This window comes from Pelobates fuscus, chromosome 8 (assembly GCF_036172605.1).
Source record: "Pelobates fuscus isolate aPelFus1 chromosome 8, aPelFus1.pri, whole genome shotgun sequence".
In the NCBI taxonomy this organism is placed as follows: Eukaryota; Metazoa; Chordata; class Amphibia; order Anura; family Pelobatidae; genus Pelobates; species Pelobates fuscus.
The window spans coordinates 164168140-164290035 of record NC_086324.1 but is presented as its reverse complement, the minus strand read 5'-3'; the positions used below and the strand labels follow the sequence as shown (position 1 = coordinate 164290035).

Sequence of the window (121896 nt, the reverse complement as noted above, 5' to 3'; positions counted from 1 at the left end):
GCCACCCGTCTTAAACATCTGCTTCCGGATCTTATACACCCTGACCAGACAGGCTTTATTCCGGGTAGGGAGGCTCGAGATAGCACATTGAGACTTTTTTCCATCCAGCACCACGCTAGAAAATGGGGGACGCAACTGCTCCTGCTATCTACCGATGCCGAAAAGGCATTCGATCGTGTCAACTGGAAATATATGCTAGAGACCCTCCGTTTGCAAGGCTGTGGGGAGAGACTCCTTGCGTGGATATCCGCGCTATATAGCAATCCACGAGCGTCTGTGCGGGTGAACGGGGCTACAACCGGGGATTTCGCAATTAGCAACGGAACCCGACAAGGATGCCCGCTCTCGCCCTTATTGTTCGCCCTCTCTCTGGAACCCCTCTTACAAGCGATTCGCAACAATCCAGACATCCATGGTTATGATTGGAAGGGGACACAACACAAAGTGGCAGCATACGCGGATGATCTTCTTTTCTTTGTCCGCAGCCCTAGGATCACGCTGCCGTGCCTACTTAAGGAATTCGATAGATTCGGGCAAATCTCCGGATTTAAGCTCAATGTATCGAAATGCGAGGTCTTGAACATCACGCTCCCATCAGAGGAATTCCGCTCATTGGAAACGGAGTTCGCATTTCATTGGTGTCATGACAAAATGAAATACCTGGGGGTCTGGGTGTCAGAAGACCCGAATAGCATGTACCAACACAACTTCGCACCCTTATTAAAGACCGTACTTTCGGACCTCATCAGGTGGGCACACCCACACATTACATGGCACGGCAGAGTCGCGGTAATCAAGATGAACATCCTCCCGCGGATTCTGTACCTAATGCAAACCATACCCCTTGCTCTACCGCTGGTCTTCTTTTCTACCCTGAAGACGGCAGTGCTCAAGTATGTCTGGAGAGGCGGTCGATCTCGGATCCGGCATGAAATCATCTGTCGACCTAGAACCCAGGGTGGGTTGGCATTACCCGACTTCAAGAAATACTACCAGGCCGCGATAATGCAACGCATCCTGGATTGGCATATCACACCCTCCACCAAACAATGGGTGACACTTGATAAAGGTCTTATAGGCCCGACATTGGAGGAACACATATGGGGCTCCCCGGGGCGAACACCAACTCGCCACCCGATCGAGGGACTGACACTCCAAACTCTGGTGGGATGGAGATCTGTGAGACAGTTGGACCACATATCCCCATCCCCGAGCCCGATGCTCCCGATCTCGCATAATGAGGCCATAGGTGGGGGACTTCCCCCCGTAGCCTGGCCCTTGCAGGACACAGGGACGTATATACCCATTCACAGAGCTCTGGAGGGCGGGAGGCTGCGGACCTTGCCTTCGATGCTGGGCGACAGACCACGAACGCCTCTCATATGCTTCCGATACTTCCAATTACAGCACTTCTATGAAACACTACCTCATAAAGACAAGCTGCACAGGCCCCTCACATGGTTCGAGAACCTCTGCGACCAGGGCACGGCTGTGGAGCATGCTATATCGGTCCTATATACATTCCTCCAAACCAGTCAAGTGACGGTGTCTCAGACGTTTAAAAGACAATGGGAAGAACAACTTGGAACATCTCTCACGGTACAACAATGGGATACAGCATTATTATGGCAGCATAAGAGCTCCATGAGTTCTTATTATCAAGAGATGAATTATAAACTCATCTCCCATTGGTATAGGACGCCGACCTTATTGCACCGCATATTCCCCTCCATACCTTCTGTGTGCTGGAGATGTCAGGAGGCGAGCGGAACGGTTCTACACATCTGGTGGAACTGCACGGCTATAACCCCGTATTGGGAGATGATCAGGGAAACGATCACACTGATCCTGGGGGACGTCCCGGACTGGTCAGCGGAACTCGTCCTTCTGCATATCACGTCGTCCTCTATCTCATCGTACAAGAAATCGATATTGCGGCACTTACTCAACGCCGCTAAAGCCAACGTTCCAGCTCACTGGAAAAAACCTGATACTCCTTCCAAATCCGAATGGATTCTTAGGGTGGAGGAAATCCAAAGTGCTGAAGCAGCCTACTCTGTCCTAACTGGCAGGGAAACGAAGCACACGGAGATGTGGACGCCGTGGTTCATGTATATTTCTCGATGCCGCGGAGATGGGGGCGCTCCGGAGAGCGCGTCGGGTGCGCGGAACGTGCCGAGTTAGGTAGAGGGAGCAATACCCTCTCTGTCCCATTCCTACTCTCCCCCCCTTACCCCCTTCTCTACCCATGTCGGTGGCCGGGGTTCCGGACTCAGACCGGAGGAGTCCTTTAGACACTCACTGTGAGATAATGACTACACACTTCAATCTTAACACATGATTCGGAGACCCGAGATACACACACGATAACAACACTATATAGCATGCGCTCACGGACTGAATTACCTGACTATCAGACTTGATGATTAACTGTCTTATGACGGGATGATACCCACCGAACCGTGGGTTATAGATGTGACACACTGCCGACATAATCCCTGCTTAAACACCGATAGCGCACACAACAAATTACATAACACACTTCACCTATGAAACATGAGATGGTGAACCTCATTACGTCCCCCCCCCCTTTTTTTTCTTTTCATTTCTCAAGCGTATTGAAATGGCCCACTGGCCTGATTCGGAGCTGGGATGGAGGGGACCGTTGATGGGTCACGTACGAGGCCTTTATTAGTTATAGGTCCCGTCTCCCAAGTTTACACGGGGCCCGAGGTCCTCACCACAGCACATGAATCCACTCTTCATACATCAGGGGTTTCTTTTTTGTTCTTGTATTTTGCCCTGGAAACGACACCGCTAGCCATTTAATTATCAGATACGTCACTCACAAAACTAAGTGTGAAGGCGAGCAAATAGTACATTAGGTTCTTATAATGTGTATTTTACGTAATAGAGGGCTCGATTCAGGACATTACCTGTTTATACCTGAGACATTTCATCCCAGAATCTAGTATATAAAGCGTTTTATCGCCAAGATTACATCCGCTTATATTTTTTCACATGTTGAAATTACGCTTATGAAGGACCAGTCTCAATCTTCGTAGATATTTTACTGTTTAGACCGCTATTGATTACCTAGTGAATGTTCAATGCCGTTATCTACCTGTTCTACTTTGTTGTTTCATTCACAATGCTGGACCTGCGTGTCCTATCAGTTCAACATGTCTTCCTTATTAATCCCTTAATAAAGAGATTTATTAAAAAAAAAAAAATTTTATACCGACTTTTAATCGAAAATTAGGGGTGCGCGTTATACACGTGTGCGCGTTATACTCGAATAAATACAGTATATAATGTATAATGTAGATATTATAATGTATATAATGTATATCCAAAACTCCAATGTGAAACAAGCAGCCATGCAGCCCAATGAACGCAGTAAAGACTGATGTGGTTGTCAGAGCAGGATTAATCACAAGGTGTACCCAAGGCCCAGGGGTTAGATAAAGACTCTGTCAATATGAATTTGCTTGGCCCAATTAACCATCCCTAGGTGAAGAATAAGGGGGTCCCAAACTGGGGCCCTTGCCTAGGACCCTGCGGGATCCTTTTCTAGTGGATATATATAGTGGAATAGTTATGCAGTGAAAGTAGAAGTAATCGAACAATGCTTGGGACCCGTACACGCTACAGATGACGAGATAAGGGAGATCTTCGATTAGATTTCACAATGGGCAGATAGGATTTGTCAATTGGTTCTTATCTGTCGTCAAAACATGTTTCAATGTAAATGCTGAAACATAGACTGGGGAGCTAGAACTGCTCCCAAGATGAACTTTGGTCCAATGATCCTTGATATGAAAGCATATCTAGATAAACAAGCAGGAAATGACCTCAGTCTTACGTGTGAAACTTAAAGGAAAAAACGAAACTAAACAGCTTTCCTGGGGAGGATTCGTCACCCTTTTAACCCCTTAAGGACCAAACTTCTGGAATAAAAGGGAATCCTGACATGTCACACATGTCATGTGTCCTAAAGGGGTTAATGTATCACAGAGCTAATGAGTAAAATAATAACAAGGAATAACAAGACGATCAATTTGCTGCTACCATAGAAAGCCCGTGTTAGCGATGTATGTTTCCCATAAACACCCACACAGCAGGAGGTTATGGGAAATGTACAGCTGTATGTTTTCTACTAACCCCCCACTCCCCCCACGCTGGAAGAAAGGGACAAGGGTGGTATCTAATGTAAAAGTATTCTGTATTTCGTATAAAACCAATAAATCTTAAAATGGCCCGGCATATATACAAAGGGTCTCAGTCTAAATAAACAATTGTCTGAAATGTTTCCATAAACAGGATTATTCACTAAATGAAAATTATTGGACGTTATAATTAATTAAAATTTCCCATTTAAAGGAACACTGCAGACTCCTAAAGCAATTTAGCTTGTGAGTAGTGTGTTCCCTTTCTTTGCAAAAAGTTTAGATTTTAATAGAAATTGGCACTTTTATAGTTGGGATACAGTGACAGAAAACTACACTTCCCTTGAGCCTTTGCGCTCGGTCGCGCAGGCGCACAAGTGGGAGGTGAAGCCGTGAGGCCGGACTGGGACTGCCAGATGATCCGCGGGCACGGACAGCCCTGATTGGCTGAAGCTGGTGTCAGTCAAACCCCGGGCGGGATCAAGTTCCCGGCCGCCTGTGCTGCGGAGAGTGGCGGCTGCTCCGGCTCTGGGACCTCAGACAGGATGATGAAGTTTCGGTTCAGGCGGCAGGGGCACGACCCCCAGAGAGAGAAGATCAAGCAGGATCTGTTCGCCTTTAACAAGGTAAGGCGGAAGGGGGGCTGGCTGGCTGAGGGTGATGAGTGCCCTATGGAGGGGGGCAAGGAATGGGGCCCCTTTATTGTGGGCTGGGGCTGGCTTTGCTCTCACCCTGTGTTCCTTAGAGTGAGGGGTGAGCCAGGGAGACCCTGTATTTATTAAACCCCTGTCTCTCCATGGGAGGCCTGGGGATCCCCCCTCCCACCCCCAATACTCTGGGAGCCCAAACTATTAACACTAGTGCCCAAATGTGGGGAGCAGAGGGATGTCCTGGGATAGAGACCCCCACCTACTGACCATAGGAATACATGGGACCCTAAATGGAGAGAGCAGAGGGATGTCCTGGGATAGAGACCCCCACCTACCGACCCTAGGAATACATGGGACCCCAAATGGAGAGAGCAGAGGGATGTCCTGGGATAGAGACCCCCACCTACTGACCATAGGAATACATGGGACCCTAAATGGAGAGAGCAGAGGGATGTCCTGGGATAGAGACCCCCACCTACCGACCCTAGGAATACATGGGACCCCAAATGGAGAGAGCAGAGGGATGTCCTGGGATAGAGACCCCCACCTACCGACCTTAGGAATACATGGGACCCCAAATGGAGAGAGCAGAGGGATGTCCTGGGATAGAGACCCCCGCCTACTGACCCTAGGAATACATGGGACCCCAAATGGAGGGAGCAGAGGGATGTCCTGGGATGGAGACCCCCACCTACTGACCATAGGAATACATGGGACCCCAAATGGAGGGAGCAGAGGGATGTCCTGGGATGGAGACCCCCACCTACTGACCATAGGAATACATGGGACCCCAAATGGAGGGAGCAGAGGGATGTCCAAGGATGGAGACCCCCACCTACTGACCATAGGAATACATAGGACCCCAAATGTGGGGAGCAGAGGGATGTCCTGGGATGGAGACCCCCACCCACTGACTATAGGAATAATTGGGACCCCAAAAGTGGGGATAAGTGGAATGTCCAGGGAAAGAATCCCCCACCTACTTACCATAGGGATACCTGGTCCCCACACATGTGGCTAGTAGAGGAGTGTCTTGGCATTGAGACCACCCATCTGGTGACTGTAGGTTTACATGGGTACCCCAAATGTGGGGGAGTAGCGATGTGTTGAAAAATAGAGACAAACAATTTGAGTGTTTTCTACCATTATTTTTTTTCGCACAAAGTATAGACCCTAGGGCTATGTGAGTCCAACTACAGTAGGGAGCAGATAGCTGAGACGCCCCAGTTACAAGAGACAATGGGATTGTCGGGGTGTAGTTTGACTCCTTGACGCAGCACACCATGGGGATCCTGGGATACAGAGTCTCCACTGATACAGGAAACCATAAGATAAAGAGAGAGAGCTTTGTTTGGATTTAACGAAGCCACCTGATAAAACAGACAACATGATTTGAGATGAATAATTTAGGAGTTTGAGACTCTCTCTTGTTGGGCTGTAGTAAAAACTCTTCCCCCAGTCAATGACACCAGGGGATGTTGGGGTAGGGGGGATAGTGACATCACCCTTATAGGAGACTAGATGATTCTGGGGTATAGTGGGACCCCATTGTCAGGTGAATATTGGTTGCTGGGAGGTTGTGTTGATGTGGTATATGAGGTAAGGTTTCAGGTTGTAGTAGGTGTGAATGACTCCACAGCGTTGTAAATGGAGTATAGTCCAACTCCGATACAAAGTATGTGTACTACTAAGACACTCTTTGTATAAAGCAATACTAGGTTTGGGTGTAATCGGACCCAGTAATGATGGTGGAAATATTCTGGGTTTTGTGTTTATGGGTGTTTAATTTGTTCCCCCTGTGTCCATGATGTCTGATCCATTGGTGTCCCCTCTAAATATCTAATGATCAGGCATATTGCTTTGCAATAAAGGTGTTTGGTGCCTTAGAGTCCTTCCCAGGAACTTTCTTTCTTAAGACTATGGAGATGTCTACTGTGACATCTCCATAGTCATACAAAGATTGGCATAAACTCTGATTTGTGGAAAAGGGCATCTCCAGCCGTGTTTCAAAACTCCTGCCCTGCCAGGAAGAATGCGTTGCCTGGCGCTAGTCAGTCTTCTCTGACTCCTAGGAATGGTACCATGTCGTATCGCAGACCTCTCTATGTACTACACATAGACATACACAAGCATCTGCAATGAATATGGCCATCAATCACTTTGTTAAAAGTCCTCTTCTGTGCTTTACCATGGTCAGAACACCATTCTTATTCATTTGTAAAGCATCCTGATAGTTAACTCTGTGTTAATGCAGGGGGTGCAGAGATTATTTGGTTGCCCATATGGGGCCCTTCTTGTAGGAACAGATGCAGATTAGTATGTCTGTTTAATTCTTAAGTACTGAAACTATGCCCACTATACTGTTTAAGCAATGTGATGGGCACACCTTTGGCTTTCAAAAATGTTAAAATCTGGTAAAGATGGCACAAGTGTGTTGTCCTGGCACTGGGAAGCCAGAGCAGAAAATTGTCCCTGTGAAAGGGGAAGGGTGGGGGTTCCTGTAATACCCCCACACAATGCAGCTGCAAGGCATTAACATATTCATGTCTCTCAAACTGCAAATCATGTCATATTGAAATACAAGGAAGGGAAAAAGCCTCTCCCTGTTTCTGCAGTTTAACCTCTATGATGCTAGATTGCACTCACTGGTACATTAAAACGCAGAATCTGACTTCTTTTTTTTTTTTTTTTTTTTTTTATCTGAATGTAAAACTTCCCTTTTCCCCTCTGGACTTGAACTTCCAGTTATGTTATCCACATTTTGAATTGTTTTTATGCTTCTTAAAATCAAGCAGTTTTGTGTCTGTATTTCCTTCCTTCCCTTGGCCCTCCTGCAGCTGATCCTGGCCCCTGGATACCTCCCACACTTACATCTTAAGGAAGAGTTCCACTTCCCTGAGTCAGAGCAAGCACTCCTGTATGGAATGAGACCTTGGCAGATGGCAGAGCTATGTGACCTGCTGGCCTGTACACAGAGCTCTTTAAATAAAGCACAGGAAGTCACAGTTTTAGAAATAAATCGGCTGTAACTAAATACGTGTGTTTGGCTCACGCTCAGGTGCATTTTATTTAATATTACTGACAAAATGTTTTGTGTACTTCCTGAGAGTTTTCCTCGATGTTCCTCATTGTTATCCAGTTTCTTTTATGAGATGAGATGCATCATTCCGAATTACGAGCTTAGGATGGTGTGTAGGATTTATTATTTGTGTGTAATTGCTGAGGGTGGAGTTTTTTGGCATGCCTCTTTTGTGCCACACTCTCTCCCCGGTACAGAAAGCGTTAATTTCCTGAACATCTGAAGAACCTGTAGATATCTGGCTCTGCTTTTCACAGTGCTAAGGCTCCCTATAATCTACTCTTCCTTTTCATCCGCTCTGCATGTGTTCCCTCTTAGCACTCAGTCTTTTTGGACATCTGTATGGGGGTTAAGAAAGGATTCCACAGGTCTCCATGGTAATTTCCATGCCAGTGAATAGCTGTGATGTCACAGTTTTTTGGCCATTACGTCACATGCAGGAGACTTGGTTTTCTAACTTTTGCAACCCACGTAAATTAACCTTCTCTCAAAGTAGGATGGCTAACCCCTTAATCTTGGTTTCCTGTAATGCAGAGCATCCTGGGAAAGTTAGTCCAGACCATCTGGAGTGCCCGAAGATAGGCTGCAGAGTGGCTCTCTTCCACTTGGGTACCAGTCTCCCTCCATCTCCATGATTATCCACTCTGTGTGACTGCTCCGGAGTGAGAGGATCCCTCCTCCCCCACTCCTCTTCAGGGTATTGTGTGAGTGCTCAGTGTTTTCTTTTGTGAGGACAAAAGCCCTATTTTATGCTGTGCTGGATTAGATCCTTTTGTGGGAACAATAGTTCTCCCTAAATATTTCTCCATCCCTTCCCCCTCTTTCCGTGTTTTTTTTTTTTTTTTTCCTCCAGAGAAATTGCTGCACGTAAAGGCGTCTGAAAAGCTTTGATTATTTAGTTAAAAAAAAAAAAACACAACAACTTGTGCATCAGCTCTGAACACCTTCCTAACATCACCTGCCATTTATCGCACTTCCAATGGTTGTGGTGGGTTGTTACATCTTTCCCTATTATCACTTGAGTTCAAACTTTTATTTTTTTTTTATTTACAGTTTCATATAAATAGAATATATTTTTTTTTTGTTTTTTTTGGGGGGGTTGAACTTCCTCTGATCAAGCTGAAAAGAAAGCGTTTTAAATACCAAGTGCAGTCTACAGGAAATGTTTGCCAGTGCACTTGTCTGATGCCTCTGGCTATATCACTTGTTTTATTGCCCATCCCTGACAGTGTGCTCTGTATCTAAACTGCCCTTCACCTTAGCCTGGAAAGGCTTTGTATACATTCATATTTAATTTGTAATATTTTTGTGATGTGGGTTTCCCCTGATGTCTTTCCCAAGGGTTAATGGGTTTGTTCACTAAGCTCAGATTAGTGACATTTGATGGAAATCTACAGGATTTTCTCCAGAAATGTCATATTTGATCTTGACCAAGTGCAATTCACAGCTTAATTCAGGGACATTTAAATTCAGCAAATAAACCTTCTGCTACAAACTGGGCTATTCCATAAAGCGGGCATTGTTTGGGTTCTAGGCTGTAATGGCTAAATTAAGAGAACCTGCCTTAAGGTTTTGAACTGGAATCCTCCATGGTAAGATCTGCCAAACATCAAACTTTTCATCTTGATGAATAACTTCATAAATAAAATCAGATTTGGATGTTTACAAATTACATACTGGAAAGATTTGTTTGCCATCTCCGGCACAAAGTGGAAACTTGTGGGTGTTTTTTTTATTTTTTATATTTATTTTATTTTTTTCGACACCTGCTGGCTGGAAGTATTTGTATCATAACATTTGTTTGTCCTAATTAGGGCCTCATTCACTGGATGAGCAAGCCAGCTGACGCTCTAAGCCAATGTACTCCATCCAAGCTTGTGGATGTGTTACTGTCACACAAGGGGACTTTTTTAAATTTATTTTCTTCTGTAAACCAATCAAATGGATGGCGTCAGGGGATTGCTGACACCATAACCACTACAGTGTACTCTGGTAGTAATGTTACTTGGCTTGCTCCTATTTAAGGCTAAGTGGACCTGACAGTGCTGCAAATCTTACACTTCTTCTGTCTTTTTTGCTTTGATTCAGAGTTGACTCTATCATGTTTGCAAATACAACTCCCTCCATAAAAGAGCCTTTATCCGATTTTAGTGCTGCCAAGAGTTAAAGGTGACTCAGAACAGCTAAAGCTTGCTTACTAGTACAAATATTTTTAGATTGGTATGAGGAAGGTGAGATTTACTCTTGGTTTTCCGAACTGATGGGTTGGACTGGAGATGCGGCGGGATCTTCCTGAAAGTTGGTTAAGAAAAGCTGGATAAACTGCCTATAGCCTTCTAGAACCTTTACATGTAGTGGTTATAGTGCTTAGCCTGTCATTTTAAATGAAAGGATCACTATAACATTAGGAATACAAACTTTTGGTTTTGTTGTCCATCCCCTCCCCCCTGTGGTGCATTAAAATGGGTAAGAGGTGTTTTTTTTTTTTTTTTTGCTATGCTAAACATGGCACTTTCTCTGAAACTGCTATGTTTACAGCAGGCAGGGTTAACCCTAGAGGGACCTGGCACCCAGACCACTTCATTGAGCTGAAGTGGTCTGGGTGCCTATAGTGGTCCTTTAAATAATTACTCCAGCCTTAAGAAAATGTCTTAACTTACTATGCCCTATAGAGCACTACTATTGGGTATTATAATCAGTAAAAATAAGTTTTCGTGCATTGAATTCAGCACTGGGAAGATGGTACCTGATCAATCTGCCCAGCTATATAATCTGTTGGTACGAGCATCAGCTAATCATATGCTGAGAGCCTATACCTAGCCAATTCAGAAACTCAGAGCATAAACTGATGCTGTTAGCTTATTCACGGCCCCATGTCCAAGGCTTCGTGATTGAATTAAACTTTGTGATAACATTTGTTAGTGTCTCTTTAAATTCATCCTGTGGCCAAAACACAGAAGTGTGTAATTGTAATTATTTTATAAATGGCAGGATTGATTGAATTCCTCTAAAACCGGGTGACCATCTTTAGTTTCTCTATAAGTCGCCTGCTCGCCCCTTCCCAGCTAATTTTTTGTGGGAGAGTAAGGGGAATTCGAGAAACGGTCTCTTTCCTGAAAATTACACCAATAAATAGATTGGAAATCACCTATAATTTGTTTTAAACTTCTTTTCATGAGATTCTCCATTTTCTGTTCTGTGACACAAGGCACAGCCCGGGCAAACATTACAAATGCCGAGAAATATCTCACTATTTCTCCTCCTCGCTGAATGCTTTCTGAGCTCCCTGGCAGTCCATGTTCACCCAGGGCAGTGAGCTTACATGGAGGCGTCCAGATGCATGAAAAACCTGTTAATGTATTTCAGTTAAGGAATAGATATTTGTCCAATAGAAGGATAGCTAAACATAATGTTCTAAAACCTGTAAGTGACATTTCCACTTTAAGTGTGTCAGTGAGAAAAAAAAAATAACTACCACGGAAACATAACTGTGCAACAGCTGCACCAAAACTCAGTGATCTAAATATTTTGGGAGTCCCATAAGTGCACCCATTGAAATTACAATTTGAGACTGGAAAACTTGGCTTCAAAGCTGAAGGCAAGCCTTGTAACAGCATCTTCTTATGGACTACTATTCTGATGACACTCAGCCAGTCAAGTGAAGCCTCATGGCAAATGTGGTGCACAAGCATCTGCAGTACCAAGGCTTGCAATCACTGGAGCTCCTTAGCACTGTATCCTAGAAATGTGTTCATATTTATGAGCTTTTCCTCGTGCTGTTGTAGTGTGCAGTGCATGCTGGGAGTAGCAGAGGGGTTGGCGTTTGCAGTAATTAGAATCAGATTTTTGGAGAGATAATTGATTCAGTCCGGATGCAGCTGCAATGTGATCTCATCAATTGCCGGGGAGAGCATCACTCAAACTACACCTTAAAATATTTTACTTCTCCCCTTTTGCATGCATTTTTAAAAACTCCCCTGGCAGGGGTTAGGCGGGACCCACATGTCTTATTGAGCTAATGGATTTAAACTTATTTTTGGGAGGAGGTAATCCCAAATGCCCTGTGCTCCTGCTCTTTTTCAGTAAACACCCCTACAATGCTATTTCAATGAGTAAGTTCAAGAAACAGCCTTTGCAGATGTGCAGAGCAGTTATCTGCAGATTTTTTTTTTCTCTCTGCTAATCTCAAATGACTGTTAATTAAAACAAACCATATCTGTAGTTATTCCCCAAACACTGGCAAACTAGTTGTGTGCGATTCTAGGTGTAATTTGAGGTGTGAATGGTTTATTAGGTGTCCCCCCCCCCCCCCCCCCCCCCCCCCCATATTTTATTAAAATCCTGTCTGGCTACTACATTTTAGGTAAACTTGTCAGACCCTGACGTAAAGCTCCGTATAAAAAACAATTTTTAGGACAAAGGGAACACAATGTGCATAAATGAACATACTACTAAAATAAAAGTACCCTGATTGCTACAGAGAACGTGACAATTACTTGGTAAAAAGCACGCTTGACCTGCTGTTCTGCAATTGGCCATTAAATGCCTAAATTGCAGGGGCTGTTGTATCTGACGAAGGACGGGAAGCACTCGGTAGAATATAAAACTAATCATGTGGACTTGTGTTTCCAAAATCATCATCACCTGCAGAATTGAAGAAAAATGCTAGGTGATCAATAGTTTTGAGGTTGACAATTGGGAGGGATGTTGCATAAGGCTGCCAATCCTCCAGGAACATGGTGATTCTGCGTATATTATTAAAACGCAACCCTTATGAATGAGAAACATTGCTCATTCTAACCATTTAATCTCTTTGAAGTGGTTATAGTGACCGGCACTGTCTCTCCATTAAGGTGCTAAACCATTTCTGAGCAGTTTAACCCTGAATGAGGGTCTCTGATCACCTACAGCTCAGCCCTCAATGCGAATATGGGTAAGACCGAGGTTACACACTTCCTTCTAGTCATTCCAATTCATACAGTAATGGACGCTCACTCCCCAGACATTCATTGCTGCTTGGGCAAATGCTACACAGTGAAGGGAGGGCACTAGGGGACTTCCCACACTATAACCACTTTAAGGCGTAGTGTCTTAAACCTAGTCTATTACCAAGCTCTTCAAATGAATAAGGCCATGACAGGATCCATAGGGAACATGATTCACCACCCCCTCCCCTTTCCGTGCCACTGATTATTCAGAAACGGAATACTTGTTTTTTATAAAGTACAGGTGTCCCATCCTTTGCAAATCCACAAAGTCCTCCTCCCATCTTCTCTCCAAATGTAAAATCTCACGTCCCTATATCTGACTAATTAGGGTGGCAAGTTTTTCTGTTTTGTGGTTTTATGTGCATGCTTTTTCTCCACGTGTGGTGGTGGTTTTTGTTTTTGTATATAATTTTTTTTCTTTCGTTTGGTTTTGTCTGTTGTACAACTGCAATTCTCTTTTTTTTAAATTCAGGCAGAAAGGTGGTGAAGCCATACTCCTTCCTCTTCACACCCACACTCCCACTCAATATCTTAAAATAACCTGCTGATTACTTGGTTTGAAGTGTATAGGAGTGAGTTCTTCGAAAGGGATTGTGGGATACTCTGTGAATGGCGAGGAAACTGAAATGTTCTCAATGTGTCCTGTTACTGCACCCCTACTCACTTTTTATATAATTTTGTTTTCTCTTTCTCCCAATCAGACAGTCGAACATGGATTTCCCAACCAGCCAAGCTCTCTTGCCTTCGACCCTTTACTTCGGATCATGGCCATTGGTGCAAAGTCTGGAGCTGTTAAAATGTATCCTTCACATTTGGCTGCCTGAATTTGCAGCTGTTGGACTAACACTCGTTCCACCCTTAGCCTGCAGCTGTCCGTTCCACAGTGTAAGAAAGAAGCAACGGTGTGACAGGACATATAGCATTGCTGCTTACTTTTTAAAACCAATTCTTTTAATCAGGTTCCTAACATTCCACAGTTTGTTTGTTCTCCTTTCAGTTGTGTCTCTAGAACAGAGCGAAGTGTGAGACATTAACCCTTTAAGGACACATGGCATGTGTGACATGTCATGGTTCCCTTTTACTCCAGAAGTTTGGTCCTTAAGGGGTTAAAGTGGCACAGTGGGCTCTATTTCATACAGCTTGTTGGCTCTCCCCCGATCACACTTGCAGCAGATGATGCACATGTCTGAAGTATGCCATACCCAAATCCACAATTTCTGCCAGGAAATTGTCTCTTTAAAGTTAAATAATATTTTTTTTTTTTTTTTGTGACTGTTCCTCATTCCATACCATACACAAACATTCAGACGTTCCTTCCATATTGAGACACTAACACTCACGCATCGGGGAGGAGGGGGGGTTAAACTGATTTACATGGTGTCAGGACTACCAGATGTGTACACGTTTTTATTTTAAGTAAACCTATTTTGCTTTCAGGCTGTACAAAGAAAGTGACATTGTTTCTCTCATTGACCTCAAATTCCACAAGCTGTCACGGACTCGTGCATGTGTGGCCAGTGTTAGTCTCTCATGTGGTCTTCTAGCGATTCCTTGTAATATTCCCCGCCTTCTCCCAGGTATATTTGTAAAGTAATTTGCCAAATCCTGTGATCTTTCTCCGGTTTCATGGGTAATTAGTGGTGGGGAGGGACCTGAACAATAGCCGCTCCTTAAAATCTTTTTCCCAAGAACAACTTAATACTCGAGGGAAAGGCAATCCCACCAATTGAACATATTAACCCATTCATGCTTTACATGGATTTCCTTGAAGACTTTCCTCCAGAGTCCTTAGTTTGTAGGATGGGTAACATTGTACTGTGCAGCTGAACATATACCGAGCCATCAGCTAGAGGTTATTTACTTCTGTTTTACACGGTAAGACCCAGTGCAGGAATGTCACATGCCTGGCCAGGGACTGTTTAACTACAAATCCCATGATGCTCTGCCATGAGGGGATTGTGTGATCTATGTTGGCCTCTCACTGTGCCCTGCACTGGATCCTGGTACGAAGTGGATACAAAGTAATTGCAGATAGGCAAGTTTTACTCAATCACAATCACACTGTATTCTCGTTGTTCCTTGGCGTTGTGATGTATATAAATGGGTTATACACCGGATGCTGAACTGTAGAGAATTGGAAAATAAAATTGTAGGCTAAAGTTGCTAACCTGTGACTACAGCAGAGTTAAAGAATTTACCAAAATCTGCCATTTTGGACTAAATTTAGCAATTCTGTTTGGAATTAATTGTGTTAGTTTTTTTTTTTTTTTTTTTTAAATGTTTTTTTTTTGGTGTGTGTGTGTGTTTCGTGTATGCCACTGATTGTGTTAAGGGTGATGAATCTGAAAAGGGGGGTCAGGGGAAATTGGCAGTCTCCAGGCAACATGCCCCCTGAATGGACAGAATCTGTTCAAACACAAGAGCTGGATCATGTCCCCCTCTCTATTCTGTCCCACTGAGTACTTGGTAAGAATCTGTTTCCATGGAAATGCATGTGAGGGGAGTTGCGAGGAGGTAGAATGAACTCCCAGCTAGCCAGGCGGTAGTGCCCTGTCTTGTGGATCCAGCTACTTTTTCTGAGGCTAAATTCTGGAAACTGAATGTTGGCTGCTCTGCAACTCTTGGCTGTCACCGGTCAGCCAGTCCTTGCCTTATCACTGGGAGTTAAAGAGCCATGACTCACACAACTGTAGGTAGCCCATTCTGTTAACAAATGCAAGATGCAGAATTAAGGTACATAACAGCGTACAAATAACGAGTAAATGACCTCTATGAGAGGCAAATGAGACTAAAAGGCGCCATGATCTCCCATGGCACCGGGTATCCGAGATAACTGCTGGCCCAGTATAGAAATCATGAGCCTAAGCCTCACTGTGTTGCTCTTAATTGAATAGCTAAAAGTCCGGTGAGAAGGCTGTAGTAAGCCATAGAGTCCATATGCTTGAGTAGACCTGGGTCCTTCTTTGGGTCGAGAGGGTCGGCTCCTCCCGCAGCCTCAGCTCCTCCATCTTGGTGTAGGCGAGGAGATATGTCCTGTTTCCAGTACAGAGGAACCACTTGTTTGGCCACGTTTTCAGATTCGTTGGTGATGGATTTCTTATATTGTGAGGTATGAGTCATTGCGTAATGCATGAGGAAAGGGGCCAGGTGGAAGGGTGGGGAGTTGTCAGAGAATTTCTTTATTATAGAGTATGAATCTTCCACCAATATGGTACAATAAAGGGGCATTCCCACCAAATATATAGGAAGGTGCTCTTGGCAGAGTCGTCTAGGTTTGGATAAATTGCCTCCAGTATTTGTGGAGTTCTGTACCACATGGTAAGTATCTTGCAGGCTAGGGTGCAGTGATGCATGAAGTCACATATCTTAAACCACTGAGCAGAGGTGAAAGTTTCGCCTAAGGTGATTATTTTTTTTTGCTCATGAATGGAGGAGATATGGTCAGTTTTGTCTCGGTTGGAGTACATGTTGGAGAAATGTATTCTTAAACAAAGTCCATTGTATTTGACTGCGTGTAACAAACTATCTCAATTCTTATGCCTTTTTATCTGTCCCCTTTTGAGCTGATTGCCGAAAACGTATTTTTTTTTTTGCCCATATTCTGTGAACTTAAAGTTTTGAAAAAGCAACACCATTTCTCCACAAATTTTGGCATTAAGTGAACATGCTGTCACAGTATCACTCTCAGCCAGCCCAGTACAGGAGAGTATTCACCGTATTTCCTCCTTCCTTCAGCTGAGCTCTGCATGCGGGGGGACTCTCATTGAGGGGTGACTTGAGGTTTTGATCTAATTGGCTGGCAGCTAGCGTTTCAGAATGCAGTGACTGGGAGAGCAGAGTGTCATCGGTAAATTACAAGACTGATGCCAATTATCAGAAATATGCAGAATATTGGCTATAGTAATTGATGGAATCAATAATCTGTCCTTTTCTTTTTTTGGGCGATTGGTATTTCATAATCTTTCTGGGGAAGTTGTCTCCCCCAACCTCCCATTTAATTCTCTTAATCTGGTCTCCTAAACATGGTTGAGAAATACAGTGCACTGGCTCTGCGTTACATTATGAAGGCTGTGCTTTCTCTATATATTGCTCGTCTCGTGATGGTAATCGGGTGCGTTTACACAGCTGTCTTTGTGCTGGTATTATCCAGGTCACAATCTCCAGCCATGCCTGTTTTTTGAGAAACTTTTTTTTTTCCCCTTCATTTTTCTCCATTACAAAGGAGGATTGTTCCCGCAGCTGTGTCTGACAGTGGCTCTGAGTAATGGCCTGTGTCAGCTCATGACAGTTCTGCAGAGTCCCTTCCTGGCCCAGTACCCTGTGTGACCCGTGGCTATATCTGTATAGATCCGAGGTGTGGTGGAGACAGTGACGCAGTGCTCTCTGGGATTTAGCACTTGCTGCATTTGATGACTTGTTAATGCCACTGAGCCCTGACCCCACAATAAGGACATGGCTGTCACAGGAAGCACTAGGCTTAGTAAGCGCTGTTAACTGTTTGAACACCAGAATAGATTGCTCCAATGTCTACGGCAAGCAGACGCACGATATGTGTAGTAAAGCGAACCTGAAATGATGGAGTTAATTATCTGGGTGATGTTTGTGGGCTGCCATTTGGATGGAAACTCCTCAGAGACTTGTTGGTAAAATAAGAGCATTGGCATTAAAGGCCCTGCTGGTGCCATTTTATAGAGCAGTTATGTGTGGGTTAATTTGGAGTTTAAAGAAGTGTACCCCAAATGATTCAAAGTATAGTAGTGCTTTATGTACGATTTTAAGAATGGTCTTCTGTCAATTCAATGTCCGCTTTAACTTCTATTGGACTCGATTCCCCTTAAAGTATATCCTGAATTGTATCGTGCACAGCATGGAACCAGTGAGAAAGTGGGTCAAGCATTGCTCTTAAACAGTATGTACTGAAGGGTACTTTTGCAGTCCTAATATATTTTTTTTCTTGTGCATAGATCCAATGCTTGCCCAAGAAGCTTACTCTATATCCAATACTCACTGATCTATAGATTTTCAGCATTTCTAGCTAATACACAGCTGTTCTAAACCATAACAGACCATGCTATTTATATTGTCTGCTTTAGTCTGCCCCAGTAAATGTCAAAGCGAGGGTCTCGTTATTAACTATTTGTTATTGGTTTGTTGGGTCGATGGATCGTGAGTCCTGTTCTATGAGATCCCTGGGGACAGGGCAGCTTTGGAAATCAGAGAGCTTAGCTGGGGGTTTCAAGCAGATCATGTGATTAAGTCTCATGTTAACTTTTTTTTAAAGGGCCTGTAGTCATGGCAACAAGCTGCAGAGGTAGGGTGTTAAAGTTTAGGTAGAGGAGGGGCTTGGCACTGCCTTCTTTACTACATCCTCCTGTTTTTAGGATTGTAAACATTCCACCTGCAATGTGTGGTTGTATATTTATGTGCGTTTTCTATAGATAACGTGGCAGTCTCCTGGCAGGGATTTGACTCTGAGCTGCTTTTTATTGTTGGATTTCATACAGCCACATGTTGACTTTGCCAGCACAATGTGCAGATCTTCATAGCTGCGCGTGGGATCATGATCTAAATCCTGGACATATACTTTAGTGTGTGTTTGAACCTTGTAGCGGAGGGGCTGAGCGGAGATAAGTTATCTACAATCTTGCTGTAGATATAGAGCAGAGCTGGGTACGCTGCGTGCGCAGAAACTAGATTAAACCAAAAGACTTGTCATCAAAATGCAATAAGGCCAGTTAACCCGACCACAAAGCAGACTTATGGTTTGTTCTACACCACTGTCTGGCTGCCAGCCAGAGCCTGTAATATCTTAATATCTGACCTGGAATGAACAGGGGGAAACAAACTGATAGACTAGTTCCGCCTCCCCAAAAATAAATCATTCTGTGCAACGCGTTATCCATTAAGCTTGGGCCCCCCCCCCCCCCCCCCATTATAGGATGCCGTTTGTAAATACTTTTTATTAAGGAGTTTTTACAATTCTAATGAAGCCAGAACAAAAATGATACTGAAATATATAAACAATATAAAACTGGGGAATAATGACAGATCTAGCAATCCAGAAGTACTATTTATTGCTATGAAAATATCACATGTATACATGTAAATTCTCCTTTTTATTTTTTTATGCCCCCTCCACTCACATGCAAATAGTCCATTAGTTGCTGTTAAGGATTCTGAGTGATCTCTCAAATTCATTTTTGTTTATGTATATTGCTGGAATTTTTGGAAATCTGCCTTGGTGGGTGGGTGTGAGCCTCCCCTCCTCCCTATCTACAACTTTAAACCTTTTGGGTGAGCCCAACCTAGTTGCTCAGCTAATAAATGTCTGTTCTCCCACGTCATTCCTTCTGTTAAATATCCAGTATCCATGGGGAGCCAGCCCTCCTGTTGTATACTAGGCTAGAGTTAAAGGGGCTGTAATCTATATACATTACTAGAGTTTGGGTGAAAAAATGAATCCGCTCGTATGGTACTTTTCTTAAATCCGTAAAGCATACGTGTGTTATTTCAAACTTATTGCCAGGATCTTATTCACGTTATTTGTGGCTGTGTAGAAAGCAGACCCAATGCATTGCATTTTATTTTCTAAACATTTTGCTCTTTCCCAGTACCATCAACATGTTGTAGACCAGCAGCCAGTTTAGTAATCATTGGATGTGCTGAATCTCTTGTCCTAAAGGCAAACGTGCTCAGTGACCCATTCTTTCAAGGCATTACTGCTATTGTGACAGTCTGTCTGCTGAACATAATGTGCCCGTTCCAACTAATGAGACTTCATTAAAAAAGCATGGAGACCTAGTCCTGGCTCCTGAAACACTCTCTTGGCTCTGGTGCATTGCATTTTAATATCTGAACTCTCCAGATCCATTTGCTCATTGTACAATAATGGATGGGGGTCCGATTGGACCTCTGTATGTGCTGGGCCAATAACTTAGATTGGATTCTTCATGGGGCTTTCCCTTAATTCTCCAAACAATCTGATAAATTCGCCGACCTATTGAATTGTGCAATGGTCCGATTTAAACTTCAAAATTCCAAGTATTCCTGTTAAAATGCTCTATTTTAACCTCCGAAACAGACCGCTGTCACTTGCGTTGTCTTCCAGTACTTTCCTTAATCTGATTTCTGCAGCTACGGCGCTCCAGGCGTGGAATTCACAGGGCTTCACAACGACATGGCGACCGTCACACAAATGCATTTCCTGCCGGGACAGGTAGGCTTCTGTAGACACTTCTATTGTACAAACGGTGGATTTATGTGTGCAGTTTTATTTATTTTATTTTTCGTTTCCTTTGCTGCTTGTTATCAGATTTATTCATTTAAACTAGGAACTTTGTAGAATTGGAAATGTAAAGCACAATTTAGAAAAAGAGGTGTGAATAAAACCAAAAAACTTAAAATCTGACCCAATAAGGGATGGCTTATGGCCTACCGCTGCTTTCATTAGTACCTTTTACGTTGGCTAGCTTGGTAGCCAGTCTGTGATGCCATTGTCTTTCAGATCTATTAGAAATGTAAAAGTAAAAAAATTGTTTCGGAAAGGGAGGAAATTCTCCTTGGGAGCCAGACTAAAATCCCATGATGCTCAGCAGTCACCCTAAATCAATGAAAGCTGGTCTGGCTGGGCACATTCAGAGCTTGTAGAAACAGAGGCGAGACTGAAATCTCCTAACCAGGACCTCTTAAGATGCGCAGTTATGGTAGTCTCTGAAATCTGCTCTGGTAATCTTTTAGTCTAGTACAAATGAAGGCAAGATCTAACCTCTTAATCCTTTAGGGTCGCCTTATCTCACTGCTGGATGATAACACGTTACACCTGTGGCAGCTGCAGCACAAAGATGGCTCCTCTCACCTGGATGAAATCCGCAGCTTCACTCTCCCGGGACGGCCAGGGTTCGACTGTGCTAAGTACTCAAAAACCTTTTCTCTCTCACGCTTGTCTGTCTAAAAATGGGTCATGGGGGACTTGAGATAACGTGTCTCAATCTTGAACGGATCTGCTATTGGTGGAATGGGTTAGAGTCAACCTGACACTGACTTTTAAGCATCATGGGATATGAAGTGTTTCCATAGCCCGTAAGACTGATTCAGTGGTAGGTGGCACTATTATGGCCCCAGTTTAACGTCCGCATGTTATTACAGAGTGGGGTACAGCAGTGTTGCCCCAAATCTTTGTGGATTCTAGATGCTGTGAACTAGAAAACCATGACTCAACCAGGCTGATAATGATTTATACTAAAATCCTCCTGATTGCTGGTGTCATCACCTTTTAACCCCTTAAGGACACATGACGTGTCTGACATGTCATAATTCCCTTTTATTCCAGAAGTTTGGTCCTTAAGGGGTTAAAGGGACACTATAGTCACCAGAACAACTACAGCTTATTGAATTTGTTCTGGTGAGTAGAATCATTACCTTCAGGCTTTTTGCTGTAAACACGGTCTTTTCAGAGAAAATGCTGTGTTTACATTAGTCTAGTGATCACTTCACTGGCCACTCCTCATATGGCTGTTAGAGATCCTTCCTGGGTCATGGTTGCCTAAAACTCATCCAAACATTCAGTGTCTCCTCCCTCTGTATGCAGACACTGAACTTTCCTCATAGAGATACATTGATTCAATTCATCTCTATGAGGAGATGCTGATTGGCCAGGGCTGTGTTTGAATCGTGCTGGCTCTGCCCCTGATCTGCCTCCTGGTCAGTCTCAGCCAATCCTATGGGGAAGCATTGTGATTGGATCAAGCCACCACTTCTGATGTCAGCAGACTGCTTGTGTTTTCTGAGGCAAACCGCATGCAGATCTGCAGCTTCTGTCTTGAATACAGTATGATTTCACTATATTTAGGGAGGCATGAGGGGCCCAGGGGGGCTAGATGGTGGTTTTAACACTATGGGGTCAGGAATACATGTCTGTGTTCCTGACCCTATAGTGACACTGAAAAGTCCTGCTTTTTGCTGTAGTGCCAGGCTTAAGCTGTGAATGGTTGAAAGTTCTGTTTCATTGCTCTTGCTGATTACAGTACTTTCTTATGTGGACAGGGCAACCAGATCGAATTTATTTAATTTTTTCACGTTATGTTGAGAATGTACCCTTGCTGTTCATGGTCGATTAGGGTAATGTACAAGCGTGAGGGTGTAAAAGGGCTCACGGTGGTGACGGTGAGGCTCACAATGGTGGCATGCACATTGGTACTGGAAACTTCATTGCTGATATTTAGCGGGGGTCATTATTTATTTTGTATGTATTTTTTTTAAAGTGAGAATTCAAAGTGAATCTCAAAGTCTAGGTAAAAATAGCGGTTTCCAGTTCAGTTACTGTTAGCCCTTTAAATTTGAAATTCACTTGGAATTCTCACTTTAGAAAGGGGTGTTATTTATTTTATATTTTTATACAGGGTTATTTAACATTAGTTTCCATGGTAACTGCTTCTAATTCAGCTGTTTGGCCCAAAATACCTATTTATTTCTATGGTTCTTTTTTCACTATTCACTCCTCTCTCGTTTTAAAGAGGAACTTCCCCCTTTTCTCCCTGCTTTTATTAATTTATAAACTTTTTTTTTGGAATTCCAACCCCTGCCCCCAAGATGGCTACTGGTATGCTTGTTAAAAATAAAATCCTTTTTGGAAGCCGGAATCTGACCATGTGTTCCTTGTGATGTTTGCAGTTCCCCTCCCAGCACTACACGTGTGACTGTGATTCTAGTAAATGCCGCGTGCAATATGGCTGCTTTGGGGACAGAAGGTGGTGGTGTGTACTTCCTGCAGCTACCCAGTTTGAGGCTCCTGGAGGATCGGACCCTGCTTCCAGATGAGGTCTTACAGAGGTGAGAACAGGTTTGACACGCTGCCATCACCTGAACAGGTGCCAAATAATACTGCACCCCCCCTCCCCTTATCACCTTTAAAAAAAAAAAAAAAAAAAAAAAAAATACTATATGGTTTGGGATGACTGTAGTCGAATTGAATTACTTTATTTTTTTAAAAAATTTGTGGCTTAAGGTCACATTTCCAGACAAACTGACTAATGTCCTTTCTTGTCAGTATGCCAGAGGAGCATCGCTGTGGGAAGTCACTGGGTCCTGTGGAGTCTTTACAAGAACATCCTCAACAGCCAGGAAGGATTCTGATTGGTTACAGTCGAGGACTGGTGGCTCTGTGGAACCAAGGGGATCACAAAGTGGAACATGTCTTCCTGGGCAATCAGGTAACAAGGCCAAAATCTTTTAACTAAGTGACCTCTTTAACCTTTCAGGGTTAGAAAGCAGCAGGAACGAATGGCTTTATGTGCTAATACAAGGAACACCTTGATATTATTGGCTGTAATAAATATGCTTAGATTAGAAACTGTCGAGCCAATGGCTTTTAACACCTTTTTTTTTTTTTTTTTTTTTTTTTTTTAATATTCTGTTTCTGTGGCTGTCATTTAGATTTTACTTTACGGTGTCTCTTTACGAAACATTGAATTGTTTTGAGAGCCATATAGACTGCTATGGGGGGATGGGGGGGGAGAATCCTATCCCATTTGATAGATTTTAGGCTAAGAAAAAAAAGTTCTTAAATACAAAGCTGTACCGGGGTTATGTACACACTCTCCCTTAAGTTGGTTCTTGGTCATTTCCACGTTCTACAAATGTCTTCTTAAATAAAAATTTAATAGTTTTGACTCAGGCCAGTGTGAGGTGGTTTAAAATGCTGATTAACACATTTTGGCTCCTAACGTGGCTCTGTGTGTCTTTTGCAGCAGTTGGAGAGCCTTTGCTGGGAAAGCAGTGGGAACTCTTTTGTCAGCTCTCACAGTGATGGTGGTTACATGGTGTGGGCGGTAGGTGGAAGCTCCCCCACCACAACGCAGCCGGTTACCGCTACCATACCTTACGGTGAGCTCAGATTCCATAATTTAACAAATTCATTTATTTTTTTTAATCTGTAGTTGGTTTTGTATCATATCAGATCATACTGCTTGGTTGTCGTGAGTGGATTTCTTACACTTTGTCTTTAAAAAAAAAAATAAAAAAAAAAAAAATGTTGTGGACTGTGGTGTGACTTTTCTCCCAGGAGCTTCTAGAGCAAGGGTGCCCAATAGGTAGATTCGCAGATGTAGAACTCCATCTCCCATGATGCTTTTGGATTGTCTTTAGAACGGCAAAGCATCATAGTTTTAAAACATCTGGATATCTACCTATTGGGCACTCCTGATCTAGATTGATATTCATGGACAATACTTCTCCCTCTAGTTGCTGTTGTCTGAATAGACCGTTACTAGATGGGGGACAGCAAAACATCTAATCTTGTCCTGTCGATTCATTAGATATCCCGGTGTGGGTGAGATTACCAGCTAAACTATCTGTTGCATATTCATTTTACAGAGAACAATCACTCGGGTCACTTTGTAAATGTAAACTTCAAAACTTTCCATTATTCCTTCCTTGTGCTCACCATGTAATGTTAAACAGCAGCCCTCTGAGTATTTTGGGGTTAATGTTTGAGCTGATCCAGCACTCTGCCCTGTACTGTCAAAAACTGGACGACAAACACGCACAAGTCAAAGTTCTATTTGCTGCTGTCACCTTCTCCACTCGTACTCTCCAAAGATCTAATTTAGTTCATTGTCCTTCCTTTTCACCACTGCATAGGGAGGAAATCCGAAACCTTTTTAGATTTTCTTGACCACGCACACCATTCTCATAGCATTGTTTAATTTTCTCACTGTAACGTGACACCTCTGGCTTGCCCACTTTAAATGCTTTGCGTCTGAAATGTTTAATTTGGACCGACTGTTTCCTGTATAATATCACTGTAAGTTTATTGAACTCGAGTTGGAATTTCATCAGATCTGCTCTATAACATGATGATTGAAGCAGCGTACGAGAGACTTGGGTCCTCATTATATCGTAAAACTGGAACAGTATATTGTTTAGATCTGGTGTACTTTTCATAGTGACCCTTGATGTAACATTCTAGTTGTTCCCATGGGGAGCCATGTGAATCCTAACCAGCACATTCTCTCAGCTTGAGTTGTTTGCATAAATTTAAATATCCATCTTATTTTACACTTCTAATTTTTTGCAAAATAACTGGTGTAAGATGTAACCTTTTTATAAGGGAAGGGAGACTGTAAGCACTATATCATTTAATCTCATGGAGTTCCCTGAAACTCCCCCTCCATTCAGTGTTGAACATTTAAATTGAATACAAATGTCTCTTTTGAATTAATACTCCATAATGCTTTAACAAGTTGTCCACTTTGATTTGATTAAGTGTGATGCACAAACTTATGATCTTGATGATTGTTTACATGAATTCTTCCCTTGCTCTCACACCAAACGTAATATTTGTAGCACAGTGTCAAGTATACTTTTTATTTTTTTCCCAGGGCCTTTTCCTTGCAAAGCTATAAACAAAATTCAATGGAAATCCAGCAGTTTGGGGTATGTATTTTGTCATATTTACTGTGTTTACCATGGTGTCTTTTGATATTATTTAGCCGTATACAGTCTTTTTGTAGATGTTCTGCATAGTTGACTTCAGAGATACAATAGGCAAACAGATGCAAAGGGGAACGAACGTTCCTGTCCCATACAGACTACAACGATACCTCTTGGATAAAAGAGATCCTGTAGGCTGTAGACCTGCCATTGTGTGAGATACTCTGCATTACTCCCATTTTTTTTTTTTTTTAATACAACTGTGCAATAGTATGAGGGGGTATAGTAAATACATATAACTTAGGTCATCACTGCTTTGTTGCTGCGATATCGAGGCTCAATAGTAGTACTCTCCTTCTAAATGTTTCCTGCAGGAATCACTTTATTATATTTAGTGGTGGCATGCCACGGGCCAGCTATGGAGATCGACACTGTGTTACCATCCTGCAAGACAAGAACCTGGTCACCTTGGACTTTACATCCCGGGTTATTGACTTCTTCACAGTGTGTTCCCTCCAGAGTGAGGATGGTACGTATGTGTATTGTTGGACCACTTGATAAATGTTGTTCTGAAAACCTGGTGGCTTTTGTTTAAAAAGAACTTCTGTCCCAGAATGTGGGGCAGTGTCTGTGGAATGTTCCTGCTGATTACCCTGCATTTGAGACTTGGGGCCAAAAAATAGACGTTGCACACAGACATCATTTTTGGTATGTTGACAATGTTCCTCCTTTCTTTCTGTTTCCTGTAGGGCTAGACAATCCCACTGCCCTGGTAGTCTTGGTGGAGGAAGAGCTGGTAGTGATTGACCTTGTATCTCATGGGTGGCCCACGATTCCTTCGCCATACTTGGCCCCGCTCCACTCTTCAGCCATTACCTGCTCCTATCACCTCTCCAATGTGACCCTCAAGCTGTGGGAGAGAATAATCAGTGCGGGCAAGCAACAGAATCCTCTACTCTCTTCCGTAGTGAGTATATAAATATTAATGAAAGAAAAGCACTTGTTCTAATTGTACTTTGATCTCTGTCTCAAAATGTCCATTAAAACTTAGCCCTGGCTTTCTTTTCTTCTTGTCAGAGCTGGCCAATAGATGGTGGAAAAAACCTAGCGGAGGAGCCAGCGCAGAGAGGACTTCTTCTCACTGGGTATGACTAAATGAATGGTGCTTTCAAATTAGGAACGTTAAGACACCTGAGCTTGCTTTCTATATGGTTCATATTTTTACTACCAAGTATTGTTGGATTGCATGAGACTTTAATTTGACTAACCTGGTACTGGTCTGATATCCCTGCTGACTGCAGATTCGAAATCCAATTTGTATTTATTTTTTTATATTTTTTTGAATCATTTGAGATCAGTACTGAATGAATTGCATATATACTATATACCCCCTCCCATCCCTGCACGAAGTGGAGGGTGAAGTCCTGATAATGGGACAACACTATGTAGATGAGTAGCAAGGTTCTTACTTGTTGTGTGGGCTGAACTTCCCTCCTGTTTACATTGGCAATGACTCAAAAAGCGTGACAAAACTGGAAAGCGTTTTGGGAATCTTTGTTTTTATTTTTTGGCAAAACATAGGAGCCTAATCTAAAATCATCATCCAGTGTTGGAAGAGTGGCTCCAGCTGTGTGGGGGAGAGGTCCTTTAAGCACTCCCTCTCGGCAAGAACAGTGGGATCATCATCATCAGCCAGGCCTGTGGCCATCTATCTTGTGCAGTCCAGACCATTCAGCCGTTACTGGGAAGGGGGGTTATTTTAAAGAACCTATAATCTATTGCATATTTGTACTCCTCCTTTTTAGATTATCTATCATTCTGCTCTTTACCAAATCTGTACCCCATCTGCTATAGCTTTAGCAAACACAAGCTTTTCATTATGAAACCTATAGAAGTACTTCTGATTCTGCACTTTGATATCCCTTTAAGTGTAAGACTGTTCATGCCCTGCTTTTGTGTTTTCTTTCATCAGCCATGAAGATGGGACTGTACGTTTCTGGGATGCCTCTGGAGTTGCCTTGAAGCCCCTCTATCGCGTAGGGACAGCGGGTATTTTCCAGACAGACTGTGACCACAATGAGAGTTTAAACCAGAGCAACGAAGAGGATTGGCCTCCTTTCCGTAAGGTATCTAGCATGTCCTCTTCTGGGCCAGCGGCTCTGTGGCAAGATAATATTTGTCTCAGTGTTGTGTCCAATACAGTATCAGCCTTTGTCCATGGCCTGGTCTAGTAGGGTAAGAACCCAAGCATGCTGAACGTCAACGTCTGGTGTGTTTATTTTTTATTTTTTTGCAGATCTTCTGTATCCATCTTAGCACAACGCGGTGTTAGCAGCCAGATCTGTTGCACACTTAAAGGACCACTATAGTGCCAGGAAAACATACTTGTTTTCCTGGCACTATAGTGCCCTGAGGGTGCCCCCACCCTCAGGGACCCTCTCCCGCCGGGCTCTGGGAGAGTAAAGGGTTAAAACTTACCTTTATTCCAGCGCCAGGCGGGGAGCTCTCCTCCTCCTCTCCGCCTCCGATCCTCCCTTTTGGCTGCATGCGCGGCAAGAGCTGCGCGCATTCAGCCGGTCTCATAGGAAAGCATTTACAATGCTTTCCTATGGACGCTTGCGTGCTCTCACTGATTTTCACAGTGAGAATCACGCAAGCGCCTCTAGCGGCTGTCAGTGAGACAGCCACTTGAGGATTTGGAGGCTGGATTAATCCTATTCTAAACATAGCAGTTTCTCTGAAACTGCTATGTTTATAAAAACAAAAAAAGGGGGTTAATCCTAGAGGGACCTGGCACCCAGACCACTTCATTAAGCTGAAGTGGTCTGGGTGCCTAGAGTGGTCCTTTAAGCAACAATTCTGGCATTCAGGCAGGAAATGCTGGCCACATTCTGCCTTACAACATCTCTTCATTCCCAGATGCTAAATAGTTTTCTTGCTTGAAACACCTCCCCACCCAATGTTATCCTGCTCCCACCCTGTGTCTGTTCAACTAAACAGAACAGGAGAACTGTGTGCATTGTTGCGTGTTTTAAAAAAAAATAATAAAAAAAGTTTTTTTTTTTTTTTTTTTATATTTTTGACTGTGCTTTAGCAACCAACACATTTTATCTGCTCATTTTCCAACTCCCTGACAGTTTAAGAAAGCGGTGTGCTGTCATGGAAGTCTTAGACTGTAGCCTGGCCACACGCATTCAGTGATAGAATATGTCCATCTGCCTTTCAGGTTGGATGCTTTGATCCATACAGTGATGATCCACGCCTGGGTATACAGAAGATTGCCCTCTGCAAGTACAGTGGCAAAATGGTGGTGGCTGGCACCGCAGGGCAGGTAAGGGTTAACTTATTACTTCTGCTAAGTCCTGTGGCTGGAACCCATGGGATCTAGTCTTCACAAATCTGGTCTGTGATATATTTACAGGTTCTGGTGATGGATCTGAGTGATGAGAAATCTGATCACTCAATAGGCGTGGCAACTGTGGACCTCTTGCAGGACAGAGAAGGCTTCACGTGGAAAGGCCACGATAGACTGACTCCAAGAAACGGTTCACTGTTTTTCCCACCTGGGTTCCAGACAACCCTTCTGGTTCAGTGTATGCCACCAGCCGCTGTGACCGCTGTATCCTTGCACTCAGAGTGGAGTCTTGTGGCATTTGGCACTAGCCATGGCTTTGGGCTCTTTGATTATCACCGAAGGAGTCCTGTGCTTGCAAGGTAACCATGGGCTGCAGATTTTTCAATACTGGGCAAAAATAGCTTGACTTCACTTAATTAGTCCTTTCAATACACTGAATCTATCCCCGAAGAGACCGATACTGATAGGGGTACATGAGGAACCAGAGACAGACATACTAATGGCCTACCTTTGTGTGTAAAAAGTGACTCCTTATTGCCATTTTACACACTCTCTATTCCATATATGGTTGTCAGGGGTGATGAACAGAGTGGCCCTAAAGCTGTGCACAACCCTCAACATTACATGCCCAGGGTCCTTCTGATCTACTAGTTCAACCTGCCCGTAGCTCCCAGGGTTCTACTGATCTACTAGTCCAACCTGCCCGTAGCTCCCAGGGTTCTACTGATCTACTAGTCCAACCTGCCCGTAGCTCCCAGGGTTCTACTGATCTACTAGTCCAACCTGCCCGTAGCTCCCAGGGTTCTACTGATCTACTAGTTTAACCTGCCCGTAGCTCCCAGGGTTCTACTGATCTACTAGTCCAACCTGCCCGTAGCTCCCAGGGTTCTACTGATCTACTAGTCCAACCTGCCCGTAGCTCCCAGGGTTCTACTGATCTACTAGTTCAACCTGCCCGTAGCTCCCAGGGTTCTACTGATCTACTAGTTCAACCTGCCCGTAGCTCCCAGGGTTCTACTGATCTACTAGTTCAACCTGCCCGTAGCTCCCAGGGTTCTACTGATCTACTAGTCCAACCTGCCCGTAGCTCCCAGGGTTCTACTGATCTACTAGTCCAACCTGCCCGTAGCTCCCAGGGTTCTACTGATCTACTAGTCAAAAAAGATTTTGGGTGAACTGACAGATTCCTGACATTCCATTCCTTAAACCATGACTTTTTTGTTTGTTTAAAAAAAAAAAAATAAAAAAAAATTAAATTCTTTTTACAGGTGCACTCTGCACCCAAATGACTCTCTGGCTATGGAAGGACCTTTGTCCCGCGTCAAGTCTCTGAAGAAGTCCCTAAGGCAGTCATTCCGTAGAATCCGGAAAAGCAGAGTTTCAGGAAAGAAGAGACCGAACACTGCAAGCCCAGCAAGCAAGGTAGAACACGTGTGACTGGAAGTTGGGTTTATGAATCTAAATCTTGCTACTGTTTAAATGGTTTTTTTTTTTTTTGTTCTGTATTTTAGAGTTGGTATGTCTTATAAAGTAAGGAAACCAGATGGGCACATGTCTGTTTGTCTCTCTAATTCCCCAGCTGCAGGAAGCGAATGCCCATCTTGCCGAGCAGGCAGGACCTCATGACCTGGAAGTGACACCTGTTCAGAGAAGGATTGAGCCCCGATCAGCCGATGACTCCCTTTCTGGTGTTGTGCGCTGCTTGTATTTTGCTGACACGTTTCTTAGAGATGGTACGAAATACATATACCCCCCCCCTACAAAACACACAATCTGTGGCTGAGGGCTTTGCCCCTGTGATGGATTATAATCTGTGACTGTGTCTCCTTAGCTGTCCATCATGGACCCACTATGTGGGCAGGCACCAACTCCGGCTCAGTGTTTGCATATGCCCTAGAAGTGCCATCGCGGGAGAAGTTCTCAGAGCGATGTGCTGAGGCCATCCTGGGAAAGGAAATCCAACTCATGCATCGTGCCCCTGTTGTGTCTATAGCGGTACTGGATGGCAGGGGGAATCCTCTGCCAGAGCCATATGAAGTGTCACGTGACCTGGCAAAAGCACCCGACATGCAGGGAACGCATTCTGTGCTCATTGCTTCCGAGGAGCAATTTAAGGTTAGTGGCACAACTGAGGCTTTGCCACCAGCACCCCAAAACCCGGTATTAAACTCGTTTAATTGGTGGTACTTTATTATTCTGCTCCCAATTGCACCAGACGATATCTTGTCTCATAAGGCATCTCCTTTGCCAGATGTAAAAACTGAGCAATATTTCCACAAACAGAACTACGCACTATGTGTGTTTTAATTTCACTGACTTTGGTGCAAAAAGGGATTGAAGAACAACCTACGGTGTTTATTGCAAAAAGCGGTCTTAATTTATTGCAGTGAATTGCATAAGTTCATAATCAAATATTTAGCCTTTTGTACCGTTTTTGGGGGGTGGAGGGGTTAGGGAGCTTATTATATATACACTTTTTTATTTATTTATTTTTTTAAATCTCAAGTATCTTTTTAGGAAAATCTTGTATAAAAGCGTTGTTGTGGTTTCCAGATATTCACCTTGCCCAAGGTCAGTGCCAAAACAAAGTTTAAATTGACAGCCCACGAGGGTTGCCGGGTACGGAAAGTGGCTCTGGCCACCTTTGTCAGCTCTACATCTGAAGATTATGCTGAGAACTGTTTGGCATGTCTGACAAACCTGGGAGATATTCACGTTTTCAGTGTCCCAGGGCTGCGACCGCAAGTACGATATGACTGCATCCGCAAAGAAGATATCAGTGGAATCGCATCTTGTATCTTTACAAAATATGGACAAGGTGAGATTGGGGCACATTATTGAAAATGTGAAAAACAAAGTTTTAATCCATTGTTTTTGCAGTATGATCTTCTTTAAACCATGATTTAATCTGTTTACTAAATAAAATGTTCCCCGTAAGACCCTGCATTTTACATGATCTAGATTTGTGTGTTCAACCTTGGCTCCAGCTGTTCTGAATTGTTTGAATCGCCTGCTATTGAGGTCTAGGTTGTAAGATTCCATGTTCTATGGGAAACCTTTTGGGATTTACACTCCATACCTCCAAGTGGACATATTTTGCTCTCCTTTTTAGGTTGAAATGTTTCCATATTTTATAGATTTTCCAGTTGAATTATGGAAACTTGGATTTAATACAGCTGTCACTTTTGGGTTCTCTGCATATTTTGCAAATACCTCAAGTTGACCTACCTGCTTTGTGTGTCATGTTCCAGGTGAAAAGCTAAAGCAAGATATACTTACCTGACTTTCTTGTGTGGTCAGTTGTCATCGTCCAGGATCCATGTTTCTGTCATGCATGCATAAAATCCTCCATGGAACTAATCTTGCGTTGTGCGAATCTGTCTTCTCACCCCCCCCCCTTTTTTTTCCCCTCTTGCACTTTACATGTTCTGCTTTGACAGCTGTATAATGTAAAAAAACATTCCAAATGAAAGACTGCTCCCAGCAAAGTCTTGATAAACCCTCCACCTCCTTATAATTTGCTATTTACAGTCCTCCCCTCTCTCTCTCTCTTTCTCTCTCTCTCTCTCTCTCTCTCTCTCTCTCTGCTTTAGGATTTTACCTGATATCTCCGTCGGAATATGAACGGTTTTCTCTCAGTGCCAAGCACATCACAGAGCCAGTGTGCCTGGTAGAGTTTGAGCGACCTCACGATGCACTACACCTAAGGTATGGATGGATATACCCCGCAATCTCTGCCTTTCAGATCACATAGATGCAGACTAGTTCCTTAGCAACCAGTAATGGGGCCCCCACTCCTATCCTCTGCAACTGAGGGTTTTCACAATTCTGTCTTCCACCTTGAAATCAAAAATGGCCTTCTGGCTCTCATCCACCCACGCACCCAACCCAGGTTTTACTTTATTCAATAAAAATCCCCCATTGCTTTTTGTTTCTGTAGCAAAGGTGCAGACTCTCCAAAAACCAATCAGGCTAATGGAACTCATATAGCGAGGGATTCCGAAGGGACTCAATCGGGAACAGAAGGTGAGAGTGCTTAGAAATTTCTCCTAATTAATAAAATGTAAAGTAGAATTATTATTATTTTTAAATATGTTGGCATATTAAACACGTAAATTTCATACGTTTAAATAAATGCTCCGGACGCCATTTTAACCCCTTAAGGACCAAACCTCTGGAATAAAATGGAATCATGACGTGTCACACACGTCATGTGTCCTTAAGGGGTTAATGAAGCTATGGTGGAGATCCGGAGTGCTGTCTTATGTTAAGTGGTTAACCAATTTATTAATGGTTTGGAACTATTTCTGTTAATGTCTGAGGATTCAATGACAGCCTTGGTCTTGGCAGCGCCTTGCATTTTCTGGTCGCTGTAGCTGTATTCTCATTGGCTTAAAATTATTTATATATATATATCTCTATCTATCTTAAATTACAGAGTTACTTTCTTCTTTTAATATGCTTACTGTACTCTTTGTATGTGGGCAAAAAAAATGGTTTTAGATTTGGATTGGCCTTTAGTTTAGGAGTAAGATTCTAGCTTGTAGCCATCCCTGTCAGTAGCCATGTTAACATTGTTACAGATAACAAGACTACCTTATCTCACGTTGTTTGTGGTTTAAGTTCCCAGGCAAAAAGGAAACCAAAACCTCAGTCACTGGTTACCAGTGTGTGTTCTCTACATCTAATTTCTCTTGTTTCCTTTTGGTCCGGTTTCCTGGCTCTCTGCAGGGAATGAACACATGGCAGCCTTATCTCCCTCCCCTCTTGACTCTCCTTTGAATAGTACAGACACCACGCTCGATACCACAGGTGACATCACCGTAGAAGATGTAAGGGACATACTGGGGTAAGTGTGTGCAGGGTTTTCCTACAGAATCGCTGCTTTGTTTCTGAATAGATAATTTTCCCATTTGAGAGTGATTTGTGCTAGTACCTTATTAAATCCCATTGACACTATATAGTCAGTATTTTCATTCCTGGAATCTAAGAGCAAACACGAAAAACGATTTGAAATTCCAGATTGGGGTTTATTCAAGACCATGGTGATTCTAGGGAAACCATGACAAAATGTCAAAATAAAGACCACATTTCCCAACCTGGAACAATCTTCGCAAATCCAGAAAATCCTGAAATTGCAGACTGGGTAGAAAGCAATTCAGACTACTTGTGAGAGGGATTTATTAAAGTGCAGGTTTTTGGGAGTTTGAAGTTCCTTTTCAATTGTAGAGCTGAATATCCGAACTGAATCCTGAATTTACTGGGAGAATTCCTCCTATTTGTCTATTTTAAGCTTAAAGTGTGAAACTCGTTCAATTTCAGACATTTCCCAATATTGTAAATGGCAGGCTTTGTTCAAAAACCAAATGCCTTTACTATGTTACGCAGCCCTGGTATGAAAACCAGTTTAATATGTTGTGCAAATTTCTCTTCCGTTATGCTGTCTACCAATCCGCTACAGGCAGTAAAAAGCTAATCTAATATACGGAGAAACCACCCATTCCCTGAGCCATTCTTACATAGAACGCTTATTTAGCAAGTAACTGTGGATAGGGATATGTAATCATACCATCGACTTTAATATAACTTTTTAATAGTATTTATAACCTATATCACCGATTCAATCACCCTTAAAGCCCATAGTGGGCGTGAGCTATCCTTTTAAAGGGACTCTCCAGTGCCAAGAAACAAATCCGTTTTCCTGGCACTGCAGAATCCTGCAGTGCCCCCTCCCTTCCATGTTGCTGAAGGGATTAAAATCCCTTTACACACTTACCTGAATCCATTGCCGATGTCCCTTAGTGCTGGGATGTCGGCCAGCGGGGGAGACCTAATGTGCATGAGCGGCAATGGCCGCTCCCCATTGGAAAGCATTATTCAATACTTTCCTATGGGGTTTCCGGCTATGCTGGAGGTCCTCATGCATGGCGTGAGGACATCCAGCGGCGTTTAAAACACTATTTGTGTCATAAGAACCCAGAAGTTCCTCTAGTGGCTGTCTGATAGAAAAACTTTATAAAAACTGGAATAATTACACTTGCAGGGTTAAGGGTGATGTGAGTTGGCACCCAGACCACTCCAATGGGCAGAAGTGGTCTGGATGCCTGGAGTGTCCCTTTTTAATAGTGCTGTCCCCAGCGGTTTTCATACTTGCTATAGAAAATGCAGGAATGGGAAGGATCTGTCATTCAGCGATTTTCAGTCTCCCGAGATCCAATATTGTCTTCTATGATCTTTGAACTGTGACTGTGGTAGATGAGAAGGCTGCTTTTTTTATTTTATTTTATTTTTATTGGGAGGTTTGAACTCTGAGCCCAACAGTAAAGTGCATTGTTCATATAGTGTGCATGTATAACATTTTATTTTTCCTTCTCCCATTTCTTTCTACAGGCCGACAGAAGAGTCTGAGAGAAACATAAAGAATTCTACAGATGACCCACGTTCCTCTGAAATCCTCATTAAATGAGGTCAGTACTTAAAAGTACCCCCTGATTGTGCTCTGTGCAGTACGAACAGCCTTGTTGTAGGATCATGTCTGTTATGTTTGCCTGGTACTAGATTCATTTTTCATAGCAGCATTTCCCCTCCCCTCCCTCTTCTTTAGGACAGGACTGTCATCTAGTCTTCATGGACATCTGGTTTACTTAGAACTTGTGTGGAGCAGCCTTCACATCAGCAGACACTAATCTGAGGCATATGTGGATTTTACTCTTCACTCTTCCAGTAATTTCCCAGACTGCTTGCAGGCGGTGCCACCGGACCTCCGTTATGATAAGTGAGCCTATTACAGCAGTCCCTTCTACGAAGTGTGCATTGTTCCTCCTAAAATTCTTTTCATACGATCACGGCATAGAAAATGAACGGGAGGAAACCCCTCAAAATCTGGTTTTGTCCCCTTGCGTGATGTAGATTTCATAAAGGAACTGCTGATTCACAGGACAACCATGGATTTATGGCATGGAGGGGCTGGAGTGACCAGGCGATAGGACCTTCCTCGATAGCATGGATTTTAGACCATCTTCACTCTTGCATGCCCCGGTGCCCCGTGTATGGGCAGTTTCTGGCTGCTTTCCTGAACAGCGGCCCTGCTGGACTTTAATGAACTATCGCTACCCTGCCATCAGGTGGCTTAAAGCGGTAAATATCTCGGCGTGCCTTGAAGCGGGATGGTAAATCTAGAGAAGTGTTTTTCTTCAGTGTTTCGTACCAGCAAATCTTGCCTCCCTCTGCAGACTGATAAAGGGGGGTCTTTTTTGTTTAAAACTCCCATAACTGCTGTGAAATGGTTATCATGTGTCCCCATCTGTACAGACCAAAGCTTTCAGGTTCACAATTGTTGGCATTCAACTACAATCACCACCGCCATGAGCATTTTAGCTCTTTAGATGATCCTTTCCCGTTTCCGATTTCTGCAGAGGAATCTCCTACTCCGGATGAGCTGGCTAGTAGGTTCTTCCAGATTTCTGCTGTTGAAGTAAATTTTTATAAACCTGAATTTTTTTAAACTTTTTTTTTCAAAATCACATTTCACTCTGAAAGCACATCACCATCACCAAAGGGCTTATTCTCAAAACACGGAATTGTAGTGACTTGAAAATGAAGGTGTGCATTGTAGGCGGAAAGGTTGGGTTTGAGAATAAATTCTCCAACTATGCAGCCACTTGCCATTAACTGTTCACTTTACTACAATTCAGTGTTTGAGGAAATAAATCCTATAGCTTCAGCTTCAATACCCAATTTGCTAATTAAAGGTTTCAGTTCATGCCCCCCAGGCTTAAAGTGGAGAATTGGTTTAAAAAGCCATTAACCCAGCAATAACCGAACTGATTCTGGCTTCCTGCATTATGTATGTGAGTAGCCGGTCTTCACCTGCCTTTCTGTGATCCTGGTGTGACTCCAGAAGCTGCCCTCTCTGCTGCGTTACCGGGTTATATCGGGCTGTAACATAAGCCGTATACAGCAATCAAAGAAACGCTACACTCCCACAAATCCCATTGGCTGCCTGGTAAAGCATCATGGGACACGAAGTCTTTTGGCAGTTGAAGACTTGCAGGCTGAACTAGATTTTTGTTTTATTTTTAATATATATATTCACTTTCACTGCAGCCACGGACTGCTAGTTGCACAAACTGTGAGTTATTGGGCCCCTGGCAGCACTCTGGGGATTACCCAAACTTTTTTTTTTTTTTGGACCATTGAGTTTTTAGAAATATTTTTGGATGCCTTGCCTTCCATTTTTAAGGCTATTTTTGGTACGGCTTATCTTTCTGTGTGATATGACTACAGTTTATACGGGGGTAGGGGAACAGAGCAGAGCTGGAAACGATTCGCTAACGTTGTCTCTGACAAGTTTATCTTTCGAGAATTATCCATTTTCTGTGGATTTTATTTTTCTGTTTAGAATGTAATTTTTTTTTTGTTTAGATTACCCTGTTTTTATTAAAAGAAAAATAAAGAATTTTGTCTATTTATATTTAATTATTATTTTTTTTTTTTTCTTAATCTTGGTAAGATCGAGTAAAGTAATACTTGGTATCAATCTCCCTATTCAGTGCACTTTAAATCCTTGGTTTTTTTTTCAATTCATCTCAGAGGATGTATAGCTTAGCATTCACAATAAAGTTAGAGTTGCGTGAACATAGAACAAAATGAGGCATCACACATTGATCATTTGTCGCCAGTTGTTAGCGGCTAGATAACTTTAAAGTTGTCCCGAGTGGAGGATTGGTGTTTAAATCCCTTTTTTGCTACTGCAGTGCGTATTCTCTGATTTGGGAACTGCAAATATTAAACCAGACTTGCAGAACTTTACCCAAAGAATTGCATTTTTTTGCAAAATGACCCATTTACACTTGTAATTTGCATAAACTTTTTTTTTTTAAATCTTTTTTTTTTTAAATGGAAATGAAAATTAAATATTTACAAATTGTTTTGCTCTGGTAGAATAAAAGGTCTCATAGAATGGAAGGCATGTAACTTTAACTGCTGGGACAGGCAGCTAGGGCTGAAAAGTATGCTTACAGCTTCTTTGTAATCAACCGAAATACAACTCGTTACATGACCTTCATCAAAGTAATTGGATCGACTTTTTTAAATATTAGTAAATTGTTCCAGGAGTGCCCTTTAAGAGGGGATGGATCTTAAACTCTGAATTACCTGCTACACGGATAATAAATCCGTAGTGAAGTTGAGCAAATGGCTATGTTATTAGCCTGTGCTAATCGTACAAATCAGCCCACTGTTTTTTTTTTTTTTTATATTGGAAGGTGCATTGACTGAGTGACATAATTAGGGTTGGGTTCAAGCAATCAGGAAAGGCTGATAACATATCTAAGGATGTAACATAACTCACGCCCCGTCATATTCCTTTGTAGATCTTTGCAGGTGTGGGGAAAAAAAATAATAATAAATAAATCCTGGCCTTGCTTGGGTTCCCCTATATTCTCTTGGAAAAGCAAGAGGATTCACAGCAACTACAGTGCATGTGCTGTGAGGGAGAGCAGGAGAACCCTCTGTACTTCTAGCCCTTCTCATCCAGAAATGATATGTAAAGTACACCTCTGTGCAGTGGTGGACACACAATCCATGGGGCCCCTGCGTGAAAACTGATCTGTCGCCTGGTGCTTACACTGCGCATGCCGGGGCTGCGACACATGGCACCAGGTTGCAGGGCTGCAACACCGGTATGTACACCAGTGCATGCAGATACATACACTTAAAGGAACACTATAGGCACCCAGACTACTTCAGCTCAATGAAGTGGTCTGGGTGCCAGGTCCCTCTAGTTTTAACCCTGCAGCTGTAAACATAGCAGTTTTAGAGAAACTGCTATCTTTACACTGCAGGGTTAATCCAGCCTCTAGTGGGTATCTCACTGACAGCTGCTAAAGGTGCTTCAGCGATTCTCACTGTGAAAATCAGTGAGAATGCGCTGAACGTCCATAGGAAAGCATTGAGTAATGCTTTCCTATGGGCGGTTTGAATGCGCGCGGCTCTTGCTGCGCATTCGGAGGTGGGGCGGAGAGGATCCCAGCGCTGAATGGGGTTTAAACTCCTTCAGCCCAGAGGGGAGCGGGGCGCACAAGCGTGGGGGGAACCTAAGAATTACATAGTGCTAGGAAACAGTTTGATTTAATGGCACTATAGTGGTCCTTTAATGACAAACATTCAGATACAAATACACACTAGCTAACAGACATACATAAACACTTTTTTTTTTTTTATATTTAATCACCCACCCTTACCTCCTTACCTTTTGGGAGTGCTGAGGGCATTCCAGCTTTCCCTGGGGTCCAGTGGGGCTGCTGGTGAGCCTCCTGTTCAGCTCCCTCGCGTATCACTGATGCTGGAGTGAGGTCATATTCCGGCTCCGGGAGCTGGGCAAAATGCGTCCATGGCCGCACATAACTGGGTCGCAGGGCGGCCGGGCCTGGTCGCAGCTGCGACCCCAGTGTGTATGCCACTGCCTCGGTGTACCATAGAACCGCACTTACATCCTACATCAGTGACTCGTACATAAACTCCTCCAGAATAAAACCTGATCCCATATCACGGCTGCAGGAAAGGGTCCGTTTAGCTGTTTGAGATTTCAGGTCTGTCTGTCCTTGCTCTGGGATGACTGTGAGACTCTGCCCTTCACTCTGCCCCTCACAGTTTGGCAATCATTGGAACTCATCCCTTGCCATTGGGAACCTCCCTGCCCTCAGGATCCGTGTGTGTGTGTGTGTGTGTGTGTGTGTGTGAAAAGGCTTCTACTGCAAAGGTAGCAAAGTTACGGTTACACACAGCTTACAGTTAGGGGCTCAACTGGGACATTTAGGGTTAAAATCGGGGTTAGATTGAGGTAATGTTTTACCTACAGATTCTGGACACCTGGGGCAAATTTACAATTATCCAGCGTTAATTGGTGATATGGGCAGGAACAGAAATAGAGAGACGTACACTCACTTGTAACTGAGGACCTTTGGTTGCAGATTGCTTAATGTATAATTTATTGCCAATGTCTATACATGTACCGTTTAATGAGAAATGCTGGTTGTCCACTAATTAGTATTAAAAATAAATGGTAGAGGTGGCAACTCAAGGAGGTAAATGGTATGTAAGCCACTCTATTTTGATTACTGTTGATGCACTGTGTAGCTTAGTATACATTGAGTTTATATTATTAAATTGACAGTCCAGGCTCTCTCTCACACGCACGTTAGGTGCACGGTGCAGGTTAGGTTACAGTTACTTATACTGGGTGGTTTTATCATCAGCTTAGGACGCTAGAGGTAGGAGGTATGCACAAGCGATTGGGGAGTGACGATTAACCTCTGGTGAGTGAACCTTGGACTTCCAACTGTGAGTAACGTTTAGGCCAGTCTTGCAGCATAGGACTTAACTATCCCAACATTTACATTTTTATTTGTAGTTGAGGGGGTAGATATTGTACAGTTATGCAAAACTACCATGATGCGCATTGAATGTTTACAGGCGTAATTCATCTTTAGTTTTCTACACTGTCACATGAACAACACTTCCCAGAAGCCTCTGCTGCAAGGATTTGTGAAGCCTGCTCCTCGAGATGAACCATTATTAACCAAGTCACTCCTCGATCTTGTTTGCTCATTGCAGAATGTGCACTCTTGGAAATTTCCCATTTTGGGTAAAGGACACTGTAGGCCAAACATGTCACAATTGCGGCCCACCTGCCCTGGGGCCGCTTTGTGCTGTGGCTGTGACCAGCCGCAAGACAGGAAATATATTTCCCGTCTGATTCTTGTCTTCCCTCCCATGGCCGCAAGAGAGCAGAGAATTATGATATTTATAGAGCGCCGTCAAATTCCGCAGCGCTTTACAATGGGTGGACGAACAGACATGTAGTTGTAACCAGACAAGTTGGACTCATTAAGTTGGGTGAGGGAGGGCAGTGTATTAAATTAGAGGGATGGGAGTGGGTGCAATGTATTAAAATCAGTTGAGGGGGCAGTGTAGTAGAGTGGAGGCAGTGTATTAAATTAGAGTGGAGGAAGGAGGGGAAGTGTATTGGATTTTCCATCAGTGTATTAGAGTGGTTTGCATGGAGGCGCTGAATGCTCCCCATGGAGATGTTTGGCTGCGCAGCTTTTTGCCACACATGGGTCTGCATGGAGTCGCTGAATGCTCGCCATGGAGATGCTGTTTGGCTGCGCAGCTTTTTGCCACACACGGAGTTGCTGAATGCTCGCCATGGAGATGTTTGGCCGCGCAGCTTTTTGCCACACATGGAGTCGCTGAATGCTCGCCATGGAGATGTTTGGCCGCGCAGCTTTTTGCCACACATGGAGTCGCTGAATGCTCCCCATGGAGATGCTGTTTGGCCGCGCAGCCTTTTGCCACACATGCACAATAGCCTCCTAATACTTTCCTATGGGAAAGCATTGGATTGGCTGAGATCATCAAGTTTGATTTCAGCCAAAGTGAAGAACATAGGACTTCAAAATCAAAAAGATATAGATATATTTTTTTTACAGCTGTGCAACAGCATACATTCACCATTCCAGTCCCATTACCAAGCTTTTCTTAATATGTCAAAGGTAGTTGGAGTGAAGCACTGGTTATAGGCAAATGCACATCTCCTTAAAATAAATTTGCTCTTTTGTTTACTTTGAAGCCCTACGAGTGTGAGGACGTCCACTGTCAGTCAGGCAACTTTTTTTATACTGTACTTTTCAAAATTTTTTTTTGGAAATTGCTTACAGTGTCGGGCTACAGAGTGTGTGTGTGTGTATATATGTAAATACACATTTAAGGGGGGGGGGGGTTGGTATAAAATGTTACTGTAATAATATTGCAAAGTTTCAGATTTTACCATGGTATAAAAACTCTTGTAGATGGAGACTGCAGGGAATAGAACCACGAGATGGCCAGTATCTGCATTTAGAAGCAGACGATACAAAGCACTCAACCCACAGTATAATGTGAAGTGCAAGTTTATTAAAAGATAGCTCATACAGTATTCATGCTTCCCCTCCCATACATAATAACTCTGATCTGTTTATGCAGCAAACAAAATCTGCTACTAACATCCTTTGTTAAAGAAATCATAGATGCTCCATGTCAACACAGAACAAAGAGGGAGGCCATAGAAATAATCTACTACATTCCCAGTCTGAGAAATAAAGCTTACAGAGAATACACGTTATTACAGGAAACAATGCTGAATCTCATCAATGGAATATCTCAATCAACCTGTACAATGGAAGTAGTTATGGTCCACTACCAGACTATGAACCTCCTTGAAGAAGATTGTTAGCATTTATGGGCATCATGAAAGTCTGAAACTTTATATATATATATATATATATATATATATATTCCAATTTCCAGGAGCAGTACGTATCTATTGTAAAAGTGTTATATAGAACAGATTGGGAATGTAGTAGACTTCAATTTGCATATATTCAGATTTCGCTAACAAATCTGTGGGATTTTTTTTTTTTTTTTAAATCGCAGAACTAGCTGGGTGTCACTTCAAGTGCAGAAGCCTTTTAGATGGAACTGGGAGTTCTAGTACGGTTTTAGAAAGAAAAAGAAAATATAATATAAGCCACACTGGTCTTAATAAAAGCATTCATTTTAAATACAGAAATATATTTATTCATCATTATAAATGTGCACTTGGTTAGAGCACAAAGTTAAAAAATTCTCACAGTCACACTTTAAAATCAACCGGTTTAGTAGTTAAGCTGGGTAATATCTTTAATAATAGATAAGTGAATCCCACCCCCAGCAAGCAGCTTAAATAATGGAATACTGTCTCCACCTAGAGACCGCAGTTTAAGGTGTGATCAGGAACAATATTAAAGAGCAATGTGGCATTATGGGGAGAGAAAAAAAAAATCCAAAGTTTGCTGTTACACAGGAAGCAAGTTAAAAACTCATGTTTGAAATAATAAGTGGCTGTGAATGGGCTCTGTAACTTGATAAATAACCATATTCAACACGGTGTGCGTTTATGTTTACCACTGGGGGATTGTTGATCCTGCTTCAGGCAAAGACAGACAGACAGACGCTCCTGATTTGAGAAACAGCAGTGCACAATATAAATTGTTCCAGGCAGGAGTCAATGACAGTACTTTTTGGTTACAATTTAGGCATATTCCCTTTACAGTGTTGGATTCCTTACACACAACGTGAACAAGTAACACTGCTAAGAAAACAAACAAACAGGTGATTGCAGTACGTGGCCCAAGTGGAAGGTAGCTGTTCATGGAGTCCGATTCGATTTCTCAGTCATTGTGCGGCAGATCTCGACCTTCGCTTCCAAGTCAGGTTTTCACTTTCTTGCCTAGCATCTGCTTCGGCCCTTTAAACACAAGCAGCTACGGCTGTGTGGGCTAGACATCCAGGGGTTCCTCTTGATCATTCTACGCAGGCGGCTTACGGAAAGCACCCCAAGCATGAAAGCAACGGGTAAAGGCGTGCGGTTCGTTGCCCTTACGAACCAGGCGCAGTTTGCGGGGATTCGCTTGGTCTTTTGCTCGCATGTGTTGAATATAAACCTGGAAGAGGAAAGAGTATTTTGGGAGACAGACACACACTACAACTGCAATAATATGGAGTGAATTATTACAGGCCAGGCCGAAACCGTCACCTTTTATTATACTTTAACAGCAGACATAAGGGAAGAGAAATGACATGTGTCTTTCCACCACTTATTACAGGTTATAATAAAAACTAACTGTGCACGTGGTGGGTAAATAAACAGGACATAATATACAGCATCCAGGAAGGATACATAAACAAACTGAGCTGGTGCCACGGACTTACCTGGCATGCCTTCAAGCTGAGTTTAATCTCCACTTGGCTAGTTTGGGTTCCAACCCACATGTACACCTGGAAAATGAGCAAGATATCAGTTACAACTCCTGTGGGCACAGCTAGATAAACTGGCAGAGCTGGGGGTTCACCTTTACACAGTAGTCATGAACTGTTGCATAAAAACAAAACAAAACAACACACACACAAAAAAAGTGGCGTTTATATTAAAGGTATGGCGTATGTTGCTTGCCCGGTCATTACTGGGTATGTAAATTGGCCATTGTGAGACTAGAAGTAGACGTGATACAGATGTGCCAAACATGTACACCTTCTACCAGGATCAATAATCTTAACGAGATGTGCAATGCAGTAGACTTACACAAAAAGGGCTTAAATATGCATCAAACTGTGAACCTATAGTACTTTAGTTATTCTAGGACCGTACATTTACTGCTAATATCTGTTAATAACTCAACAATTATACGTCACAAGGAGAATTCTAGAACCATGCTCTTACCTCCTTGCCGTTGTCCAGCAGCATAATATCGTCATCAGCCAGATCATCTTGACAGAAGTCTGAACATTTTTCCGACACAGAGAAATAGCCCTTCTCATTGGAGCACCTGGGAGGGGAACATGGAGTGAAACAGTTAATAAGACATGTCACACGCTAATCGACCTATGTAATACAATTTTACTGGTATTCATTAGTCTACACAGATGGATAATTCTAATTGTAAATAAGCCAAACTTAGGGATCTAGCATCTAAAGAACCATTTAATATTGATACACTACGTGTACTGTTGCAGAGTGCACAGTTTAGGGTATTTCCTATGTGCACACCTAACACGGCGATCTTTTTGAAGTGCAATTAGAGGCAGAGAAGTGTGATTAAAACTCCTTTTGTGGCCAGTGTTGTTTGCTTGTGTCCCAATAGGAGTAAAAATAAAAATGTATACCTGAAGAGTCGGGAGTATTTCATATAATCTGCGTCTTCGTCGTACGGTTTCTGGCCTCCAATCCCAACCCAGAAAAAGTTCTCTGGCTCTTCTCCCTCATTTATTACCTGAAATGCAGAAATTAGGAATTCAAAAGATGGCAATACCACAAGCCCTATCAACGGTTACTTAACTATACAGCAACTACCATAACACAGGGACTACTGAAAATTAACCCTACATTTTAGAATATTAAGAACCCATAGGATACCTGTATTCCCAGATTTATTGGCACGAATATGGAGTAAATGAAAGCACACAACCGAAAGACATTTTGAAATCAATCTACCGTCTCACCTGTTTGCTGTAGGTGTCGTCAAACATATGGTTCATGATGTCCTCAGAAAGTTTTGCTTCATCAGGGTCTGCGGCTCGCCCAACCCAGGTGTATACTATGCCCTGGTTATCTGTGCTTTCAAACGGGACCTTAAAAAAAACACATGAAATGGTCAGTCACCCGAGAAATTGCCGCAGCATGTCAAAGTAAAAAAGTAGCAATAATTTCTTTATTTCTCCCTTTCTGTGGGCGTGCAAGCAAGCTCCTACAATGAACACTGCAACTTTATATGATCTCTGATATAAAAGAACAAAGCTTTCTGGGTATGTTGGGTGTTATATTATGACTATCCTAGCACACTCGGACATGAATAATGCTTACAGGAATGTGGGAGGAAGGCATTGGTCCTTAAAGGGACACTCCAGGCACCCAGACCACTTCTGCCCATTGGAGTGGTCTGGGTGCAATAATTACCTTGCAGGGTTAAGTCCTCCTCTAGTGGCTTTCTATCAGACAGCCACTAGATGGACCTCCGGGTTCTTAACAACACGAAAAGGTGTTTTAAATGACGCTGGACATCCTCACGCTATGTGAGCACCTCCAGCGTCACTGGAATCCCTCTATAGGAAAGCATTGAGTAATGCTTTTCTATGGGGGGGTCTAATGGGCGCATGCGCATTGGCTCTCCCCTGACTACTGACGTCGGTGGGGGAGGAGCGTGGGCGGAGCAGTACCCAGTGCCAAGGGACAACGGCGCTGGATTCAGGTAAGGGGTTTTAAACCCACTGCAGGGTCCTACAGTGCAGGAAAACGGGTTTGTTTTTCTGGCACTGGAGAGCCCCTTTAACTTAGTGTCACATCAGTGACAGATGACATCTGTCAATCACAGTAATTTTAGATGATGACCGCACGGCTGAGTGTATTAATGTTTAAGGTATTTTGACCTGAACAGACTCTGTCCGTTTATGACTTGCACTTTCACACCAGCCATCTAGGCCAGCACACTGTTTAATTTAATGTCATTCTAGCCTGCCTGCGGGTAACACATCACTACCTCTGTTATTAGGTTTGCGTTAGAGCCTGCAGATTTGAAGGAGGTTACTGGACGAAGCTCCATTTGCTCACTTTATGGGTGGAAAGAGACAGTCTGACCACAAGACAGATCCCCAGGGAACTCACCTTCAGGATGAAACAAAACTCAGAATTCAGGAGGCTGCAGTCTGTATTAATCTGGATGCACCTGAAAACCACAAAATAACAAAGCCGTATAAATAGATGGTGAATACGCCAAGTGTGACATCCCGTCGCCCTCAAGCTGTGTGAACACAATTTACTACTACACTCAATGCCACTGGACAGCGGATGGGGCTTTACACCTGCGATGACGTGTGTGCTCCCCAGTCCTTTAGTAGTGCGGTCACAAGGTCAGTCACTGGTTTCAGGGTTCAGTACCTGGTGCAGAGAGCGCTTCCATTTGTCCGTATGTGGTACAAGCTTGGTTGGAGTTCCACATCACGCATTTTCCTCTTGCCTTTATGGATGATGAACTTTCTCTTAAAATGAGAGAGAAACTTGGCGTTCTCCTGCTGCTGCGTCATTCTGACCACCTAAAATGAAAAGTGGATGGTTTTACAGCAAGTTAGAGAATATTACCATTAACCCACAGCCATTTCATTGTTGTAGTGAAGCTCAAGTGGACTCATCCCTATGAAACCAATAGTCTATCCGCTCCCCATCACCAACCCATCCCGAGCTGAAAATTGCCAGCTGACTCCTGTTAGGAGACAGGGCATAGAAGGGTTTTATATCCACCCGATGGATGCCAGTGGCCATGCTGCTTTGTATAAAAACTTTCTAAGAACAGACAGATCTGATCCTGCGCACTTTGTCAGGGTTTTCTCCCGCCATACTTTGATCCTGCATAGATGACAGGTTATAGATCCGGTCTAATCTCCGGGGTTATATCTCACTGAGCCACCATTATCCGATCAGATAAAAGTTACCGGTCAACATCCAACAAACCTCCAGCTTTCCAGGGAACAGACTCTCGAATTTCTTCTGAAGGCTGAAGGTAAATGTCAGCCAGCCCATATTGGACGCTTCTCTGCCCTGCCAGAAATATACAACGCACTGAAAGTCTTCTTCTGGCTGCTTCTCCTCCTCTTCATCGTCATCATCTTCCTCATCACCGTGTCCATGTATCTTTCTTTTCTTATTCTGCTGCTCCTCCTCTTCATCTTGTTCTATCGGCACCCAGTACCTGGGGTGAGAGTTCGGACGGTAAATTAAAATAATTAAATTAAACAAAATAGGAAATAAAATCCTTCCGACTTGGCCAAGCATGACAGGGAAAGTAGAGCTTGGAAACATCGGGGATGCCAGTAACTGATCTATAGATCCTGCCTTAAGGTAAGAGAAGTGGCCAGCCTTCCTCTAGGACTGTGATTTGTGATTAGATCGCTCTAGTGAAAGCTTTTGATATTGCCCTATGCTATATTGTGTCTTATTGTGTATTTATTGTAATGTTTACATTGCAGAGCTTACATTTCTATGCTGGAAACAAGGTGAGTAATAAATAAATGTAGTTAGGGGGTCCAGAAATCTAAATAGGTTGTATAAGACTTTAAACGGACATTCCAAGCACCATAACTACAGCAGCTCACTGCACAGCTGACTGTAGTGGTTATACTGCTGAGCAGTTGCACGTGTAAACCAACCATTTAAATCCCTCTAATGTTGTTCTTTTATCTGAATCTTTCCCTCGAATATCATCTGGGTCAGTTCAGGCACTTTGCAATGCTGTGGAAAATGCTGCCAGTTTAGAACTTGAATTGACGCTGTTTACTCTTTAATGTTTTTTTTGTTTTGTTTAGGGTTATGCGTTTTTAATTGTTGTCACATAGAAAGTATTTAACTACAAAGAGGGAATTTTGGAGATTTGAAAATCAAAGGCCAAGACTCAGGCTAAAATAGTCAAGCCATAAATTGGAGATGAAGAATTATTTTCGATCGCCACTATATTAAACTGAATTGTGAAATGTGGTTTTCAGTTCACTACAATTCACGGTTTATTTCACTAGTTTGGCTGAATAGGAGCAAGTTGACTCCCTGGAGATGATAAAAAAATGCTGCACCTGCCTTGCTTATTCCTCATTTCCCATTATCTAAAATCCCAGCAGACTTTCAGCTGTCATTCTTGGACCATCCAGAAGGGGGTGTTACCTGCACAAGAACACATAGCAATCCTGGGTGTGAAAGTGTCCAAATTCCTCTTCTGGAAGGCGAGCAAATTTCTTCCCTTCCAGTACAAAGCCCTCCATTCCATCCAGATCCTCGTTCCACTCCTCAGTCAGCTGCTCTGCCTGTGTGGATAGAAAGTCAGTAAGTGACATGAAGCAGGAAGAAGCTGAATAAACGAGTCCACAGTTAAAAAACAGGCTGTCTAAATACATTGATATATCTCACCACTGACAAATGTTAGAGGGGAGCTGATGGAAGTTCTGCCTCTACTTAAAGGAATATAAAGTTCCAATATCCCCGCTTAAAGGAATATAAAGTTCTAATATCCCCGCTTAAAGGAATATAAAGTTCCAATATCCCCGCTTAAAGGAATATAAAGTTCTAATATCCCTGCTTAAAGGAATATAAAGTTCCAATATCCCCGCTTAAAGGAATATAAAGTTCCAATATCCCCGCTTAAAGGAATATAAAGTTCCAATATCCCTGCTTAAAGGAATATAAAGTTCCAATATCCCTGCTTAAAGGAATATAAAGTTCTAATATCCCTGCTTAAAGGAATATAAAGTTCCAATATCCCTGCTTAAAGGAATATAAAGTTCCAATATCCCCGCTTAAAGGAATATAAAGTTCCAATATCCCCGCTTAAAGGAATATAAAGCTCTAATATCCCCGCTTTAAGGAATATAAAGTTCCAATAACCCTGCTTCAAGGAATATAAAGCTCTAATATCCCTGCTTAAAGGAATATAAAGCTCTAATATCCCCGCTTAAAGGAATATAAAGTTCTAATATCCCCGCTTAAAGGAATATAAAGCTCTAATATCCCCGCTTAAAGGAATATAAAGCTCTAATATCCCTGCTTAAAGGAATATAAAGCTCTAATATCCCCGCTTAAAGGAATATAAAGCTCTAATACCCCTGCTTAAAGGAATATAAAGTTCTAAGATCTATAACTAGTTATAATATCCAATATCCCTGTTCCTAGTTATAGAGGTGCAATATATTAAATGATTTGAGAAGCTTATCCAAAAATATTAAAATCGAGGCCTAGATCAGGAATTGTATTTCACGGAGTATCTGTGAAAGCAACAGAAGGCCTGCTGTATGCAAATACACGTACACTGAGTTCCTTTATACAAAAACACATTTAGGCACTGCATCGGCCATAGAGAGTTTTCCACCAAGGAAACAAAAAGTGTCGTATGAATAACCCATCAATGCAGTGCAACTGGACATCACTGAATAAACCAGGATGCCAATAACATTGGTTTCTATAGCAGTATTATTATTGTAAACTAGCACCCTCTGGTGTAAAAAAATGTTAACGGACAGAGGCAGAATGTGGAAAACATGTATTTCTTAGCATTCCATCACATGACAAAAACAGGACACTCACCTCTGCAATTGGCATGGGGGGCTGACGTGGGAGGAAGAGGGCTGTCAGGTCGGCTTTCATCTGATCCTTCTTCTCTGCATCCTTCTTCACTTTGCCCACTAAACCTTCTTTCTGAGTCACGGTCTCAGCATTCCTAGTATAGTCGACTCTTAGGACATCATCCCAATTCTTAAATTTGGACTTAAACACCTGGAGATAAAGAAAGAAATAAAGGAGTTTTGAACCTCCTGACCTAGGTGTCTAAGACCACTCTGCTTCCACTGTGTAAAGGGACAGTCCAATACCTGGCATTCTGTGCCCTCGAGGTTCCGGATAACCATGGCATGTTTGGGTCGATGGAGCATGCTGCAAAGCTCCTGCCCCAGTTTCAGGGCAGCTGCACGGACCAAACGTGAAGACTTCCTGCCGATCCAAATGTAGAGGTCTGAGTGACAGTCCAGGATATAGACACACTTTGTGTCCAGCAGGCTCTGGAGCTGGAGGCAACATGACAGAACAGGGTTAGGACTGTAAGCAGATTTGGATGTTCTTTTAAGACTATACGGAAAATGGATCAACATATGTGTGATATCTGTCTTCTACTAGGTTTTATCTAACACTATGCAGGAGTTGGCTGCCGCTGCAGGTATTTCAAGCCATTTTGCAGATGGAGATTTTCAGTGTGGAAACTAATGTAGCTTTCACTGTTTAGGACACCATTATACCATGCCCTAATGGATTAAAATGGTTTGCCGGCCATTTGACAATTTACTTGGGTTCTATCGGGCATCATCACCTCCTCCATGAAAGGGGAAGCTCTCTGCATTTTGCTATGCACAGTAGTGCAGTAATTAGCATATTGGCTGAGATTGATCAGTCACCAAACTGGTCTTGCATGTGAGGACCTCACTTAACAGAGCCAACGGAAGCTGCATGCAGGAACTTCCGGATCTCACTGGAGAAAGTGGCTGGTGCCTGGTGGATCCCCGGTGCCTTGTCAAATCATTGGTAGGCTTACGGCCTCCTTTGAATGAACCTTCTGATGCCTCTGAGTATGCACAAAGAAACCTATTACGTAATTTGCAGTTATTTGTTTCCGCTTAAAATGCTTTAAATTTTAGAAATATGAGAACGTGAGACAAGTCTGTCCGATCTCAGGGAGGTGGAATAACTCACAAGCCTCATTTCCGGCAGCAGGTCAATCTTTGGCCTCTTCTTGTGTTCCACACAGATCTTGTAGTTAACTTGTGGTAACTCCAGGTATCCAAGCCCAAGTCCAACCTGGTCAAAAGCAGGTATAGGTTAGTCAAGAAGAAAAAGACAAAATAACCAACTATACACAAGAATTTATAATAAAATTAAATTCATGCTAATGTTGCCATAAAAAAAGGCAAAATATTCCCTTAACTTTAAAGTTCCTCTAACAATATAGCATCTGTGTTTTCAAGGTATTTGCCCACAGTGAAGCCCATGTTCTTTGCACTGACCTAGTTTACAGCAATCACATTTCAGATTAAAATATAATGCCTGCCATGAAAAATATATATTCCCTTGGCTCGTTTTGTTGCAGTCTCTGAATGGTTTCAATAGCACATTCATCAAATGTTCAGTATATCCTTCACTCCACCCAGTTCAATGGTCTCTAGATCTCACAGTCCACCCAGTTAGATGGTCTCTAGATCTCACAGTCCACCCAGTTAGATGGTCTCTAGATCTCACAGTCCACCCAGTTAGATGGTCTCTAGTTCTCACAGTCCACCCAGTTAGATGGTCTCTAGTTCTCACAGTCCACCCAGTTAGTTAGAGCAGTGTTTCCCAACCCAGTCCTCAAGGCACACCTACCAGTCCAGGATTTAAGGATTACCCAGTTTTGTCTAAGGTGTTTTTTTTTTTTTTTTTTTTTTTCTAAAAACACCTTAGACAAAACTGGGTAATCCTTAAATCCTGGACTGGTAGGTGTGCCTTGAGGACTGGGTTGGGAAACACTGAGTTAGAGATAGATCTCACAGTCCACCCAGTTAGAGATAGATCTCACAGTCCACCCAGTTAGAGATAGATCTCACAGTCCACCCAGTTAGAGATAGATCTCACAGTCCACCCAGTTAGAGATAGATCTCACAGTCCACCCAGTTAGAGATAGATCTCACAGTCCACCCAGTTAGAGATAGATCTCACAGTCCACCCAGTTAGAGATAGACTGGGAGATTCAGCAATCGTCTGTTAGATGGTTGGTAGGTATCTCACTTAATCCTGTTAGCTGGACAGTAGATTTCTCTGTCCAGCCTGTTAGATGGCCACTTACAGGTTTATGCATTAAAGTGAGAATTGTCAGGAATTCAAATTTGAAATGCACTTGGACTTTCCTGACATTTCTCACTTTAGTGAATAGCAGTGTCAGTCTGTCCAGTACTTCTCATGCCATGTCCTATATATCTGTCATTCTGTACCACTTGATCAGGAATAGGCAACCTTCTGCACCCCAGATGTTGTCCACTACATCCCCCATAATGCTCTTACACACATAATGCTGGCAAAGCATCATGGGAGGTGTAGTCCAAAATATCTGCAGTGCCGAAGGTTGCCTATGCCTGTACTAGATTGTCATGGCTGTGACTTGACATAAATCGCTGGGAGGTGTACCTTGTAAAGTTTGGGGCGGGGTGCCTGGAAATCATCAGGAACATTGGGTTTAATCTCCTCCGGCTGTCCTCCCAGGACCTCCCAGAATTCAGGGGTCTCCTGATCCTGTGGCAGCATAGTAATTTCTGCTTTGCCTTTTCTCTCATTCTTGTTGATCTTCTCAGCGAACAGCCTGTGAGAGGGCAAAATAAATACACTCATATAAAGCTAAGCCACAAGACGCATTCACACACAGCCGCATGTACTCAGTGGAAACCCCTTGCATAAAGTCAAGTATACACAGTGCAAATCCGTGCATACAGCGAAATACAGGAAAGGCCACCTCTGATACTTTGCTTGAGCGAAGGGCTCACAATTTTCACTCTCCACTAGCCATTTGAGAGAGAAAGTTTGAAAACGAGCAGGGTTGTGTTATTCCTACAACAATGTTATTGTTTTTTTCACTTACAAGGCAGAGTATGGCATGCAATGTAAATGTACTGGTATCCCATGATACTGTGCAAATGGTGTATTAAGATGCACAGCATAATGTAAAGAATAAAAGAGGTTTACAATGTTGTAGATGCACAAACAGGCCTTCTAGCAGAGTAGCACTACTAAGGTAGTGGGAAAGATTCAGAATGCCTGCGATAGACCCCTTGCTTTTCTGAGCAGAGTAGAAGTTCGGTCATTTATTCCATAATCATTTACTGTGTAAATTCTGCATTCTATATATGCAATCGAACAGAACTCTGGATCCCTTAGATTGATCCATATAATCCTCACCTGGCCTTGGTGGTGTTACTGAGGGTGGCCTGAGTTCCTCTCCAGATGGAAATGTCCAAACCGTTATCCAGAAGATAGACATACCTGTAATAAAAAACAGATATCGGGAAATATGAGACTCCTGAGGGCACTGAAATGGACTGGAATTATCCGTGGCGGCTAAAAGGAAGATCACATGCTCCTGTGAAACTACAACTCCCACAATGCTTTCCCAGCCTTAAGGTTGACAGAATCATGGGATCTACAGTTCCCATATGTTTGCAACAGCTTTGATCTAACTTTATGCACCTCTGGTATAAAGCAAACTGGGTACTAAATTAAGAAAATACACACCGCGGATCCAAGGAGGATGATTTAAGGGGAACTGGTTCTAGACGGATATTTTTCTTTCCATAAATTCTGTAAAGCCTGTAAAAAAAAAAAAAAAAAAAGGAGAAGAAATTGGATATAAAAATAATAAGTTAAAAAAATTAAAAACTGTAAAAGAACTTTTCTATTTGACACTACAACAAATAATTTCTTTAGCATAATGGTACACTGGGTAACAGCACTTAGTTGGCACCACACTGAGTAATATTTAGTTCACCTAACCTTCAACAGTCTCTGCTTCTCACCTGGTGATATACTGATTGTCCTCCACGGTGTAAAATCCACTGGCTGACCCTCCTTCTATGTAGGAGATCTCGTTGTCAAAAACCTGTTATGAAAAGCATTTATCGTTTGTTTGGTAAGGAGGTTAACCATCACCTGGTTACGTATGAAGACAAAGTAGCCACATATCTGAACTAGATACATCCACTCTAAACACCATAACCACTACAGTGTACGTGGATAGCAGTCATGCTGTGAGTGCGGGGCTGGATTGGTATTAATAGTGCACTATTGTAATTCCTCACTATCTCAGATGCAGCAGCAATGGTGTTTGCCGATTCACTCAAAATCAGTTTGACAAAACCAGAGGAACCGTGCCCAAAAGGTTTTTAGCACCTTAACAAATACAGTAAGTTTGAATGGTTATGATGCTTGAAGTGTCGCTCTAAGAAGGGAAGGTACATGATGAATGCAGGCAGGTTAGCAGTAAAACTCAACCCGCTCTAAAAAAAGAAACAGCAGTTCTGATGAGGCAAACTGTTGACAGCATCTATGAGGCCATGAAAAAAAGCCTGATCTCTCCACATCCTTTGTAACTCACCTGACTGAACTCCTCACTCTCGTCTCCCATCTCCTCCCGAATGCTGCGGCTTTCTGCACCCAAATAGTTCCGCAGATTGACAGCATGGATGGCAGAACAGGCCTTTTTATCTAGTGTAGCTTCCTGTCCGATCCAGTAATATATCTCCCATCTAAGAGCACCATTATCATCCAACAAGGTCTAAAATATGGTAGAAAAAGACGGGGAATATTTGAATTTAATTAAAAAAAATCCAGTACATTGGCATTTTATATATAATGACTCACTTCTAAAGACAATAAAAAGTAGCAATTAGGATTTACCGTAAATTCACTCTGCTTTTTACATGGGTTTCTTGATCTAATATGCATGGTTTATTAGTTCATACACATACATATATTATACCACTTATACCGAATAACTTGAAGAGATCGGTTTATAAAAATGCAAACGCTACTTAAACATAACAAGCAGGTGTTTTTTTAAATATTTATTCTCTTTAACCAATACTGGTAGAAGAGATCATAAATCCTGCACACTGCTCACCTTTAGCACTATGTAGCAATCTGCCTCATAAAATTTCCCATGCAATGCCTCATCCACCAACATCGGAATGAAGTTCTCAATCTGCCAGATGGTGACTCCGGGGATTTGACCAACATCCTCCGTAAAGAACTCTGAATAATCCAAGGGGGGCTTCTCCAGACTCTGATCCCATTTCCTTGCCTTTAAATCTGTGTATTTCATGTCACCGTTCTCCTGTTCGGGATAGGAGGGGGGAAAAAAACAAATGTTAAGAGGTTGCCAGGAGTACGGATAACAAACACATCTTCTTTCTCTATAGGAACTGATGGAAGTCCTTAGACAGCATGATTCCATACCATTGTAACTCATGTTTATTCTCAACTGTCTGCAATATGGTAGTGGCGTGGCAAGATGGGTTTCCTGGCAAGCCTCAACTGCTAGCTCCATCTACTTTGTATTAACATATTAGAATATTTATTTTTAGGGTTTTAACCATATTCTCCTTTGTGACTTGTTTTCATTTTACTTTAAATATTGCTGAGAGGACAGGATTATTTGAAAGGTTTTCTTTAACAATTAAATCTTGCACCATGTTGGTAGAAAAGGTCTCTTAACACCGTGATGTCTATAATTGTTTCAGAGGGATAGAAGCTATTAAAAAATTGGAAGAAAGGAATGAGCAGATTCTTTTCATACAGCAAGTATAGCATTTGTTACTGCATTTAAACGGACAGTGTCATACATGCAGTTAAACCCACCGACTAATGTTACAATACCATTTTATCAAGAATTTCCTTATCCATGGCGGACGCCTTTAACCTTCTCACCTGTATCTTTTTATTTTTCTCTTCAGCTACATCAGACATTCCTTTCAGCACTTGCTTAGCCTGATCATCTTGTGCAGAGTCTTTCCGTCTTCGTAGTCTCATCTTCCTGGCGGACGGATCCTTGGTAGCGCTGCCTGATAAGTCGGGAAATCAGCATAGCAATAAAAGGTTACTACATTGTTGCTAGTGCCATCTTTCCATCAGTTCCTCCCTCATAAGTGCGATCAGAGAGAACTGGTGAGATCTGCACCTCGCTAAGCCAGGACAGTGCCAAGATATCATTTGACGTCAGGCCCACACTTTGATAGAGCCTACTGTGATATATACCAGTGGGCATCTTGCTCATGGACATATTACTGGGTGTAGTTAAAGGAGTACCACAGTCTGTTCAGAGCTCTGAAATAGCCAATATACTTAGATGTCAGGCTCCATACTGTGACATTCATTGTACAATCTATGTTAATGTTCTGCTGATCAGTCCTTAACAATACTTGGATGACATCGCCACTTTATTACATCCTGTGGGGTCTTTACATGTTATTTAATTTTGTACCTCACCTCAATCCTTAGCTCCTGGCAGATGGAGCTGCATTATTTTGCCTCTCTTGCAAATGCACAAAAATTTAAAACGTGGGTCAATATCCTGCAAGAGTTTACACGTGAGAAGTACCCTCATGATAAACTGAGCATGGCCCAATACAAGGCAGCACCGTTTCACCCATGAAATCCTGAGGCATTTTAATTTATGGAAGGCAGCAGGATTCCGGTTTATACCTGATGCGGCGGCAGCGGCAGCGACAGTGGCAGGGGATGCCCCAGCAAGGCGCAGCTGGTTCTGCAGGGAGAAATCGATGTTGTAGAATTCTGAAGTGCGGTCAGCAGGTTTAGGAGGCATCACCAGACTGGGATTTTCACGCACGTCGAGGATCTGTCGAGATAGAATTGCCCATTTTTAAAACAGCTATTTGAAAGGAAATCACAGCACTTTTAGGGAAGAGGTGTACATTAATTAGCACTGGATGAAAGAATCATCCATTATAATACATATAAAATAATATACTAGTTATATGCTGCACTAGCATATACTTTTCTCTATAGGTAGATTTAATCAGAAGTTGCAGAACTAAGGTTTTACAGAATATAAACAAACTGTAAATAATGTATTTAGGTTAGAAGAAACTGTAAACTATGTAAATAGTTTGTAATGAATGTTTTACTAACTCATAGCTCTTGTGCTTAGAACATAATCTTTCCCAGCATGCACTGGATTCTCAGTATTCTTAGTAACAGGTTTTCCTGTTCTAGCACATAGTGGACGTTAGAAGTGGCTATTTTCTAGGTAAGTGATTACTAACCTCTAAGTCGGTCAGGAAATGGATGGCTTCAGGCAGTGTAACCAATCGGTTCTTGTTTAGAACCAGTTTCTTCAGTTTGGAGCACCTGATACATAGAGAAAGGAAGAGACAGAGAATGAACCTCAATAATTGCAGGAATGTACCAGACGATAGGGGAATTCGAAAAGGTTTGGCTTTTTGGCACCAAGTAACATCACCAGAATTGGTTACTGGAGATGCTCTTGTCCAGGCTGACACTTACCTGCAGAGACTCTCGGGTATCAGTTCAAGGTTATTATTGGAAGCCATAAACTCCTCCAGACTGGACAGTTTGCCGATTCCCGAGGGAATGCCATCAAAATCCAGCTTATTGGAATTCAAATACAGTTTCTTCAACTTGGTCAACTTGCAGATGGCGGACTGGACACCAACGAGGAATTAAAACAGCAAAAAAAAAAAAAAAAGTAATCATGAATTTTATAGAATGATAAATGAACCCAGACCATATTCTAAAATGGCAGAGACCTGTGAACCAAGCACAGGTAACTTGAATTCTGACTGCATACACTACACTTGTAATGCCATCTTCCTCAGTTTGTGCCCTACACAATTTATGGGATAGCGAGCTAAATACGTCAAGGAATAAACAAACAGTCACGTGGACACAAAATACCTTCCTACGTTTGACAAACTATAGACTTATGTACCACTGCAGGGATAGGCAACCGTCGGCACTCCAGACGTGGACTACTTTTCCCATAATGCTCTCACAGCCATAATGCTGGCAAAGCATCATGGGAGATGTAATCCAAAACATTCAGAGCGCCAAAGCTTGCCTACCCCCGTTTTAGTGGTTGGGAGGACTTGCTTTCCAGCAAAACGGGGAAGGACAAGTGAAAGCTTCCTGCAACTGGTACCTACAGGAAGAGAGGTAAGCTGGTTACGGGACAGATTGAGGGTCTCCAGTTGAGCCCACTGGTCGATGCACAGAGACAGCTCTGTAATCTGGTTGCTGCTGAGGTTCAGGCGCTTTAGGTTGGCGAGTGTATAGAGGCACTCCGGAATCCGTGACAGGTCATTCGTGGAAAGATCCACATCTGGGAAATAAATTAGTAGCAATAAGTGAAAGAGCATGACAAGACTCCCAGTGCTCAGCGTTACCCCTTCTAGTACCAAAAGCAGGATCATTATAAACCAATGTAAAGCGTGACACAAGCAGATATGAAGGCAAGCAACGATAACCATTAACCATGTATAGGTTGTCAGAAACAAGTGACCTCAATATTACAGTCTCAAATAATTTCTGTTCCTGGATGTTCGCACCAAGCAATGCAGTCAGTCACTGCCGGTGACAGAGACAGGAATTTAAGCAGATTTCTATTAAATGGTCTGTATGTGCATTACATACACACATATAATTACATTTTTTCTCATGTATCATTTTTATTAATACAAACAACGTATTGATGTACATCTCAATTTGTACTTTTCACATTTATCACACCCTTGGGAGCCAGAAATAGGTAAGAGTCTATGAACAGGAATAGCAATATTTAACAGGAATATCACATCACCATTGTCAGTGCAGCTGTTATACAATGTGAGTAAGCTCATCCAGGATGACTTGCCGTCTAGAATGTGTGACGTTGTACTCCGTGCGTATAGTACATAGGTATTTATACAAAGTATTTTGACTTGATGCACGCTTAACGATGGCTTGTTGCAGTGTACATTTCCGTCTAACTAAATAACGGGAAGGGGATACAGAAAGGAAAGGCTTCACCATTACCACAGCCATTGTTTCCAAAGGCATTAGTATGCGCCTAAACATATTATATAAACAGGCAGCTTGAGACAGTATATAGCAGCAACCATAGTGCCGGTACGTATACATTGTAGAAGCCTTGAACCTAATACCATTTGTTACTCGTTTAACCCTCAGTCAGCTCCCCGACCATCAATATTCCGAATTTGTAATCTTGGTCATAGCATGGACGACCAGCTGGTCCAGTCCCGGTCATAGTTTTCCGTACATTTGTTTAGTCTGCATGCCATCTGCTCATTGGAGCTAATTATGTCTAGTTTGGTTCTAATGGTCTCCTCTGAGGGAATTTGTTTGCTCTTACAGTTGCTAGCCAGAGCGACTTTTGCCATTGTGAGAATGTTTAAGATCACCTTGCGGTGAGGATGCCCAGTTATGTCGGGAATTATATGAAGTAGGTAGTGTTCCAGTTGTATGGGGAGATGGTAGCAGGTTGTTTGTGAGATGTGAGCATAGCCCAGATGTGCTAGTCTGTGCGGCACTAGGTACCATCTCATTGTTATTTTACAGTAAGCTTCCCAGAGCGAGAGACTACTCTATCCCTGCTTCATGGTTGCCATGGCTTCCTGCCATGTTGTCAAGGAAATCTGTCGCCTCAGTTCCCTTTCCCATTGAGTCATATAAGTCAATTTCTCTGTGGATATGCCTTTGATCAGGGCGTTAATAGCACAGGGATAGAGGCTTAATTGGTTTGGGTGTCAGTATTTGGTTCGGCAACAGTAGGGTCTCTGTGGGGTGGCTTGACTTGCCCAGTAAATTCATTTGTAATATATTTTTTACCCTCAGGTATAAGTACAAATCTCTTGCCGGTAGTGAGAAATACACCTGGAGGTCAGGGAATTGCTTTATCTCCCCTCCCGCCAGTAGATCACAGATATGATGTACACCCCTAGCTCTCCACCGCCCTACCTGCAGATCAGGGGAGAATGCTGTCAGTATACCCGAGGGTGCTGCTCGAAAGAGTAGTGCGGTGTCTACAATAAGTGGACCCCAACAATTCCAGGAATGTAATAAAAACCTTGAGCACTACAACGTGTGCGCTGCAGGAGATTGGGGAATCGTGCTGGCCCACAAAGAGTGTGCAATTTTGTGTGGGTCTAGGCATGCATTTTCTAGGGATAGCCAGAGTGGGTGCAGGTACAGCCGAAAAATTCTGAACCCTTGCGCTAGGACTGAAGCTCTGTAATATGCCTTAATATCCAGCAGGCCCAACCCTCCCATGGCAAATGGAAGTCCCAGATTGCGATGGGCTTCCGCTTCCATACGTGCGCGTTAATTGTGGACTGGAAGAGTTTTAACAGTTTAATAGGCAATGGTATGGGCAGTATACGAAAGAGGTAGAGAATGTGTGGCAGCACCATCATCTTAAAAGAGTTGATGCGGCCCAGCCATGACACCTCCAAGCCTTTCCAATTAAAATAACTTTAAAGACAAATGTGACAAATTTGCTTTTTACAAACCCTTAGCATAGCATGGACTAACTGCTCTGGTTACCTGATAGATTAGTCAGGCCTTCCAAAGATGTGGGTAGATTGCTCTGTGTGCGTTGTGTATTCCTCAGATGTAGGGTTTGTAGTGCTACCATTGCAGGAAGTTGCCTGTTCGAAAGATAGAAAGAAGTTAAATAACTCCAACCACCATGTCTGACCAGCGTTACAGGTGTTCATGTGAGGAGGAGAGACAAGGTTACCTGAGCTGCGCATGCATAAGGGGGTTGTTATTTAAGATGAGGGTCTGAAGGTGCACCAGCCGTCTCATCTGAGGAGGTAAACTGTCCAGCTTGTTGTCACTCAGATCCAGATACAGCAGGTCTGTCAGGTTAATGAACAGCTGATTTGGGATGTTGTCGATGCTGAGAAACAGAAAAACAAAAACAAACCCCACAATGACCCTTATTAAATATATAAATATACAAACAGCAATGTCACAGATGGATAAAGCAGACATGTTGCAAACAGAACAGAGGTTTTATCCCATACTCCCAGATTACTAGTTTTCTCACCTGAGATTTCTAAGAGAGACAAGACACGGGTGACTCTCTTGAAAGTGATGAATAGGATGAAATATGGGAAGCAATCTAAAGTTTTCAGTTTAGTTGAAGTCCAAGAGCAATGCTTTAAGACGAACGGTTGATGGCACACTGCCGTTTTAACCTTTCATTTTGGGAAAACAAGGACCAACCTACGTTGGTGTCTTTGTGGCCATCAGGGAACCTTTTTTCCCCCCATTTGTGGTGGCAATGGCTCAAGGCTAAGACTTTCTGGTCCCAAGTGGTAAGGAAAAGTCTTGAGTCTTAGGAATTCCTCCTCTCCAAACTCAATAAAAGAAAAACTACCACAGAAGTTATAATCTTCTCCAAACTGATCTTGTGACCAGGAAGTCCTTAGCTAGTTACAAGTCATTCTTCCCACAATAACCATGTGAAAATGAAGATCAATGGATAAACCTTTGGTCTATGCACATCATATACTGTGGAAGCTCTGAATAAATTAGAGGATCTGTGCACTTTAATAATTGATGCAACCTATACCCGTTTAAAAACCCCAGCCAACACTCCCAAGCTTCCCCCACCCATTCTTCTTTTATCTTGATCTGTTTGTCAGCTTGGATTTTGTTTCACATATAATACCTAAATAACTACATTCTGGAAGATAGTAGTATTATCCTACAAATGTTTGCCTACCCAGCTAAATGGAAGAACAACACAAAAAAACCAAACACATTTACAACAACAGTTCCTTACCACGAAGAAATCCTGGCACATAGTTTATTGATTAATTATTGGTAAATGCAGGAAGTCAAGTGACTTGTCACAAAAGTGACATTGTTACTTATTGCTGGTGCACCGTGAACTCTTCCAAATTTGCTTGAAAAACATGCTTTATCTATGACATTGGGGATGCAGCTATGTTTTGCCTAAATTTTCCACTGCAGTTTTCAATTCACCACCTTTCACCGTTTAGTAAATAAACACCAGTTTGATATTTGCGTTTCCAAGCCTAACAAAGATACCTTGAGCTCTAAAAAGGAAAATAATGCATACAAAACGGCAAAACACAAATTCAATGAACTCAACATCATCCCCCTGAGTGCCAGGAGGATTTGTGCATTGCTCGTGACTCTGGCACTCAATAGGTTAAAGAAATAGAAATAACCCAGGGTTATTGGTGTTGTCTACAAGCTCCGTAGTTAGTTGCCAGTGTTATACTTTGGATTGTGTTAATGTTAGCACCAATGGAACTTGTGCTTTACCAGGTTCTGTAACTCCCTCCCTCTAATCCCTGACCACTCACCTGTTGTGGCTGAGATTAAGCACGAGCATGTTCTTGCCATTTTCAAGTTCTCGTGGACACTCTGTCAATTGATTGTAACTAAGGTCCTGTAAAATCAATGTGCAAGGTCTGAGCTGCATTGTGAAAATGTACAAATACTAAGAGTAACACAGGGTTTAATGAACAGTCATTTTCTTGTTTTGGGAAAGTTAGAGAATTTATGGAGGTTAATGCAGGGGTGACATAGCGGATCTAAGAGTTTTACTTAATCGTCCACTTCCTGACAATTAAATCCCTCTCAGATGGCAGAGAAAATTAGATTATATCTTGGAGGAGATGAAGAGATGGTTAAGGAGGCAGGAAATGAGCGGGAAACAGTGTACAACAGTTATAATTAAAATGAATTAAAAAAACTGCTTCTTTAATAATAGAGTCAGTGTTTGTCCTGTTTCTGTCAAGTGCATGATTTAGGAATAAACAACATTTTTTCTGGCTGAAAACCATTTCAAAATATGTTCAGTGATCTAGATTTCCTATAACTCATCTGGGTGTCAACCAACGTCAAAGGAAAGCTGGGCCCACTGGCTATTTCTTTAAAATCAAACAGTAAAGGACGTCAAACTATGAAAAAGAACAATAAGCAACAACAAAACCCATTTGCTAAACATTGCGTACTACAGATATGGAAATTCAGCTTAAAGGGACACTATAGTCACCAGAACCGCTGCAGCTTAACGTAGTTGTTGTGGTGTCTACAGCCTGCCCATGCAGGCATTTCAAAGGTAATGCTGCCTTTTCAGAGAAAATGCAATGTTTACATTGCTGCCTAGTAACACCTCTAGTGGCAGTCACTCAGATGGCCACTAGAGGTACTTCCTGTGTCAGTGCTGCAGTACCTACATTCAGTGTATCCACACTCTGCATGCAGACACTGAATGCACCCCATAGAGATGGATTGATGCTGATTGGCGCAGCATTTTGATGTGCATGTGGAATAGCCTATATGAAAGCAATGGATTAGCTAAAATAGTAAAGATGAATAATCTCAGCCATGGATACAATAACAAGATGGCAACCACCATGCTGAAACAGTGACAGATTTTCACGCAGTATTCCAGTTACACCTACCACAATTTGCCCAGATAAAAATAATAATATTTTGCTAATAATTTTCTAAACTGATTTATGTGAAGAAAACTGTAATGGCAGTCCCAATATAAGACACACAATCACTTAACCCCCTAAGGACACATGACGGGAATATTCCGTCATGATTCCCTTTTATTCCAGAAGTTGTCCTTAAAGGGTTAAACACATAAATAACGTAATAGCCTACAAATATACAACACACACAAATATTTATTCACTTAACATCAGCAAAATTTAAGCTAAATCAGCCAAGCTGTCATTAACTCAAAACATTTCCAAATCCAATAATTTTGGTCTCATTTTTTTGGACCACATTTTGGGGTTTATTAAATAAACCCTACAGGAGTATGTGTAGTAAGGTGTAACCAGTCTGGAAGTCATTGAAAGAATTGAAAGAAGTCTCCAAGTCCCGTATGCTTCCAGTTCAGCTGTTTTGATTTAACATATTAATAACCCAGAGAGATTTTCTAGTAGCTCATCTGTGATAATATACATCTCCCAGAATTTAATGAACGTCACAAAAAAAAAAAAAAAAAAAAATGGAATAAACAGCCAAAACACAGTGTGTGCAGACCTTAGATAGCCCTCCTCTCGTATTAAAGACATTGTCACTTACCAGCACAGAAAGATCATCCAACTGGAAGATATCATCGGGAATTCCAGAGTTTTTAAGGCTGTTGGCTCGAGCAACAATTGCCTGAGAAAAGATGAAGGAGAGCATGTTACAGAGGCCCACGCAGGAAGAAAGGGTGCAGGTAATCACAGCGCTGGCGTTATGATGTCACTACTTGCACAGGCACAATTCTGTATCTGATGGTTTACATTGTATTAATCCCAGTAAACACTACGGCTAGTGCATGGCTGCATTAAAACAGCAGTACAACCCCCCCACACACCCCATTACTACGGAAACATCTGCAAGCGACAGCATAAGGTATCATGGAGCAGTAGAAGTAAGTGGAGTAAGAGTACTTACCCTAAGGCAGGGAAGGGATGAAAGCTCTCCATGCAGAGTTGTCAAGTTGTTGTGACTCACGGAGAGATGCTCCTACAAAATAGAATAAAAAGACCAAATGTAAGGACGGTGAGATACAACAAACTGGCAATGCACTCACAGCAAGACTCTGCAAAGTAGGGCAAATAAATATATGGGGCATTTGCACCATCTGGTTTGGAGTATTCCTGGAGCTACCCTAAGAACCTTTCGAGAGCAGTCTGCGAGAGTGGCTGCAATATTCCATTTTTAAAGGAAAACGTGGTGTCCAAAAATGATTTGAATTATCATACTCACTGAAAACAATCTGCACAACTATTTCTAAAAAAGTCTTTTGCAGCCAACAAAGATCCATCACAGAGAAAACTAAAATCAAAGTGTCTCACAAGTTATTATGTACAGATGGGGATCCCCCGATCCTTGATAGGGGAATGGGATGGCGAATAAAATGGTTCAGGTCAGAGAGACACGTTTTCTGTAAAGAACCTGGTCTGGCACTGCCACCAACCACATCCTTGTGAGCCTCAGACAGGATGACTTGGGAAGTAGATGGCATCATCCGTCTGTGCCTTCTGGTAAAATCTCTAGAACTGCAGGTATGGATACCCAAGGCTTCTCTGCCTTTATGCTTCTTGTAAAGATGGATAGGCTTGCCACCATGGTTTGTCTTTATTTTACTCTATGTTTTGATGTTCAGAAAGGAAAGACAGGATCAGACGTCAGACATATTGTTTTTAATATACATCTATCGTCTTCTTTATGCCATTTCTTTTTTCTGTTATTTATTTTTATCTGGGATTAGAATGCGGTGTGCTGAACCTAGAATGCTGTGTGCTGAAACTAGCACAAAACTGATAGTCAGCTACGAAGCGAGTAATCCAGCCATATAGACATAGGATAACACAGATTTCTCAGAGTCAATCTCAGCATTGTAAAACGGGAGGAACTGGTCAAAGGGATTAAGAGAGAATTAGTGACTGCCAATCTTGGAACCACAGCTACTGCATCACAGGAAATGTAGTTCAGGAAGATCTGTGTTAGCAAGTTTAGCCATCACTGGTCTGAAGGGAAACAAATGGGGTTAGGATAGGATTGCAGTAGGAATTAGACTTTGGTGTTTGAATTCACCAGGCGGGATCTAGAGAGCTTTAGATCACAGTGGATTATCTTGGGGGTGTCTGTATAGAATAAACAATCTTCATTTCTGTCAGTGCCCATTGTGATACATCAATTACTGTGATTTATGATGCTTCATAGCCATCAAGGTTGCTCTACCTTACCAATTTCTGCAAAGAAGACAGCTCTTCCGGCAGGTAGCAAAGACCAGTCCTGTTTAGTTTCAGCCATCGCAAACTGTTCATAGACCGCACATGTTCTGGGAAATATCCTCCCTGGGAATAAAAGACAGAATAAAACATGGGTTATAGATATGCTGCAGCAAAAGGAACAGACAGATCCCAACATAACTTCTATTTCAAAGAGCTTGCAATCTAGCACACCAAGGCAGGACACTGACATGTTTATTCACCAAAAGTGAGATTTCAAAGTTCATTTCTAGTTTAAAGAGAGAAGCTTGCATGCGTGAGCAGCACTCGCCGCTCATGCACATCCAGCCATCAATGGTCTTCTATTGGCACATTGGATTGGACCATCACCTTATTAAACTCCAAATCGTAGCAAACAAATCTAAATTGCTAGATTTGGGCTAAATTGTTGGGAATTCAAAGTGAATTTCAAACTTTAGACAACGATAGCTCAACTGGAGAAATTCTAAAAGTCAGTTAAGTGCAATTATTGTGATATAAAATTCCAAAATGGTTCACACTTTAGTTCAGTGTTTTGAAGTGATTATGGTGCATGTAATGTGTATGTGCAGAATTTCAGTAAATATTTGAACTAACTGCAGCAGGTGTAACTCCACCACTGACAGCATCATTAGTCAGCCCGGAACAAGAGTTTCTTGTTAGATAATTTTAATTTAGTTTCATTAATTGACTGAGAGCACTTGGTGGATTCTCTCAGCCAATGAATAACCGGCGTGATCAACACCTGGCTTCAGCAGAAGTAACCCGGTACAACAGGAGACTCAGCGACTAGTGGGACTCAGGCGAGAGGCAAGCCATTGAATACAATGAACATGTATTTGTTGGCTCCTGCTTTACATACTGGGTTATACCAGAGACTGAATAGAATTTGCTCACCATAGTGTCACTTATTAAACTTAGCAAGTCATCCTGAATAGCCTGGTCTGGCGATGCTGTACTGTACACCCATTACTCTCAGCTATCCTCAACAATAGTAAAGAGTTCCTACACGCATGGGTAAGAATGTGCCACTTATTGCAGCAAACATTTATATTAATTGATTGTAAATGTACCTGGAAAAAAAATGAAAAAGAATGCATCAAAACCATGCATTATGATTCAAGCAAAGTGAAAAACCACAAAAAGATATAATCATTCCAAACAGGAATTACACCATGAAAAATCTGGTTTATAAAAAGAAAGACAAAAAAAGACAAAAAATAGAAAGATTTCAGATAGGCAGATTACAGAGAAAAAAGTTTTTCCAGTTCCACTAGTTTGACCTAGAATTGCCACTTCCCATATTAATTTGAAATGTCCCATTTAGTGAATAAACCCCTTTGTTTTAGTAACAAAAAAAAATAAAAATGATTTAGCATATGCTGCGCATTGCTGCGCATTGCTGCGCATTGCTGCGCATTGCTGCGCACATCTCAATAGAGATGTACGTAATTTGTAATCTTTCTACACAGCAAATATATAATTTGTATTCCTAACGCTATAGTGTCCCTTTAACACTGAATGGAAGGATGGTGCCAGGAGACCCCAGACACTATAACCACTATAGTGACATCAAGCAGTTACAGTGCCTACAATGCCCCTTTAGAGCCAGGATAGGATTGTATAGAAATCCCTTGGCAAAATGACATTGTGATGATGCCAGAGGGGTATTAAACTGCAAAGCTTTCACGTCTATTATAAAAGGTATGTACATGGCAATGTGCTAAATAATAATACAAATTGGCAAAATACATTTTTATTTAATACCAATTTGGAAGAGACCTGCAGGAGTTACATTGATCATGTGTGTGCCACAGGGATAATCAATACTGAGATGTATCAAACAGTTAATATGGTGTTTATTATTGTAACTGCAATACTGGGAAAGTAGTATTCGTGAATACTATGAATAGGGAATAGATCATAACATGGCACAATGCCACTGGCACATGTACCAATACCCGCTTCTTTTTTACACTAAACTTATTTACAATATTGGTTTAATATATCACAATGTTTATTGCACAGTGTGCCAAATGAATGTGTACTATTTGGGGCATTATGTCAACCAGTTGCTAGAACCGCAGGGTGAACGTGGCACACAAAAGCTAAAGAATCTATGCACTAAAATTGAAAAGACTAAAAAAAATAAATGGTTGTGTATTTGTATTAGGTCAAAATAGCAAATGAGAAAAACATTTTTTTTTATATTTTTGCTTACATTTGGTTTTTTTAATGCCAATTGTTTGCAATTACTAGTTTAGCCATAATCTGCAGAAAACATGGACCAGAGAGACACTTTTGTCTAGATACACTCTACCCTGTTCTGTCTGCTCTCATGAAGCTCAGGCAGCCATTTGGTTGGCTGCAAAGCCTAGTCCAAAACAACTGGAGTACCAGAGACAAGCCATCACTAAACTAGGCTGTTTGAATCAATAGGGCTCTGCATGATGACATTTAAATATAGAGTTAAAGACATGAGTCACTCAAAGGGTGGGACAGGCACTACCCAAATTATAGACAAGATCCAAGCTTCTCAAACCTGTTATCAATATCCCATTATATTACATAGAGTAGAAGCATCATTTACAGAACTATTGGGTCTTTGGACAGTTATTTAACCCTTTGGTGACAGACTTATGATCTAATGGGATTTGCCCAGTTAATAACCCAACAATTCAGGCCCCTCAAAAGCTGTCCACAGCATGCTATTTTAACCTTCTTATGCTAAATGGGGTGAGACCTGATTTAAGTTTTTTGAAAAGGCAGTAGTTTAGTCTGTTTACTTATGACACATTTTACAGCGCTACAGAACATGTTTCTACATAGCTTCTAATATTAACTGAGAAGTAAATAAAAGTAGAAAAGCCCTAATAATAGGGCTGGAAGAATACCTGATTTTTATCCCCCCCCCCATTTGTCCCAAACTCTTATTGTGTCATAATATTTGCAATTACCAAGTTCATAATAAGTGTTTTAGTGAATAAATAAACCAGAATTCAGCCTGTAAGGGAGATTTGCTTCTCTGACATTGTCTCCTAGTTGTTGACAGTGTAGAGGATGTTATATATGTTATTTGAATTCTGGAGGGCGGCACATTTCATGCAATACCCATCAGCATGAAGTTTGGATATGTACCCAGAAAGACATGATGTACCAGGCCACCATGGGAAGCCTACTAATCACTGTGTAATAATAATAAAGTTATCTTGGGAGCACTCCCTATAAGCCTTGTCTGAGTCCTGGCCTGTATCAGGACTGGCACAGCAGGTTAAATATAGCCATGACACACACACAGGGAGGGAAGCAGATAGGTGGCACTCCTGCGGACTGTAACTCCCATCCTGCTCAGCCATGTCTGCTGACCTGCTGTGTACTACAATGCCCATCATGCTCAGCTGCACTGGACTGCAAGGCAAGGCCACAACTCCCATCATGCTGACAGAGAGGCGGGGCCATCCATAACATGGTGTATATGGAGTGTGAGCTCTGCTGCCAAGCCCCCTCCCCCCCCTTTGGCACTGAATCCCCTAACCTTGAAGTCGTTGCCGCTCAGGTCCACCCCCCTGATGAAGGGCAGCACCCCGGTAGCCGCCATGTTCCGGAGCCCGGTGTCTCACTGTCTACAGGAAGCAGCAGGAAGCAGCCAGACCACACCCCCGCCTGTCAGTCAAAACCAAGCAGCCCCGCCCCCCGCCGCCCAAGGCAGGGCAGAGCCACGCCCACTTCACCCTCTCCCTGCCAGAAACTTGTCAACTAGGAGAGAGTGTGTAAAATGGCAGTGACAGCTGGTAATGCATGTAAACTGAAACATGGTCTGTATTAGAGCTGGCACGGCATAACTGTCAGTCAGGAAGAGCTGTCCATCACTGAGAGAGCTGTCAATCAATCAGAGGAGAGACAATGAGCTGTCAGGGGGCTGTCAATCAATATAAGAGGAGAGGCAATGAGCTGTCAATCAATATAAGAGGAGAGGCAATGAGCTGTCAGGGGGCTGTCAATCAATATAAGAGGAGAGGCAATGAGCTGTCAATCAATATAAGAGGAGAGGCAATGAGCTGTCAGGGGGCTGTCAATCAATATAAGAGGAGAGGCAATGAGCTGTCAATCAATATAAGAGGAGAGGCAATGAGCTGTCAGGGGGCTGTCAATCAATATAAGAGGAGAGGCAATGAGCTGTCAATCAATATAAGAGGAGAGGCAATGAGCTGTCAGGGGGCTGTCAATCAATATAAGAGGAGAGGCAATGAGCTGTCAGGAGGCTGTCAATCAATATAAGAGGAGAGACAATGAGCTGTCAGTGAGGGGACTGTCAATCAATATAAGAGGAGAGGCAATGAGCTGTCAGTGAGGGTCTGTCAATCAATAAGAGGAAAGGGAAAGAGCTGTCAGTGAGGGGGCTGGCAATCAATAAGAGGAGAGGGAAAGAGCTGTCAGTGAGGGGGCTGGCAATCAATATACGATGTGAGGGAGGGAGCTGTCAGTGAGGGGACTGTCAATCAATAAGAGGAGAGGCAATAAGCGGTCAGTGAGGGGACTGTCAATCAATATAAGAGGAGAGGGAAGGATGTATCAGTGAGGGGCTGTCAATCAATATAAGAGACGAGAACAAGAACGGTTTAACCCCTCATTTAGATTATTATTATTATTTATATAGCTCCAACAAATTCCTCAGCGCTGTACAATAGGTGGACTAAAAACATGTAATTATAACCACAGTTGGACGCACAGAATCAGATGGGGTGAGGGTCTTGCTCAATGAGCTTACATTCTAGAGGGAGTGGGGTATAGTGCCACACAAGGTAGGGGTAAAAAGTAGGTTGTTTGAATAGTATTTACTGAACACTTGAAGTTGTTTTGGTGCGTGGAGTGTCTCTTTGAAGGGACACTGTAACTATTTCATTGAAGTGGTTATAGTGTCTGTAGATTCTTACCACTGCCCTTCCATTCTGCATTAAACTGTTTTTAGATTTACTAGTAAATGCCAGTCCCCAGCAGCCCACCCCCCTCTGTGCTATTTGAGCTAGTGAGGTAGTATTAGGCTGGGCAGCAATGGGTGTCAGTCCCTCCCCTAATTCCTTCTGGCACAGAACAGGTTAAGCTTCTTCCACCTTCCAGCCTCGCCCCTCGTGCGTGACGTCAAGCCACATGACGCGCCAGCCGTCCAGGCGCTGATTGGTTGGTGAGTTTGTTCTATTTTAAGGAACTTGCCTCAGGCTGTTTTTTTATTTTTAACGACCCGGATTTTGATTGGTTGTTTCTTAGTACAAGGACGCTGATTGGCTATGTTTCACACACAGGGGCAGCGATTGGCTGGCGGTTCAGCACGCGTGCCGTTGATTGGTTTCGAGTTCTCAGGAAGCCGTGCGATTGGCTGGCGGATTCTGCGCTTGCTTCCAGGACATTCGTGCTGGGTGAGTGCAGGCCGAGGGAGAGGAGGGAGTGTGAGTGAGGGACAGGAGAGTCCTCGGTGGAAGGCACTGCCGACTGCCACAAGGAGGTGAGCTGGGAGTCTGTCAGCGAGGGGACCTTCAGGTCATCAATACAGTGTCTGTCATTACATTAATACTGGGGTAACAGTGTCTGTCATTACATTAATACTGGGGTAACAGTGTCTGTCAGTACATTAATACTGGGGTAACAGTGTCTGTCAGTACATTAATACTGGGGTAACAGTGTCTGTCATTACATTAATACTGGGGGTAACAGTGTCTGTCATTACATTAATACTGGGGGTAACAGTGTCTGTCATTACATTAATACTGGGGTAACAGTGTCTGTCAGTACATTAATACTGGGGGTAACATAGTCTGTCATTACATTAATACTGGGGGTAACATAGTCTGTCATTACATTAATACTGGGGGTAACAGTGTCTGTCATTACATTAATACTGGGGGTAACATAGTCTGTCATTACATTAATACTGGGGGTAACAGTCTGTCATTACATTAATACTGGGGGTAACAGTGTCTGTCATTACATTAATACTGGGGTAACAGTGTCTGTCATTACATTAATACTGGGGGTAACAGTGTCTGTCATTACATTAATACTGGGGTAACAGTGTCTGTCATTACATTAATACTGGGGGTAACAGTGTCTGTCATTACATTAATACTGGGGTAACGGTGTCTGTCAGTACATTAATACTGGGGTAACAGTGTCTGTCAGTACATTAATACTGGGGTAACAGTGTCTGTCATTACATTAATACTGGGGGTAACATAGTCTGTCATTACATTAATACTGGGGTAACAGTGTCTGTCAGTACATTAATACTGGGGTAACAGTGTCTGTCATTACATTAATACTGGGGTAACAGTGTCAGTACATTAATACTGGGGTAACAGTGTCAGTACATTAATACTGGGGGTAACAGTGTCTGTCATTACATTAATGCTGGGGTAACAGTGTCTGTCATTACATTAATACTGGGGTAACAGTGTCTGTCAGTACATTAATACTGGGGTAACAGTGTCTGTCAGTACATTAATACTGGGGTAACAGTGTCTGTCATTACATTAATACTGGGGGTAACAGTGTCTGTCATTACATTAATGCTGGGGTAACAGTGCCTGTCATTACATTAATGCTGGGGTAACAGTGCCTGTCATTACATTAATGCTGGGGGTAACAGTGTCTGTCAGTACATAAATGCTGGGGTAACAGTGTCTGTCAGTACATAAATGCTGGGGTAACAGTGTCTGTCAGTACATTAATACTGGGGGTAACAGTGTCTGTCAGTACATTAATACTGGGGTAACAGTGTCAGTACATTAATACTGGGGTAACAGTGTCAGTACATTAATACTGGGGTAACAGTGTCTGTCTGTACATTATTATGGGTGTCAGTACTGGGGGCTCTTAGGGTTATTTTAATCTGGGGTAACAATGCTTTCCCAGTCTGTGTCTGTCAGTACTCCAGGGGCTCTTAGGGCCAATAATATAATCTAGGGTAACAGTGCTTTCCCAGTCTGTGGGTGTCAGTACTGGGGGATCTCAGGGTTATTAATATAATCTGGGGTAACAATGCTTTCCCAGTCGGTCACTTGCGGGCTCTTAGGGCCATCAATATCGGGGTAACAATGCTTTCTCAGTATTGGGGGCTCTCAGGGTATTTATTATCATTAATGGGTCTCTCAGGGTCATTAATATAATTTTGAGGGGGTCATTATAATCTGTTTCTTTCTGTACTTGGTTACATTTGGGGTCATTATAATCTGGGGTACATTCGGGGTCATTATAATCTTTCTGTCTGTACTGGGGTACATTCAGGGTTATTACAATAGACTGAAGGGAGCGTGCGCTCTCTCTGCTGCTCACTTTATTGTCAAGGATATTACTCAAAGTTGTTTGTGGGGGCAGACTCTGTCTCAGTAGGGACTGTCAAGTTAGTGGGTGTCGGTATTGGGCTGCTGTCATGGTCAGTGAACGTGGGGTGGGAGATTTTCTCAGGAGGGGCTACTCAGTTTGTGTCAGTAATACAGTCACTAAGATTGTGATCACTGAAGGCTCGGAGGGCAGGCTCATTTGAAGAAAAACCTGCACAATGTGGGTCTGTCTGTCCTGTGGGATGGCAGTTTATGTGGTACATGAGACTGTTTATATACTAAAGAAGTAATCTGATGAGATAGAAATGTATCAGTTATTTGCCATGTGTAATACTTTTTAATGTTATTCTTTTTCATCCTGTATGTAAATAAATAGGGTGGGACTACAGCTGTTACTTTAAGAATGTTATGTATTTGTGATGAGTCACACATGTTACTGCCGGATTTTTGTTTGTTTTTGTTTTTTGGGTGGCCACGCAACCTAGTTGCTGTACAACCTATTGGTTGTATTCAGATTATTACAATTAATATTATTTTATTGGGTGGCCAAACCATACAATTACTCGACATCCTCCTGTGTGGTTGTTTGTTGTTGTGTTGTGTTGTTTTTTTTTTTATTTTTTATTCACATGACTATAACAACCATACTGGTAGTTGAAGACTTGTGAAAATTGTCCTATGGTGTAATATATCTGTTTTCAGATTGGTTTATAGGTTACACGGTCTGGCACCAATCTTTGTTTTGGTGACCAGTTTCACATAAAATTCTAAATCTTCTCCCCAACCCCTTATGCTACAGATATGCACATTGTTGTGTGAGGATATACTGTGACATTGATTCACATCCGTTTTAAGAGAAGATGATTGGTTAAGACATCTTCTTCTGTGAAAAACGTTTGTCATAACACGTCGTCTTCTACCTCGATTGTTTAGAAGCCAGTCTATTAAAATTCAGCTGACCACTGCAAACCATTTACCTCCAAGGTGTCTAGAATTGGATGAATTTACATTTATTCAAAAGTGGAACTATCTTAGACCTGCAATATCCAGGCACATGCTGTGTCCATGATTTTTTTTTTTTATTATATCATCCTGTCTTTTTATTTAAACAATCAAATAAGAACAATATGCATAGTTGTGTACAAAAAAAAAACAGGAGAGGCAACATTAAGTACGTGTTTACAATCTATGTATAGCTTTGTAAAAAAAAAAATTTACAAAAATAAACTGTCCTAAACAGCTGTGCAAAAAAAATTCTATATTATTTGCAGAAATAGTTCCTGAGTCATGTTCACAATTTGCTGTTTTAAGCAGTGTGCTGTCAATCCACGCCCTTACTTTATACTCTGTTTTTGGTTAGTGGGAAAATAGATAAACTTCATGCTATGCAGTTAATTAGGCAAACATTTGAACGTTCCCACAATTTCATCTGAAAATATTATTTCTGTGGTGCTCCATTCTGCAGCTCTGTCCCAATGTTAGCCATATTCCTAACTTTTGCACGTTTTTACCCAGCATTGTTTTTGTAGCTCTCCTAAAAAAGTTTTTTTTCCAGCTTGAAGATGGCAGAGCTACAGCTTCAGAAGAAAGGCAAGAAGACAGATGATGGCATTGGTAGCATAGTGGATTTCCTGCTGGCCAATGCTAGGCTGGTTCTTGGTGTTGGAGGAGCTGCTATGCTGGGTATTGCAACACTGGCTGTGAAACGGGTATGTAGATTACCTGGCTTTTGTTTACATTATCAGGTTTGTTCACTAAACCATGGTTTGTTGGTTGTTCATTACAGAATATCTCTTTCAAAATAGCCGAATTGGAAAACTCTTAATTCAGCTCTGTTTCCAATTCTGCTCTTTTGGACCAAGATTCCTTGGTCAATTCCAAAGCTTTAAAAGAATATTTGTTTTTACTTTTTTGGACATAACTTTAAATCAAGTAAAAGTTGTTGTGCTTTGTGAAGAACCTATCCCTGTTAATTTGTTACTTTTTGTTTTTTACTGTTCGGTAGATAAAACTACCGAACACCGACCACCCCCTTGGCTCATTAACTACAAAGCAAACCAGAATTTAAGTGCTCTGTCTGACCGCAGTTCGTATAGCCGAACGCCACGTGCAGGAGAAAACGGCGGCCATCTTGTTAGCACAAAAGGAGGCAGCGGGACTTGGACGTTGAGTGTCTGGAACTAAAATCAGACCCTCAACTTCCTGAACACTGGTCAACTTCCCGAACGCCTGCTTCCTTTCACCGAATAGCCAGGAGAGCTCTTTTCGGTAGATTTGTTCCCACGAACAAGGGGAACAAATGCTACCTATGAGCCAGGGGAACCGTTTTTGGATTTGTTTTGTTTTTAGACTTTTCGAATCAGACTGACCGCACAGCCTAATTTCATGGAACTATTTCTGGGAAGGAGCCTTGTGTGCGGTTGGTCAAATTAAGACCTCCATGTAACTTTTGAACCCCTGAACGGATCTGGGTGAGTTTTGCATATGTTGGTCCCCCAGATCGGGGCTATAAGGAAATGTGTGGGGCTCCAATGGAGTTCGGGGTATTTTCTGAGTTTTACCAAAATGTATGTTTTTGGGGTTGGGAGATCATGGAGTTCAGTAAATTGCTTGACTCAATTATCTCCCCAGTACAGGGGAAGATTCTTTTATTGTATGTAGGAGTGTCCTTGACCTGAGAGCCAATAGACTTACAGAATGTATTTTGTCACTGTCCCCTCTCAGGTACAGTGGGGAATGCCCCTGGAATATGTCAACTGAAACCCTGTGCATTGCTCACTGCATAAAAGCCAGGCGGTTGGCCTGAATAAAGCATTCCTGTTATACCCTTCATCTAGTTTCGACTGATGTTTGGGTATCTGTCTACTTTGCTGGGAGAATATACTTGGGAGCTGTAAATTGTATGGAGAAGCGTTCGAACCAACACCCGAACTGCAAGCTATAATCACTCTGGCTCTAGCAGTTCGGGAGAAAACAGACGAACGGGTACCAGTCATACCAGCGTTCGTTACATGTTGTTGTGTTTTTTTTTTGTGTGTATGTGTCAGATTTTTTGGATCAAGAGCAGAACCTCCCCCCAGTTTCTGCTGTGGATCTAAAATAAGGCCAACAATCCAGTTGAAATAGTTTTCCAATTCTGCCCAGGAAAATGAAAATACAATTTAAAAGCTTTAGTTTCTCAGAGGATCACTCAACTATTATTTATAATACAGATATTGATTGCAGCCCAGTACTTATTTAATTGGTTAAAATAAATAATTAAACCTCAAAACTGTAACCACAGATCCTGGATTAATGAGTCAATGCCAAAGTATTTGGAAACATGATTTTCAGTACAAATTAACTTGATATCACTAAATATGGAAAAATTTCTCAGACTAATGTCCGATACTTTACTGTTCTTCTTACCATCTCCAGCTGATTGATCGTGCTGCTTCTCCTCCCGATGACAAAGAAACAGATGACAAATCTGAGCAGAAATCCTTTGAGGAGACATGGAAAGAGGCTGTGCTTGTCAAGGCTTCTCCCAAATTTGCACGAAAACCAAATCGTATAGATCTCGGGGATACTTCATTACTGAACAAACCCAGCGATCCATGTAAGTATTCGTACTCTCAGGTTTTACAAATGATGTGTGATTTCATCTGTTTAAAAAAGAAAATTGGTTCTGAAGACTTTTTGTGTATAATTGAATCATCATGTGGCCTCATATGGAATGGGCTCTTTATTAAGAGGAACACACCATGAAAAAGTATATTTTGATATGTTGTAGTGTGTGCATTGGTATATGTTAATTTGCAAAGCGGTAAAGGCTACTGCGTGAAATATGTGTTTTATTCTCTTCTCAAGCCTTTCTATTGTCAGTGCCCTCCTCTAAATTGTGCATTTGAGGCTGCAGCCAATGATCTAAACAGCTGGAATGCTGGCTGTAGAATACTTGGGGCAATGCAGCGGCTCACATCTGAGATTTTTTTTGGGGGAGGGGGGGGGAGGGTGGAGGATCAAACGATATTGATTTCATCCGATATTGTGGTGTTTATTTTTTATTTTTTTCTGAGACGGTAAATGCACAAAATATACATCCCAGTCAGAATTTATGTTTTTAAGAGTGTGTGTGTGTGTTTTGTGTGTGTGTGGTGGTGTATATAATGAATGCAGAGTGTGTGTGTGTGTGTGTGTCTGTGTGTGTGTATAGTGAATGTAGTGTGCGTACAGTGAATGCAGTGTGTGTATAGTAAATGCACTGTTTGTGTAGTGTGTGTATGTAATGAATGCAGAGTGGTTGTGTGTGTTTGTGGTAGGTATGTAGTGTGTGTAAAATTGGGGGTGGGGGGGCTATTTGTATTTTTTTTTTTTTTTTTTTACTTTAATTTAAAAAAATATTCAGCTCCCCAGTTTAACTCTCGTAGCCTGCGTGTCACGGTGAGCGTTCCCATGGTCACTCGTGGCAACGATCTGAAGGCCGCTGGACTCGTGAGAGTTAGACAGGGGAGCTGAAGGGAACTGCTGGGAAGGTAAGTAAGAGCTTGCCGGGCCCCCCAGGACCGCCGGGCTTGTCATGGGCCCGGCGGTCCTGATTGACAATATCGGTATCTTTATTGGCTGATACCGATATTGCCGAAAATACAGAATATCGGCCAGAGCGAAATCTGTTGATCCCTACTTAAAACCACTATGGCTTTTACAATGCACATAGCTGGGGTTATTGTTTGTGATACATCACACTATACTTTTTATCATGTTTATTTTTAACCCCTTAAGGACCGCTGACGGTTCAGGACCGTCAGCGGTAAAACGTGCGTTTGGACCGCTGACGGTCCTGAACCGTCATAACGGTTTTGGGCAACTTACCTGATCGCCGTCGGTCCCACGGCGGCGATCAGCTCTCCTCCCGGTCCAGGGGGACTGCCTGTCTGCCCGGGCAGTCCCCCCTCGGCAGATCAGGACCCCACGGCCATGTGATCACTCGATCACATGACCGCAATAGGGGTCTTTGTATCTGCCTGCAGGGGGACTGTCTGTGCTGACAGGCAGTCTCCCTGCAAGTAAAAAATCATAAAATAAAGTGTAAAACAAAAAAATCAGTGTAAAAAAAATTATAATATGTGTGTGTGTATATATATATATATATGATATATATATATACATGTATTATATCTATATATACCTATATATAATATATGTATATATATAATGTCACACTTAGTGTATTTTTATATTTATATATACGTATATTAATATAAAAATCCACTTATATTTAAATTACACACGAATATATACAATATATATAATAACTATATATGGTATATATATATTATTATAAAATACAAATAATATCTTAATAAAAATAAATAACAAAAAATAAAAATTTGTAATAATTAAAAAAAAATTATATATATATTCAATTTTATTTTAACAGTATTTTGATATTGATATATATATTTATATCAAAATACACTTAGAATGTAATGATATATATATCTATGTATAAATAAATAAAAATAATACGAAATATACATATGTCCACATACAAAATTACATTAATAATTTCATAAATATACACGTAGACGTCAAATATATAAATATGTATATATATTAAAATTCTACGTGCATATTTATGTAATATTTTTACCTAATTAAGTAATTTTAATGATTGCAATTTGAGGAACCTGCCTGCCAACCCAGGCCAAAAGTCCAGATAATTTAATTTGCTAGCACTGTGCTTAACCCTGTAACTTTCTATGACACCCTAAATCCTGTACATGGGGGTACTGTTTTACTCGGGAGACTTCGCTGAACACAAATATTAGTGTTTCAAAACAGTAAAACATATCACAGCGATGATATTGTCAGTGAAAGTGAAGTTTTTTGCATTTTTCACACACAAACAGCTCTTTCACTGAGGATATTATTGCTGTGATATATTTTACTGTTCTGATACACTAATATTTGTGTTCAGCGAAGTCTCCTGAGTATAACAGTACCCCACATGTAGAGGTTTTATAGTGTTTGTGAAAGTTACAGGGTCAAATATAAGGCTTGATTTTACTTTTTTTTTTTTTTAATTGAAATTTGTCAGATTGGTTAGGTTGCCTTTGAGAGCGTATGGTAGCCAAGGAATGAGAATTAGCCCCATGATGGCATACCATTTACAAAAGAAGACAACCCAAGGTATTGCAAATGGGGTATGTTCAGCCTTTTTTAGTAGCCACTTAGTCACAAACACCGGCCAAAGTTAGCGTTTTTTGCATTTTTAACACACAAACAAATATAAATGCTAACTTTGGCCAGTGTTTGTGACTAGGTGGCTACTAAAAAAGACTGGACATACCCCATTTTAAATACCCTGGGTTGTCTACTTTAAAAAATATGTACATGTTAGGTGTGTTTCGGGGATTTATGACAGATAACGGTGTAACAATGTCACTATTGATACATTTAAAATATATATATATTGAAACAGCAATTTCCTACTTGTATTTATAGGCCTATAACTTGCAATAAAGCATGTAAACATTGGGTGTTTTTAAACTCGGGACAAAATTTTGAATCTATTTAGCAGTTTTTTTCATTAGCTTTTGTAGATAAGTAAAAGATTTTTCAAGTAAAAGTCCAAAAACATGTTTTTTTATTTTTTTTTTATTTTTCACCATATTTCATTATTTTTTTTAAATACAATATATGACATAATATAAATACTGGTATGTAAAGAAAGCCCTTCTTGTCGTGAAAAAAACAATATATAACTTGTATGGGAACCGTAAATGAGAGAGCGGAAAATTACAGCTAAACACAAACACCACAAAAGTGTTAAAACTGCTCTGGTCCTTAACGTACAAACATCGCAAAAACAGGCCGGTCCTGAAGGGGTTAATGGTAGGTGTGGAAAATTTAAAGCCGCAGAATAAAAAAAATGTGGTTAGGAGGGTATTATAACACAAGGCTTAATGGCAAATAACAGCAAAACTAACCAGAAGCTACATGGGTTTTTCTGTGAGAACCATATTGCTTGAAGTAATAGGAATTTCCTTTATTTTATATTTAATGGTTATTTGTTTCCCTGCCCCTTTTCAGTGCCTGTCAGTATGGACCAGGAAAAAACGGCTGAGGATCTGAAAAAGACCCCAATTTGCTTTACCCTGCAGGACCGGCTGCTGCATTATTACGCACACTGTGCCAGTGTCTCGAGGTCAAAGGAACAGGCTGGCACAAACGTAATGCTGGAGATCATGACAGAGATACAGGATTTTCTACGTGCCAAACACCCTGAGATGCCATTTTCAGGTCTCCAGCTTGGGGATTCCTTTGGCAGCTGTCTGTCTGTTGGTTGTTTAGACCATTGTTGTTTGATCCTGCCATTGGTCCTGGATCCTGAACTGTGGAGATTTGTCCCAGGACACGAGACTATCCTTAATGACCCCCATTTCTGGATGGTTAAGAGGGCAGACCTGGAATATACAGCCCGGGGAAGCAGCCCTTGGGATAAGTTTATGGTAGGTGGATACCTGTCCTCCAGGTCGATTGTGGAAACTTTGCACAAAACAATCTCGGGATCTGTCAACTGGCCTGCAATAGGAGCTGTGTTAGATTGTATTCTCCAACCAGTTATAGCACCAGATGACCTTAAACTTGAAGTGACACATTCTAACTTTAAGTCCATTCTCCACATAATCCCATCCACGGCCACCAAAGACTTCTTCCTTCTTGCCCACTATCATCCTAATGCCCCCTCAGAAAATCTTTGGTGCCAAAGTTTCTATAAGGAGGAGACAAGTCTGATGCAGAAACTGGACAGTGCCGATGCAGGAGTTAGACAGCAGTGCTTCCAGATTCTAAAAGGGATCTGCAAAGATAACTCCTCCCTCAGCAAACTGTCCTCTGCGCACTTGAGAAATGCCATCCTGCATCTTAATAATGACACATCTGAATGGACAGAGGCAGAGCTGGCCAACCGATTCCTACAGGTTATTGAGGAACTGATTGGTTATCTGGAGAAAGGTGTCCTCCCTAGTTATTTTAACAGCAAAGTCAACTTATTCTCCTATCTAAGGGATGAGGACATTGACGAGCTTGGTTATGGCTTGTATCAGGTGTTCTCTGAACCAGATTCTTTCTTGGCAAAATGATTTGTGCTTTTTTTTTTTTTTTCTTAACCCTTCATTCACTGCAATCTTCAGAAGGGCACAGACCGTAAAAAGAGCAATTAAGTACAGGAGGAAGGTGGTTTGATTTGAAAACTCCAGAAATCATTCTCTGTTTTATCCTGTTCAGTGTTCAAAGCAGCCACTTAGAACACTTCTGTTCCAGATACAGTCTGCTGGTGATACATTGCGATATGTGAAATTCTGCTCATTTCTAACAGGAGCTGAAAAGTGGGTATGCTGCAAATATTTGGACATATTTTTAATTTGCACTAAAATAAATCTCCTTTTGATTAATTTCCTGGTCTTTCCATCATGGAGTATCCAAGAACAGGTTTCAAGGAAACTGTTTTTATTAGTGCAGCAACTTGCCATTACATAAAGATTGTGTGCAGTGCTATGTATTGGTTATCAGGATGTAAAACACAAATCTCTTTGGCAGATTAGGTGTTACAGGAGTCTTTACAGGATTCTGTGATAGGTTACCCGTGCAAATTATACAGGTGCTCCTTATATGCTATCAGAAGAATATTAACAGAAAGTGTCTGCAGAGTGCTATAATGTCAATGTAAACGGTATACTGGTGTTATTACTGTTCAACCAGGATATTCTTACTGTTTAAAATATGCAACATTGTTGATGTACATTATTGTAATAGTCTAAGCGGCAGTTAATATATTCAGATCTCCTGTCTGGGAGAGCACAACCAATATCCCCTTATTGGCAATAACGGCGCTCATACTGCAGTCTGCCAGACTCTTCCAATGGCAGTTTACATGTCAGGGGACTGGTGATTGGAGAGAAGGCACATTGTATAGATGACTGTGTGTGTTTCTTTTTTTCAAAATTTTGATACTATGCTTTAACATATGTAATTGCTTAAGAAAAACTATATATTTTAGTATGGTACCATTTCTCTGAGCAGCAATTATTTTCAAACTACACTCAGATAAAGTAATTTCAAATTGGCGTATGGACTTTAGGGGAAGCCATCACCCCCCTTTTTTATTACAGACAGATCTAGACCAACAAACCTAGTTGTTATTTCTGGTAACTGTGCAAGACTGAAAAAAAATACATCCAGTTTGTATTCATATATTTTGTTAATACTGAACCATACACTAGATGTAAGTAATATAACCATGAGTGCAGAGGACAGTTTTTTTTATAGATCGTTTTATATGCGGCACATGGTAAGGGCACGTTTTTTCCTAAAACATTTTTATTTTTAATTCTCATTTCTACCACCCCTCCCCAAATTCCTTCTACTATGGACTCCTACAATTATATGAATTAAGAATAATTCCAATTTCATTCCTGCTTTTTCATCATAATGAAAATGTTATCTAGGTTGTTCACTAAAGTGGAAATTGATGGGAAATCTAAGTGTTTTTGATCGTAGAGGATGGCACACTATTTCACTCTTAATATGAAATGCACAGTGTTTGAAAATTAATAAGAAAGTTGAATAGGGAAACGCTTTTTTTTGGGAGGGGGGGGTGGGGGCGGGCTGTTAAGCTACACGCTAATATTTTCAAGCAACTGGTATGCTCTTGTTCATACTTAATGAATGGTTAACTTTGGCCCTGGATGAGCATCATGGGAAACGTAGTTCAGGCAAGCTTGGCCATCATTTGATTAAAGAAACACTAAAGGGTCAGGAACACAAATGTATTCCTGTTAAAATCACTCTCTGCTCCCCTCCCCCCAATTATAGTTCAATATTACCTTTTAATCAAGTCTATTGGCTCTGCCCCTGATCTGATTTCTTTGCTGACATCAGAAGTGATCTAAGCCAATCACAATGCTTTCCAATAGGAAAGTATTGTATTGGCTGAAATTGTCAATTATGATGATCTTGGCCAAGGAGACGGCCAGCTGCGATACGCTGCCCTGTCCAATCAGCATCTCCTAATCGAGATGCATTCAAACAATGCAAAGGAAAGTTCAGTGTGCAGCACTGCCCCAATGTAAACATTGCCTTTTTCTGAAAAGACAGTGTTTACTGCAAAAAGACTGCAGGGACGGACTATACTCACCAGTACAAGTACAATAAACTGCAGTTTTTCTGGTGACTATAGTGTTGTTTAATTATGCTCTAATTTGGTACGTAGGGTTGTTGGATCCTCCTTGGTTTCCTGGATATGTTGCGTTTTCAAGCTGATGGGAAGCAGCATTTGAAAAATGCTTAACTGCGGTATGTAGCAATTGTATGCTGTAAGAGGGTAATCTATTAACCAAATCCAGGCAGTTCATTTTTCTGAGGGGATTGATTACCTTTCTGGAGCACGTGAATGCTACATATTGTAGGCAGAACTTCTATGCTTATCAGCATTGACCCTCACTTTAACCCCTTAAGAACACCTGACGTGTGACATGTCATGATTCCCTTTTATTCCAGAAGTTTGGTCCTTATGGGGTTAAAATCCCCTTTCACAATTTCAAGTAAGAGGTAATAGCTTTGTGGGCTGCATTTGTTATAACATTTTCAGATTGAAGCTTTGATACACCCACTTTGTACTTTAATTAGTACTTCTTCCTCTGTATTTGGGGTGGAGGGGGGATTTGAGCTGGGCCCCTGTGTTAACCTGAAAAGCACGTTAAGTACCATGCATCCAGTGTCTTTTTTAAACTGGCATCGTGTTTCTAACACATTAATGTGGGTATAAAACATTACCATCAAATGGTCAGAATGGTGCCAGAGCTTTAGAGTAGTTTTTATAATTGCTTTCTCTTTATACTAGCATTTATTCAATATACAGTGACTTAACTCAAGATTAAGTCATAAGAGCTGCATTTTTGAGATTTCAATTTTCTGCAACTGTATAATGCTATATTTGGAACATTCCTAAGATGCTGTTTAGTGAATAAACAGCCCTTAGTGTTTCTAGTAGTCACATGTAGAGTAATACAGTAAAAATACTAGCCAATCCAAAACGATCTGTCAGAACCCTTCTCCTTCCCATGTACATAAAAATAAATATTTTAATGTGTGCCAAACTTCTGCGTTACCTAAAAAGTTTATGGGAGCTAAACATAGTACTTGCTGGTAGGTCTGTTCTATCTTCAGCACTGCATTTCTCACAGCTATGATTTGACCTTCCTTGCTTTTGAGATGTGTGTAGAATATTAATATATAAAACTGATTTGCCATAGTATATTAGCATCTGTTGCGATCAAAAAGGAATTGGTTGCTTATTGGTGCAAAAAAGAAATATATAGCACGGCTCAGTTCTAGCCGTGTGTGCTGCTTCTACTTTTTTCTCGCATCTGTTTTCTAAAATAACCTAATTTGTGATAATAAAGATGACTTTTGGATGTGTTTTTTTTTTTTTGCTGAAGTGTACATTTAAAATATCTCTGAATGTTTTTGTTACCGCTAGGTGATATGTCTGCTGCTACAGTGGCAAAGGAGATTTTTATAATCAAACTTGTCTACATTCCTACTTTTTCTTGCATATCAAGACCTTTTGCAACATCATTAATAAAAATATTAAAATAGATTGGGTCCAAGTACAGATCCCTGAGGTACCCCAATCGTAACAATACCTTGCTTCGAATATATGGACTTTTGGTCCGTTATCCGACGCTGGATGTCCTCAAGCTCTGCATGAGGACCTCCTGCGTCAGCTTTTTTTCCCCCAACAAACAAACACACTTACACATTCACATTTCATTTATTGCTACCTACCTTTTGGGAGCTGGTGTGAGGCCTCTCCCTGATTTTCTCTCGGGAGCTCAGTCTTCCTGCTCCCTCGTGTAATTTAGTGGTGCCGGAATGACGTCATATTCCAGCACCACTACAGAGGGAGCGAGCACTGCGGAGCAGGAAGACTGAGCTCCTTTGCTGTCACCAGGGACCTCTCCTCCCCGGCCGGGTAACTTTGGCAGAGTAGGCACCGGCAATGTGGGGCAAGCAGCTGCCTACTCTGCTTTAGTAAGCATGGCAAACTCGTGGCTCGCTAAAATATTCATTGTGGGCTGCGAGTTTGACATGCTTGCCTTAAAGGGACACTATAGTCACCAGAACTACAGCTTGAAGTAGTTGTTCTAGTGAGCATAGCGAGTCCGTGCAGGCATTTTGTTGTATACACTATTATAGAGAAAAGGGACAACTCCAGTAGCCACTAGAGGTGCTTCCTCGGGCAGACATTGTGTCTCTGCATAGAGACACTGAACTCTATGAAGAGATGTGGATTAGCCAGGGCCCTCTAAATTGTAAGTTATTCCCAGTCGGCCAGCACTGACTCTGCCCCTACCTGACAACATCACAATCTCAGCCAATCTAATGCTTTTCTATTGGAATGCATTGTGATAGGCTGAGATCATCACTTCTGATGTCAGCCAAAGAGGGGGATTGTGGGCAGAGTCAGCACTGGCAGACTGGGAATAAGGTATGATTTAGAAAGGCAGGGGGTTAGATAGTGTTTTAATGCATGTTTGTGTTCCTGACTAGTGTTCCTTTAAATATGCAATTCACTTTGAATTTTCTTATATTAGTGAATAACCCCACTTTTTTAGAGTTTGGTGTCATCTCTGTAGGAATAGGAGTTGTGTTGTACTCTGCATATTAATCAGCTTTCTCCAAAAGGAATAAACAGTCAAATCACTAATTTGAAAAAATGGGGGTGGATTTGATAAGATTTAGAACTTAAGAGTTTTGTGAGGAGAAAATATATATATAGTTTCTATAGTATTGGAGTTTTATTTTTGGCACAATATTTGCAGGTCAGTCATCAAGTCCCTCCAACCACATTCAACATATAGAACGTGTTAAATACCCGGTAAATGACATCTCGGTAACATGTCCAATGCAAGCCTTGAGTTAATGGACATGCTTCCAAGGGAATGAAGATTTTATAGGTGGACATGTCTAAGGGAATGAAGATTTTATAGGTGGACAGCTCCATGGTGCTTGGTTTCCTATTCCCGTACTCCATACAATGATACAGAAAAAAACTGTACTACTTATAGATTGAAACAAACAGTTGAAGGAGTTTAGAAAGATTTTTTGAGTGCTGCCCTCCAATGTTCGATCAACAGATTTTCAATCAGTTTAAGTCCACCCACTGAAATAAAAAGTGATTTTACTTGTACAAACGGACAGCAATAATAGGCTGCACTCCTTGCACAATAACTAGTAGAAGTGTCTTTTAAAGAAATGCTGTATCATCCTAGAAAAGTTTTTTTTTTTATAAAACTTTTTTCAAAGTTTATTTGAATATTTACAAACAGACAAAAAAATAATTGAAAATTTAAAAACCACAATTTAAAAAAAATAGCAAGATTAAATCATAGTGAAAGTTTTCTTTTTTTCTAGTATAGTACATAGGAACAACCCCAGTAATGTACAAGTCAGCACAAAATGTGAGCATTCTCAGATATGGTAAATAACAGAGTTTTCCATACCTGTTTGAATATCCCATGTGTGCATGCATATTGGCTGTTGCAACGTGGAATATGTAACAGGAGTGGTGGGGAATCTCTGAACTGTTAGGCAAAATGTAGGTTGGGCATGACTAATCCAAGGTTTCCTAGGGACTCGGGTTATTTCAAGATTAACACCCCAGGATAAATGTGTGAAACATTCCATTTTTAAAACAGGTATGCCATAGCATTTCAATGGTTATAGCCAACAAGCACTACAAATCCCATGATGCTCAGTCACCTCTATAAATGAACAACCTTGTGCTTTATCCAACTATTCAAAGTGCGTGTGCTCATTCGGGTATTCATTTACTCTGGAAGGCTTTCTATCAGACCCAGTTACTAAAATGTATTTGTGAATAGCACAGAAACATTAATTAATACGTAGATGATAAATCAGACCAATTTCTTTTGGTTTTTCTTCCTTTTACCCTTTGGTTTTCACCACCACCAAACCAATAAGAATTTGTAATATTAATTGCTGGAAATGAAATAGTGTAGGAGGTCTTCGCAGGGACAGCAGATTACCAATATGTTTAACGAAAATGGCTCTCAATCCCGATTGAGTAAATGGAAAATATGGACTTGTATTTAAGCTTACCCCCATTTTCCAACAGTCCACACAGAGCATAAAAAGACACGCACATTCATATAAAGCGGTTCTGTCTCTCAAATTAACCCTTTCAGCACCAATCAACCCTGGTCTAGAACAAGTTAACTGCAGGATCACATTCTTTGACTCTCACCATTCTCTTTGCATGGTGCCGGATACTTATCTGTTTGAAAGTAAAGAAGGCTTCAATTTTAAGTGTCCCCCTCCTTTACAAGTCTTACATTGCATAAGAAAATGGAGAACATATTCTTAAAATATATGCTCTGAAATATAAAATACTAACGTTTCTTATAATAAAGTTTTGGACATTGTAACCAGTATATATATATAAATGATGTCATCGGTTCTGGGGGCAGTTTGTACGGTTGTGTCCTGGCTGATGGCAGATACCACATGTCCGTGGCTTCTTTGCTGTAGGCCCTCTTTCTGAACCATAATCTGAGCGCTTGTTTTTAGCTCCAGAACCTCGCACACTTGATCCCCCTCCAAACGAGCTTGAGAAGTTGGTTGAAGAGCCTAGAAGAAAGGAAGAATATGAAAGGAACATTTTACAAGGATACAAAAATGAATTATTTTCTGAGGACAAAAGGGCAAGTTTTAAATCCAATGGTTCACATCACGGCTTACATTGGTAAACCGCATACCTAACATTACTCTGTACACCAAATATAACTCTTACCAGTTTGAAGAGTACGCCCATTTAATCCTGACAGCCAGCCTGCTTTGTACGTGTACAGACCAGTCTGTAAGGGACTGGAATATACAGGGAGTGCAGAATTATTAGGCAAATGAGTATTTTGACCACATCATCCTCTTTATGCATGTTGTCTTACTCCAAGCTGTATAGGCTCGAAAGCCTACTACCAATTAAGCATATTAGGTGATGTGCATCTCTGTAATGAGAAGGGGTGTGGTCTAATGACATCAACACCCTATATCAGGTGTGCATAATTATTAGGCAACTTCCTTTCCTTTGGCAAAATGGGTCAAAAGAAGGACTTGACAGGCTCAGAAAAGTCAAAAATAGTGAGATATCTTGCAGAGGGATGCAGCACTCTTAAAATTGCAAAGCTTCTGAAGCGTGATCATCGAACAATCAAGCGTTTTATTCAAAATAGTCAACAGGGTCGCAAGAAGCGTGTGGAGAAACCAAGGTGCAAAATAACTGCCCATGAACTGAGAAAAGTCAAGCGTGCAGCTGCCAAGATGCCACTTGCCACCAGTTTGGCCATATTTCAGAGCTGCAACATCACTGGAGTGCCCAAAAGCACAAGGTGTGCAATACTCAGAGACATGGCCAGGGTAAGAAAGGCTGAAAGACGACCACCACTGAACAAGACACACAAGCTGAAACGTCAAGACTGGGCCAAGAAATATCTCAAGACTGATTTTTCTAAGGTTTTATGGACTGATGAAATGAGAGTGAGTCTTGATGGGCCAGATGGATGGATTGGTAAAGGGCAGAGAGCTCCAGTCCGACTCAGACGCCAGCAAGGTGGAGGTGGAGTACTGGTTTGGGCTGGTATCATCAAAGATGAGCTTGTGGGGCCTTTTCGGGTTGAGGATGGAGTCAAGCTCAACTCCCAGTCCTACTGCCAGTTTCTGGAAGACACCTTCTTCAAGCAGTGGTACAGGAAGAAGTCTGCATCCTTCAAGAAAAACATGATTTTCATGCAGGACAATGCTCCATCACACGCATCCAAGTACTCCACAGCGTGGCTGGCAAGAAAGGGTATAAAAGAAGAAAATCTAATGACATGGCCTCCTTGTTCACCTGATCTGAACCCCATTGAGAACCTGTGGTCCATCATCAAATGTGAGATTTACAAGGAGGGAAAACAGTACACCTCTCTGAACAGTGTCTGGGAGGCTGTGGTTGCTGCTGCACGCAATGTTGATGGTGAACAGATCAAAACACTGACAGAATCCATGGATGGCAGGCTTTTGAGTGTCCTTGCAAAGAAAGGTGGCTATATTGGTCACCGATTTGTTTTTGTTATGTTTTTGAATGTCAGAAATGTATATTTGTGAATGTTGAGATGTTATATTGGTTTCACTGGTAAAAATAAATAATTGAAATGGGTATATATTTGTTTTTTGTTAAGTTTCCTAATAATTATGCACAGTAATAGTCACCTGCACACACAGATATCCCCCTAAAATAGCTATAACTAAAAACAAACTAAAAACTACTTCCAAAAATATTCAGCTTTGATATTAATGAGTTTTTTGGGTTCATTGAGAACATGGTTGTTGTTCAATAATGAAATTAATCCTCAAAAATACAACTTGCCTAATAATTCTGCACTCCCTGTACGGAGTGCAGGGACACGCAATAAGCATCTACTGTGCATTGCTGGAGAATATGCCTAATTGGTCACCCATGACAGCTGGTGGTAAATGGCAAGGCAGTAAGATATACAAGGAACACACAAGATGCCACCTTACCCCACCTTGATTTCTCACCTGGAGGGACATTCTCATCTGCCCACTGGAAAAAGCCACACTGCTGTTCTCTGGGCTTAGCGCAGGTGTGGAACTGTCGGCCTTTGTTCACACCATCTTTCTGAACTGTACGGGTTATTGCTGGCTGGTTGCAGTTACACACAGCCTCTACCCCAGCTCCCGAGTCTTCACTTCCCCCTCTGGACCTGAAGCTGTCTTGGGGCTGCCTTGGATTGGTGAATGCGCTTGAGGGGCGTGTTGTAGAGGACTGTGAAGGTGGTGTAGTCGTGCTGGCTCCACCTTCTTGATCCGCCCACAGAAAGAAGTTGCATGCACCCCCATTGCACTTGTAGAAGGGCCGGCCCTGATTGGGTCCCTCTTTACGCACAGTTAGTTGCACTGCACTCACACCACAATTACAGACTACTTCATTACGGTCACTGTTGGTGGTGTTGGCCAGAGGGCCTCTAGGGACAGCAGGCATCACCAGTGCAGGTTGTTTGTCCTTTTTGGCTGGTGGCTGGCGGCCTGGTTCGCCTCGGTTTGACGTGTGGTTGCGGCTCTGGTTCACCTGAAGTTGATTCCCATCACGAGGAGCAGCAGTGGGGGCTCTGTTCCCACCATGTAGATATTTAAGGTCCAGAATCTCTCGAAGGGTCTCGTCACATCCACCAATGCACCCCACAAACTCCAGGGGCATGAGAGGTGGAATGCTGCCCCGTTTAAATTTCATCTTTAGCCTAGAAGAACAGAAACTAATTACAAGCTGCAGTCCATTTACAAATCCCTTCTTACAGCTCAGAAGGGTAATACATTTGGATGCAGTACACGTCACAGCCCCTGGCAGTTCTGCATGTTAAGCTTTAAAGAGGAACGGTCAGTGAATGTACCGAAAGTATAAAACAAAATTACCGCCACGATACTTTGTATGTAGGTAATGCCTATTATATGCTTTCTACTGAAAATCTTCCTGTATGTCGAGTAAACTCCCTAAAAAATAGCAACTTTGCCCTCAATCTGAAGTCCTTAAAACACATGCATCCATTAAAAGTAAACTCTAGTCACCAGAACCACTACAGCTTAATGCCTTAATGTGATGTTTCTGGTGTCTACAGCATGCCCCTGCAGTGTTAGCACTATAAACACTGCCATTTCAGAGAAAAGGCAGTTCTTACTTTGCTGGCTAGTAACACCTCTAGTGGCAGTCACGAAGACAGCCACTAGAGGTGCTTCCTGGGTGAGTGCTGCACAGTGTCTACACGCTCTGCATGGGGACGCTGAACGTTCCCCATAGAGATGCATTGATTCAATGCATCAATAAGGAGATGCTAAGTTTTACCACACATGCGCAATAATCTCCCTATGCTTTCCTATGGGAAAGCACTGGATTGGTTGAGATCATCAAGTTTGATGATCTCAGCCATGGAGGCGGAGCCAGTCATGGCAAGACTGCCATGGCGTGGAAAAAAGGTGAGTAAAGTCACCTTTTTACTACAAAGAGAGGGGGGCAGTCACCTAAACAACCACTTCAGGACTATAGTGTCAGAAATACATGTATGTGTTCTGGATACTCAATGCTCATTTATAATTATATGTGGACCAAAGTATCGGTAATTGTTCTTTATATGTCTCTGAATACAAGTGTAACAATGTGTGTGAATGCGCTCTCCAGGTCACATTTGAGAATGAGAGGAATCTGAATGCATCCTTCTAGGTAAAAACAAAATATGATAAAAAAAAATGCCATATGAACACATTCACGCTCATGCTCTGTGCCAGGGCAGGTATATGAATTTACATGATATGGATGTACTAGGAAAGCCATTCATACAATGCAAATAATAAAATACAACCTGTTCTCTATTTAAACATAAAGAATAATAGCTCTATATTTATGGTTTGTACAAAACCGCACATGTGACAGTGTTCCTTTAACTGCTGTCCTAGACTCAGATAGCTGGCTTCACCAATGCAGTGTCGAAGAGAGCTTATGCACCAAACTATGCACTGCAAAAATAATGAATTAAAAAGTTAGGTCAAAAAAGCTGAACCAGAAAAATTCTCACAGTTAGCTATGCTTTCGATTCGACCTTCAGTTTGAAATTCACTTTGAATTCCCTGCAATTCCCTGTAAGTATTAATTGTCAGGAAGTCAAAGTGAATTTCAGATAGAAGGCACAAATCATCAAACTTGGCAGAATTCTCCAAGTCTTTTATGTTTCAAGTTTGGCTACTTTGGCCTTAAATTTGAAATACACATTAAATGTCTGTATACATATACACAAATATCCCAGAAATCCCTTTACAATATAATGTCACAGAGCTGAATGCTTTTTAGGGTGTTCCATCACCTGTGGACTGGATGGGGCCCGCATGTTGTGCAGATACTGACATCTCGAGAGACTTCAAGGACTGAGCTGGGAAACCACACGGACGATTTGCAGCCTGGGTACCCCACACAAGACAGATAGAAACTAGGGAGAGAGAGAAAAAAAAAACACAATGTGTATCTCTTTTAATAAACTAATGCTTTGTTGCCACATTAGATACAAAGAACATTTCTTTAAAGAGGTCATTCAGAAATTAAAGGAAATTCAACCTCTTTTTTGCATTTTGACCATTCCACATAGAAAGTTACCGGACCCAAACTGATGCTATGTTTTCATAGTCATTCTCCAGCCACCTACACTTACGCCTGGTGAGTGTGCCATGGACTCTCCAGACGTGCAGTGGCAAGTAACTTTTAAAGCTGGGCTAGTAGTGTAGAATCCCTCCCCAACCATCAGTGTATCCATTTATGCTCCAGTTATTCACCTGTACCTGATCATTATGAATACATACATTTTACAGAGAGGCTGCCTGGCAGGGATTTATGGGAGTTGTAGGCCAGCTGTCAGCTTTCTAAATGTACAGCTAGTACAGAACATTATTCAAGTGAGCTTTGGCCAACACACCTATAAATATCAGAAAATTATTTCATGAATTAATTGAGAGATACTCTAGATATCCCTTTTCTGTATGTTTAGATAATCACTGACCCTCCATCTCTTTTTGTCTTCAGTACCATGTCCCTGTTGCACTGTGGGCATTTCCGTACAGGAAGGGGTGTCTCCGTGTAGATCTCATGCTGCGGGACAGACTGCGCTGCTTGCCCAAAGTACTGCGACAAAGCCTCGTCCAGCCTTTGAAGAGTAAAAGAAATATATGGGTTCATTGTACAATACCTGTGCACCAAGACATATCACTTACAACATTCCCCATAATGGAACACTGTTAATAATCTGCTTTATCTCTAAGGCTTGTCGAGAATTGTAGGTATGTGGCGGCAGTGCCCTACTGTCTGGGTAGGAGAGCACTGAACAACTGCCTTTCATCAAACTTCCCACCCTGTTCTGGCTCCTAGTCTCTCAATATATTATTATTTATATGTTAAAACAGCTAGTAAGAAATCTGACATTAAGGTTCCCCAAGTAAATTTAAATTAAACCCAAAATATGCCCACACACAAAGACTCACTTGGTGGCTTTCTCTACTGCATCTATGAAGACTTGCTTATACTTCTGGACTTGCTGTCTTAGAACCAGGAATTTGTCCTTCTTCCCTTCGCTGACCAACTTCAGATCAGACTCCAGCTCAGCACGAAGATCTGGTTTGGACATCTCGAAGCCCATGGAATCGTATCCTATGATATGGCAAAGAAAGTGTAATAAAGTCTACTTCGTATTTCAATATTGAGCTTCCTAAGCAGGCTCTGGGAGTTTAGGAACAATAAGGAGCAGGGACTATGCTCCATATTTTTAAGGCACTTTTACAGAATATTATATTTAGGTTAGTCACTGGTAAGTATACTTGTTGTGGCTATACGAGTCTTGTACATGGGAAGAAAATTTACCGGGGACCAGCGACAGTAAACATAAGGTGCAGAGATACAATGTTCCCCTTGTAGATGCTTCTTACGTCTGTTGCAAGTGCACAGCGTGCACGACGACAGATGTCATTTTTCACAGAATTAACATTAGGCAGCTGGAACATTGTTCGCGTGTGCCAGGGGTGTAACTAGCCCTTGGCACAAAAGTGGATCTCTCTCTTTAAGTGCAGCATTTCAAGCCGAATCATTGCACATACAGATTCCTTCCACCATAAGTGCTTCTAAAGGCGGAAGTGGGTATGCAGGCTGGAGCAACCTGTAAAAGTCCCACACCCCCCAAACATTTTTTTTTACATATAAACCTCTTATTGGTTTAGTAGATGTAGGAATGGGGAATCTCACCTTCCACCAGCCCCATCCCCAGCTCTCCAGGGAGAAATCTCTGTTCTGCCGTGAGACCCACATACATGCGTGATTTAATGGTCTCAATGTGCTCTGCATGTGTAGCATCAGTACCTGCAGGGATACAAGCAATAAGCAATCTGATACTCCGATAGGAATCAATCTGAATGAATAACAGCACACAGCCAATTACAAAATAAAAGTACAATCCAATACACGTTTACTAGATAACTCAGGGTCTGAAAGCAGGTTCTTCTCCCTTTAAACATTTCCTAAAACTATAGAGAGTATAAACAAGCAAACATTCTTTACCTGTAATGGGAAGACCTGCACACAAATGCACAGATTAAGAGAAATAAGTGTGTGTTCTTTTTAATTGGTGTTATTAAAACTGACTTCTGATTGAGTTATAAAAGGAATAGAATAATGTATTTAACATGCTTAATGCTGATCATGGCAGGCCAGCATTGGTATTTACAGCAAAACAAGACTTTTTACATATTTGTTACTGTATGGGTAGGAAAATACCTTTTACAAATGTCACCGATAGACCCAATATCCTGAATGTGCCCTAATGCTTGTTGCAACTCACCTATTCCATGTTTCTCCATAAGAGAAATGAGATCTGCTTCAGTTAGTAGTTGGGGTGGGCTAGTCTCCCCATCTACCATCTCCACTGTGGTGGGCTGAAATCTGGCGCCCATTTCATATACAGGAATAATCTAAAGTAACAAACAGATTTTAGGAACGACAAATAATCGGCACCTGCAAGCTGTATATAGAAGACAGGCACATGCTGTAGCGGTCGTACTCATTTATCCGCAAAACAATAACAAAACCCCAAAAAACTAAACTGGAAGATTCTAGTGTGATATTTTTTTTTTTTTAAAGACAGGTCCGTTTGCAAACCTGCGATGATTTGATAAGCACCCCTTTATGTAGGATTGAAATGCCAGTTTACAATAAAATAACAGATCCGATAAATATACAGTCTATAAGTATAGAAGTTGTTTGTAGCCGCCATTGGCTTGCTTTTGGAGGGAGAGAAAATATGTTGCATTTTAACCTCTCAACGACCACATAATATGTCTTAGCAAATCAGCTTTCCAATATCGTGCCTCAAAATGGAATGCCCCTCTCATTTAATTATTGCAGGCAATACATGAAGAAGATATGCAGATGTATGAACTTCCCCTTTAGCCTATCAGTGCAGACTAAAAGCCTAACAGAACAGAGTATGTGCCAAACCGTCTGAACACTGTTTGAGAGCTTACATGCTATACTATAATATAATGATTATACTTTGCCTTTCAGACATACTTTAAAATATAAATCCTGACTTCATTTCAGTCAGACCATTCAATATTAACCCCCATTCATATTACTCTCACAAGAGGGCTTGTAATCTGGACTTTGAGTCTTCTTCTCATTCATCATGAGATGGAAAACCCTATATTGTTAGAGTAAGCACACACTAGATTTTATAGCTAGGCAGAATCAACAAAATCTATTTGTTTACTGTCTTTGCTAAAGAAGTTTAAGTGTTTTGAAGTTGTAAATTGAATTAGACCATTGTCTAATAAGGCATTTGGGTGTCAATGAACAACTTGCTATCTCAACTTTTCTCAATGTCACAATTCCCCTGCTATTTGGTTTTAAATAGCTACAAAAATGGGTGTGATACCATTTTTTCTTAGTTGTGACCTGCAATGTGAGTAATAGAATAATATTCATATGTTCTGGCATAATATGCCTTACAGGGTTTAGCTTATTATTGGATGTCACCAGAGTACTCCTACTGTCTTTCCCCGAAAATTAGACCGGGTCTTATATAAATTTTTGCCCCCAAAAACCCACTAGGGCTTTTTTAGGGGGGGGGAGGTCTTATTTTTTGGGAAAAAAACGTGTGCTAGAATGCAGGTCTACGTACGGGGGAATTCCCCCATGCATAGACCAATTCACTAGGGCATGGAATCCTGTTGGGGAAACTTCCCCGAACATAGATTAGTTCACTCGTGAATGGACTCTTGCGTATCTATGTTCGGAGAAACCTCCCCGAACATAGATAAACTTACTAGCGAATTGAATTCCTCAAATCTATGGTCGGGGAAAATTCCCCGAACATAGATTAGCAAAGGGCTAGGGCTTATTTTTGGGGGATGTTTTATTTTCGGGGAAACACGGTAGCACCACAAACCAGTACAGTGCATTATAGGAGTTATGGTTCCTAGAGTATCCATTATGGAATAAAAAATGCAGACAGACGTACTACATGACAAATCCCATATCGCTGCTCAGCAGAAAAGGATTTCAAAAGCAATAAATGAGTTTCTCTCCTCCAGAAGGTGTGTCACCTTTGTGTTCCATTTGTCATATGGATAAACGTCCAGATAGTTTCTGGCGATGATCATCAGCCCATGAGCCACAAACCGCTCAGCAGCAATTTCAATCTCCACACTGGTTTCCTGCCCCTGAGCATCCTGGGAGCAACAGGCCAAGAAATGACGGACAATAAATTCATAGATGCGCTGCTCATTGCCCTGAACATGGGAGAGTAGAGATTAAATTAGGTCTGATTTGAATTAATTCCAACATTTCCAATCTTAAACAGAAACAAAAACAGATGCATTAATCTTTAACTATGACCAAAAAAAAAAAAAACAAACAAAAAAAAACCTTAAAGAGAAGTAGTAATTTGAAAACACATTTTTAAAGAGAAAAACATTAATCCGGAACCCATCATCAAGAGACTCTGATCAGCCAATGACTTTCTCACATCGATCCTGTGTGACTGCGTTCAGAACCTACTGTATGTGAACAAAGGCATCTAACTGTATAGATTTCCCATAAAGCCTGACAAGCCTTAACACTGGCTGAGTACAATGGAATTTGTAGAATTCCCAAAGATCTATCTATGGCTGCTACGGTTAGTCATGGCAAGGTTAGGAGATCTAGAGTAGCCTTGAAGAGTGTTTGAAATGGTCTCCAAATATAGTCACAGCCTGCTTCTTTATTAACTCCTCAATGTAATGAATATATTAAAGGGATCCTATAGTGCCAGGAAAACAAGCCTATTTTCATGGCACCATAGGGTTAATACCCCCCGCCACCACTGGGCCAGCCACTTACATTAATCCAGCGCTGGGCTCCCTCGGCGATGGTGATCTCTCCTCCCCCCTGCTGGCGTCAGCTCCGAATGTGTATGCAAGGCCAGAGGCGCGCATTCAAACTTGCCCATAGGAAAGCATTACTCAATGCTTTCCTATGGGGATCTGAAATTACGCTGGACTCCGTGAGAACGTCCAGCGTCATTTCAGTGCGATTTTCTCACTGAGAGACAGCCACTAGAGGCTGGATTAACCTTGCAATGTAAACATATTTACATGTTTTTAGCTGCAGGGTTAGAACTAGGGGGACCTGGCACTCAGACCACTTCATTGAACTGAAGTGGTCTGGGTGCCTAGAGTGGTCCTTTAATTTCTCAATGTAATGAATTTATTAACTCCACAATGTAATAAATGGAATGCCATGAATGACATCACATAAAGGGATTTCCCTAAACCTGGTTGTTAAGGTGGTAAAAGCAGGTTAGTATGAGGAGAGAGGACTCGATAACTTGCAAAGTCCAGTTTTCTTTTACCTTGTGAAAGTACTAGCCTTTTCTAACTTCTGTAATGAGCAGCTACATGCTAACAATGTAACCACACTATAAACTGCACCTCAGATATTATATGGAGCGAATGGTTTCCTACATTTTAGGCTAAAATAGTCAAATTAAGAAAAATATAATCTCTCTATATTTCCAGTTCAGCTGTTCTTTCCTACAATCTAGAATTCCCGTATCAAGTCTCTGTAATTTCCAGCTTAGAGATTAGATCATATTCAGAAAATGACAGAATGATTGATCATGTTTACAAGACACACACCTGCAAGTTGCCGGCATATTTAGTGGGGTGAATGGGAGGGTGGGCCTGATCTGATTTGGAGCCATTTCGAGGGGTTGGCCCACCCCTTTCCAAAATCCGCTGTGCAAAGTTACCCCAGTGACGGTCTTGCGTTTGTTGCTCAACCAATGGTGTCAAGTTTAAATCTTTGGGGAAAATATTGGTCTCAGTGCGGGGGTAGCTGATGTACCTGTAAAAGAAAATAAATTGTGCAGTGCATTATTCAAGCTGGTTAAAAGTAACACATGTAATATTTAGGCTGATCTAGGCCTGAAATCCCTGGTTTATCACACTCTCCTACAAATATTGATTTAAACTTTCAAAAATGTATCATGCTACCCCCTCTATATCCCTCTGTATTCTCCAGAAGAATGCATTTCAGATCGCCCATCTCACCAAGTGCCAGCCACATGTCTCCTTCGTTCTTGGGATCCAGCATATGCCTATGGCTTCGCACAATGAGTGAATCTATTCAATTTCTTTTTCGCTGCTCTGTCCCATTGTTAATGTGCTTCCATAAATTAGTTGATATTAATCACAATAAGTATATCTAATTAATGGGACACTGATAACAAAATGCCAAAATAACTAAAATGGACACAGTCGAGTTTGAGATATTCTATAGCTTGTTGACTTTGGCCTACATTTTCAACATTAAACATAATGATCACCAACTTACAATTTATTGACCAAACCTCCAATTACACTAAAACATAATACAAACACTATGCCCATAAAACCACACTGAATTACCCTTGGGTATACAACTTCTCAGCAATTTTCATGGTTTCCTTGGCGCCAATTTTCAGTTTGCGAGAAGCCAGTTTTTCCAGCTCCTGCATAGACAAAAGAAAAAAGGAGATGTGTGTGGGAGGGTGATGATGAAGAATAGATCAACCTGGGAAAGGAATTGTGCCCACGGACCAAATGTCCGCTTTCACTGCCATTTTGAAGATCTGACAGTTATACAGTGTATACTACATAAAAAAACAAGCAATCAATGCCGTGGTGGCCAGCATTTGGTACTGTAGCTGTTATGGACTGCATTACCCATGATGCTCACCCAGTTTAGCATGTTCAAGCAGCAGACATTCCAGAGACTAGATAGCTCAGTAAAATGGACAGAATTTACAGTACGTACCACGGTATCAAGAGCCACGGGTCTCCATTTGCTTTTAGGCTTGCTTCCCACTTCAACAACCGTTGCGATTGGATCCTACAAACAGAACAACATATTAGCACATCCTGGTGGAAAAAAGTCAAACTACATTAATGAAAAAAGTGTACATAAGAATATCTTGTGATCACACCTAAAGGGAACACTATAGAACATTTTTGGGAGTTCTAACAATTGCATATGTGATTCAGTATTCTGACAAGAAACCCTCCAAGTAGTGGTGAGATACCCAGGTTTATATTCCCACTGTGTACAGCTGCTGAATAAACCGTTGCTATGTAACAGTAAGAATCAATACATGTTTGGTCGTGTTGTGTGATAATAACCTCCATGCAGATCTGGTACAAAACCAGGCAGGCGGTGTGGTTAAAGAGACGGTTCCGTTTCCAGTTGAAGTCCACAGTTCCATCTTCGTGTTCATGAGTTACTAAGAAACAAGCAAATAACATTAAGTATTAAGGAACATGCAGGATCGGATGATCCAAATTAAACAGACTGTGAGCATCATTCTAAGGTAAATACACATTTGCCAACACAGCACTCTACCTTATTCAAAGTGGGTACCATGTGGAGAATTCCAAAGCATGCCACGGATGTGTGGAACTCACAAAATGCAACTTAAAGAAGACAATTTGAAATACCAAGGAGAAACATTCCAGGACAACCAAAATAAATCTAAAAGTATCCTTTCTGGTAAATAGCAGCTGTGCACAAAGTCATCCCTTACTGTAAAACGTGGAAGAACCTTGCTATTTGAGAAAGTGATACCATCACTAAAAAAGTAAAGCCCTCACATTCTGTCCTACATAACATAATGCCCATTTTTATTATGTTGCCTAATAGATTTTCCTGTGTTGTATATGTTTTATCTGTTTGTGTGTACGCTCTTAAAACATGATTTGCTTTACTTGTTGCTACAATATCAAGTTTAAAAATTTATGAATCAAAACAACGCACAGAGGGCAGCTCCAGCAGTTTAAGTAACGTGGGGTATATTTACAAAAGTACCTTTGATTTTGTAGAAAGTCTCTGGAACAAAGGCTTGAATGGCTTTGAATCTCTCAACCACAAATCCTAATGTAGGGAACTGGCAGCTGCCATAGCTGATCAGCTGGTTGGACAACACAGATGGGAAGACCTTCTGAAGACGTAGAGTCTGAAACCTAGTGAAGGCAGCACCTAAGTGTGACACAATGGACATGTTTTACACACGAGAGACATATTGAGCTTCTAGAATAATTCTACAGGTACGAGAGTACAGCAATGCCTTCTGTATGGATGTGTCTGCCAGGAAGCAGACTGATTCATTGAGAGATTCTGGAATTAGCAGCACTGTTTTGTGCTGTGAAGACTGGATGCAGAGAAAATCAACAATAAAAATATCCATGTTCGGTGTTCACCCACCTATTCGCAGATCAAGCTCCATTCTCACATCGACAGCGTCGCTGATGTTCTGGTCGGGTTGTGTCAGGTTCTCACAAGCCATGCGGATAGAACGTGGGGTGATCTCTGAAAAACGAGCCCTAAAAACCTGCAGGCTTGATTTCACTGGAACAATAAGGGAAGACAGGTGTAAAGAGCATTGGTGGGAGAAATGGTTTTGAATAAATGCAGATGCCCATATAACTAAGGGAGAAGTGTGGAAACTGAGCAAAGCAGGAACGTGTCATTATGGATACTTTTGGCCTTACACATGTGGCTGCATACCTGCTTTACAAACATCGATGACCTCAAAGCCGATATTTTCACCCTCTCGATCACAATCAGTCCAGATAATCAGCGCCTGGCACTGCCGCACTTCCCTCTCCAAAGTCCTCTAAAATCACAGACATACAAGTATAGACCAGACACCCCAAAATACACATATTCTTTCATAGCCGGGTACTCAACATGAACAATCCTGCTGCTGTCTCCTACATTCTCCAGAATTCCACCAACCAGTGTCTGCAGAGAGCTCTGTACTATATCAGATTGCTGTAGGTTTTAAAAACACTCAAGTTCGGCCTTTAGTGATTAACCCTGAAAACTAGCAATATAGTAATTTGGCCCAAGTTTAAAATTTCCTTTAAATATATATATTTTTTTTTTTTTAACAACCAAGAAGAAAATCCCAAAACTCTTTTACACAATCAAACTATGGGAAACGGAGCTAAATCCTAAACAGCTCTTTGCTCTGCAATTCCAAAAGTAGATACAAGGTGTAATAAACCACAACTGTTTTAAAAGGGGGGCAGCTACATACATATAACAAGCGTCTGAAACTGAGTGGAAGCTCAAAAGTCAAAATAGTATGTGCGCTCAGAGTAAATACAATATGAAATGCGTAATAAATTTATTGAGTGATAACTCATATAAAATCACTTTATAAAAATAAATACATATAAATAAATCAATCAAGACATACAATAATAGAATAATAAAAATAAAAAATAAAACCTGCAATTTTAAACATAAAACATACCTTTATGTTGACATAATCCTCTGGGCAATACTTCTCAACTTCTGCATCAAACAGGGACACCGGGTTACAGCTTTGCCTAAACCCAAGAGACGTATTTAAAGCTATAGCACATGTACCCAATTTTGCTGTATTCACCACACAAGGGAAATGGATCTTTACATTAAAACCAAACTAAAGGATATAAAAAACACAAAACAACCCCCCCCTCCTCCCCTAAAGTTATTTGTAGCCAGTCACGTCTGCATATGCAAGTCTAACATGGGCAATTTGATTTTAAATTCACTGCTTAGTGATTAAGCCATCAGTGGATTTTTACAGTCAGCCTACATTTATAAGACATTTGCAAAATTGCAAAAAAAACAAAACAAAAATAAAATCTACCTTTTTTGTAAAATGAAAAGGACACACTCTTAACACATAAAGCAAGGGGTGGAAAGTGCTTTATGTGTTTGGAGTGCCCCTTTAAGCACGCTATTGCAGGGGTAAACAACCAGCTAAGACTTGTTTTTATATGCTATCCAATGTGAGAAAATGCACTCAGAAAAAGTACTCGTCTTTATAGTCTCTGTAGACATTTGTATGTACTATGTGTATGCAGCAGCAACGGACCTTTCAGGCTAAGGGGTTTGTATTAATTTCTAGATTCTATAATGCATTATTTCAATAACAATTTTTTAAGTAAACGATCTACCTACTTTGTGCGCAACATAAATAATACACGTTTGGTGAAAAACTGTTTTTTTTTTTAAAGAAAACTATAAGATATGTTTTAATAGTCCAACTACTTGTATTTATGTTTCTCAACATTTTAATATATTGCAAATAACAATATTGATATTGCACTGTGATTTGTCGTTCTGTAGCTTGAAGGTTTCCCACTCTCTGTTTGACAAAGCTCAACAAAGATATTCATTTTGTCATATAATTTGAGATCTCAAAATACTGACATAAAAAAATAAAAATACATTTGTTATTCATTATTTTCCAGAACATTTAAAAACTCCAGGATTCTGGATGTCATTTAAATTTGATAAGGACTTAGAAATGAGGGGGTAAGAATGGCCAGGTCTTTCTCAGGAAACGCAATAAGCAGTTAGATTTTGATAATCTGTCCATACCAACCATTTTTTCAAGTGACTCTGAAATTCCAGGGCCAATAAATGTCCCGACACAGAGGTCATCACAACACTTACATCCTGCAGAACAGTACAAAACGTAAATATTAATGTTAACGTGGCATCATTATTAGAAATTAAACAGCCCGCCACAACCTGCAAGCGCATTTAGAACAGGTTTATTGATCATTACAATCGTTTTACCTTTCCAAATAAATGATACTCATATTCATAGATCTTATTAAACTTGGAAAATCCTTCTCTCTGAAATGGGAAGGGAAAAGGAAAAAAAAAAAAAAAAGAAAGAAACATACAGAACATTATAAGCTTGGTACCCCAAAACATTATATATCTGTGCAATTTGATAATTATTATATTCTTCATATACAGCTATGCCCTTTTGACTTATGAACGGTTGTCATATGTCCTATGTTGAAACAAACTGCATTTTACACTATGTTTGGAATGAATTGCATTTAGCACATTTTTGACTCCTTCGGTGGGCGGTAACAAGTTAATATGTAGGTATCTTTAACATGCACTTTAATCCTTTGGCAGCATGCAGCCTGGCTTAGAATGCATCTTAAAATGAAATATCTGTGACAGACCACCCGGTCACCAAGGATTAGTACATGGCTCCCAGCCACCACCTCTTCCAAAAAGGAACGGTTATTACTGACATTAATACTTGTCTCCAGCCTATCGCCCTTTTTGCCCGGCCCAGGAGACGACGGTGGGGTCGGGGCAGGGAGCCGCTGAGACACAACACACCTGACTGGGAGCTACCTCCAATTTACCTGGGATGATTATCGGATTGCGGGGTTGCTGTGGTCCGGTAAAAGTTTGCCTAGGGTGCTCTCGGTCCCAGAACCACCAATAAGGGCGCTTTTTGGAGGGCAGACAGGGGATGTGGTGAGGCCAAGAATTTGAGGGAGCTCCATCTATTGACGGAAAGCGCCATCATCTAAGGTGACCGGGATATTCTACCCAACGTCATGGAGCCGTGAGTTGGATCGGATGGTGGCTGCGACTCGCTAAAAAAACTAGGATTTCTATCTAACTTCGGCTAGCTACATCTTATCCAGGCGCTTTTTGGACTAAGTGGGGGCTCTGACCCGAACTTCCTGGAGACACTAATTCTCGACTTATGCTTGGGTCAGACAGTGGCATATACTGCAGCAGAGAGCATAAACACTCAGGAAAAGGGCAACCTTGGCAGTAGCCAGCTGACTACTTGGGTATACCACCAAAATATCCTTTTTGGCTGAAGGATCACTACATAGTCCCAGCCATCATATGAGTGACAACGTCATACTCTCCGTCAGGATGTGTGCACACAATTATGGCCGATTTCCGAGGATTCCGCTCATTTTATTGGTACATTACCTACACATGCACAATGGTTATAAATAAGACAGGCAGTGTAGAGCCAGATTGTGATCCCCTTGAGAAAGTCACCAAGCCGAAACGTTGAGGCTGTGATCTCTACTCTCTTGGTCAGTGTACCTAAGGTAATATTGGTGGGTTTAAGGTTTATACTTGGTTTGTTTTATTTGAAAATACATCTATATTGTTTATTTGAATGTTTTTGCTTAATATGGTGTTTATACTTTGCACTTTAAGAGTGTTAAACTATTGCCATATTTTGTATCATTACAAAGAATAGAGCGCTACCTACACTAGTTACTATTATGTTTCCTGCAGTAATCACACATTCACTTATTAGGTAATATGGATTCATAGCCTTCTTGCAGTGTAAACATTACAACAAGCTGTTATAATACAATAATCTGCCGTAGCTATGGTGCTTGGAGTGTCTCTTTAAGACCAAGTTGTACACGTTAAAGGCTCAATCAGTGTGGCAAGCCCATTTAGTAATAAGGATTTACAATAAAAGGACCACACGTTATTCCACATTGCCCACTGCTGCTTGAGTGTCTTACCCTTCTCATTCTACTGTTAGACATGAGATCTGCAATACCCTTGGCTGCATCATTCTTTTCTGCAACGCACAAAACCTTCTGGATCAAGCCCCTCGACATCTTCTTGGCAGATGCCCGAGAGCAGAAACGAATCCAAGGTTGAGTAGCAAACCTGAGCTTACTAAATGAAAATCCTCTAGGCAGAAAAAGCATCACCGGAGTCCAGAAACTTTCCCCACGCCTGTGAACATCATGTCACTGGGAGCCTCATTCTGTTCTGTGGATCCACAGGAAAATCACCCTGTGATTAAAACAGAAATATAAAAGTAGTCACTAAACATATTGGCAAAACACATTGATACATGCAGTATTTGGATTACTCTTTATTTTGTTTCTTTGGAGAGGTATTATAAACACACCATGACCATTACAGATAAACATAAACAATAATCGAAAGGCCAAACATGCCCATTGTGCTAAACAAGAACATGTTAACTATGGAATATTTCATTTTTTATCATGATTACCTACAATATCTCACAAAATGAGTACACCCCTCACATTTTTGTAAATATTTTATTATATCTTCTCATGTGACAACACTGAAGAAATGACATTCTGCTACAATATAAAGTAGTAAGTGCACAGCCTGTATAACAGTGTAAACTTGCTGTCCCCTCGAAATAACTCAACACACAGCCATTAACTGAAAAAACCATTGGCAACAAAAGTGAGTACACCCCTAAGTGGAAATGTCCAAATTGGGCCGAAGGATAGCCCTGTTAGTACAATGTCTGATAATTCCCAGTTTAGTGGAAAGCCCTGTTAATATAATGTCTGATAATTCCCAGTTTAGTGGATAGCCCTGTTAATATAATGTCTGATAATTCCCAGTTTAGTGGATAGCCCTGTTAGTATAATGTCTGATAATTCCCAGTTTAGTGGATAGCCCTGTTAGTATAATGTCTGATAATTCCCAGTTTAGTGGATAGCCCTGTTAGTATAATGTCTGATAATTCCCAGTTTAGTGGATAGCCCTGTTAGTATAATGTCTGATAATTCCCAGTTTAGTGGATAGCCCTGTTAGTATAATGTCTGATAATTCCCAGTTTAGTGGATAGCCCTGTTAGTATAATGTCTGATAATTCCCAGTTTAGTGGATAGCCCTGTTAGTATAATGTCTGATAATTCCCAGTTTAGTGGATAGCCCTGTTAGTATAATGTCTGATAATTCCCAGTTTAGTGGATAGCCCTGTTAGTATGTCTGATAATTCCCAGTTTAGTGGATAGCCCTGTTAGTGGATAATTCCCAGTTTAGTGGATAGCCCTGTTAGTGGATAATTCCCAGTTTAGTGGATAGCCCTGTTAGTATAATGTCTGATAATTCCCAGTTTAGTGGATAGCCCTGTTAGTATGTCTGATAATTCCCAGTTTAGTGGATAGCCCTGTTAGTGGATAATTCCCAGTTTAGTGGATAGCTCTGTTAGTGGATAATTCCCAGTTTAGTGGATAGCCCTGTTAGTGGATAATTCCCAGTTTAGTGGATAGCTCTGTTAGTGGATAATTCCCAGTTTAGTGGATAGCCCTGTTAGTGGATAATTCTGTTAGTGAATAATTCTGGCTGGAATAGTAAACACAGACAAGCTGGCCAGTCCTGTTTCTGCCTCCAATGAAACATGTCATTAAAACCCAATGAGGAATTCACCTGTCCCGGTCTGGGTTCCCAGCAGTTCTGATATTTACCAAGGTGACATATTTTCCTATGGTAGTGTTGAGTATCTCCTACTTCCCGCGCTGTTTGTTTTGAGCTGCTTCGCACTTTGACCCTCTCTGCATTCCGTACTCCGTCACCTCCTGCAGCCGCAGAAACCCCCCAGTGTCACGTGATAACCAAGAGTCTCCCTCGGGGACTACAGCTCCCGGCATGCTCCGCTCCGCGTTACTCGGCCTGTAACAGCCGCATGTGGCAAAATGAGACGAATCAATAGGCATGCAGCCATTAAAGCTATTGTCTTGATGTTTCTGGGGGGTTTTACTGTAAATTTGGTGATTTATTGGCTGGTCGTGTCATGGGTCGTGACGTCACTGCATGATCACGTGTCCCACCGTCCAAGATGGCGTCTCCCCTTTGAGGTGTTTGTGTGTGGAGCTCGCTGAGGGAGCTGTGTCGGGAAGATGATTGGGTCCCCGGACCTGGTGGCCTTCACGAGGGAGGATGAGTATGAGGAACAACTGCAGAGCCCCCCGGGGCTCCCCGAGGAGTACACAGTGCCCTTATTCCCCTTCCCTGACCCGGAGAGCAGCCCCTGGTCCAGGCTCTCAGGGGCCAAATTCACCAGGGACTTTATCCTCATCTCTGAATTCTCCGAGCAGGTGGGGCCCCAGCCCCTGCTCACCATCCCTGAGGACCAGAGCGTCCGAGGGGTCTTTGACCTCAACTATTTCTCCCTGCGCATCATGTCTGTGGACTACCAAGCCTCCTTTGTTGGGCACCCACCTGGATCTTCCTACCCAAAGCTCAACTTTGTGGAGGACTCCAAGGTGGTCCTGGGGGACTCCAAGGAAGGTGCATTCGCTTATGTCCATCACCTGACACTGTATGACTTGGAAGCGCGGGGTTTCGTGCGACCCTTCTGCATGGCCTATATCTCAGCAGATGAGGAGAAGATCATGCAACTGTTTTTGGATCTCTCCAATGACTTCTCCAAGGCCTCGGATTGCCTTAAGACTGGTAACAGAAAGGCGTTCGCCAACGAACTGGAAAAGAAGCTTAAAGATTTGGATTACACCCGATCTATACTGCTGGCCCACTTGGAAGAGCAGAGGAAGACGGATGACAAGGGATTTTACACGACGCAGGCCATTGACAAGGCCAACGAACTTGCCAATGTGGAGAAATCGATTATTGAACACCAAGATCTTTTGAAACAGATACAGTTGTATCCGTATAGAAAGTTGAAACCCAATGAAGATTTTCAACCGTATACTCCAGAACGTTTGCCCAATGACACTCTAACTAGTGATTCTGAACAGACTGTCTCTTTTTCCGACACAGAGGAAAACCCTCCAGAAGAGGAGGCAAATGCCTATCCTACTAGATTAGCATACACGCCAAAATTCATAATGGCAAAATCTGCCAAATGTTTTGCTAAAAAATTGAAAACGTTAGAGGAACTTGTTGATGTATACTTCTTTACACAAACAATAGATTTGCTGACAAGGTTAGAAAAACGGTATAGAGGTGATATAAGCTACCTCTTAATGCGTCACCTTGATAATAGCCTGTTGGCGCAGCAACAAATTTCAAACTTCTTGTTTGAAGATGTGTCCACTTGGAGTCCAAATGTGCCTGATAAGCGTTACGAGGATAAACTGGAAGTTTCTCAAAATTTGCACAATTCCAAATGTTTGGAGGAGCCAGAGTCTCTTAAACCTTCAGCGAGTTTGGAATCCTACAAGTCAAGTGTAGAGTCAGTCCCTATAAAAATTGAACAGGACTTGTTTAATGAAAATTGTTGTACAGAGCAGTTGGAGTTGGGCAGTGGTGATAATGCAGAAGTTACTGAATATCTTGATGTGGATATCAAAGGGAGCGTAAGTAGCGGTGACAGCATTGAAGTGCTGAGAACAGAGAGATCTACTTCAGTGCTTACACATTCAGAGAGTCAACCATGCATTCTACTTCATCCAAGTCCACAGCCACCTCGGAGGAGGGCAGCTGGCAGGAGAACTATTAGTGAGGACAGTATTGAAGTACTTAGCACATGCACATCAGAAACTGTAATACCTGAGGATTTTAGGGCAGCTTACCAAATCGCCATTAACGAAGAAGAACCATGTTTAGATGAGGAAAGTGGAGAGCCTCCATGCAGCGCTGGTGCTAATGAAAAATCGCCTGTCAATGAATTGCAAGAAGATCCTGCTTGCTGCATTGTTGCAGATAATTTAAGCACTGTGCAGCATAATGGAGACCTAGATCCAGACCCTGCTGGGGGAGACACTGTCATTCGTGTTCCACCTCAACCATACAGATTCTCAGACCAGACATTTCAAGTGAAACTCTTTGTGGACAAGGATGAAAATCCTTCTGATGAACCTGCCTGCCCAGTGCTTTCCTATCATGAACCAGAGTCCAGCCATTTATTAAGCAGTAGAGAAGCTAAACAACTGACCCTTGAATACTCTGACTCATTAAGTCACAAGAGCAGTGCTTCTACTTGTTCTGATAGGACACCTTCTCCTTCTCCTCCTCCTGTTGTAGGTGCCACTGAACGTCACAGAAGGAAAGCTGGTCATAATGCATTAAGGTTTATCAGACAGTACCCCTTCTCCCATCCTGCCATTTATTCACTTTTGAGTGGGAGAACGCTCATAGTATTGGGAGAAGAGGAGGCCTTTGTTAAAAGACTTGTGACTGCCCTGTCTATATTTGTCCCCAGCTGTGGACTTGCTGCCAAACCTATAAAGCCCTGGGTCACTACCCCTCTGCACATCACAGATTTTCAGAAGTGGAAACTGATTGGACTTCAAAGGTACAGTATTTAGTGTAAAGTTAAAAGCGCTGAAGTTTTTTGCATAAACTGCTTGCATGGCCCTCAAACTAGTTCCTTTCTCCAAATGAGTCATATACACTAAAAGGGAACAGGAATTTGACATCAGTTGTGAAGAGATTCTTCCTATTGCAATTTAATAAGCACATTTGTTGAGAATCACACCCATATAAATGGTTATAACCTCCTGAGTAATCAGCAACACCCAAGTTATTAACCCCTTGAGGACTGAGACAGTTGTACAAGTTGTGATCAAAACGTAAACAAAACCTTAGATTTGCACTGGATGTCAGTTCTTTCATATTAAATGCAACCACACTTATTATACCGTATATACTCGAGTATAAGCCGACCCGAATATAAGCCGAGGCCCCTAATTTTACCCAAAAAAACTGGGAAAACTTATTGACTCGAGTATAAGACTAGGGTGAGAAATGCAGCAGCTACTGGTAAATTTCTAAATAAAATTAGATCCTAAAAAAAATATATTAATTGAATATTTATTTACAGTGTGTGTATAATGAATGCAGTGTGTGTATAATGAATGCAGTGTGTGTATAATGAATGCAGTGTGAGTGTATGAATGCAGTGTGAGTGTATGAATGCAGTGTGAGTGTATGAATGCAGTGTGAGTGTATGAATGCAGTGTGAGTGTATGAGTGCAGTGTGAGTGTATGAGTGCAGCGTGTGTGTATGAGTGCAGCGTGTGTGTATGAGTGCAGCGTGTGTGTATGAGTGCAGCGTGTGTGTATGAGTGCAGCGTGTGTGTATGAGTGCAGCGTGTGTGTATGAGTGCAGTGTGTGTGTGTTGCAGAGCCTTGGTGGGGGGTGGGCAATTTTTTATTTAAATTTTTTTATTATTTAAATTTTTTTTATTATTATTTATTATTTTTATTTATTTCATTTAATTATTATTATTTTATTATTTAATTATTATAATTTTTTTATTATCCCTAATTATTTTTTTTTTCGTCCCCCCTCCCTGCTTGATACATGGCAGGGAGGGGGGCTCCTTCCCTGGTGGTCCAGCATTGGCAGTTCAGTGGGGGGGGCTGTGGGGGCTGCAGAGAGCGTTACTTACCTGTCCTGCAGCTCCTGTCAGCTCTCTCCTCCTCCGCGCCGTCCGTGCAGCTCCCTCTGTCAGCTCCCAGTGTAAGTCTCGCGAGAGCCGCGGCTCTCGCGAGATTTACACTGGGAGCTGACCGAGGTGCTGAACTGACGGCGCGGAGAAGGAGAGAGCTGACAGGAGCTGCAGGACAGGTAAGTAACGCTCTCTGCAGCCCCCTCTCCCCCAGTCTGTATTATGGCAATGCAAATTGCCATAATACAGACTCTGACTCGAGTATAAGCCGAGTTGGGGTTTTTTAGCACAAAAAATGTGCTAAAAAACTCGGCTTATACTCGAGTATATACGGTATATCATTTTGTTCAGGAGAAACAGGACTTTCATGTCAAATCAAAAATGTATATATTAAACATAATTTAATATGAATAAAACGTAAAAAAAAAAAGTGAAAATGCACATATTTGTATTCAGTTGAGTCTCACGAGGAAAACAGCACCCCCCAAGTACAGGTTCTAGTATTTAATTTAGCACATTACATTTTTTAATTTACACACATCGAAATTTGCCAGATTGGTTACGTTGCCTTTGAGACCGTATGGTAGCCCAGGAATGAGGCCAAAGTTGGCATTCTAATTTGTATGTGTGAGTGAAAAATGCAAATAACTGATTTGGACACTAATTTTGGCCAGTGTTTGTGACTAGTGGCTACTAAAAAAGACTGAACATACCCCATTTGCAATACCATGGGTTGTCTGCTTTTGCAAATGGTGTGCCATCATGGGGGTAATTCTCATTCCTGGGCTACCATACGCTCTCAAAGGCATCATAACCAATCTGGTGAATTTTAATGTGAAAATTCTGTAACTCTGTAACTTTTGAAAACACCATAAAACCTGTACATGGTGGGAACTGTTATACTCGAGAGTCTTCGCTGAACACAAATATTAGTGTTTCCAAACATTACATCTTATCACAACAATAATCTCATCCGTGTAAGTGCCGTTTGTGTGTGAAAAATGCAAAAAAAACTGCTCTTTCACAGACAATCATTGTTGTGATTTATTTTATTTTTTATGGTTTTGAAACACTATTATTTCTGTTCAGCGAAGTCTCCAGAGTAAAACAGTACCCCCCTAAGTATTTTTTTATGGTGTCTTGGAAAGTTACAGGGTTAAAAATAGGGCTTGCGAACCATATTCTCTGGACTTTCTGCCTGGGTTGTCAGGCAAATCCCTCAAATAGTAATTGATGAAATGACTTAATCATGTAAAAATATTATATAAATATATATATATATATATATATATATATATATTTATAACGTCATTCTAAATGTATTTTAATTTAAATATATATGTATATTAATATCAAAACACAGAGCGAAAGTATACAGGTATATAACCTTTTTTTCTTTTCAATTTTATTTTTATATATATATATATATATATATATCTCGTCATTGTAAGTGTATTTCAATATTACAGTACACTTAGATTAATAGTGTGTGTATGTGCATATAAAAGTACATATATATATATATATATATATATATATATATATATATATATATATATATATAATATGATCTAAGTACTTTAATTTACTTAACCCCTTAACGCCGTTACGGCGTTCTATGCCGTCGCGGCTTTAAAGGGCTTTAAAGCCATTGCGGCGGCATAGAACGCCGTAACGGCTGAAGCCCCCAGGAGGTAAGCTATACTTACCTCCGCCGCGATCCTCTTCTGGGGGTCTGCCTGAGAGCCCAGGCAGCCCCCCTCCGGCAAATGAGGCCCCCGGGGGCCATGTGATCGCTCTCAAAGAGCGATCACATGGCCCCCTATAGCTGGCTATGGATCTGCCAGCAGGGGGACTGTCTAAAATATTAGAGAGTCCCCCTGCTGGTAGGTAGTGTAAAAAAAAAATTAAATACACATGTTAAAATAAAATACAAGTATTTATATATATATAATATATGTATATATATTATATATATAATATATATACATATTATATATATGTAACGTCATACGTAATGTATTTTAATATTAATATTAGTATATATATTAGTATTAAAATACACTTAGAATGACGTTACATATATAATATGTATATATATATATATAATAGATCTACATATATATATATTATATATATATATATATACGTATAATTACAATAATAAATAAATAAAATAATAAAATAAATAAATAAAATATTGAAACAAAATTTAAAATAAATTATATATTCATATGTAATTTCATTCTAACTGTATTTTGTTATTAATATATATATATATTGGAAACAGAATACACTTAGAATGACATTCTATATATATCTATCTATATATAAAATACAAATAACCGCAAATATATATAGATAGATAAATACATATAATTACATGAAAGATTACATTAGTATACACGTAGAATTTAAATACCTATAAATGCATATATATTAAAATTCTACGTGTATATTTAAGTAATTTTTTAACATAATTATGTCATGTAATTAATTAAAATTTGATTGACATGCCTGACAACACAGGGAGAAAGTGCAGAGAATTTAATTCGCAAGCACTATATTTGACCCTGTAACTCTCCAAGACACCATAAAACCTGTATATAGGGGGTACTGTTTTACTCGGGAGACTTCGCTGAACTCAAATATTAGTGTTTCAAACTGGTAAATTGTATTACAACGATGATATTTTAAGTAAAAGTGAAGTTTTTTGCATTTTTTACAAACAAATGGCACTTTTATGGACTATATTATTGTTGTAATATGTTTTACTGTTTTAAAACACTAATATTTGTGTTTAGTGAAGTCTCCCAAGAATAACAGTACCCCCCATGTACAGGTTTTATGGTGTTTTGGAAAGTTAGAGAGTCACATATAAGGCTCGCATTTCATTTTTTTGACATTGAAATTTGCCAGATTGGTTATGTTGCCTTTGAGACCGTATGGTAGCCCAGGAATAAGAATTACCCCATGATGGCATACCATTTGCAAAAGTAGACAACCCAAGGTATTGCAAATGGGGTATGTCCAGTCATTTTTAGTAGCCACTTAGTCACAAACACTGGCCAAATATTAGTTTTTTGCTTTTTTCACACAGAAACAAATATGAACGCTAACTTTGGCCAGTGTTTGTGACTAAGTGGCTACTAAAAAAGACTAAACATACCCCACGTTCAATACCTTGGGTTGTCTACTTTTTCAAATGGTATGCCATTATGGGGGTAATTCTCATTCCTGGGCTACCACACCGTCTCAAAGGTAACATTACTAATCTGGCAAATTTCAATTTGAAAATGGAACGTTCTATATTTGACCCTGTAACTTTCCAAAACACCATAAAACCTGTTAATGGGGGGTACTGTTGTACTCGTGAGACATCGCTGATTACAAATATGTGCATTTTGTTGCAGTAAAACCTAACAGTATTATGACATTTACAGCTAAAATGTGAGGCGGAACTACAAATTAAAAAAAAAAATTGTAATTTCTTAGTTTTTTTTTTTATTTTATTCATAATAAATTGTTTCATATATAAATATTTTATATGAAATGAAAGCCCTGTTTCTCATGAACAAAATGATATATAATAAGTGTGGGTGCATTTAATATGAAAGAGGTGAATTACGGTTGAACAGACATATAGCGCAAATTCCAGTTTTTGTTTACGTTTTGTTTTGATCAGAACGTGCACTATTGACTCCGTCCTGAAGGGGTTAAACTTTTTTTTGGTTTTTTTTACGTTTACTAACGTTGAAAACCTTTTTAGAGGCAGCAGGGGGACAGCCTGAGAGCTCAGGCAGTCCCCCTGCTGGCACTTTATGAACCGGCTATTCCGGCCATGTGATTACAAGGATCCCGCAATCACATGGCCCTGGAGGTCCGGATCGTGCAGCAGACATGGGATCGACGGGGACGATCTGTGCCACCCTCCGGCATTTAGGATTGCCCAAAAAAGGATGCCATAGAACGCCCATTGTCCTTAAGGGGTTAATATTTGTACACAAGTGATTTTGTTTTAAGATATCTGTATTTCAATTTAAAGGAACACTCCCACACCCAAAACAACTTCAGTTCATATAAATTGTTATGAAACTAGTAGTGCCCAGGCACCGTCTTTCCTTCAGGGGTTAAACTGTTTTTCAAAGGTGTATTACAAAATCTGGGGCTCTAGTGCTGACACAGATGATCCCCAACTTCCTTTCTCTTATGCAGTAGGACTGAAGTTTAGCTGCGTTCCCGGTAATAGACTTAGAGCACCCCCAATTTAATGGTTAAACAGTTTAACCCTCTGAAGGTATGACCGTGCCTGGACACTCCTGCCAATTTATTATTTGTTTTGTGATAAATGATCTATTTATTGCTTTTGGAGCTGTTATTTGTTAAAGTGTACTTTTCATGACTGGTTCACTCTAAGGGTTATTCCAACCACCATGGCCACTTCTGTTTTTTTAAGTGATCACGGTGGTAGGAGTCTGAAAATACTTAAAACCCTGCACATTTAGATATATTTTCAATTTTGTGCCGGGTGCAAGTTGCGCTCTCGGCACATGTGACTTAGCCCAGAACTCTGTTCCAGAGCTTCCATCGAGGGGCTTTGCCTGGTGCTGGATTGGCGTCTTTTAAAACACTGTTTGAATGTTTATTTTGGGGTGACGTAGAATAATGAGAATAGGGCATTATTCTATTTCACACAAAAAAAGGGTTGGAGAAATCTGCATTCGTAATATCCGTTGCATCCACAAATTTATTTATTTATAAAACATTTTACCAGGATGGATACATTGAGATTTCTCTCATTTTCAAGGATGTCCTGGCATTGTTTTCCTGAGTGTCTGCTCATGGACTCATTTTTCTGTAAATTTGCTCATCATTGTTTTGTTTTAGATTTTCTCCTTGTTCAAATAATATATATTTAATTGTATTGCTTCTAATGTTTTTGTGCTATAGAGAAGCCTCTCCATCCGGGTCTCACATCATGCACTCCCTGAACCGGTATAGCCGATATGCCAGTGTCCTGGATGCAGACAACAAAACACTCCGCTGTCCTGTGTATAAGGGTACCCTCCTTCAAAGAATGGCCGACCATCGCACACAAATCAGAAAGGGCAGCACATACTATATGCACGTGCAATGTATGCTTACACAACTGAGCTCCAAGGCTTTCCTGTTCACATTCTGTCCTCACGCTCATCTCCCAATCCACGAGAAAGAGAGCGAAGAGTCTATTGCTCAGCGGAGAGCTGCCTTTCTACACCAGCTGCTTGGCCTCTCCCAGGAGGACAGTAGGATAGTGGAATACCTATCAGAGCTTCTCAAAATGCATTATCTGAGAGCGTCAGGAACGCAACTCCTCCCTGTGCTCAGGTTCGACTATGTCCCTAGCTTTTTATACAAAATTTGACCCCCCACGATGCCATTTAAGTACTTTCTTCTCTCAGAGAGGCTGTGGATGACTTACGGATGCAGACCCAACAATGGAGCATGACAATTTTGCACCACAAGCCAGGATATCTAGTTGAGGAAGTCTATCAGAGTTTATCTAGTGGATTGGTTTGTGTTGTTTTGTGTATGTTTATATATAATTTTATGGTACCGGTTATCTGAACACCTACTACTGAGAAAGCAGAATGCCAGCGCAGCCAGGTGGGTCACAGAGTATTACCCAGTGTGTCTAGATACAGGGAGTGCTCAGGCAAACTTTTTCTTAGCCATTGGAAGCCAGTTTGGCTATACCATGTGAATGGATATTATTTGCTTTTTTTAACCTCTGTTAGAGGTTGTGCCGCATCATTTTGTCTGTAAACATTTCATCTCATTGACTTGGTTATAGTGCCTGGATACTTTTGGCGCTGTCCTTTCAGTGTTAAACTATTTTCAAATAGTTTTACACTAAATAAGAGTCCTTGGCCTCTCACAGCCCCGCCTTTACTGGAGGCGTGACTAATGCAGAGAATATACTTCCTTTCAGCCATACAAATAGAAATCATCAATGGGTGTTGGTAAAGGCTGAAAGTGGCCACTTCACACTATCAGTCAATCTTTGCTGCCTACTTTTGCTGAGGCTAATGCCTCTTTATTAGCTCATGCAGCACAAAGGATAAGGACTGCTGGGGAAACTCAATTAACATTAAAAACAGTGCTTGGCTTCATATTCTATAATCACTTCCATGAGATGAAGCAGTTACACTGCCTACAGTGTACCTTTTAAAGGACAACTGTCATACTTTCACTTCTTTCTTTTTTTTCTTTTTAATATTTATTCGATTTAAGGAAACTTTAGTTGTTTGTTTTTTGAGAAAAAAAAACAACTCACTTTCTCTGGGTGAGCAACCATCTAGGTCAGATTCTATTATTTGCTGTGATTGCTCTGTGTGGCAAATTAGGTTGAGCAGCAGTTTTTCAGATAATAGTAGAATCTGACCCAACATAATTGCTCAGCTACATAATAAAGAAACCAAAAAAAACTTGTTTTAGTAAATGTAATAAACTTTAAACAAAAAAAAGAAGTGAAAATGTGATGGCCTCTCCACATGAGGGCAAGTTAAAGGACCACTATAGTGCCAGGAAAACTCGTTTTCCTGGCACTATAGTGCCCTGAGGGTGCCCCCACCCTCAGGGTCCCCCTCCCGCCCAGCTCTGGGGAGAGGAAAGGGTTAAAACTTACCTTTATTCCAGCGCCGGGCGGGGAGCTCTCCTCTCCTCCCTTTCGGCTGAATGCGCATGTGCGGCAAGAGCTGCGCGCGCATTCAGCCGGTCGCATAGGAAAGCTTACAATGCTTTCCTATGGACGCTTGCGTGCTCTCACTGTGATTTTCACAGTGAGAATCACGCAAGCGCCTCTAGCGGCTGTCAGTAAGACAGCCACTAGAGGATTTGGAGGCTGGATTAACCCTGAAACTGCTATGTTTATATAAAAAAGGGTTAAACCTAGCTGGACCTGGCACCCAGACCCCTTCATTAAGCTGAAGTGGTCTGGGTGCCTAGAGTGGTCCTTTAAAGTCTACATATTCTTGTGATAAGTCATAGGCATTGAAGATTATCAAAGGCACTAGGCATTAGCTATCTTTGCTCCAACACAGATCATCCTCCATTTATATTACTATATTTAGTTTTTTTGTTTTGCAATATGGATTGCCCTGAAACATATTCCACAGAACCAAAATCTTCTTGATGTTAAGGAATAAAGCAACAGCAATCTTACATTGTGCTTTCGAAGAGGAACCAGCACTATAGAATCTAATAAGAATGCATTGTGCTTTCTAACTGTAACCCAGCACTGTGCATTGTACATGGTTACAGCTACCAGCACTACGTTGAACTGCACATTTCGTCACAATGTAAGGTAATGCCCTTGGCGGAGATATATTTCATTTGATGGGCTGTGTAAATAAGACATATATTTTGTATACAGTATATTCTAGCAGAAACCCAGTACTGTGCATGCTAACAGACCTTGGCTGGCTGTGATTAGAGTGCCTTGGTGACACAGCACTACAAATTAATTATTGCCAGTTCTGATTTACATTTGGGGCTCTCCAGAAAGAGGTCATACTTTAAAACGGCACCTTAGCTATTTGTTTAATGCTTTGCAAAAACCTTCATTTGCATTACTGCATATTTACTGTGTTCTGATCGACATCTTTACTAAGCCTGAATCTCTGTAGGGCAGACCTGTTTACAGATTATTTTTAGCATCTCACTGCAGCTGTTAATTTGTATTTTGTGTACCTGGCAAGGTTTCACACAACCACTTCCTTTCTGTTCTCAGTTCCAGTGAAATGATGGGAGACGTGGCCCCATATTGCACTAACCTTTACCAAGGAGTTCGCCAGTGTTCTTTGCATTGCTCCTTCTATTACCCATACTCTTCCCATTATAGAATATTTATTGTAAATATCAGTGAAGAAGTTAGATTATTATAACAAGACTGAAATATGATATCATCGGTGGCCAAAAGGCAGCTTTCAGCCTTCTAGAACTATTGCTCCCATGATGCTTTGTGAACTAGACCTAGGGAAGTTGCTTTCTGGCCACTCTAGTGTTCACCTTCTTATAGTATTAAAGGGACACTAAAGTAAACCAGCACCACTACCAATATAGTGGTTCTGGTTTCTGTAACCTGCCCCTGCATGCCTTTTAGGAAAAGGCAGTGTTTACATACCTGCCTAGTAGCACATCTAGTTGCAGTCACTCAGATGGCCACTAGAGGTGCTTCCTAGTCCAGTGTTGCACAGAGTGCATGACCTACGTTCATCATCTCCACGCCCTGCATGGAGGCGCTGAATGTACGCCATAGAGATGCATTGATTCAATGCATCTCTATGGAGTATGTTCAGCGCCTCCGCAATAGCCTCCTCTGGGATAGCATTGGACTGGCTGAGATTATCAAGACTGATTATATCCTCCATGGAGGCGGATTGAGACTGGAGTGGGAACAAATTAGTAAAATCGCCTTTTAACTGAGCTTTAAAGGGAGTGGGGACCTAAATAAATAGTTTAACACTATAGTGTCAGAAATACATGTTTGTGTTCCTTTAATGTAGAGCCTGAAGAATGTCATGAACACATAACCTGCAATACACAAAGTGTGCATCAGGAAATCTACAAGATCGTCTCTTGGAGTGTCGATTTACTACACTTCTCTTTAATTCTCTGCAGAGAACTGTGAGAAGTGTATTTCAATAAAATTCAGAAGACCAGGGAAATGTTTGTATTTATGTCCCTGATTTGTGACAGCGCTGTCACGTCATGTTGCAGTGACACACTTATTTTTAAATTCTGTTGAAGCAAATCAGAAATATTTTTCCTTTTTTTTCTGTAGAAATTTTCATTGTTTTTCTTTCTTTATCTATACTCCACGTGTTGACTGTAAACACAGTTTAATTTAGTCCATTTTAACATTAACCTGGTGAAGTTTTATACCAACTGCTATGATTTAATTTTGGGCCTGCACTGGGCTAAGGCATGAAATAGTGATTATTATTATTTTATTTTTTTTGTATTTGGAAAGGCATTGCTACCATGATGTAAGAATATTTGTTCATCTCTTTGCAAGTCCCAATAGTGTTAAACTATTTTACCTTGAAAACAATTGCTGTTAAAGGGATGAACCTGGCCCGTGATGATATCTCTGTTTTAAAAGCACTGATCTATGTCCTAGCTGGAAAAACTAAACTAATGCACAGCTACCGCTAGTCCTGTAACATCTCACTGCTCTTTGAACGTTTACGTCATATTAGCTCAATTCAGTCAGCTACATACTAATCAAAAGGTCAGGAACAGTATTTACAGGATTGATGTTAAAACTGGCTTCAGAAAGACCATTGAATCTCCGTAGAATTAAAATGTTTCAAATGTTTATTTGGACCATTTGAGGATATATTGAATAGCCATACAAAGTTACTTTATGATCTAAATATTTTAGGGTCATATTTTTGCACTAATTGTTACATGTACAAGTCTTCTAATTTTGATTTTGTAATATGAGTTATTAATAGGATTAAGTTCTTGAATTTCTTTATGGGTGACTTGCCAAATTTATCAAGTGTCAGTCGTGGTATGATTTTATAAAGCATCTGTTCTCTAATCTCCTAGTGGGGGCTGAAGGCATGAATAACTCTACACTTTGTTATATATATATACTACATTCAGGAAATGTTTTGTTGTTGTTAAATGTCCCTCCAACTATTTAATTGTAATTGCTGTCTGACAAACTGATTTGTGTTGACCCCCTAAGTCGGTGTGGTAACCTTGGTGCAGGCTCTAGTACATAACATTAATGCGGCTCATTATATTTCTGCTTGTACTATTAACTAAGCAGTTCAGTAGATTGGACAGCTTTTCCCGTGTGTTGGCCAATCAAAGATAGAGACAGAGTGCTCCTGGTGGAGGCCTGTGTTTATCGATATCAATACACTGGGATGTTCTGCGTATTACCATTGGCTATTTACCAAGGTGATAACTATCCTGTACATCACACTGAACAGGTCCAACACATTGGTCACTTGGACTGATGTATACAAACTCCTGTCACTATCTGGTCTCTTGTTAATGTAAATGTTTTATTTTTCCAACTTTTCACAAGCCGTTTTTTTTTTTTTTTTTTTTTTTTTTTTTAAATTGGGGTTTTAATCAACCAGTGGATCTTGCCAATGTTTTTAGACCCAAAATGTCATCTGACACAGACTTAAAAAGTACTGCCTTGCAGTGTGTAGAATTCATATGAAGCAGAAATGGAATAAACTCAAGACCCCTGCTACTAGCCAGACCTAAAAGCTCATTGCCTGGAGGGCCATGCAACACTCACCAGTGGTGAATGTCTCCTTGCAAATGGCTAGTAGAAAGTGTGAGCCCAGAAATTTCAAGGAGCTGCATTGATTAGTTACTTAATTACCATTCAGCAGCTCATTAATTCTATACATTACAAGATGACATTTTCCATGTGCTGCCCTGCGGCTTGTAAAAGTCATGTCTAGTAGAATATAGTGAAGCTGGCTTTCCTTCGTCCAGCTGCTAAACCCAAATAATCTTGTTCTAGTTCTGCTATTTATTTGATTAACTCACCTCACATATATCGAGTCAGTAAGATTTTCTAAGCAGTTTATGCCGGTCCTAGATATTGTATGGTGCAGTTTGAGGTTTGTTTAAAATGGCAAATTACAGGCAGGCACCTGGCTAAACGATGAAACAAAACTGCATTAGTGATTTAAGAGCTTGGTAAAGTTAGAATAAATGTTTTCATTCTCAAGCCATCTTTCTTCTGGAAGTCACTTTAATTTGCTAGTCTCCTAGTTGGGCCCATAAACGCACTATGCTGTGGCACAGCACATAAAAAGAGATGGCATGCTGTATGATCGGAGTGAGAAATCAAGGTAATTCAATCAATTCTAGTTATACTTCCTTGCTTCATGAATTTACATTGTTTTCTATATTCTGCAGCGCAGCACTGTTTTTAGACTGCCCATCGGTTTAAAGACCGTTGTAAAGTGTGTAGTGATTGGCTCCACTTAGAGGCACTTTGGTGATTAACCCTAAAGCCCTAATTTGAGCTGGAAAACTTGGTGTCTTCTTAAATAGGCAATCTACGCACCATAACCAGCTTGACATGTCCAGTATCTTCTCAGATAAAGTGAGTTATGGGGTTGCACAAAAAATATCTAGGGCAGGGAAATGTTTGGTACTCTATCCCTTTAATACTTATAGCCATAATTCTGGCAAAGCATCAGCAAACATGTCCACAAAAGAGTGCTGAAGGTAGCCTAGTCCTGATTTTAGGGCATGTGGGATACTTTTTTTTATTTACCCCACGATTGGGGTAATGCACACCTGTTTTTGGGTGTTATCTTTTATTCTCCTCTGAAATAACTGAGTTGTCATCAGGTAGTGAAGGAACCAGAACATATCTGACCTGTCAACAGCTCCAGTTTGTTTCATTCAATAAGAGCTTCTAGTGGAATGTCACTCACAACCACTTATTGTGATCCAAAGTCCTGCGCCCAACTGTGTTTCTTTTTCTTTCCGTTTGTAATTCACTGTGACTTAATTTTTTGTAAAACTGTGAAACTTTTAGAAGCTTGGAAAGCTTCCCCTCCCTACAAAAAATTTGTCATGTACTTTTTAAATCAACTTTATGCACAAATGATTATATGAACTTATGTTTTGGGAAATGTATTTATTTTGTTAGCTGCTAGGGAAATAAAGTGTGTTTATGCAAGAGATGGAACTGCTGCCCTGAACATACAGCTTGCTGAAGAATCTGAATTGTCCTTTGTGACCAGTGACATCAGTCCTAATACAATTTAACCCAACTTTACCATTGCCTGGGGTGGAAGTAATTGGTGGCATGGAAAGGAAATTCTGCCATGTGAATTGTCCCAGTTTAGGCATTTCAGGGTGGCAGTGCCAAGGGAAAGGATGGTGCATGTGTGGGCCCTTAGATATGTGAGCATCATTGCTCAGAGTGCTGCATGTATGCATACTTTGTGTTTAATTGTGCAGAGCTGGAGACCAGTCAGAATAAAGAATGTTTAAGCCTCTTCTGAGTCTCATTTGTGCGGTTTGTTTTTGTGAATAAACAGGTGCAATTTTTTTCAATACTGGGCACTTTATTTCACTTCTGGTTCTTTGACTGTCCAGCCAAAGGGGTTTTACGTTCAGGGATGTGTGTTTATTGTCAGGAAGTCAAATTTTAGGACGAAAAAAAAAAAGCTGAGACAACTGCCTTGAAGAATGTGTCTAATTTGGGCTAAAATTTGAAAACCCACTGT

General features: G+C 41.3%; 5 protein-coding genes across 7 annotated transcripts; 3 read left to right on the top strand and 2 right to left on the bottom strand.

Moving 5' to 3' along the window:
• The first annotated feature begins 4627 nt into the window (after positions 1–4627).
• Positions 4628–37128, top strand: LLGL1 (LLGL scribble cell polarity complex component 1). 3 transcript variants are annotated; one of them, XM_063430653.1, is made up of 23 exons: positions 4628–4795; positions 13588–13685; positions 20021–20102; positions 20667–20782; positions 22556–22714; positions 22932–23094; positions 23632–23767; positions 25264–25318; positions 25690–25844; positions 26065–26282; positions 26393–26460; positions 27288–27441; positions 28542–28646; positions 28737–29029; positions 29939–30092; positions 30250–30403; positions 30502–30785; positions 31224–31488; positions 32264–32378; positions 32611–32696; positions 33402–33519; positions 35061–35137; positions 35275–37128. In XM_063430653.1, exons 1-22 carry the CDS (start codon positions 4715–4717, stop codon positions 35134–35136), a joined length of 3135 nt encoding a protein of 1044 aa, XP_063286723.1. In that variant the 5' UTR covers positions 4628–4714; the 3' UTR covers position 35137; positions 35275–37128. The 3 variants fall into 3 exon arrangements, with proteins under 3 accessions (XP_063286723.1, XP_063286722.1, XP_063286721.1); XM_063430652.1 differs by having other exon boundaries at positions 20667–20797; positions 35280–37128; XM_063430651.1 differs by having other exon boundaries at positions 20667–20797.
• A 4914-nt stretch (positions 37129–42042) lies between these two features.
• On the bottom strand, positions 42043–68798 carry FLII (FLII actin remodeling protein). Its single transcript, XM_063430650.1, has 30 exons — positions 68683–68798; positions 65124–65234; positions 63826–63897; positions 63466–63546; positions 61722–61807; positions 60119–60280; positions 59923–60026; positions 57528–57703; positions 56869–57026; positions 56628–56712; positions 56047–56200; positions 55273–55406; positions 54467–54679; positions 53942–54121; positions 53364–53446; positions 53083–53157; positions 52750–52833; positions 51985–52156; positions 50521–50625; positions 49650–49841; positions 49366–49554; positions 47953–48092; positions 46753–46990; positions 46183–46337; positions 45910–45970; positions 44751–44879; positions 44415–44521; positions 43972–44077; positions 43464–43529; positions 42043–43195 (listed from the first exon to the last, which is right to left on the bottom strand). The coding sequence occupies exons 1-30, from the start codon at positions 68743–68745 to the stop codon at positions 43061–43063; spliced, it is 3816 nt and encodes a 1271-aa protein (XP_063286720.1). The 5' UTR covers positions 68746–68798; the 3' UTR covers positions 42043–43060.
• Positions 68799–70551: 1753 nt separating this feature from the next.
• On the top strand, positions 70552–82111 carry MIEF2 (mitochondrial elongation factor 2). The gene is made up of 4 exons (XM_063430648.1): positions 70552–70647; positions 74037–74190; positions 75899–76079; positions 79556–82111. Exons 2-4 carry the CDS (start codon positions 74044–74046, stop codon positions 80605–80607), a joined length of 1380 nt encoding a protein of 459 aa, XP_063286718.1. The 5' UTR covers positions 70552–70647; positions 74037–74043; the 3' UTR covers positions 80608–82111.
• Positions 82112–86999: 4888 nt separating this feature from the next.
• Positions 87000–105970, bottom strand: TOP3A (DNA topoisomerase III alpha). Its single transcript, XM_063430647.1, has 20 exons — positions 105740–105970; positions 104018–104297; positions 102279–102338; positions 102082–102155; positions 100960–101035; positions 100206–100314; positions 99903–100046; positions 99507–99677; positions 98825–98925; positions 98463–98537; positions 98075–98157; positions 97304–97511; positions 95732–95917; positions 93970–94099; positions 93378–93491; positions 92624–92789; positions 92146–92289; positions 91459–91581; positions 89129–89847; positions 87000–87178 (listed from the first exon to the last, which is right to left on the bottom strand). The coding sequence occupies exons 2-20, from the start codon at positions 104207–104209 to the stop codon at positions 87000–87002; spliced, it is 3054 nt and encodes a 1017-aa protein (XP_063286717.1). The 5' UTR covers positions 104210–104297; positions 105740–105970.
• A 139-nt stretch (positions 105971–106109) lies between these two features.
• SMCR8 (SMCR8-C9orf72 complex subunit) lies at positions 106110–116324 on the top strand. Its single transcript, XM_063430646.1, has 2 exons — positions 106110–108528; positions 114578–116324. The coding sequence occupies exons 1-2, from the start codon at positions 106172–106174 to the stop codon at positions 115029–115031; spliced, it is 2811 nt and encodes a 936-aa protein (XP_063286716.1). The 5' UTR covers positions 106110–106171; the 3' UTR covers positions 115032–116324.
• Positions 116325–121896: the final 5572 nt, after the last annotated feature.

What these genes read in the sequence shown, in the direction of transcription:
- LLGL1 (XM_063430652.1), top strand. Translation starts at nt 4,715, where the DNA reads ATGATGAAGTTTCGGTTCAGGCGGCAGGGGCACGACCCCCAGAGAGAG. An exon ending in TGGAAATCCAGCAGTTTGGG is followed by an intron (nt 25,319 to 25,689) that starts GTATGTATTTTG and finishes TGTTTCCTGCAG; the next exon opens with GAATCACTTTATTATATTTA. An exon ending in ATTGGCCTCCTTTCCGTAAG is followed by an intron (nt 27,442 to 28,541) that starts GTATCTAGCATG and finishes TCTGCCTTTCAG; the next exon opens with GTTGGATGCTTTGATCCATA.
- FLII (XM_063430650.1), bottom strand. Translation starts at nt 68,745, where the DNA reads ATGGCGGCTACCGGGGTGCTGCCCTTCATCAGGGGGGTGGACCTGAGC. An exon ending in ATACCCGAGAGTCTCTGCAG is followed by an intron (nt 56,713 to 56,868) that starts GTAAGTGTCAGC and finishes TCTATGTATCAG; the next exon opens with GTGCTCCAAACTGAAGAAAC. An exon ending in TCAGCTTGAAGGCATGCCAG is followed by an intron (nt 43,196 to 43,463) that starts GTAAGTCCGTGG and finishes TTCCTCTTCCAG; the next exon opens with GTTTATATTCAACACATGCG.
- MIEF2 (XM_063430648.1), top strand. Translation starts at nt 74,044, where the DNA reads ATGGCAGAGCTACAGCTTCAGAAGAAAGGCAAGAAGACAGATGATGGC. An exon ending in CAACACTGGCTGTGAAACGG is followed by an intron (nt 74,191 to 75,898) that starts GTATGTAGATTA and finishes TACCATCTCCAG; the next exon opens with CTGATTGATCGTGCTGCTTC. An exon ending in GAACAAACCCAGCGATCCAT is followed by an intron (nt 76,080 to 79,555) that starts GTAAGTATTCGT and finishes GCCCCTTTTCAG; the next exon opens with TGCCTGTCAGTATGGACCAG.
- TOP3A (XM_063430647.1), bottom strand. Translation starts at nt 104,209, where the DNA reads ATGCTTTTTCTGCCTAGAGGATTTTCATTTAGTAAGCTCAGGTTTGCT. An exon ending in CTAACAGTAGAATGAGAAGG is followed by an intron (nt 102,339 to 104,017) that starts GTAAGACACTCA and finishes TTCCCATTTCAG; the next exon opens with AGAGAAGGATTTTCCAAGTT. An exon ending in TGTACCAGATCTGCATGGAG is followed by an intron (nt 98,538 to 98,824) that starts GTTATTATCACA and finishes TTCTGTTTGTAG; the next exon opens with GATCCAATCGCAACGGTTGT.
- SMCR8 (XM_063430646.1), top strand. Translation starts at nt 106,172, where the DNA reads ATGATTGGGTCCCCGGACCTGGTGGCCTTCACGAGGGAGGATGAGTAT. An exon ending in AAACTGATTGGACTTCAAAG is followed by an intron (nt 108,529 to 114,577) that starts GTACAGTATTTA and finishes TTTGTGCTATAG; the next exon opens with AGAAGCCTCTCCATCCGGGT.